Genomic DNA, 112,751 nt, shown 5'->3' with positions numbered 1-112,751 from the left:
TATGAACCCTACGGAGCCATTTTATTAACGCCATGTTATTGACAGCAGTTAATGTGTTTAGTTCAAAATATCATATCAGCATTCTTAACATACACAAACTGAAGCATAGAAAAAAGCACATTAAAAAAAAACGTTATCATCTCTTACCTTTACTTATAAATGAAGTCCATGCGCCGCTGAGCGGTTTTCCTTTACCTTAGCATTGTGGATGCTGATGTTGAGTCTTTGCTGTTCATTCAAAGCCAAATCTATCCTGGACATCTCGAATGTTTTAAGCGCGATTTGACTTTGAATGCGAGTGGCCAACCGCTCATGTTTGATTGTCAGAAGTTGAGAAAAGAATGCAGGAAAAGCAGAAAAGGCACTTTCTTACTGGACATCCACGCAGCCAGCCTTTTCGAGTGTACCACTCCATTCAAAAAGACCAAATCTTGCGTCTCGTAGTCTGAAGCAAATCCGTTAGCACCGGCGTCGGTCTTCTCCTACTTATTATCTCCTGATTTGACTGAAAGTCCAGTTTGGAATATTCTTTCAGTTTAGCTATGTAAACCTCCATCCAGCAAGAGCAATGACTGGATGGCTGCACTTGACTTGCTACGTGTTTACAGTAGCTTGTTATTGCAAATTCTATTATTCTTCAGCAGAGTAGTAAAAAGGCTCCCTGGGATCGCCAGTGCCCCCTACCATGAGGCAGCGTCACTGCGTGCCTCACTTAGTGTGTCTTAGCTGCCGCTTTACAATCGCTTGGCACGAGAAAAACGTTATAGTTGTTGACGTCAGGTGGGATCCAACTTTCACAGGGTGTTTCGACCCTGAACCACTAAGCCCTCCAGTTAGCCAGTGGGCAGTGATGGCCAGTCACTGCCCATCTCCTCCTGGCCCCAAGCTCAACTCCTCCCTCCTATTATAGAGCCAACAAAATTATCTTTCTGCTGCCTCCAACAGCCTACAGACAACTGCCTTCCTCTCACTTCCTGTTATTTCCAGAGCTGTGAGCATCTTCACGCAGCCTGTGCCGGAAAACCAACACCCAATCTGGTAACAGCCAGATCTCCTATCCTTTTATGTGCATAGTTGGTGGCTTTCCCCTCATAAGTCTCCTCACATCTGTCTTCCCAAGGGACAGTCAGTTCAATAAGGATGATCATTCTTGCCTCCTCAGACCATTAGATCTCATCTGGTCTCACCAATCTTTGCAAAACCTTGGGGAAGAGTATTCTGCTTTCTAGGTCCAGTAACCTGAGAAGCAGGTTCCTGGACCTAATCTCCCAGGATTGTGCTGCATGGATGAGGCTCTTCTTTGTCATCTTGGGAGCTGGTGATTTCTTCCCTTCTCTAACAAACTGGATTTGATGGTTTTGGCCTCATATTGGCCTGGGGCTTCTTCTGTCTCTCCCACTCCAAGATGTCAGCCAGTGCACAGAGAACCTTGTCATGGCGTCATTTGTACCTCCCCTGGCTGCATATCGAAGTATCCTTGGGCAAGACAGTGGTCTCAAATTGGTCTCAATGGCCGCCTTAGATGGCAGCTCTAGAGCTATTGGTGTGCTCTGTGTGTGTGTGAATGGGCGAATGCCATCTAGTGTAAAGTGCTTTGGAACTGCAAGGCATGTAAGTAATCTTAAATTGATACAATCAAATCCAAAATGTTACACCACTTGAATTATGTTTTATCACAATAAATTCTTAGCTGCTATTTTAGCTTGTGTCCTTTCTTCCCAATAGCTTTGTAAAAAGTTAGGAGCTGTGTTCACATTCAGTGTGTCTGAGCTTGAAATACAGATCTAACATTGTTCCGCAACATTGAGTTCTGCATGGTTTAACTCTCAGTGCAGAAAATGACATCAATCATTTCACTTGGTACTTCAAACAGAATGAGTATCTGTCATGCTGGATTTATTAACTTTCCTTAATTTAACTTAACTTAATTATAAAATAAATGACTTAATACATGTAATTATCAGAGGAATTATTCATGTAAAACTTGCATTTTGCATCAGTTCATCTTGATTCACAGTGAACAATGTTCCAAATATTGTCAGATTCCAAATGTTTTCAGTTCTCTGATCTGTTTCCACGCAGACAACAAAGTTTATTAAGCTAAAGACATAAGTATTCACCTGTCAGTCAAATGATTTTTCTCCTAAACTGTTCTCTGACTCCAGAGAATTGACCTATGACTATGTAAATGGGTCTAAATTCCCATATATTCCAATCAGTAGTGTCCAACTGGAACCCTTTGCAATACCACGCCTTGATATTCCACTGTAGATGCAGCAGTATATTATTTCCATTTTTTTGCATTCTCTATTTGCTTGCCAGCAGAGCCCTGAGGGACAATAATAACTTCGGTGGCCTCTTAGGTAATAGAAACAGGCAAACTCATTCTAAATTACCACAAATGAGCTGATGAATGATGGGTGTACTGTATAATCAGTGAATATTTTAAAGCTCTATATCCTCAGCAGGGTCCCAGAGTGGGAGTTTGCCCAACCAGTCCACATGTGTTTTGTGGATCTGGAGAAGGCATTCAACAATGTCCAGCATGCAATCCTATAGGGAGTGTTCTGGAAATATAAGGTACCGAACCTCGTTATACGGGCTGTCCAGTCCCTGTATGACAGGTGTCGGAGCTTGGTCCGAATTGCCAGTTGAAAATCAAACTCTTTTCCAGTGAGAGTTGGACTCCGCCGTAGCAGCTCTTTATCACCGATTCCGTTCATAATTTTTATGAACAGAATTCCTAGGCACAGCCATGTCATCAAGGGGATCTGGATCGGTAGCCAGTCTCTGTTTTTTTGCAGATTGTGTGACTGTTGGTTCATCAGTCCATGATCTCGAGCTCTCACTTGCAGCAGAATTTGAAGCGGCCGAGATGAAGATCAACTCCTCCAATTCCAAGACCATGGTGTTCAATCAGAAACAGATGGAGTGCCAACTCCTGGTCAGGGAAGATGCCCGTCCCCAAGTGGAGGAATTCAAGTATCTAGGGTCTTGTTCACGAGTGAGGGAAGGATGGAGCAGGAGATTGACAGGCTGCAGCATCTGCAGTGATGCAGACTCTGTTCCAGTCTGTCATGGTGAGGAAGTAGCCAAGCCAGAAGGCGAAGCTCTCAATTTGATTTTAGATCTATGTTCCTACCTTCATCTATGGGTAGCTGTGGGTTGTGACCGAAAGAATGAGAACCCATGCACTGGAGTCATATGGACGGATATGACTAAGTTGCAGTGACAGTTGGTGGTCATTTTGCTGTGTTTTATGTGAGCTTTGAAGTCCCGTAACAAGTTACACTGTATTGGTATCTATATCCTCCCTCTGGAATAACCTTTTTTTTTCTTCTGTACATCCCATTTTGTCTTTATGACTTTTTTTCTGACTTTGACTTTGTGCACAACTTAGGGCTGAAACTTTCCCAAGAATTACTGGTCATCCTTGTAGCTTCATATGTCTTACAGGATGAGTTGTCATAATAAGAATCATAATCACAGACTTCAGCTACTGCACAGAGACCTGTCATCTGCTGATGACTCAGTAGTAGCTCAATGTATCAGCATGGAAGTGCAGGGTTGCTGTGGACAACTTTACCTGAACCATTCGTAGGTGGCAAACAAAGGTATTGGTAGTAGACTTGAGGAAGACCAAGGTGCTGGTGAACCCTGCTTTCATCCAGGGAGTCAGTGTGGACAAACCATAAGCAGAAGGCAGCAAAGGAACTGCACCAGGTTAGGGGTTTAGTGTCTTGCTGTGTCAATAACACTTTCATAGACTACATGGAAGACGAAACTGGAATGTTCAGTTCCAAGGACAACTACTCTAACCCCTAGAGCCACACCGCCTACAGGTGAATCCTTCCCATTAGTCCTGTGATTTGGGAAAGTTTGAGGAGCGGGTTTCTTCCCCGAAGTCCAGGGTTCCCAAACCCCTTAACAGATGCAGTGCTTTAAATAAAAGGGTTCCTGTCAAAGCAGCTCCTTCCCCAAACAACTGACCCCTGGATTGGTGGAGATCTTGTACCATTGTTTGCAACATTTGTTCCATTAAAGGGGATCTCTTCAAAGACAGGACAAATAATAACTGATAAAAGAAACAGGCTCATTTCTATAAAGGTATACAAGCTTGTTTACTCATTTTCCTAAATGCTGATTTTTTGAATTAGTTGAATTTGCACTAATGTATTCTGCATCGTTTTTTTTACTCATAAGTTGTACTGGTAGTTTTTAGTTTATCGTACTTTGTAATGTGTATTTTTTTCTTTATTTTGGTGAGAAAAACTGTTTGGAGAATTGAGATTCTTTCAGAGTAGAATTGATTATTTCCCTGTTTCAAATGAATTCATAGGGACTGGGAATGACAGGACATTGTGTGCCCATATGCAGTGTCACATGCTCTTGGTGACTGACTCAGTGACTCAAATGACTCAAAAACCCAATTCCCTTTGTGAGTGAGTCATATGAACGAATGTCAGTAAAATGAATGATGTTTGCTATCATTACAACATGTCTGCTTTTCCACTGCACCATGCTAACTCCAAATATCTGACCAAATTTGTGGCATTTCTTAATCACACAATCTCAGACACCCTGCGAGAAAAAAAGTTCTGTCCAGATATTGTTTCAAGAACAAGTTTCAAGGACAGAGTGACATAATTCTGTACTCACAGTCCTGGGAATGAGAATGAAGCTTTTGAAGACTATGTAGAGCTCTTTGAGAACTAAGGAAATATAAATATATTAATTATAAAATCAAACATGAATTTGAGGAGTAACATAACATACACAACTAAAAATGCAAATTTTCTTCAGAAAGATTACTTATTTCTGTTCCAAACTACCAGTTATCACAAAGACCTGTGCATGACTTTAATGATGTATGAACATAGCTAAAAATTAATCAACTAACCAATACTAAACAAAAAAAATTGCTGTAAAACACCCCATTTTTTTTCCTTAAAATTTATTTATTTCATTGACATGGGGTACAAATTGTGATGCATTCGAACACATGATGCAGATGAGTAGTGTGTCACAGGCAGCTTCAGTGGACATCTAAACCTTGTCACCGACCCACCTGCCTGTTATCAGGCTTCTATGTCCCAATCGGACCTGATGAACAGCAGTTGGGGAGCTTGATTACACCATGAGGATCGGGTGTTTCCACCTTTGTACTAACACTGCTGTCAGGTGATTTTTTTTTTTTGTGGTCTTGTCAGAGAGATAGGAATCGTCTCCCGCAGAGTGAATGTCATTGTTCCTTACTTCTGTCTTTGTTAGTTACAATGGACTATTTAATTAATAATGTCCTGATTGGCTGTCTTTAGTCATTCAACTTTTGTGTCCTCAACAAGTCTAAATAGCGATGGATAAATGTGTGGATTCTCTGTTATGCCATGTTGGATGTCCAACATAATGTATCAAGTGATATTTTGATATTCTATAACTTGTATAGATAACATTCATCAACAAATTGTTGCTGAAGGCTCAGTTGAAAACTTTACACTGGATACCCATTTTAACGTGTTAAACTGATGCATGGTGCAGCTGGGACATATTTTGGGTGACTTTATAGATAAAGCCCTATTTTTCTTGAAGATGTTCCATCCCTCATCCAAAAGGCTTCTTCAGTTCTAATGGCCTCTGGGGAGTTTCCAAATATAACTGCCGGGGTTAATGTGTTGGGCCATTTCTGTTGCCATGATGAGGTCTTCTGTTGGAATAATCTGGGTTGACTGCAAAATTTAGGCCCTCAGACAGGACGCCAATCTCGTCGGGATTTAGTTGGCAGCTGGATCAGTTCCTCACAGAGTTTTTTGAATTTCTGTTTCATGTAAGGGTTATGTTGGATTGACTCCTGTTTAGTTTATTCTGGAAGGAGCAGAATGTATGTATTTGTCTTTGTTTGCTAATGTTATGTTGAAAAGTCTTTGGCTCCTCTACAAACCTGTTAACTTCATCCATGACCAAACCAGGAAGAGGTGATGCTCTTTCTTCCCTTATCCTTGTGGGTTTGGTGTCCAGGGCGTTGATCATGTAGAGTGTCTGCCTTATCCTGTCATTTAGAAGCTGTCATTGGGTTGTCAGAAGGATGCCTTCTGCTCTGTGTCCCTTAAACGAGGAAAGTAGATGTAGGCTGGTTTGGGTGATCATGTGTTTTCTACACCGTAGGTTGAAAGGCAGGTACTTTCTGCAAATCTCATGGCTGTGTTTTCCAGCTCCCGAACAAGTGGAAAAACAAAATAATACTGTCATTTGACAGAAGCTTCGAACCCAGGACCTCATAAATGCAAAGCATGCACTCCACTACTGAGCTACACATTCACAGGGTTTTTGACGGGTGGTCATCCCAAATTGTGCAGCATCATGTCAATGGAGGTTTTCAGACATCGAGGCGTCCAGGTGTTTTCAAGATGCTATAGACAGCTGACCACTTTCTTCTTGTATGTGTTTCAGGGTTTCATAGGAGATTGTCCATCTTTTCTTGGTAATCCTTTCTATCCAGAACCACTGTGCATCTTCTTCACAAGAAGTGTGGGAGTTGGAGAAGACAGCCAGGAGACTTGCAGACAACAGAAACCACCTTTGCTTCAACCTATGATGTAGGCAACTCGGGATCATCTCAAACAGCCCAAGTCTGTTTTCTTGGTTAAAAGACACAGAGCAGACACCATCGTTAGGAGAACCGAACAGCAGCTTCTAAATGAAAGGATAAGGCAGATAGACGTCAAGGAAACCAAACTCACATGGATAAGGGAAAAGACAACATTACCACCAACAGCAACCACAAGTACTGTGTAAGGAACTTATCCAGCTGCCAACTAAACCCAATGAGGTTGGTGTCCTCTCTAAGCTTCTAAATCATGCAGTCACCCCAGATTATCCCAACAGTAGACCTCACCATGGCAACAGAAAGGGCTCTACGCATTAACCACATCTCCAGTGCAGAGGCTGAGGAAATCCAACTCAAGGTCTCAGCAGCACTCTCCAGTGCCAAACCAACCCTGTCCAGTCTGACAGCTGACAAGAAGGTGGTTCTCTTCTCACTCCAGAAGGACGGGAACATCACCATCCCTCCAGCTGACAAAGGTGGATGCACAGTGGTTCCGAAAAGAAAGGATTACAAGGCAAAGATGGACAGTTTGCTAGGGGACACAACCTATGAAACCCTGAAATGGGACCTGACCAACACATATAAGAAGAAAGTGGTCAGCTGTCTACAACATCTCGAAAGAACGGCGCACCCAAACGACAAAACATCCAGGCATAAGATTGACAATGTGGTGTGTGGTTGCACTGAGGATTGTGATGTCTGCATTGGGGAAACCAAACAACATCTACACAAATGGATTCCCCAACGCAGGAGAGCCACCACTTCAGGACAGGACTCCGCGGTCCACCGACACCTAAAAGATAAGGGACATTTTTTTTAAGACAGAAATGTATTTATTCCGGCCAGAGACAACAGATGGGTCGAGAGGAATCAAAGAAGTCATCCTTCAAACAAAAACAGAATCTTTTAAACATTTAAAACTGAAGAAACATCTCTGACCAGAGGAGGGGGGCTCAGGCACAACCTTTCACCAACATATAACCCTTTACTGGGATTGATACCAAGACGGATAATCACGCGTGGGCCTGGCCCATCTCCATCCACCAAACAACCTGGAAAGATCCCCCACCAGTACCAGGCCCGGTAACTTCCACGTTAGCCTCAGTCCGTGGGATCCAACAGATTTCACTTCTTTATTTCACATTCTGAGAAGTTTGGCTTCACCTTTTCACATTCTAATCCAGGTAGTCACAAAAAGTTGCTCCTTTGTACCTACCTAACGACACACCATAAGCTCAACAACCCCCTTGGACCTAGTTTCTGCCGATCAACTACACAATTTGCATAACAACCCATCATAACCTAGATCCACCCACCACCCTGGCAGTTGTATTTGGAAACACTCCATAGGCTATTAGCACTGAAGAAGCGTCTGGGATGAGCGGTGGAATGTCTTCAAGTGAAGATATTCAAATCCAGTTACCACAACAAGAAGATTTTGACAAGAATTCATCATGACCTGGATGACTGAGAACCTCCATGGATATGTCAAACTCTTCAATTAACATCTTTTCAACTGAAATACTAATCAGTGTCCCACAAACATGGCTTTCAAACTCTTCAATTTGAGGCACTATTTGATAATACAAAAAATACAGTGCAACAGGAGAATAACATAGCCAGGAGAAAATTACATATTTTGAAGCAACAGATTCATTCAATCTGCAAAGAAATGGGTCATTTGACACAATGATAGATTTTCCTGCAGAAAAACATATTGTCTCCACATGTCAGCTGGCAGAGTGTAGCATGTTCAGCCTATGACCATGTGATCAAGTTGGAGGGATTTGCCACTTCAGCTGTGCAATGACCCACATACCTGTGTGACCTGCTTTGTTTGCCATTAAAAATTTATGGACATGGAAGAGGGGAGCAAACATATAGAGATGAAAAAAATGCAAATAAAGAAGCAGTTGTAATCAGAGGGAAGAGATCCACTGACATTGATTAAATTAATAATATTTCAGGGGAGGCTAATGTGCAAGAGGTCGAGCTGCAGGGTTTTCTTCATACTTAGAGTGCAGTTATTGCCACAGCCATCATATGGAACTGACTTTTTCTTTTCAAAATAAATCAATATAATCCCGCTTACTACAATCTGTTTTTTAACCTTTCTCCATCTGCTTTCTGCTTTCTGATGTGCCATTCTCAATATGGCTATTCTCTTAATGATAGAGGTTTAAAGTTTTAGCATTGCTAACCCCCCACTGGGTTAGAAAATAAATCTTTTCAGTCACATCACAGTCCAGATCTGGCCTATTTCCTGCAAAATCTCGAATCTATCGAGCCACAAAGCAAAACACCTAACAAGTGACATTTGCGTTTTTCCAAAAGTTGCTTCACAGTAAAGAGACAAAGTTATTCCATTTTCTGATTTTTAACCAGAAAAATCTATACTGGAAAAATGTGTGCAAAACATATTTGTTAACCTCGAGCTCGGTTTTGTTTTGTTTTTATCTTCGACTGTAAGCACTAGGGTCATTACATTTAAGTTTCCCATCTGTTTATATATTCTTTTTAATTGCAAAACTTTATGCACAGATCTTGAAGCAGTCACTTACTGTAAAAGCAACTTTCAAACACGATAGTAAATGCCTCATAACTTTTTATGGCACCATTTTCAGTGTATATTTAACTCACAATGCAGAGCTCAGCACAACTGATTAAGTGACCCAGATGTTTCAAGGGTGTTAGTGATCTGTGCGTCAAGTCAATCAGACACTAAATAAGCCACCGTGCAGATTGATAGCAAGCTATCATGATGTCTGTCCTGCTGATAGGATGTACTTTAATGATAGAATATAATAATTGTCTTCTCCATCCAATACCAGATTAGGTGCTACACTGTGGAATCAAGTCTGTGGAGACCCATTGTTTTTTGAAATATTTTTAAAATAATTGGATTAAACTTCATTCCTAATTGCAATTATCCAGACTGCTTGATTCTCGAGGTTGCCCCTGAGAAAAACACTTCCCATTGGACAGTACTTTTCTCAATTTAATGAACATAAAAATATGAAATTAACCCACGACGTCACATAAACACAACGATGTGATCGGCCATCGCCAGTCTGACCCACAAATAAGTGCATAGGTTAAATATAAGATATGACTATTTGTAGTTTTGTGTGGCTGTAGTGTATCGGTTTAAGGGAGGAGTTGAGAAAGGCTTTGCGTGGTCAGGGAGAGCTTCCAGATGATTGGACAACAACAGCTAGTGTTATCGGGGAGACAGGTAGAAGAGTACTTGGTGTGTCATCTGGAAGGAAAGTAGATAGCGGGGCTTGGTGATGGAATGAGGAGGTGCAGGAATATATCAAGAGAAAGCAAAGAAGGTTAGCAAAGAAGAAGTGGGATACTGAGAGAACTGAAGAGAACAGACAGGAGTACAGGGAGATAAAACGTAAGGTAAAGATAGAGGCAGCAAAGGCAAAACAAAGGGCGTACGATGACCCGTATGCTTGGTTGGACAGTCAGGAGGGAGAGAATGATCTATAAAGGTTGGTGAAACACAGAGATAAAGATGGAAAGGATGTAAAACAGGTCCAAGTGATTAAGGATAGAGTAGGAAATGTATTGACAGATGCTAGAGGTGTGGAAGTGTCTAGGACAGGCAGCGGTAGAGTTTCTGACTATTCAACAGGATCTTAGAGTAAGAAGATGCCTAAAGAATGGAGACAAAGTGTGATGTGCCAATTTTTAAGAAAAAGGGGGATGTGCAGAATTCCGGCAACTATAGAGGGATAAAGTTGATGAGCCGTACAATGAAGTTATGGGAAAGAGTAGTGGAAACTAGACTGAGAGCAGAAGTCAGCAATTGTGAACAGCAGTATGGCTTCATGCCTAAAAAGAGTACTACAGGTGCTGTATTTGCTTTGAGATTGCATATATAAGTAAAGAGAAGGACAGAGGGAACTGCATTGTTTATGTAGACCTAGAAAAAGACCTATGACAGGGTGCCAGGAGAGGTTCAAGTTGGAGGTGGGACTCCATCAGGGATCAGCTTTGAGCCCCTTCTTGTTTGCAGTGGTGATGGACAGGCTGACAGATGAGGTGAGACAGATATATCCATGGACCATGATGTTTGCAGATGACATTGTGATCTGTAGTGAGAGCAGAAAATAGGGTTGAGGAAAATCTAGAGATGGAGGTATGCTCTGGAGAGGAGAGGAATGAAAGTTAGTTGCAGCAAGACAGAATATGTGTGTGAATGAGAGGAACTCAGGTGGAACGGTGAGGCTAAAGGGAGTGGAGATTTCAGGGAGTTGGAGGATTAATGGTACGGTACTTGGGGTCAACAGTCCATAGCAACGGAAAGTGTGGAAATGAGGTGAAGAGACAGGTTCAAGCAGGTTGGAATGGGTGGAGAAAAGTGTCAGGGGTACTAAACGATAGAAGACTATCAGCCAGAATGAAAGGAAAGGTGTACAAGACAGTGGTGAGACCAGGGATGCTGTATGGACTAGAAACAGTTCCTATGACCAAAAGACAGGAGGCAGAGCTGTAGGTCACAGAGATGAAGATGTTGAGGTTCTCTTTGGGAGTAACCAGGATGGATAGGATCAGGAATGAGTCAATCAGATGAGCAGCACATGTTAGATGTTTTGAGAGAAGGTCAGAGAAGCCAGACTGAGATGGTTCAGTCATGTACAGAGGAGGGATTGGTAGACGGATGCTGGAATTGGAGCTGCCAGGCGGCAGGTCTCAAGGTCTCAAGAGAAGATTTATGGAAGTGGTGGGAGAGGATATGAAGGTAGTTGGTGTGAGAGAGGAGCATGCAGACAACAAGGTTAAATGGAGAAAGTTGATTTGCTGTGTTGACCCCTGATCGGAGAACCCGAAAGGAGAAGAAGGAGACCATTTGTAGTTTAAAACCTCTTTTAGCTAATGTCTCATTAAATGTTGAATTTATTTTTAGTTAAAGGTAATTCGCTTCCTGATTCAGATCATCTTTACACTCAAATTAGCAATTTTTTTGTTAGAGTAGAAACAAACAAAATAGATTATAAAGCATTGATGAAGCTGTTGCATAAAACCAAGAACATTTTTAATTACAAGAAAGTGATATTGTTTTTGTATGTGGATTAAAATGTGCATGTAAGGTTTTGATTTGTACTGTGTGCATCTTTGCATATTCTACAATAACAAAAGACAAGAAATCGGACACAAATAGATTATATTCATGCAATTAGACATCAATAAAACAGCAAACATACACATCAATGTGTCTGCTAGTTGTGCAGACAAATTGACAACAACAAAAAAACATCCAGATCATGAAGTGGCAACTCAAACTCCCTGGAGTGTTCAATAATTATCAGAGGCAACACCATCTAAACCAGACCTGGGCATTTTACGACCCACGGGCCACATCCAGCCTGTTTTGCTTTTTTATCCAACCCGCCAAACTATTTTCTTTGAATATTTTAATACATATTTTCAATCAGTATTGAATTTAGAAACTCTGTATTTTTTCCTTTTGTGTCATTTTGTGTGGGTGTTTCCATACAAAATAAAGTCAGTACATGATCAGGAAAGACTTTAAAGTTGAAATGAAATGCCAAAAAATTGAAATATTTCAATTGCAATTTTCAATTTTGAATTTACATGATACCTAGTTGGCCAGTGCATAAAAATTAAATAAGAAATGTGAACCGCCAGACTAAATAATTTCCCACCCTTGAAAGTCCAAGTCTTGAGAAGTGCAGAACTGTACAAGCAACACTGACCTCTGGAGGCATTTGGAAGACAACATAAAAATAGAATGCAGCCCTTAGCGTCGAAAATAATGGCCGATGATCACTGGTAGCCGAGTCCGCGTCGACTGAAGTGACAGACGATTGGGACGACGAAACACAGACAAACAAACTAAAAAAAAAAGGGACCAGACATTAAAAGAACAAAATGAGCTGTATATGCAAAGTGTTGAATTTAAAGTATGATATTAGTATTATGATAGCAAGTGAAAATCAAGTCTTCCAATGGCACCACAGACACATATTGCTGCAGGTTGTTTGGCAGGTGTGAAGCCATCAAGCAAAGTAAAATATGCAGTACAAAGTTTTATTCCCCCAGCTGGTCTTACTGTGGTCTGTGCATTATTTAGAAAAGTTAATTTGTTTAGTTTCTTGGCTTAGGTGGCAAATGCTCTGTGGTTGTGTCTATTTAGATATTGATATAAAAAAATAGATACTACGGAGAAAAACGATCATCTGAAAATACCAGGGATCACAGTAATACGTTTTTCATCAATTTTCAATATGGAAATTTTGATATTTCCAGTTTTCTCACACTGTTAATTTTGGAAGGCTTTAATGTTACTGCAAAATTTCATGTCACTTAACTCAGCTCAGCTTCAAAACATAGCACAGCTCAGATATAACCAGATATAACCTGGTAATTTTAGTTTTTTAGCTCAGCTTTATTTTGCATGACAGGAATTTTTAAAATTCAAGAAATAAAAGATTGTGCTTTGCTGTATTCAGAAAAACAGGCTGACATTACATCATCATAATACAGCTTCTTAAAGGGTAAAACCATTATTTTCACCCTTTAGCCAACACCCATGTTTGGAATAGTAGATGAAATGACTACCTGTATGATAAACATGGTGACCACGCCTGCACCCGTGCTCAGATAGTTCCTGGCAAACCAGTCCCTCAGTTTCACAAGACAACCCTGAGAGACAACAGTTTAGGGTTATTCGTAGAAGTGGTCATTTCTTCGGTGCAAATTATCCATAACCAAATGTACCCATAATTCACAGATGAAAGATGGGAGAGAAAATGTTGAGCAGGGCTAAGGAGGAGACAGCCAAAGACTTATACTTAGGCAAAAGCTTCTTTACAGTCAAAGAAAAAAACATCAAAATTATACAGTATGCTAAATAAAAGTACAAATAAGCTGTGAAGATGAAGTGCTGCCCACATTCTGCCACTGTGCTGTAGTGCTGAACATAGATGAAGAGCTGAAACAATTTAAAAAGAAAGGTAGCCACCATATGGAAAGCACTTGAATACAATGATTGTGTGAAAGATTTCCAAATTCTTAAGCCCATAGGATCCTTCCTGATGTCCTTACTGCAATCAAAGTAATCTATGAAGACACATTTGCAATTTGCAATTGTCATTGCTTAGTTTTAGGGAGATCATATTGCTCCTTTTGTCCACATTATTTGTCTCAATAATAATCTTTCACATCTCCATCTTTAATTTTGATAGTCTAATGCGTAAATCTTGCAAAATAAAGTGCTACCAAGCTGTACAACTACCCTACCCAGACTTTGCATATGGTATTGCTCTCTCAGAGAACTGCATTGATGCTGTAGAGGGTCTCCATGCGTGGGCAGGATAAGCAAGTCAAAGTAATGTTCCCTTCCTATTGTCATAAAAAATTAAACGCACGCACGTAAACTCAATATCTATTATTCTTTGGGCCTCTTTGGACACCATAAATATTTCAAGTACTTGAGTTCATTAACCAACGCTGACTATGGCATCAATGTTAAAACAGCCCAGGTAATCTGACTGCATTGGAGAAGGCTTGGAATATCAAAATGAAAACCAAGGCCAACATTTCCTCTTGTGTGGCTCGGACATGTGGACACTAGATGCTCCCCGTACTAGAAGAATCCAAGACACTAGCACCAGAATGCTTTGAGCAGCCTACAGATCAACACAGCTGTCTGTCCCCTCTACCTGTCTCCCCACCATCAGGAGCAGAGCATTCAGCTACTCTGCTCCCTGTCTCTGGGATTCACTCCCACCCAAAATCAGGAAAACCCAATCATTTCCCCAATTCACATCAGTACTCATAACCCAATTCTTTAAAGAAGCCTATTCCAGCTGATGCTGTCAGTTTTAGTTATTTTATGTATATGTGTATTTATATTTTATACATGTAAACATGCATATGTGGATGTGTAATTGTGTACATGTGTATAAACATATATTTTAGTTTTTTTTAAACTGCATTGTCACTTTATTGTTTTACTTTAATTGTTTCTTCAGATCAATATTCTGTGTTTATGTGTATGTCTGTACGGTGGCCTTGAGTGGTAGATAGGCACCTCAAATCAAATGTATTATTATTATTATTATTATTATTACTATGGTCATCATGCTTCACAATGGGAATGATGAAGAGAGACAAAGAGAAATAAGAGAAAGAGTGAATGCAACCTCTTGCCAGTTTGTGTGTTGGGATAAGATACAGGGATCCTCAGTACAACAGGAAATTGGAACATTCCCCCTCCAGTCAGCTTCACCATGAACTCCACAGCACTTGAACTAGATAGAAAAAAAGCAAAAGGACATGTGTTTCTGAACTGAATGAAATTAGTCCTTCTGTACAGAATGTGGTTGTGTAAATTACAAAAAAAAGTGATAGCCAGTGGTATTAAGGTTAGAAATTAGTCTTTCCTCAGTACCAGGTGCTGAACGGCATCAAAGTCATCTTTAATGGTCTTGTTGCCTTCAGGACCAGAGTGTCTGTAGATCTCCAGGCTTCCCATCAGGTCTCTCTCAAAGTAAGAGTCAATCTGCAGCAGACAAACCGTGTCATCTGCAATATACTCCTAAATATCAGTCCCTGCTTGGCCTTATCCCATTTCTCACTTTACTGTATGTTGGGGACAGCTGCCATGACAATAGACCGCAAGCTGGAATTATTCTGTCAGGGGTTCTGCTGTAGCTTGAAAAGCTGATTAGTGTGACCTACATCCAATATCCCACTTGTAGGTCAAAAAGTGTATTTGTGCTGGAAAATGTGGTATGGTGACATTTCAAAATGATGCCTGTTAAATTTTGAAAATGTACTTTCCTTAAAATCAAAGAAAAAATGCCTGTCTTCCCTTATAGACTCTCCCCTCCCTTAATCCGCATAATGTATAATGTCTTAATATTTAAACCTATTTTTTTCCCAAATTTTGTCTGTATTTCTTGTCAGCGTAACTTTCCAAAAAAATGCAATTATATTATTCTATTTATAGTTTAAAATTCTTTATTCTTTTATTATTCTTTAATGTTTTGTGAGATTCTGTCAACCAGGAATTTTATGGATTGGTGTGTCAACTCTTATTATTTCAACACAAAATCTCACTCCTCCTACCTTTCTGCTATAAACCAGGAACACACAGGCCATGGCCAGCTCCACCAACATCAGGATGAACAGGATGACAAAAAACTGCAATCAATAAAAAGAATCAGTTTGTCATATTTTTAGCTGATAACACCTTAAATTACAGCATAAAAATGTTTGGTTTGCACACTGAATAACATGGAAGATTCTTCCATGAAAAAGCATAAATGGCATCATTCCATTATTGTATTCTTGCAGGTGGTGTAATGATTTACTGGATAAACTATCAGGAGTTTTGATCATAACATCTATTGTTTTCTATTTTATTGATCCTCATTTTCAGTGACCATTGACCTTTCCATGAACTCATTCTATTAATGTGCTCCCATTGGGATGTTTGACAACATAAAAGCAATCGATGATTGACAATTCCTGACAGAGATGGAAATAAATGCGAATCTGAAAAATGTAAAGATCTTGATGTTGAGTAGCCAATAACAAATACAATCCCACAAAGTTGGAATGTGGGATAGTTTTAATTTAGAGAGCACGGTATGAAGATCGAGCCTAAGTGGAGGTCTTACCTCTAAGGTTAGAAAAGGATAACTAAAGCAAGAGAGGAAGCCTGTGGATACAAATGTCTGAATCAACTGAGTTCATAGACTCAGAAGAGGGCGAGAGGGGAAAGTTGATGCAATTTAATAAAAACAAATCACCTCCCGTGGTACAAAATGGCATATGAATGTGGGACTGACTTTCATGTGCTTGCTGACTTCAGTGGGAATCTGTTTATGTAAACATGTCTGAAACTTCTTAAAGTCTCAACTATATTTTTTCCCTTTAAGCCAAATATCTTTGTTTTAGTACAAGTATTAGCACCAAAAATGTTAATATCCTTGAAGACATTTACATTTGTTTTCACACATACATTGTTAAAATGTCATTACAAATACAATGGTTGGCACTGACGCTGATGAGGTGGCAGCGGTTCTCCTTGAGGCCTCCCAGGAATCCAAGGTAACACACACAGGTGACGATGGTACCGGTGACCACCAGTGTATTTGCAGGGTAGATGGGCCAGAAGGTAGTGACTAGGGAAGCGAACTTAGAGTGCATCGACTGGAATATCCCAAATGCAACCACAAAGGTTCCACACAGCTTCAACGACCACAGGATGGAGAAAACAGCGTTATTCTGACTCCACCACAATATCTAACTGATGACTATTTTAACCAACATAATGAATGATGCAAAATTATGAATTTGTTTGTTTTTTTTTACTGTGAAAACATTAAAGAATGTAATTTAAAAGACAGTAAGGTGACACGTTAATACAAAAAATTAAAATAATTGTATATGTTTAACAGATATTTTAGCCGAGCAAACTACCAAACACTGATCTTGAATTTGTACATATCAAATCATTTTTGGGTCTCAATACACCGCTGAAAATCACATCATGAGTGTCACACAGTCTTTGACTTTCTCTTCTGTTATCTCATCAGCCGGTCCATTTCTATGCAGCTGTTGTGACTGGTCATTACTCGCAGGATTAATTATAATTAATTGTGATTAATCACATACATGGCGGCCCACTTCAATTCAGGGGGTCCATTTTCTTGCGCATATGACTACGGACTCCCTGGACCTGGAAAACTAAATAGACCTGCACCATCATTCATGAGATGTCATTCTCAAGATGTCTGTGGAGAGAAGGCTGACTTGTAGGCTTCTAAATGTGTCAAATTAAAAAGGCTTATTTTAAGTCACAGATACTTACATTTACCTGAAAGTCGGTTAAAAGTAATAAGTGTTTTTGTCGGCATGTGTGTATGATTTACCGAGCACCTACCCAGCAAAGGAAGTTTAGAAAAACCACCATGGATTTCAAGCAGTTCACACAGGACCGATTCATCTTCGCCGAAACTCTGTCAGATCTATAGGACTGGATAACATTATGGGGAACACACACACAGAACACGTCAGACCACAGGGGAGCCAGAGAGGCAGCTGCTGTTTACAGAACACCACTGTTTGATGTGGCAACACGGAGCCCTCGGGCACAATGGATGCCTGTGACCCATTCTGGTTCCAGTTAATTATCATTGTTTCAGTTCATCACATCAGCTATTGTTCAAAGTTCTGTAGATAAACGTCTGAGAATAGGTTTCCTGAAACCAGGCCACTCATTTTTTTCTGCCAAGAGAAAATCCCATCTATAGTGAATAAGTAAGGTTCATTCAAAAGGAACATTTAAAAAAAAGTGGTGAATGACGAGTAATAACAAAAATAAAAGTTAAGGAAAGAAATATATGTGCTGTTATCATAACATATATTCTCAATTTAAATTCAGTGAAAAATACTGACTCATTTCCAGTTTGAACTTTTTGAAGAGGTGTTCTTTTAAAGAAGCTAATGTTATATTAAATTAGGTAGAAGTAACAGGGGACTTACCTTCACTCCAGTGCAGTATTTGACAGGTGCAGCGTTGTGGTTCTTTACATACCCTAGCGTGGACTGATGACTGACAGGTATGAGGAGGGAAGAGAAATTAGGAGGAGGGGGAACCCAAGGTCTCCGTCTCTTTTCATGGAGGGAGTGAAATACTATCTACACCTCCCAAACTACAGAGGAGGTACAACTGCTACATCATTTCAGGAAGAACCAAGTAGGAATGTCATTTTAGAAGGTCATGGTCACCAGAAAAACAAATGCGACGCTGAACGCCGTGCAATATTTTGCAGTTCAACATGAGACTGGTCATTGGAGGAAGAAAAAGATTTAACTGAACATCCATTAAATTGACCATGGCTTTCATTTAGACATGTATAATGCACTTGGTTGGTTTGAATGTATAGTTTAATTTAGGTGTTTTTTATGGTGTTTATTTTCCAAGAGGGGCTATCTACATTTTAGTGCAAATATGTGACCAGCTGCAATAAACAGGGGTGGAGGACTTTCGTTGTTTACTGAAGTGTAAATACAAGAACCTTCACAATGGAACTACAATAACCTTCACATTATTTAATGCTTTGCTGTACCATGTACAATGTGTATATGTGAACACACACACATACATGTTATGTGTACATATAAATATATATATATATATGTGCATAAACATGTCATGTTTTTCTTTTTACATGGGCTGGAAACACATCTAGAATAATCTTCATTTAAGGATGTTTTGATTGTGTGAGATTGTGTGCATATTTTGTATGTTTAAATTTGCCGTTAAAAGGTATGATGGTACACAAGATGTAATTATTAATCTCAACAAGAGAAATAACAGGAGACGCTACCATAAGCATAAATACATTTATTGAGACAAGTAGGTCAAACAAATTGCAGCATTAATGATTGAACTACGCGGGTCATTGCAATTACTTTAACAAACACCTAGACATGACTTTCACCGTGAGAAGAAAACAGCAAACTTCTTGTGAAGCAAAACTATAACAAAACTTTTAATTCATGGCTTTGAACTGCACTTAAATTGCAATTGCAAGTAACACAAGGAACTTAAATCACCCCCACCACCCACACACAAACACTGCATGATCTACATTGAAAAAGAAATCGAATCGAAAAAGCATCAAAACGGTAACGTCTTTTGTGTAAAAACTGTTTTGTTAGACACATCTTACGGTATCACGCTATCAGGAAACTCCAATACTGTCCAACAGGCGTCAGCAATCACATGTCAAGCAGGAATTTTATTTTATTTCATTTAGTTTAAGCACCACCTCTGCTCCAAAACCTGTTCACAAGAACTGGAAAAAAGGTTAAAACCCCAATTTAGTTTCATGAATCACCCGAAAGAAAAGATCCATCCATCCAACCATTATCTTCTGCTTATCCTGCAGTCAGGGTTGTTGGGATGCTGGAGCCTATGGCAGCTGTCATCGGGTGGAGAGGCAGGGTATATCCTGGACCAGCTGTCATTTTCTGCTTCTTCATGTTTTCAAAAGCCTGTCGTCTTGATGACAGAGGTTACACCAGTTGAGGAGACTATACTTTGGTTTTATTTGCCTTCTATCCGCAACATGATTGGGTCAAGGACATAAATATCACAATTTTCAGTTGACTATTTTTTCCGGCAACAATTTGCAAAAGTCAATTTGCAAAAGTCAAGGAACTGAGTTATTCTCAGTATCATGAGCAGATTAGATTCACTTGCAAGGAGTGAGCTTGTCGCTGAGGCCGAGCTTTTAAATCTCAAAACAGCAGCACTGTTCCTACCTTCAAATACAATGTCACTCAATCAATAGTCAATGTTGTGTTCCAGATTTCCTGGTCATTTACCAATTTTTCTTGAATTTTCCAGGAATTTTATGATTTTTAAAATTATAGTTTAATTTTTTTGAAGGATGGCTAATTATTTCTGATTATTTTTTTGTGCAATCTCCAAATTTTATACCACAATCTGGTGAAATCTGCTGAGAAAACAAAGAACAAAAAAAAAAAAAAAAAAGATTTCATTCACTATCTGTTGCTTAACCTACACTTAAGGTCACCAGTTGATTGCAGAGCCACATTTAGAAATAACCAACACACAACCTGTCACTCTCATCCACACTCCAGCAATGTCTCAGTATTATTTTTCAATTATCCTTCTGCATGTTTTTGGACAGTGGGAGAAAATCAAAGAACCCAATGTGCTGCCCTTGCAAAAAATTATGAGAAAAAAAAAAAAAAATTCACAAGACAACACAAAAATTCCAAAGTACAATATCACACAGACAAACTTCTAATTTGACCTCAACAGGTAAAAAAGAAGGCCTTTTCCCCACATTGGACATTCATAGAAACAAACCGGTAGAAAGTCAGTATAAGTAGAACCATCAGTTTCAGGATGTGATATCAGGCATGCCCTCTTGGTCCTCTGTGTCACCCACTCTGCACTAATGTTCACTGGGTGCGGTGAATCTGACAACGCAACATTACAAACTCACAATTTGGATCCCAAGAGCAATTCAGAGGCAGCAGTCATCTGGCCTTCAAATACATTATCTGTTCCAGATTTCCCATTCATTTTCCCATTTTTCTTAGCATTTCTAAGAATTTCCTGATTTTTTAAGATCTCACAGTAGGTCCCCAGGATTCCCGGGTGTCCTTAGCATAATTTACTATTATTAATTTATCTAAATTTATTAACACAAAGATCTTATGGTTATTGACACACAAATTCATCAGGTGCTTTTTATTCTCAAAACCATTCAATTTGATCAACTACAGAAAAGACCATGTAAAGACCTAATTTATCAGTTAACGTGATTGTTAAAATAAGTTCATTTCTTATTGAGTTGATATGGATGTAACTAGTCCTGCATCTAAATTAAGACCAAGGGAGTTTGAAATTCAGCAAATATACTGCTTAATTAAAAAAAATAAAACCAGTATTACTTGATTGTCATTTGATTAAAAAGCAAATTCTACACCCCAAATATTAGGTATGAAATTCATAATGTTATCATGTCTTATTTCTGTGGGTTCTGTTTCCTTGTTATTTTGGCATAATTTGTTTTTAATTAAATAAAAGCAGCTTTTACAAAACTTTACAAAAGATCTGACTGCTCTAAATGCTTGAAGTTATTCAATCCCAGGGGTAGGAATAATTTAGAGCTTGACCGTATATACATACATATTTATAAGATCAATGATACTGACGACTAACATAATTTTCATAGTCAGATTAGTGACATTGGATGGAATTTCTTGTGTTTAGATGCTGGTGACCATGATAAATATCCAGATAGACAAATCAAAATAATTTTTAGTGCAGGGCTGTGGGTTATTGAGTTATTTTGGTGTCAGAGGACATGACCAATCTGAGAACCCCAGCTCTGAGGCAACAGGTAAACTAACCACTGTGTGATGCAAAGCATACATACCAAGAGGGAGGGTAAGAATTTCAGGATTTTAAGTCTCAAACTGTGCAAGACACTCCTACCTGATGCTTAAAAAAAAGCGAGAGGTTATAAACCCTGTCATGTCATCAGATGATAAATGTACTCCTCCTGCCCTTCGAAGCAATCTGTTAGCAGACGACATATCAGTGCAGTCAGAAGGTTCTCAGAAATCCACAAGTCAATGGTCCTTACAGCAGCTGCACATTGGACTGTAGCTGCCTTCTGGCACCGCCAAGTGGCAGTCGGAGGTAACTATTTGTTAAAAACATGGAAAAACACACCATCTAGGATTTCAGAAATGAGTCTGTGGGTATTTGTTGTGCTTGATGGGAGGTGAAGACCATGGTCTTCTGCAGGGGGTGTCACAAAGTACAAGTTGGACACCTTTACTTTCAAATGAGCATGAAGGTCCGATACAGCAACGTGATCTCTTGATCTCTATGTCTAACAACATGTTGGAGTCTCTGTGAATGTGGGTTTTGATCTCTGGGTTCACAGTGCTTGTATTATATTCTTTTGGATAGCAGTCTGCATTGTTCTGATGCACAGTGGCTGTGAAACAACCTCTGAGGAGCTTGGGACTTCATCAATAGAAGCGTTTGCGACGGTTTTCCTTCCAGCGACTATAAATCATCAGGCCAACCACGGCTAGCACGCTCAGGCCCAAGATGGAGAAAACAAGGGTGAAGAAGAACTGGACACCACTCATCCCCTCCTCTTCCACCGTCACTGCAGAGCAAAACGATAAGGAACCATAATAAACATATATATGATGTTATGTCGCTGTGAGTTTCTTTACTTATTTTCAATATTAATCCTGAGAAGAGTGCAAGAACAAAGGTGCAGCTAGAGATGAACCCTTGTAGTTTATTTGACTAGAAATATATATGTGACCATTGTGGACCACAGGATGCTACCAATACTGTATAACAAAGCTTTCAAAGACAAGAGGGTGGTGCAACTTTTACCAGGAAAGCCTTGCATGTTGTCCACTCTGGGGATGTTCACCTCCTCCTCATCCTCATCCTCCTCCGCTGTTCTCTCCACAGTCAGCTGGTACAGCTTCATGGAAATAATGTCGTGATTGTCTGGAGGATGGCAGGACTCAGTCACATGGGATTCATGCAAACTTCCCAGCTTTTCCTTCTCAAGAAATGCCTGACTTTCTTTTACCTGATAGATCCCCAGTGGCAGACGTGGCACCTAAGAAATAGCCAAGGGGAAGGCGCACTCCACTGACATCAGCACAGTCTCGCCATTCCTGCTTTCCATCCACGTCTACCATCACCTGGGGACCAGAGGAACAATCAATATTCTGTAAACTTATCAGTGGAGCACTTTTGCTCACTCTCACACTTTTCTGCCTTACTTCTTTGAAATGTAAAAATTGAATTTCTTGAATAAAATAGTCAAGGAAAATTACTGGGGAAGAAATCTAGTCAGCCAACTATCAAAACAATAAGTAAAAGTGTAAATTTACAACATCTTTTACAGAGATATGTTTATGGACCGTCTTTGTCATTCAGGTGATGTTTAATCCTTGAAAAAGTCTTCTTGTGGCAACTGGACTTGAATTTCTTCCCTTGAAGATGTTTCAAGAGACTTCTTCAGTTCTTTAAGTCCTTTTTACAGAGATTTGGCACATCTAATGCATACTTTTGTGGCTTGCTGATTTTGAGTTCATTTTTTGCCTATTTCAAAGTAAATTAAAAAAACTTGTTTCAGCCCACCCTGCAGGCTTTTTAAAATATCTATTAATGATAAGAGTGAAATAGTCTCCCTTACCAGTGTTCCAATATTTCAAAGCCAAAAGCAAAATAAATGCTGTATCATACCGTCAGTCTGTTCTTGATATATCTGACAAGGAGGAAGGTTTCATGCATTGTGTTGCGCATCATAGCTGTGCAGCCTCCAAGCTCTGTCAGCCGTCCATCTTGGTCATGGTCATATGACAAAGTGCCATTCCCCAGCATCACTGACACGTATGGAAAAGTTCTCTGTGGGGAAAAGAGACGGTGAGAATCATGCAAACTTTATTAATATCTACCAACTTCAAATCTGACTATCAAATGCAGCTTGAGGGATCCATAACATGTGGCCAGTTAAACAGACACTCAACAAGGCACATTTGAGGATAAATGGAGATATAATTACTCAGACTGCTTGAACAGGCGGTTGAACGCAAGTGGAAACACCATGTGTATGGGCAAGTGAAAGACAGCCTTTTCCATTGATTACCCCTATTGAACTTTTAGAAAAGTGCTCATTCTGCCAGCCATGGCAACATTTTTGGCACATTTGGTATGTGTGCGCAATTCTTTTTCAAGAATTGTTAGGAATAAGAGCTCCTGGCTCTCAGATTGATTAATATTTGGAGCTTGATTGGCAGTCAATCTCCCAACCCTGGCTCGGTAATTCATTGAGCAACATGATTTCCTTTACATTTTTGGCAATAAGTTTTGTATTGTGAGGGAATGTTTTGGCCTCACTCTAATCTATGGCAAAACAGTATATAGTTCAAGAGTTTACAAATCAGTAAAACTAAGTGAGGTATCCCCACAATCCACTTCCGAATAAAAGAATTATATCAGGTTTAAGTTTTGTTTAACTACGTTAAAGATATACAAATACACAGTATTGCCCTGTGTGTTTATTTGCACATGAGGTACACATGAGGTGAAGTGAGACATGACAGGGTGTAAATGGTAACACATGTGAAGACACATCTTAATGTCAGGAGTAAACACGCCATTACACTGTCGCATCAGGAGAAGCATCACAGTGACAGCCAACCGTGCCGATGGATCATAAGACAAATGGAATGAACTCATGCGATTTAAAAAAAAAAAAAAAAAAAAAAAAAAAGACATATTTCTCCTGCTACCTGAGAGCCAGACTGCCTCTGCTGCACATTCACAGGGAGATAAATCACTATGGTCACTGTAAATTGTCAGATGAGGCTGGATTACATTTCACAAGAACCAGGAATGAGGTATCACTCCAGTACAAACTTACACATCTGCCATTTACAAATGAATAGTGGTAGCAGCTCACTCACCTCACGGTTCTTTTCGTTGTTGGGGTACGTATCCACGAAGATGCCCAGTCCAGAGAACTTGTTCATATTGCCAAACACGGGACCTAAAGGGAGGGTTCAATTTCTGTGTCTCACAAAACATTCCTGCTTATATAAGACTTTCAGCACCAGAGTGAAAAACAAGTTACAGAGGTCCTACGGCTTCCAAAAGTCTCGCTGTTACATGTGCACTTACACTGGTTAACTTAATAAGAGGTGCTGGTTTTTCAACTTTTCCAAGTTGTAAAGCATGTAGAGGTCTTTCATTTTTAACATAAGTACTCTTCAACTGTGAGTGACAGAATCCAAAACAAAAAAACAGAAAAACACATTGTATGATTTTCAAGTACTGTAATTTATTTGCATTTTATTGCATGACATAAGTATTTGATCACCTATCAACCAGTAACAATGGCAGCTCTCACAGACCTTTTAGTTAATCTTTAAGAAGCCCTCCTGTTCTCCGCTCATTACCTGTATTAATTGCACCAGTTTGAACTCCTTACCTGTATAAAAGACACCTGTCCACACAAACAATCAAACAACCTCTCCACAATAGCAAAGACCAGAGAGCTGATTGCCCATGACCAAAAGCTGGGGCATGGGCAAAAGACAAGCAACTTGGTAAGAAGGCAACAACTGTTGGCACAATCATTAAAAAATGGAATAAGTTCAAGATGACATTCGATCTCCGTTGGTCTGGGGTTCACACCTCGGAGGGCATCAAATATCATGAGGAAGGTGAGGGATCAGCCCAGAACAATATAGCTAGACCTGGTCAATGACCTGAAGAGAGCTGTGACCACAGTCTCAAAGAAAACCATTAGTAACACACTACACCGTCATGGATTAAAATCCTGCAACGCACGCAGGGTCCCCCTGCTCAAGCCTGCACATGTCCAGACCTGACTGAAGTTTGCCAATGACCATCTAGATGATCCAGAGGAGGAATGGAAGAAGGTCATTGTTACCCGATGAGACAAAAATAGAGCTTTTTGGTCTAAATCCCACTCGCTGTGTTTGAAAGGAGAAGGATGAGCGCAACCTCACAAACACCATCCCAACTGTGAAGCATGGAGGTGGAAACATCATTCTTTGCTTTTCTGAAAGGGAGACAGGACGACTGTAGCTTATTAAGGGAAGGATGGATGGGGCCATATATTAGAAGATCTCGGCCAACAACCTCCTTCCCTCAGTAAAAGCCTTGAAGATTGGTCGTGGCTGAGTCTTCCAGCATGACTACGACCCCAAAAAAACAGCCAGGGCTACTAAGGGATGGCTCTTGTAAAAAGCATCTCAAGGTCCTTGAATGGCCTTGCCAGTCTCCAGACTTGAACCTAATAGAAAATCTTTGGAGGGAGCTAAAAGTCCGTGTTGCCCAGCGACTGCCGTGAAACCTCAAGGATCTGGAGATCTGTATGGAGGAGTGGGCCAAAATCCCTGATGCAGTGTGTGCAAACCTGGTCAAGAACTACAGGAAATGTCTGATCTCTGTAATTGCCAACAAAGGTTTCTGTACCAAATATTCATTTCTCTTTTTCTGGTGTATCAAATACTATTGTCATGCAATAAAAAGCAAAATCATTACTTCAAAATCATATTATGTGTTTTTCTGGATTTTTGTTGAAAATTCCATTACTCGTAGTGGAAGTAAAGGGGAGCATCTACGATAAAAATTACGGAGCTCTACATGCTTTGCAAGCCGGAAAAGCTGAAAAATCAGCAGTGTATGAAATACTTGCTCTCCCTACTGTATATTATAATGCAACAACAAATTGAAACTTTTCTGAAAAGATGTGAATGTTGATTGGTCATGCCCTTCTGCCCCACCACCTCCAAACAAACAAAAGTGTTAAATGTTAATCCATGAACACTGCATATCTCCTCAAACTGTAGGACTCTAACTTAACAGGTTATTTGAAAACTAACAGGACCAATGAAATACAGCCAGAGATAACTGCTTGTATGTTCCACAATAAAAATGCTACAATCAAAATTACTTGGCATTAGCAGCTAATAAAGACTGTGGTTCAAATGCTCCGTGGGTGAGGAGGTGCTACGCTTCGGTCACTTATTCACTCACACAACACAATCCTTCCATTGCAAAGCTTGTACTCAGCTAGAAGAGTGAGACAAGCAACTTGACACATTCAAAACCTGAAATTAACTTTGTTATCTCTCCCCCCAGAATCCTCACAGCGCATCAAGATAAAACATGTTCATCTCAAGCTGGTATATGTCCTTTCTACTCACCATTCTGCATGCGGTCTTTGGTTAACCAGATGGCCAGACCATCTCCATTCAAATATTTCTTCCCACTGCCAAGAATTCTGAAGTGCACCTTGAGTTCCCAGTCTCTCAACACTAAAGGCTGGATAGTAGCAGAAAGACGAGCAGGTTAATGTGCTGCAGTCAACTAGATTTTATCAATTACAAGCATTACAGTATTAACCTCCTTCCTACTATTATCTATTATTGTTATGTTTTGCTTGAAACTCTGGCACAACAATTTCCTTCAGGATAAATAAAGTTGTTCTTATCTTATCTTATCTTATCTTATCTTATCTTATCTTATCTTATCTTATTACAATGTATTACAATATAGAATCTGTTCTTGTGATAAATATATATAAATAAAACCATGTGCTTGTATATATACTTGTTTGTAGACATTTCTTCATTTTCCCTTAGATATTTTTGAGTACTGGTGGTTGTGTGTGTGTGTGTGTGTGTGTGTGTGTGTGTGTGTGTGTATATATGACTGTCAATCCACTCATAGCAGTTGTCCATTACTTTGAATGAAATGATGGTAGCTGAGCAGCACGTTAGTGCAGTGGCTAGCGCTTCAGCTTCACAGCACAAAGGACCCTGTTGCGATGATGACAAGGAGACCTCTCTGTGTGGAGTTTGCATGTTCGCCCCGTGTCTGCGTGGGTTTCCTCAGGGTTCTTTGGTTTCCTCCCACATTACAAAACCATCCAGGAGGTTATATGGAAACATTTTTGGGAAAAAAAATGTTGACTGCACCGCACACACATGCCCAATGACAGCTGGGATAGGCTCCAGCCTCCTGACGGCAGGATGAGTGTCAGACGATGGATGGATGATGGTAGCTGAGAAAGTGAAACATTGAGGGGGATTTGCACATTTTGCAGCACTTACAACGCGGCTCCACACAGCTCCCTGTTTGCTCTGTAGATCTGGTGTGAGTCTTATATAGTCAGGTGTGATCAAGGCAGTACCCATCAGATCCCATTGAGCAGAACTGGAGAACCCCAGGCCTACAACATAGTGACACATTAGAAGAATCATCCAATACTCCTTTCAAAATGTATGTTGAAACAGGTCAGGTTCTTATTTGTTTTGCTAGACTTTCTTCAAAACTGTGAATATTTAGTGAATAGATTTGGTTCCACAAGTCCATAAGACATAAGGGAGACTTTTGTGTTTCAACCAGCGACTTTTCCTGGAATATTTGTTATGAAAGAAGCTGTAAAATATGGAAATGGTAGCCAGGTACATTGATTATATGTTGGGGTATCAGTAAACTTGATTATTTAACTGCTAAAGCTTTATATTTCAAGAAACTGTAAATTATCATGAATAATTGAATAAACAGATAAATACAAATTTAGAAAAGGTCTAAAATAGCCAGATTTAACCAAACAGAGACTTCAGTCTAAAGCTTAGCTTGAACACCAAAACTAGTAAGAAGTGATCAGAAAATTTGACAAAAGTCAGACAAAATTGTAGAAAAAAATAAAATAATCTAAGTATCCAAACATGGTGTGCTGATGGGCAGTGCCAGGACTGGTGAGGTTAATCGGCTCAATAATATAGTGAGGAAAGGCCCGTCAGTGGTTGGACTGAACCTGGACCATCTTCAATCGGTGGCGGTGGGGAGGGTGAAACACAAACCGGGAGCTATCCTGGACAATCTTGAACGCTTCAGACACTCCTTTGAGCCCACGGCCATCAGACTGTACAACAACAGTCTGGACGGCACACAACTCTGGCCAGCCTGAGTGCACCTGTGCTGCTTCAACAATCTCACTACCTCACCCATTCACATGTGATGCCCTCACGCTGCTGTCGTTCTTATCCTTGTTTGTCCCAGCCCGCTCCTGCCTATTTCTGTTTATCTTATTCTTTGCTATCGTTACTCTATTTATATTGTTGTTTAATTCTGGTTGTGTATTTTTCACTCACACTGTTCCTTTATGTTGTCCATTATTATCCCTGATGTTGTTGCTGCTGTTAATTTATTCATGTATGTCTTGCTATCTTCTGTCTCTCTGTATTTATATTCATATTTATTTTACTTTATTTTTTTTCTGACATTTTAACTGTTATCCTGCTGTGACAATGGAATTTCCCCTATGGGGATTAATAAAGTTTATCTTATCTTTCCCTATCATGATGACACATTTTCCCAAATGTTTTAAGTCTTTCATTGTTCCTGGTATAAAACAAAACTAATGTATCAGATCCATATCACATATTACGTTCATTAATTGCCAGTCACAAAATTACATTAAAATTGGCCGCTGCAGTTAACCCTGTAACAGTTAAGAGGTGATTGAGATATTATCAGAAGCTCGAAGGTGTAAAAAGTGTTTAAAATTCAAACTAATACCATTTCACAGAAGAATTGAAAGACTAATATCAATGATAGTCTTTTTGAGCGTTAAAACCCGCTCTGCCGAAGGCTTGACGAGATCTAGCCTTTCCTGTTGTGTGACATAGCCCGGGTGAGTCACCTCAAATGTCAAAGGAGAATGAGGTTCCCCCGGTTAATAAATACCCAAACCCATTGATGTGTAGTTGGCGAATCGTTATTTTGGCTAGACTAAAATAGACTTTCATTGACGATAAGAACATTAGCCTTAAAACGCATTACGTTGTGCTCAAATCCACCTGTTAGCCAATGTTGGTAGGCAGTCAAACTCACCCCGATAAGGCTTTACTAGAGAGTATTCCCGCTTTAAAAACTCCTCCATATAAAGCTGGTCGTCCGCCATGGACCGGCCCATTAAAGTCCAAAGGGTGATGAGCAAACATATACATTTAAAGAGGTTTCCGTCACGGAACATTATTTTTAAGGAGCAAAAACTTCTAAATCCTTCTAGGTCTGAGTTAGTAACACTGGTAACCATCTTTAACCTCCGCCTACAAACTATCACGTGATTGTCGATGCCAGAACTACAACTTCCGGTGTTGATTTCTTTAACGGTTTGCCGTCACATTATTTTGATGAGTGAATGCCGCCACCTGCCGTATAAATGTGAGCAGCGTAAGTTATTTGTCACCTTTTCTTCAAACAAAATACTATGATTGAAATGAGGTTCTAGGTACCGAACATTTTTATAGCTATTGAATGTATTCACTATTTTTTTTTTTTATTTGCTCAGGTTTCATCTAATTTTTTTTTTATTTTCGTGGGGGGGAGGGGGGTCAAATCTTGATCTGTTTTACTGTATTTTGTACACCTAATCCTAAACAGGTCATGAAAATTAAATTCAAAGCAACCTGATTGTGGGATTCTGAAATAATTGGACAGAAAAGATCTAAAGTTGAAGGATGAAAGGTTAGACTATTAATGGTTTGTCAGGTGTCCTTTGCTTTGTTTATTATAATGCTTGAAGAAGCATTATAATAGACATACCCCTCATCTTGCTGTGGGGTCAGTAAAATTATTGTTAGAGAGCTGTTGGAAGAAATGTAGTCTGTTGCAGATGAGAGGCCCACTGGTTAATCTTCTTCTTTTTCAACCTGGTCACTCGCAAAGAGAACCTCAACATCTTCATCTCTGTGACCTGCAGCTCTGCCTCCTGTCTTTTGGTCATAGGAACTGTTTCTAGTCCATACAGCATCCCTGGTCTCACCACTATCTTGTACACCTTTCCTTTAATTCTGGCTGATAGTCTTCTATTGTTTAGTACCCTGACACTTTTCTCCACCCATTCCAACCTGCTTGAACCTGTCTCTTCACCTCTTTTCCATACACTGTTGCTCTGGACTGTTAACCCCAAGTCCCTGAAATCCTCCACTTCTTGCTCTCCATACCCTTTAGCCTCACGGTTCCACCTGAGTTCCTTTCATTCACTCACACATATTCTGTCTTGCTGCAACTAACTTTCATTCCTCTCCTTTCCAGCGCATATCTCCACCTCTCCAGATGATCTTGTTATTATGACTGATTCGCATGTTTGGTTTTGGCAAAAGTTTTATGCTGGATGCCCTTCCTGACGCATCCCTCTGCATTTATCCGCGCTTGGGACTGGGTCAGGGAGACACTGTCAGGGAGATACCGAGGCTGGCTCGGGGCTGACTCCAGCCCGTGCCACCCTAAGGCTGCATTGCCCACTGGTTAATCTTTTCTGTAGAATTGAAAAAAAAGAAAATATTATTATAAAAGAAAATATTGTGTTTTTTAGTAAGATACAATGCCTTAAATTGACATGGCAGAAGTTTACATACTTTCTTTATTCCCGTGGAAGTTTCCTTCAGGTGTTGGCGTCTCACCCTGTGCATGTTCATCCTCATGCAGACCCCCACACCACGGCATGGGTAGAAAAATGTTTTTCCTTCTTCTGCTGCTAACAAATGACTGTGATGAAGCCACTGATTTGTGGTTTTCTTTCATCTTACTCAGCCAAGAGCCTTGACTTGATTTGTATCGAGTTCTCACTGATTCATATTGTAGTGCTGTGTATTCAGTTGATTTCTTGACAAATTACTCATGGAATTTTCCCATGACTTAAGCACAGTCAAGTATGCTGAGGAAAAAGATGACCCATCAAAATAAATAAATAAAAAAACAACAAAAAACTAACACACTTGAGACACCAGAAATTCCCACAGAACTTACTGGACAATATGAAAACTGCAAATTACGATTAAGCGTAATTTCCAAAGTTGTGACACTTCGGGAATCTTCACCATTTGTCATGTTGATGCATTGACGCAGTGAGAATGTGTACGATCAACACAAGAGACAAAATGACTGTAAATGTCATGGTCTTTATAGTCTACTCTTTCTTTATTTTCATGAATAAGCATCCACCCCTTACTATCCATGTCTCTCCCCCACTTGACCCATTGTATCCCAACACTAATGAGGAATATAACTCAGTCCCCCTTTTTGGAAGATCTGACCACAACCGGTTGCATCTCCTGCCTATTGTACAAACCTGTAGTACACAGGCAACATGTGATCCGCAAAGAGGAGAGCTGACTGATGAGCCTCTGAGAGACCGTTCCAAGTCTACTGTTTGGGGAGAACTCTGCATAAAGTAATGGGGATGATATAGATAGTCTGACACACAATCATGGACCACATAAACATTTGTGCAGAGAGCACTGTACTCACTAAGACTTTAAAGTGCTTGTCTAATAACAGCCCAAGATTAAGGCCCTCTTTATGGAGGAGACACCCTTCAGATCAGGAAACGGAGGAGCTAAAGACTGAACATCTCTGTGAGGAGCATGACTCTCAGGGTGTGGGGAACTAGAGGTGGGCTAATGAACTTGAACATTTTTTCAGCGGGCTTGACCTACCCATGACCCCTTCCCTGACTCAGTATTGCTCCAACCTCCCATCACAAAACCTTTAGTAAATTGTACCACCCAACCTCCATCTCTATCTCTGCTGCTCTTAGCTCTACTCCCACCAGCTCAACTCATCTGACCACATCGCCTCTTTGCTCTAATCTGTCTTTCAAACCGACCCGCATGAGAAGTGTTTGGAACAAACGACATGAAGGCAGCAGGTCTGCGCTGACCAGCTGTGTGGGATTATGGAAATCATCTTTTTCAGTACCACAGCTAAGGAAGACCTTCTGCATCATACTGGTGTCTAAGAATCTGCACCCCAAAGTAAGCGTCTACACCCCTGTGGCACTTATATCCCATCCAAATAAGGAGAATTATTTTGGGTCATCTCTGTCCCATAGTGAGAACACCGATGAACTCACTGTAGTTTACCTTCCAGTCCAGTACTGGGCTGTCATCTACAAGCACCCTCCAAACAACCCGGAAGGATCCATCACCAGAACCAGTCCCTGGTAATTTCCACCCAAGCCTTAGTGTATGTGATCCAACAGGTCTCTCACCTTTGTTTCACATTCTGAGAAGTTTAGCTTACCCATTTCAGACTGTAATCGAAGTAAATCCCCAAAAGCCGAATCTTTGGTCTCACCTAATGACACCGTCTTTAGCATAACCACCCCCTTTGACCTAATTTCTGCAGATCAATTCCTTCATTTGCATAATGCAGCCTCAAGGCGGCACTGGCTTGTGTCGCCCCGAGCCAGCCTCGGGGGCAGCATGGGCCAGTGTCTCCCTGAGCCGGTCCCAAGCCCGGATAAATGCAGAGGGTTGCGTCAGGAAGGGCATCCGGCGTAAAACTTTTGCCAAAACCAAACATGCGAATCAACCACAATAACCAGATCTGACTAGATCAGTCGAGGCCCGGGTTAACAACGACAGCCATTGGTACCGATGACCTAAATGGAACCAATGGAAACTGGGCTACTGTAGGTCAACGACGTAGAGGAGAAAGGCGTGTTCAGAAGCAGAGACAGAAGTGGAAAAGCAAGAGCCAGGGACTGAGGGTGGGGACTTTGAATATCGGGACGATGACAGGAAAAGGTAGAGAGTTGGTCGACATGATGCAGAGAAGGAAAGTGGATATACTGTGTGTCCAGGAGACCAGGTGGAAAGATAGTGAGGCTTGAAGCTTAGGAGCATGCTTTAAGTTGTACTACCATGGTATTGACAAGAAGAGAAATGGAGTGGGAGTCATCTTGAAGGAGGAGTTTGTTAGGAACGTTCTGGAGGTGAAAAGAATGTCAGATAGACTTATGAGTCTGAAATTGGAAATTGAAGGCTGTTGTTAGTGGTTATGCCTCGCAGGTGGGATGTGAATTTGAAGAGGAGAAGTTCTGGAATGAGCTAGATGAAGTGATGCAGAATATCCCCAGAGATGAGAGAGTAGTATGGGGCGCAGGCTTCAATGGACATGTTGGTGAAGGCAATTGAGGGGATGAAGAAGTGGGATGAAGAAGTGATGGGCAGATTTGGTATACATGATAGGAACGCAGGGAGACAGATGGTGGTAGTTTTGTCGAAAAGGATGTAAATGGCTGTAGTGAAGACCTTTTTCCAGAAAAAAACAGGAACATAGGGTAACTTATAAGAGCGGAGGTAGAGGCACGAAGGTAGACTACATCTTGTATAGACAAGGTAACCTGAAAGATATCAGTGACTGCAAAGTAATTGTAGATGGGAGTGTGGCCAGACAGCATAGGACAAGGAAGATCAAGAGGGCAAAGGCAGAGCAGAGGACAAAGTGGTGGAGGCTGAAAAGGGAGGAGGGTTGTATGGTTCTCAGGGAGGAGTTGAGAAAGGCTCTGGGTGGTCAGGGAGAGGAGCTTCCCAACAGTTAGTGTTATCAGAGAGACAGGTAGGAAAGTATTTGGTGTATCATCTGGAAGATGACGCACCAAATTGCTAGAAGTAGCAAAGCCAAAATAAAGGGCGTATGATGACTTGTATGCACAGTTGGATAGTAAGGGGGGTAAGAATGATCTATACAGGTTGGCAAAATAGAGAAAGATGGAAAGGATGTACAACAGGTCCGGGTGATTAAGAATAGAGAAGGAAATGTATTGACTGATACTTGAAGAGTGATGGGAAGATGGAAAGAGTACTTTGAAGAGCTGATGAATGTGGAAAATGAAAGAGAGGTAAGGGTAGAAGAGGTGACTATTGTAAACCACGAGGTGATTTAGCAGCAGAGATCAGTAGAAGTAAAATGTGGAAGGCATTGAAGTGGATGAAGAGTGGAAAGGCAGTTGGTCCTGATGATGCAGTATGGAAGTGTTTAGGGGAGGCAGCAGTAGAGTTTCTGACTTGATTATTCAACAGGATCTTAGAGAGTGAGAAAATGCCTGAAGAATGGAGACGAAGTGTGATGGTGCCTATTTTTAAGAAAAAGGGACATGTGCAGAATTGTGGCCACTATAGAGGGATAAATTTGATGACCCATACAATTAAGTTACGGGAAAGAGTAGTGGAACCTAGACTGTGAGCAGAAGTCAGCATTTGTGAACAGCAGTATGGCTTCATGCCTAGAAAGAATACTATAGATTCAGTACTTGCTTTGTAAATGCTAATAGAGTAATACAGAGAAGGCCAGAGCGAGCTACATTGTGTTTTGTAGACCTAGAAAAAGCATATGACAGGGTGCCAAGAGAGCAGTTCTGTAATTGTATGAAGAAGTCTGGCAGAGAAGTATGTTAGGCTGGGGCAGGACATGTATGCTAGCTGTGGGACAGTGGTGCAGTGTGCTGTAGGGGTAACAGAGAAGTTCAAGGTGGAGGTAGGACTCCATCAGGGATCAGCTTTGAGGCCCTTCTTGCTTGTAGTGGTGATGGACAGGCTGAAAGATGAGGTTAGAAAGGAATCTCCATGGACCATGATATTTGCAGATGATATTGTGATCTGTAGTGAGAGAAGGAAACAGGTAGAGGAAAATCTAGAGGTGGAGGTGTGCTCTGGAAAGGAGAGGAATGAAGGTTAATCGCAGCAAGACAGAGTATATGTGTGTGAATAAGAGGAACCTGGGTGAAACAATGAGGCTACATGGAGTGGAGATCAAGAAGTTGGAGGATTTCAGGGACTTGGAATCAACGGTCCAGAGCAGCGGAGAGTGTGTAAAAGAGATGAAGAGATGGGCTCAAGCAGATTGGAATAGTTGGAGAGAAGTATCAGGGGTACTATGTGATAGAAGACTATCGTCCAGAATGAAAGGAAAGGTGTACAAGACAGTGGTGAGACCAGGGATGCTGTATGGACTAGAAACAGTTCCTATGACCAAAAGACAGGAGGCAGAGCTTGAGGTCACAGATATGAAGATGCTGAGATTCTCTTTGGGAGCAACCAGGATGGATAGGATCAAGAGTGAGTCGATCACAGGAACAGCACATGTTAGATATTTTGGTGAGAAGGTCAGAGAAGCCAGACTGAGATGGTTTGGTCGTGTACAAAGGAGGGATAGTGATTATATTGGTGGATGGATGCTGGAATTGGAGCTGCTAGGCAGAAGTTCTCAAGGAAGACCAAAAAGAAGGTTTATGGACGTAGCGAGGGAAGATATGAGGGTAGCTGGTGTGAGGGAGGAGGACACAGAGAATAGGGTTAGATGAAGAAGGTTGATTCGCTGTGGCGACACCTGAAGAAAAAGACGAAAGAAGAAGAATCTTATCTTATCTTATCTTATCTTATCTTATCTTATCTTATCTTATCTTATCTTATCTTATCTTATCTTATCTTATCTTATCTTATCTTATCTTATCTTATCTTATCTTATCTTATCTTATCTTATCTCATTGGTTTTTATTTATACACAGCTCCAAACTGGTTCTTATCCCATTTCCCATTAAAAGAGTGTATCACTGACAGATCAGTGGACTTCTCTATGGCAGTAAACAGCCATAGACAAGATGTAACCACAATTATACCACTGACATTTCAAGACAATTACCACTCATTTTATGAATTAAATTTCTCTTCCCCATATTTCATGACACCAATGTTATCACCTGAGTCTTGCTGAGTATGCTTATTCATTCAGCCAGTCGTTGTTGTTTCTCACAAAAGAATGATGCCAGGCTCGATTAATGGACGGAACCAAGTATTGATCCAGTGGACGTAGGCTTTTGTCCAATTCCTGCAAGGAATTATAATAATGCTCCTTGGGGACACACAAAAACACAAAGTGGGAATAAGAGAGCTAACATGGAGGTGTTTATGACGTGGCGGTGACTTTGGACCCTCAGCATTTCCTGTATGTGCCCCATGGGAAGATATATAATTCACTTGCATTGTAGGATCCCAGCTGAACCTTGAAACCTGAAACAGCACACACCCTGACACCCCAACATCAACATTTGCGTATCCCATAATCCACGCACACACAGTGTGGGACCATAACTTTTGGACAAGTTTACGGAGAGACGATGGCAGCGTGCTACATGTAGCCGCCACCCGCTGCGGCAGACTCACATTGAAATCCATGTTTGGAAGGTCAGGAGATATTTTATATCCGCTAGTCGCAGTAAGAGTCAGAGCTCGTCCTGTATGAAAGCCATTCGCACCTGTTCCAGTGTAAACAATTGTGTGTGAATGTTTCCGAAGGGAAGATGAGCAGCAAAATCACAGACACTCTGAGCTGTGCTGTTTGCGTGAGTGCGCAGGTGTGTGTGTGTTTGTATTGAAAAGGAAGAAGTTATAAACACAGACAGATTACATAGTAACATAGTTTACGTGGTTTACCTCACAGACACTGCAGTTGTCTATACATAGGACTGAGATGATTAGGGAAAGGTGGACACTGATTGGCAAACGGTGAAAAACAAGTTTACTTCCAATGATGATTGCTACCAGTGTATTGTTTTACATTCAACAAGAGGTGTTCCTGACATTAGGTCCCCCTAATGCCTCAATACTTTCATTAGTATTAGTTTTAACCCAAGTAATCTGACACATACAATGTTGTTTTTTCTTTCTGATTATTCAGGTTATTGTGAACTACTTCAACTATAGTTCATAGCAGAGGCAACCATAGACAAAGTAGTGGATGTCAAAACTTAGAAACCATTTTCAAATGTGTAATGGCTGTAAATTATCATATCTGATGGCCTCTGGGGTTTATCTGTCTGAGATGTTTACAGTTTGCTTTGATTTATTTTTTCTTTGAATTAAAAACCAGTGTCATTCTATTTGTTGGATGCACAGACTGATGTTGGTTTTCGTCTGCACTCATCTAACATGAAAATGCTTTTCTAAAGAGTATTTCAACAACAGTAAATGGGCTACATGGGTTTACATCGGTTCCATAACAGTTTGCTATCAACTGAAATAAGAAAAACAGGCGAAGAAGAACCATATAAAGCGAAAAGGAAAACATGATTATCAAACACATCGGTGAAGCTATTAAAGATAACTGCACTTTAAGGAGATGGAATGAGGCAATAATGCAACTCCATACTTGCCTGCAATCACCGGACCTCATGGATGACAAAAGAAATTGACTGTAAAGACCACTGAAACAGATTATTTCCATGTGAATCTAAATATGAAAGCATCCGTATTTCAGTGAAAGCAGTTAAATTACTTACAAAAACTTGTTTGACAACAGAATATGTTGTTTGCAACACTGCTTGAATGGCACTCCGCTGAATGCTTACTCATGTTGCATAAAACGCATAACATACCAGCATATGATGCTGAGTTTGAAGTAATTATTATGTTGCATAATTTTTGTGAGATGAACTTGAGTTTTAACTTTTTTTTTTAGTCCAGTTATGATGACAGTAACTATCATCAAGGTGATTAAAGAATGGATGATTATTTAGGATTTGGTGAAGTCTGTTTTTGCAGCCGTGTGCCCTGAACACAGCCCTGGGGCACAAAGAAAAAAAAAAAAGGAGAAACCTCTGTAAAAATACAAGGGCTTAGAACTGACAATAACTGTCAGGCCTATCTGATTAAGGAGTATGGATATTAGGAGTAGGCCAACACTTCTGGACACAAATTTGTCTCAGCAGACAGCAGGGTGAGGTATAATTGATTTGCCCTAATGGCCTTTTCATCCCTCAGCTCTTTGTGCTGACAAAAATCAAAACACATCTTCTTAATTGAAATGCTCATTTCCTCACTATTTTCTGTCGGATGTGTTGCTGCAACACGATCACTGTCCATATTTCATTGTCACTCAGGCATAGATTTAGCACATTTTAATCCACCAATGTATTTTCTTTTGCTGTGATTCTATACTCTTCTTTTTAAATAATGAGAGTGTAAGTGGAGAGACAAATTATTTTGACTCAGCTGCCTGACCGGGTAAGATGGAGAGCAGGAAACTGTCTAGGTGCCTGAAAAAATTGTTAATGCAGCAAGCTTCTGAAGATTGACTCGACAGTTTAGTAAAAAGTTACTCCAGGAAATTAGTGATGGTTTGCCAGTCTCTATAAATTATCCCTCCTCTTAAATTTAGACCCCAAACTTTGAATGTAAGCGAGACCAAATTCCCAGTTTAGGTGATTTTCCAAAAAAGAATCGATTATTCAATTTGTTAATGTACATTAAAAACATGTTGTTTTATTTATTTATTTTTTCCAATAAATCGTTTGCTTTCATCTTCTCCCTTTAGGGGTCACCTAAGAGAGACATCCTCCTCCATCTAACCCTTTTCTCTGTTTCTTCTACTCTTGCATCTAAATCATATAATAATATAATTGTAAATATATATATATATATATAAATATACAATGTAATGGGAATATATATTTTTATTTGATCGGCTTTAGGTTTTGTCTAAAAATACACACGGTTTAAAATTGCCATCCAAATACTAAAAACAGAGGAAGAATAGGTGTGGAAATTCTTGCTGAGTCCAGTCCAACTAAGAAAAGGTGTAGATAACTTGAAAGGTGATGTCTAAGCCAATTCTACATGGAAAGAATTATTTAATTTTGTTGTGATTTGGGACTATATATCGTTATACATATCATAATGTAATAATATCTATATAGACAAAATCTAACTTGACTTGACTTGACATGACTTAACTGGATAGACACACATTATTAAAAAACAAATAAATTGGAGCAGAAGAAAAACATTGTTTATTCATGTAGATATTGTAGTCTTGTAAATAGCATCTACTTGTCTATATAGCTATCTATGCATCTATCTATGTGTAATATTCAGATAACGACAGTAAACTGAGTTGATGTTAATGTTTGCACATACAACTTGCTTCATGATGCTATTGTAAGCATACACTGGACATGATGTCTTGAGGAGTTCTGTAAGTTCACTCAGCAATAAAGCAGTGTATCATGAAGCTCCGTGTCAACATTCTGAGAATATCATACTCAGAAAGATTAAGTACAGCCCATAGATATCACACTATCTTTTTTCAGTAGGTTCATTGATGACCCTTAATTGCCTAGATGTATGAATGCATGTATGAATGACAGTTGTAAAGTGATCAACTGGCAGCTGATCCACAGTTCACAACCCTGACTGCATTATAAGCGGTATGGATAATAAATCCTCATAATCCCTGCATGTTCCTCCCAAAAGAACATCCATCTTCTTTTTACCTCAGAGGTCGCCACAGCGAATCAACCAGCTCCATCTTACCATATTCTTGGTATCCTCCAATCTCACACCAACTACCTTCATATCCTCTCTCACTATGTCCATAAATATTCTCCTTGGTATTCCTCTCGACCACTTGCCTGGCAGCTCCAATTCCTGCATCCGTCTACCGATATTATCACTATCCCTCCTCTGTACATGTCCGAACCATCTCAGTCAGGCTTCTCTGACCTTCTCTCCAAAACATCGAACATGTGCTGATCCTCTCACTCTTGATCCTATCCATCCTGGTCACTCCAAAAGAGAACCTTAGCATTTTCATCTGTGAACCCTCTAGCTCTGCCTCCTGTTTTTTCATGATTGGAACTGTTTCTAGTTCATACAGCATCGCTTTTCTCACCACTGTCTTGTACACCTTTCCTTTCATTCTGATAGTCTTCTATCTCATAGTACCCCTGACACTTTTCTCCACCCATTCCAACCTGCTTGAGCCCGTCTCTTCACCTCACAAAAGAACGTCCAACAGCATCTAATTGTATCCAGTGACATTAACATGATAAAGTGAATTGGCAGGACAAGCTACTTCAGGTCCTATCATAAGAGCCCATAAATGAACTGGTTACTTCTCCCTTTCAGGAATGAAACTGAATGAAATGTAAACTCGTCCACAATTTCCACATCTTTCCTACAGATGGAGATAGGGTTTGGACAGTTCCTCTGGGTCCTCCTAAAGTCTACCACCAACTCCTTTGTCTTTGTTACATTGATTCACAGTTGGTTTAGTCCACACCACTCCACAAACCTTGAAATGAAACATCTTGAATTTATGTTGAACTCAAACTGATACCACTAAGAGCTTAAGCCTGACCAGAAAGCCTGGCACGGTTCGGGCAAGGTGATTTAAACCATTTTTCACTTTTGACAAATGTGTCAAATACAAACTGTTACACTTGAGAACTTTATAATTAGAATCAATTTTATTCATAGACATTAACCATTACCCTTACAATTTTCTCCATTAGCAAAACATCGTTTGCACTATTCTTGAGAAAAGAATCAGGTTTCTGTCATAATGAAAGTCTTAAACTGACTTCAGATACAACTTTTACGTTTTCAGCGGCTTTGAACTACAAGAGTAATATAGTAGTTTAGTTTCTCACAGCTTCACTCTGCTGAAATCTCATCAGGAAAAGAAGCCGTGTTACAGTTACAGCTTCTTTAAACCAACAGCCATCAATCCTTTCACCTTTCAATAAGCTAATAGTTCTAATGTGTTAAAATTGATTTCAAGAGGCCGTCAGCCCCCTCCTACTCCTCTCACTGTTCACTCTAAATCTCTCCTGCAACCCACTTTCTTCTACTGATTTATAGGTCTTTGTTTGTATTAAGAAAGAAAGTAATCTACTTATTTAGTTATTTTTTCATTTATGCTTAAATACTTTCATTTCAACCCATATGTTTGTTATTTGAGCAGAACAGAAACAATCTAAAATTCAGGGATGTACATTTCATCAATTAAATTGTGTTTGCCAATGTCAACAGCACTCCATTTCATCAATAAGCTAAAAAAAGAGAAACGTGACTAAGTCTGCAGAACTAAATGCAGTAAAACCTAAAGACAGACATCGGTCTTACTCTCACACAAATTGGAGAATCTCAGAAATGTGACAGAATGTAATATAATAATGTGAAAACATTATCTGTTGGTGACATTTTAATAATGATAATGATGTTGCTTCAAACCCTAACCCTATCTTATTTTTTTTTCTTGTCTGTCATTACTAAGAAAGTATACATTTACTTATTTAATATATAGTATTCTTGGTAAATGCTTGTGGATGTTTGAATGGAAAAAAACAGGGATGATCATTTGCATCTGGCCCAGTTCTTTAACAGCTGTTTTCCCCACTTAAAATTATTCATATTCCTTCATTTTACATGGATTTATTAATGTTTGTGAATCAACTACTTTTGTCTAACTGCCATCTGGTGATACCTTATCAGTTTTGCAGTGGTCAGTGGTCATCAAATTGTTTTGATGTGCAGGTGAAGCACATTTTCTTGTCAAACAAGCCTGCAGTATTCTTAGAAGTTGATTCCGGAGTGAATTTAAACATTTGTGACATCAAAAGAAGCAAAACTAGATAAAGAGAGTTATAGGTATAAAGATGAAGATAGCCAAGTGATCAAATTTCCGACTTCCGACTGCTAGTACTTCGGATCTTCGGATCTTCCACTTCCTGTAAGTCGGTTTGGATAAAAGCATCTGCGAAATGACTGTAATGTACTGTAATGTACTGTACCGGTAATGTGAATTTAAATCAGAAAAGTACCAAATGTAGTGGGGTAAACATGTGATCTGGCTGTTGAAGAATATTTGGAAGTTTTCCTTGAAACACAATGGCACATTCATTGCGGAGAAAGAATCAGAGTTCTCCCTGACTGCTCCGGGTTATCCAAAAAGGACACCATGTTTCAATTAAGACTGCCTCTATGTAATCTATGCGCCTTTCTACTAATTTTTTCATTGAAAATTGATGTTATCTGATGTCTCAATCAAGTGTGATATCTTCAACAGGGGATAAGAGGACTTGGGAAATGTTTGGAATGCTTAGCATTGCCTTGTGAATCACTCAAACTGCCCTTCCCTTACCACTGCTGCCTAAGGTTTATCTGTCACTGGCATTGTTGAGAAACACACATACACACTCACACACATGCACGCAATATATCTTGCATTAAAACAATTAGGTTGTGTAATTTGCAGGAGAGAAGGTACCGAAAAATATGGCTCAAATACACTTATATGACAGAAATCGTCAAAAATACAGATACAATTAAATACATGTAATCTGAGCTCTTCCTGAGCTGCTCCCTTAATTTACCTTCAACCATTGTATTTGCAAAACAAGATACAATGTGACAATAGTTTAAAGGTAAGTACACTGCTATTAAGACCCAGCAGTGGATTATTTTTGAATATGCAGAAAAAGTTCTACCTCACATGAATGTAATTTACCCGGCAAACATAATTCTATATTGAGACCTATCGCAGATATTTTGAAATTAAATGTTATATGTAACTTTCTCCTTATTGTGTTTAGTATCAAAAAGAATGGCGGTGAATGTAGTTGAACTTGTGAAGCCATATGTTTTATAAGCCCATTTTTCTGGATATGTTCTATTTGACTGTGCTATTGTTGTATCTTTGAAGATTAACAATCAAGTGCACTACTTGAGTAATAGTCACAATTTATATTTGTTCCTGGAGTCCTGATTTGGTTGCTAATCAGCTTGTCACAGTATTAGATGAGCATAATGTTATTAAAAGGTCTCAGTTTACTGATTCAATCAAAAGAGGCTTGGATGATGAAATGTTATTTTTTGACACAGAAAGATTTTTGAGTTGGGTTTGTAACCATATAGTTGTTGCATGTGAATAAACAGCACAAATGGCTATAAAATGGTTTGTAGATGAGGAAAAATCAGTCTGGCACAATGGGTTTAATGCTTCTTGATTATTTTTGTACATTTGTAATAAAAGCAGACTGCAGTTTGATTAGGAACATCAAATATAAGTATATGATAGGAGCAAGATATATATTGTGTCTTTGTTTACTTTTGGTTTATCTAAATAACAAGCTTCCTGTAAAATCTATACTACTTTTCTAGTTTCATTTCCACCTCTTCTTTTCATGGAAAAAAAGAGACATATATGTACTATTTGAGCTGTGGTGTGCTGTAGGTATACATATGAACATTCTACATTCAGATTTTTCATCTGCATTGTCAATATTAATTGTGCTTTTTACTGTTTTTTTCCCACAATGCACGCTGTGACAAGTAGCTTTAGTGGTCAGCTTTACTGACCGCAGGTTATACCTGCCTCTCTGTGGTCATATATTTCAGGACATATAGACATTTTGTTTCTTTGAATTTTTAAAACTTATCACAGTGAATAGTTAGTAACCTACTCCTGAAGCTACATGAACCTACATTTTGAATTGAAAAACTTATTTTGTATCTTAAAATTATAAAAGTATCTATTTGATGTGAAGTAAAAATTTTAAAAATGGGAGGAAGTATACTCAACTTCAGGCTGATTAAGACACACAGTCACAAAAGCACATGCTACAATGTAATAGTTACACTTGAACTTCTCTTGGCTCCCCGTCCTGTCTACAGCACCCTAAGACATGTGGTCTCTGTATCTGTATCTGTGTGTGTGTGTGTGTGTGTGTGTGTGTGTGTGTGTGTGTGTGTGTGTGTGTGTGTGTGTGTGTGTTTGTGTGTCTATGCGTGTGTGTGTGTTTGATATCAACTCAGACGACGTCTCTCTCAGCACCTCAGCTGGGCTGTTTAACTACATTCCTCCCACCTTCTAAGCCCAAATATGTTCACTCACACTAACCTGTTACTGTTACGCCATTCATCAATGTTCAACTGTCCAAACAGGAGAGGTGTTAGGGAGACAGTGTGGCCAGAGTGGTTTGGACGATTTCCAATGATCCGGTTGTAGGGATCTTTCCAAGCAGAGGATGAAATGTCCACAGGAAAACACTTGATCAAAGATACATTTGTTCATAAATTAAATGATGTCAAGTAGAAACTTGATTGACGATGATTGATTCCACTGTTTTCTGTGAAATAATGTTGCATCAATGAAAAAACATCTTGTCTTCCAGAACTCAAGTGAGTGCATTTTGGTGAGGTGAGGTTGAAGTAGTGACTCAAGTCAAAGCGCCGGACAAGTAAGTTACAATTTAAGTCCGTTTAACTTATTACATACTCTTTTTTTCTGCCTGTTAAAGGACGGTGGCCATGAATAATAATTTATCCTTTATTAATCCTCATGGGGAAATATGTTCTCTGCAATTAACCCATTATGAATGAACCATGAGCAGTAGGCTGTCGTGGACCAGGGGAGCAGTTAGGGGTTCAGAGTCTTGCTCGATAGCACTTCAACACACTAGGAGGAGGCAGGAAAGAAATCGTGAATGTTCGGTTCCGAAGGCGATTGCTCTACCTCATGTGCCACGCCGTCCCCAATCTACCTAATAGGGTGTGGCAAAGAGGTCAGCTTCACACATGAACATAGGTATTAGAGGAGTTAAGATAATTGAAAATAGGTACTATGGTATGGTATGGTTATAGCACTACTAAGACTGAAAGGATACCAAACCAAAAGCAAGCTAAAATTAATAAAGGTAAGGTCTTATATTACTATATATTATTTGAACAATTATTACTTGAACAATTTGCATTTTGATGTATAAACAACTGCCAAGACTGCCATGTTATGCTAACCAGCACTGTTCTTAATCTTTTGGACTAATACAGTAGCTGCTAAGTTTTTCAAAGTGGTAAACCTGCTCATTCTTGGTGACAGGAGGGAGTAAGTTTTAACACGTCACTCTGGTGCTGGCCTCCCTCCACTGGCTTCCTGTTCAGGTTTAAACTAACTTGCTAAGTTGCTTCTCAACTGTTCAGTGACGTACGGTGAGGTTCATGGCTGGTGAGGAAGTGACGTCATCACAGTCACATTTACAAACATATGAACCCTACAAAGTGACTTATTCACCCTTTTTTTGGCAGCAGTTAACGTGTTTTGTTTAAAATATCATATCAGCATTCTTTACATATACAAACTGTAGCATACAAAAAAGCACATTTAAGAAAAGTTATTATCTCTTACCTTTACTTATAAATCAAGTCCATGTGCTGCAGCGGCGCTGCCACTCCTTCTGAAGAAAAGCATCGATAACTTGCTTGTAGAAATCTTCCTTATCCTTATTCAGTTTTAGAAGTCTCTCTGTCTCAATGGAAATCACTGCCAGTGAAGACAGTCGTCCTTGATCAGTCCTGTTCCGACTGTATGTTTGAGTGTTTTCAGTGCTGAGAATGAGCACTCCACCGATGTTGTCGTACCTGAAACAGTGACCACCAGCTGGAGCAACTTTGCTGCCTCAGGAACAGTGTGAATGAGATCCTTCTGGGCTAAAAAGTTGAGAAGCTGCCCAGGAAATATATATTCATCCCTTACCATCCCTCCCTTGTTTACTGTAGCTTGCTATTGCTAATTATATTATTCTGTAGCTAAGTAGTAAGAAGGATCCCTGGGATCACCAGTGCCCTCTGACACGAGGCACTGTTACTGCGTGCCTCACTTTATGCCTCTTCGCAGTCGTTTTATGATCGTTCAGCGCAAGAAAAACGTTACAGTTGTTGAAGAAAAAAAATTATACACATCATCTAAACTATGGAAATTTAGTTCATGTATTAAAAATGTCTGAAATTTTTAATAGTGACATACACAGAGACAGTAATATGGTCTCAGTGCATAGCAGTTAGCATAATCATTGTGAAATCCATAGTGGGCTAAGCTGGTTGCTGTGTCACCGCACATCTCGTCATCATATTTGAACGGTAAATTCAAACTACCCTAATTAGGGGGGTTGCTAGAAGATGAATGCATTATTAATATTATTATCATTGTTACTATTAGTCATAGTAGTAGTACTAGTCGTGGCAGTAGATTAGAAGTAGTATTGGTATTAATGGCTTAGCCTTATGATATCACCAACTGGCACCAGTTTTTATGATAATCTTTCTTGGGTTTGTGTTAAACAGAAATCCGCACATGATCGTTCAATTCTGTTTTTGACATAGCATGTTTTGGTTTTAAATCACAGTTATACAACAACACAGCTGTCTTACCATTGTTAGTACATCAGCTGTGAGTTTTTGGGCACAGTTCAACTTACACTGCTGGTAAGCCCCTCCACCTTTTCTGAGTCACCATATTGGTTGACAGACTTTTAGGGGGTGTTCACAGAGCTCCTTGCTTGTCCCCACTGATCAACAAATATCAAGGACAGTTTTAAGTTTTCTTACATAATACAATTCACATACATTTCTTTAAGTATTTGATTTTAATGGAGCACCGCCGTTACATGGACAAATCTCAGTGGAGCCTACAAGTGTCTCACTTGGAAGATCCATAATACCATGTTGTGTATCGCTCATAAACTGTAAAAATAATATGAAGCCACAATACGTCTGGCTTAATAGCAATGGCTTAATGCTGGGAAGGTAACAGGTGCTTTCACAGTGATCATGTAAAGCTCAAGGATGAAAATAACTTGGGTGTTTCCCAATGACGGCGCTGGGAGCTGCGCTCAAAAGACCCGGGGATATATGTTGACTGTAGCCTCACAATAAAGGCAATAGCCAGATGTCAGTGAAGGTTTGTTGAGTTTTTGTCCAGCATGAAAGGGATGATAGTATCTTACTGTCCCGATAGTTAAAGAAACTTGAAAAGTGAACCACATCCCTTCTTGCCTCTGTACAAAGACAGGCAGACCGCAGGTGCCCTGCTCAGAGCCTTGAGGTATGCATCAACTGATTGTAAAGGTTAAGTTTGGTTGAATTCTTTTCTCACTGAGCCAAAGCCCCCTGCAGCTCTTCTCTTATGCAACATTCCTCACGCCTAAAAACTATACCAGCAACATAGCGGTTTTACGAGAGAGTTTGTGTTACTGGGCAGTAACCCAGTGGAGATCTGCAGGGTTTATCCTCAGTGACAGGTTTCACACACAGCTTGTGGGCCAAACCACAAATAACGGCCAGGCGTCTTGTTTGCCATCATTCTCCAGCTTGTTTCAGATTACTGACTGGCTCTTTGAAGTTAGCTGATAGGCAGGCAGGGTTTTCCCCAGCTTCTCTGCCAGAAAAAGATTGGGTCATCAGTAGCCCTGCCACCCACCGCATATCTTCAATGACTTCTGAATAAGACATTTGCTTACTTAGGCATCCGATCAGACAAACCTTGGTGAAGCTGTAACAAAAGGTCTGGTGTGATAAAATTCCTGATTTCACAGCAAAGGCATTGCTGAAATACAAGCCAAAGTGTGTTGGCTTTAGAAAACCTGCTGTTACCCTGCTGTTTTATCTTTGGCCATGACTTTCAAGTAGAAGAAGCTGTACACCAATACATTGTCATTTACAGTGATCTTTATGCACAGTGGGAGCAAAGCTAGTGATTCTGTTGGAACTGACCCTATTTCATTTGTATATATCCTGATAAACCTACCTTATATTTATACCTGTCACCTATGTTTTTACCCTGGGTCTCAAAGTAAATATGAGAATTTCATGAAAGTAATGGAATCCAAAATCAGTAATGTTTTGAAAGGCTTGCGCAGTTGTACCATGATCAATAAAAGTATATATATCAATTTTGGTGAAGCTTCTGGCTACATGAAATAAGACATCTATTAAGGCATGGACTTTGACTTTCGAGTTATGTTCACATTTTTTCTGTGCCGGCATATTGATGGACTTATCAAGTACACACTCTGTACCTTTTAGCTACCCTCAGATCTGATTTGTGGTTTTGTGAAATACTGGGACTTCTATTTCTCTCCCAACACCTATTTTTGGGTAATTTTTTTTTCTTTCCCTTTTTTTTCAACTGGTCGTGAGCTGACTGGTGAGTCGATAGGTGGTACCAAGACCTTCGATATATCCTTAATGCGGAAAGGATTGAAAAACAAACAAACCAACAAAAAAATTAATTAAGCCTGGATGAGTAAGTTAACCATGTCCAGTCTTTGACTAGTCTTTGCTCACTATTTTATGAACCAAATTTGAGTTTTTCAATTGTAATACAAAGCTGCCCTTCACCACATAGCGCAATAAATCATTTGACCTCCAGGCTTCCATAGCTAATGTTCAGGTTAGTCCTTGCATTTCTCCAAAACTTTTACATCTGGTTAGATGTTCAACTCTTTTAATACAAAGCTCCCTTCAAAAATCTATTTCATTGAAGAGCAGTTAACTTTAGGGTTAACAACTTTCCAATCAAATAAATCTGAAAAACCTGCTGCATCACCATTGAGTTCTGAGGGTCAAAATTTAATTGATTTGATATTCCCATCAACTAATCAGCTGATAATGCAATATTTTTTTCAATCTTTGGGTCCCGATATAATGTGCCACAGTGTTACACCCTTAGCCATAAATGTTTTAAGGTGAACTGGGTACAGTGTTGGAATAAAAATAACTAAACACATGATTTACTTGTGGCTCTTCGATAATTTCCAAATTTTATCAGACAAACAGATCAAATTATGACAGCTAAAGTAGTCATTTTGCTGTGTTTGTGACGCTCAAAAAAATTTATCCATGGTTTTACAGACGTTTATTTCACAAAGTAAGCCTATGAGTAAAAGTCCTTTTTTGGGCCAGTGTGCATCAGATGACGATTATCTTACAAAGTCAGAGCCACTATGTCAAATTGACTTCAAAGCTTTGACTCCACATTAAAACAAGCAAGATGTAACATGATAATAAGTGAGCTTAAGTCCTGGTAGGTGATTTTTTAAACCTTGAATAAGCTAGCTATTTTTACTCCTTCAGGTCTTTCAACTAAGCTTATGTACATGAAATGTCAGTTTCTGTAATTCGTGCTCCACATTCACTATTGATATCATTTCCCTTTCTTCAAAAACACATTTTCAAAAATCCCAGTAATTCCAAACTGACATTAGACACTCACCTTTAGACATTCACCTCGATGAACATCATCAGAAGAATGGTTTAAGAATTCTTCCTTTTTGCTGATTTGGCTCAGATGTCTAACTACACATAACTGAATTGGAATTGGAAATAAAGCCTCTCCTGTTTTGTCTCAACTGCAGGGATTTTAGTTTTTTTTCAGAAGGTAGCATGCTGGATGAAAAAGAAAATTACATCGAAAGGCGTTTGAGAATCGTTCTCTTTGTAGAAACTTTTTTCCTCTCTGTGTGAATTGCTCCTCAAACAAAATCTCACATGACAACAGATTTGGTAATCAATGTGTAAAACATTTTTGTGTTGAACATTTTTCTCTACCTCAACTGTCTGCTACAGCCCTAAAAACAACTGATGACAGGAAGATGGTAGTTGTAACACGATATACTGTATAAACAATACAACAGTAAGTTAAGTTATTTAGTCATTGCCCAGAGGAGTTGTTTCTGGGAGAGCAAATGTCAGAGTAAAACAGACGGGCCAACAAACAGTCTCTAACCAATATGCTCTCAGAGCAAAGTCTGAATTAGAGCCAATTTGGGCATAATCGAGACACATCAGTGTGTGGCACAGAAATCTGCTGTTTGGTACATGACTGAGAGGCTGGATGATGTCCAGGCAACATTCTGTTAACAACTATGCAGCGTTTCTAAGTGAAAGTCGCTGATAAGATACAACTTGCTATTAAACTCATAGCTCTATCAAGGATGCAGGTTCACTCATATATACTGCTCAAAAAAATTAAGGGAACACTTAAACAACACAATGTAACTTGAAGTCAATAACACTTGTGAAATCAAACTGTCCACTTAGGAAGCAACACTGATTCATTTTGACTTGTTTTAAGGACATTATATCAAAGTTGGATCAGCCTGTGGTGTGTTTTTCCACTTTAATTTTGAGTGTGACTCCAAATCCAGACCTCCATGGGCTAATAATTTGATTCCCATTCATCATTTTTATGTGATTTTGTTGTCAGCACATTCAAGCATGTGAAGAACAATGTATTTTACAAGAATATTTCTTTCATTCTGATCTGGGATGTGTTATATTAGTGTTCCCTTTCTTTATTTATTTTTTGAGCAGTATATTTTTGATAAAGCAAATATTACCAAATACATTTTTCAATGGTCTCTTGGTATCTGAAGTAGGACAGAATGGTGGCCAAGAGTGGCTGCTCAATTTATGCCTTCTCTTCCCCTTTTATGTGAACACACTGCATATATGAACTACAGTGAACTTCCATGAACTATTAAAGACTATCAAGTGATCCGATGGCATTGGCATCGGGCAAGGACAATCTCAAGATGGAGCTTGTGGTTGTTTTCAGATTGACAATGAATTGTAAATAATGACTAAATACCCAAATAAATAAATACATACATGGGTGTCTATTCATATTAAGTATTGAATCTGGAACTGCCATAGCAGTTTACGCTACTGTTGGTGGAGAAAATTCCTTGTCATAGGAACCAGTCCTCACAACTATGTACGGAAGTACCTGAAATGTAGGACAAAAGTTAATATTAGTAGAAGTTAAAAGTAAAAACAGATGGAGGACCAAAAGAAAATTTGTTTTTGAGCTGGAGGGATTTTTTTTTTTATTTGGTGAATCTGTTTAATAAGGGGACATGAGAAGCATCTTAAAAGTCTTGCTGTCCTCTTGATCGACTGTTTTTTCTGGTCTGTAAACTAATTGCTCAGACCAAACATTTTGCTGGAATTAAAAAAAAAATCAAATGTCGGTTGAAGTAAATTCTTTGTATGTGCTCTTCTTTATACAGTGCAGGCTTAGTGCTGCACATCAGTAGACAGCAGACATCTGTCTCAAACCTGCCGCCCTCACTCAATGATACATGCCTGCCTTGTTGTGGTCCAACATGCAATAAAAATGCTGAAACCAAACCCATATCCTAATCCAGTCGGGATAATGGCTGGCAGTGGCATCACTTCCAACAGAACTGAATCCCAACTGACTGTCCAAATATTGCATGTCAGCTGGGACCATTGCAACATGGGAATATGGAACAATGGGATAAATGGCATATTTGCTTTCTTTACTTTAATTTGTGCCATATATGGTGATCAAGCCCAGAAAAATAAGTTTTTGAGAATGTTGAGTGAGTTACATTACTCATGAAACGGCACGTTATGTCAGTATTGATGCACAGATTGCAAGAATCTATTTTTTGTCAAAAGTATGGAGATAACAACAATAAAATTCCCTGAATTACTCCATGTATTTTGATAATGTACTGAAACTGTAATTCATGTGTGGGAAATTATGTGGAATTCAATTGCGACACATGAAGACCCCCTCTCATTGAAAATGTGTTCCGGCAGATTGTTGGACTAGAGGGCTGTTTTGACATTTATTAATCACTGCAGTCACAGAATATCAGATTTTCAGAGGAAGGGCTCGAGGCAAAGTAAGTTACATCACAAATATTTTGAAGCCAATCCTGGTGAGGCATCATTTGACACAGATTATAGGACCCACAGACATAAAGACCAGACAGATAAAGCATGATAAAAGATAAGATTAAAGTACTTCGGGCTACTTTTATGATGGCATAAAATGTTATAAATAACTATTAAAAATGCTAAAAACTACAAAGACACCACTAAAATGGAGAATAAATTAACAAACAAATAAATAATAAAATCGATCCCCTTGGTTAAAGGTATATACTTAAATATGGCTTTTTAGTGACCAAATAATATCCCTGCAGTATATGGTGTAAAACTTCTGCTTTTGGTCAAATTTGTCATTTGTCAGAGTCAGATGGTGTGAAATGTTCAAAATAAAATAAAATTGAAGCATGAAAGTTTCCTTTGATGAACAGGTTTCGGTTTGAATCAGCGTGTGGATAGGACACCACATAGGAAAAATTGAAAATAACAACAAGAGTAAATACAATAAAAAAAATATAATAACAAAATATAATGAAAAATAAAACAATTACAGAAATTACCATGAGAATTGTGCTAAAAAAAATTACCAATTTGACCCCCCCCACACACACACCAAAATGTAAGACCTTTTGTTGAAATTAAAATAAAATACCTCAAAATGTGCAATGCTTCTATCTATTGTTCTTTTTATAATTCAAAAAGAAAAAAAAATCACATATATGAACAACTTGATTCAGATGGTAGAAACTCTGTGAATATAATATCCTATTTGAGATTTTAGTATCTGGTATCTTAAGGGTTCCCAGTGTCTCTGTAGTTTAATACAAATACTCTATACATTGGTAACATTGTTAAGGTACAACTTTTCAGTAGCAAGCCTTTGATATTTCCCTTGGAAATCCATGACAGACGAACAAATTGAAGTAGCCGCTTTGTGTGTGTGTGTTTGTGCGTGTGAGGAAAGTCAGTGAAACTTGACGCATCCTTTCCGTGCACATGAACATCAGGAAAGCCCCGCCCACTGCTGGGTGTCACACAGGGTCCAAACGTGTTAGGGAGAAAGAAATGAGCTCGGACAAGCCGAGAGGCTTCAGAGCGAACTGGACCTTGAGAGGGCTCCGGGTACAACAAGACATCCTAAAAAAGGAAAAAGATAGGAGAAAAAAAGAGGAAGAAAGAAAGAAACAAAAAAAAAACAAGAAAAAAAAACAACTTTAATTAGGATTTTTGCTCAGATTACAGGTACACACACAAGAGTTCCTGTGCGTAAAAAGTACCTTTTTCCTTTCGGAGACCATGCGCAGCCTCGCTAAGCCTCGCGTCCCGGGAGTCAGAGATGCGGCCCATCGTGAGTCCCCGGTTTTCCCAGCCTCGGTTCAATCCTCAGCAGGACCCTCGCATCCCGGCGCGGACGCCAGCGCTTCCCCGATAATTAACGTGCCACCACCGGAGCGAATCTTACGTAGGCCTATCCAAACTCTGGAGGGAGGGGAGAGGACGGAGGACGAGCCGAAAGTGCATCTGGAGGGCAGCGACCTCTGGAGACGGTTCCACAAGTGCTGCACCGAAATGGTCATCACAAAATCCGGGAGGTAATTAATTTACAGTGATGTGAGCAGAGTCGTTTTTTTTGCGTCCCTTTCTGCCTCACACCGCTTTCTCACCTGCTCCTCCTCCTCTTCCCAGGCGCATGTTCCCCCCGTTAAGGGCCAGATGCACCGGAATGGACCGGAGGGCCAAGTACATCCTCCTGATGGATATTGTGGCGGCGGATGACTGTAGATACAAATTCCATAACTCCCGCTGGATGGTGGCAGGGAAGGCAGACCCAGAGATGCCCAAGCGCATGTACATCCACCCGGACAGTCCGGCCACGGGCGAGCAGTGGATGTCCAGGGTGGTCAACTTCCACAAACTCAAATTGACCAACAACGTAGCTGACACGCACGGATTTGTAAGTGTGTTAATCACACATTAATAACAATGTAATACACTACTTAAAAAGGCTCTTACACACTTTTTTTATCTGAATGTGATCTATGTTCTTTAATTTTGCAGACAATCCTCAATTCTATGCACAAATATCAACCAAGATTTCATATAGTAAAGGCCAATGACATCCTGAAACTGCCTTACAGCACTTTTCGGACATATGTTTTCGCAGAGACGGAATTCATTGCAGTCACTGCTTATCAGAATGAGGAGGTGATTATTATTATTTTTTTATTATAGTTCATTGAAAGAAGAAAAAGAAAAAGAATAGAGATTGCTTTTATGCATTAAGACCCGAAAGGCCTGTTCTCAGTACAGGATTTATCACCATATGTGTTATCAATCCCCTCCCCTTTTTTTTCTTTTACTTTTTTTTAACCATCTATTAGATTACACAACTGAAAATAGACAACAATCCTTTTGCAAAAGGATTCCGAGACACTGGTAACGGCCGGAGAGAAAAGAGGCAAGTCTTCCCCTTTTTTCCATATTTTACACAATCAAATATTGATAGCTAATGTTAAGAACTTGATATAAATGAACTTGATACATCTTACTGTGTGTTAAAAGTCCAGTTGCACTGTAGAATGACAGTTAAGTGTAATGTACTTAATGTATACCTATATATGTAATGTATAACTGTTATGCTGCGATATAGATTTTACAAGCTGACACTGACTGACATGAGAAATAACAGAAAAACAACCTAAAAAATAAATAAAAAAAAAGAAGGAAAAAATAGCCTCACAAAATGGCCTCCAGTTTCTGCAGGGTATTTAAAAAGGCGACACCAAGTTGAGATATCATCTTCAGCACAGATTACTTCTGTTAAAAGTCACATTTTATATCAGGACAATTGCACCACCTCTGTTTGCCTGCAGCCCAAATCACTTAGTTTCTGCCGCAGCTTTTCAATTTTTTCATGTATCTAGAATTCAGTTGGTTCTTGTGATACTCCCTCTAAGATCACAGTAAAAAAAAACAGTTTGACAAACAAAGTGAATCATTGTCGGGTCTGACCAAGTAAATTAGAAGTCTTTCATGCTGGTGAATTAAAAATCTATTAAAATATTAAAAAAATAATGAAAGAAAAAGCCTTGGCGCAAAGCCCTGTTGAATATGTGTATTTCTTGTACTCTTTTAACTACTGAATTAATTAGTTAATCAAACACCACTCTAAAATATTTCAGATCACAAATGTCTAATCACTCTGAAAATCTTAAATTGTTGGCAAAAAATAGCTGAGACTGAGTAAGGTGGCAACTATATTACTTGTAACTGATATTATTCACCAACATTTTTCTTAACTCCTAAAGAAGTCTTCATGTCTTGCTGTTTTTGCATATGTATTTGTTTGTGAGTGTGTGTGTGTGCGTGTGTGTGTGTGTGTGTGTGTGTGTGTGTGTGTGTGTGTGTGTGTGTGTGTGCGCGCATGAGTTTGCATGCCATTTATGACATACTTGTCTCAATTCAGAACTGAGTTATTGAGTTGCTACTTAATGAGGGGAAGCAGTTAAGCTGCCAAGCAGCAGCATTTTGGGAATCAGTAGATTAATCTTTTCTGTCTTTTTATTCTTGAAGGAAAGTACCACATTCATTGGAAAATTCTAAACAGATGCAAAGGACTGACTTGAAGCATCTGTCTGGAAAAGATTCTCCTTTACAATATTCAAAAAATTCAAAGTCATCAGGTAAAAATAAATAAATAAAAATCTCAAGCGTTATAATAATTTACATTTTGTGATCCCGTAGACATGATCTCAAACTTCTATTTGTCTTATTGCAAGATGCTAAGGAAAGTGATGGGGAATATGCAGAAGAGCGCAAAGCCCGCAGAGAGCCCCAACCAAAGGTGTGTATAACGGGACGGATGACTGAGCCTCCAGTGGGGATGCACGCGAACGTGGACGGCATTCAGAGTTACGGCTGCCAGACGCATGACTCAGAGAAACACTTGCACCAGTTGCATAGTGCTTTCACGCACAGCAGTTTTTATCCAGCAGAATGTAATAGCCATCTTCGGGACACTAGGATGCCCAGCAGGTTTTTCCTGTCTGCTCAGGTGAGCAGCGGCATGGACAGAGCGGCGTGTGGATGGAGCCGCGCTCCACCTGTCTGCTACCCAGTGTCCCTGACGGTTCCCATGAACCTACAACAGCAAATGCTGGTACAGGTACCAACCACACATACTGGCTGACTTCTATGTAAATCCAGGCATAGACGTAGACAGTTTTTTTTTTGTTTTTTTTTGCTGCAGTGACAGGAGAAACGAATGGCATATTTTAAACTGATGTTTTCTTATTTAAAAGAATTGAATTCATAAATAAATAAAAAAAGATTATGTCCGTCCTGTGCTCCACTTCTCAATCGTAGTTTGTAAGATAATATCGCTGATAATGTGATGAGAATCCACAAAACTAAAGTAACATTTTACTTTGTCATTTTATGGCAAGAAGATGCTTAAATTATGTATGACAAACATGTACATAAATCACTGAAATGACCAAATGTAACACAGGGAAATAAAAACAAAACTAAACAAAGCAATAGACACCTGAAATACTTTTCTAGTTAAAAGAACAAGATAAGAAACACAACTCCTTTGATTGGAATATAAGATCAATCTTCCTAAATATCAAAAGTGTTTCTAAAGCTCTTGTCCCTAATATACATCTGTGGCATAATTGATTTTATTTTACTTGAATCATTATTTAAATGGGTGCCATCAAAATGTTCTGGAATGATGGTCCTCCTTGATGGAGAATCCAAAATTCTATACATATTAAAATTTTGATTTAGCTATTGGGAATCATTTGGACTTTGACCTGCTGTGAATTAAAATATATTTTGGTTTAAAAACTATTGCTTCCTCAAATGAGAACCACAGCCTTAATGTCCTTCATTGTAATAGGGTTACCAAGAGTGTTTAACAATTTTGAAACACATCCTTTCAAAACTTTATTGTATCTCGACGACAATGTGTGATTGTGGGGTTGCTACAACTGTAGTGACGCATGGGAAGGAAAATAGATACACCCTCAAGTCCTGAAACAAGTACTTCCAATTTGTGATGATGCAACTTGTTAGTACAATATTGCTTTTTTTTCTTTAAAATGTTCACATAAAACTATGAACAATCAAGTTTATGCCACTGACATTGAAGCATTTTTTCCCACTTCAGGGTCAGGATTTGTTGCTGAGCAATACTGTATTCTTTTAACATTGATCAGTGTCATTTGGCTTAGTGACAATTAGAAAGTGTAAATTAAGTTTTAATCATGCAGAGGTTGAAGTGTTGTTCACAAAAATCAAAATCAAATGATTAAATTAATAAATATTTTCTTCAACGCTTCCTCTCCATTAAGGTAGTTTTGGTGTCAGAAATTGACAGAGATAGCAAACGGTGATTCGTCTGCTTTCTGTTAAATACAATGGGACTATTGTTTCAAAAATGCTGCAGCAGTGTCTCTTTCCAAAAATCATGTCACTAAAAATAAAACACAGACTTTATTGTCAACAGTTTTATGAGGAACGATTTACTTGTGTAACATTGGACTCAATCTGTGACCAGGCCTGCTGCTTTTAACAGTCATGTGAAAAAAAGCAGAACCTATGAAAAGGCTTGGTTTTTAAGCATGTAAACTCATTTAAAAGTAAATATTTGGCCATCTTTGACATAGTACCTAATACTTTAACAAATACCAGATTGTAGAAATTGCTTTTACAGCCATACATTCACCAAATTTATCAATAGATGTACTGTTCTACAGTGGGAAAAGTACAAGTTTGATTTTGGCCACATAATTTTATCTTTCATGAATCTGTTCAGAAGCACATTGTTCCACAACAGCTTGCCTTTGCCTGAATTTTCTGTCTCGGGTTTTACTTACATGTTTCTTTTGAACAGCAAAGCATATCTCTTAGCCCGGTTCAAAATACATGCATTCTTTTTGTGGCTGTAGATGCATGCACTTCAAATGCTCTGATTAAGGACTAAACTTATGATTTCTCAATTTTCATGTGATCTATATTGTGTCATATTCCATGAAAAAAGGACCATTTAGAAAAACACTTCTAACTATGTACATCGAATTGCTTCAAACAAGGTCTCGTGATGATGACCATACCTTGACTTCATAAAAATTACAATTAAGATTCATTCTTATAATTAATAAGAATGATAATATACTGCAAAAATCTAAATCTCATTGAATGATTATCCCTTGTTTCGATAATAAATACATAAATAAATACAGTTTAAAGATGAAAAACATAATATGAAAAATGACATTTTCAAAAGTCAGGATGACCATCTCTAAAACCCTTCAGGAAATAATGTACATGGTGCTGCTCTTAATTAATTTCATAATATATAATAGTTGAAAAATTTATATAGATACCAATTTATATTCTAAATAGGTTATTTTTGTTTTCTTTCTGTGTCGACCATTAATGCTGCTGACAACTACAAAAGTTATGGTTCCCTGGCACGTTCATTCATCAGCACACCTTATGACTTTGTAGACTAGAATATTCCTTTAATCATCTAATCATCCCATTGTGGGGAAATTTAAAGAAGCTAATTAATAAATGTGTGTATGTGTATATATTTATATATATATTTATATGTGTTCGTTTGTGTGTGTGTTTGTATAATGTATACATATAGACAGTCATACAGTGTATTTATATGTATGTATATGTACAAATACCTTTTTGGTTGTTTTTTTTTTAACTTGGTAAACCTATAATTTGTTCTTGCTTACAGGACCTGACCAACCTCTCCCACTTTGGACGTGTTCTCTTTTATCCTTTGTCAAATGTTCATGCATCCCAGTACGTGATCCCACCAGTTTGCTCCAGAATGGACTTAAGGTCTTACCCGAACTTCCATAGCCAGGACTACTTTCCCTCAGCCATTATTTCCCCTTCAGCACTTCCTGTGATGGAAACTGCCAGAGGCCTCAAATTTCGAGCCTCAAACCTGTTAACAGAACAGATGTTAGTAGGTGAAGCTGAAAGTGTAAAGCAGGTCACTGACCACAACCATCCTGCTACATTGTCTAGTTAGCTTGCTCTGCATGTAGATAACCCACTTCCACTCTATATTTGAATCCCTGTGGTGTGAAAAGCACATACATCCTAATAATGTGATTTAGTAGGGACTTCATGCAATAAGAGACTGTTTGATACAAACTTGCTGGATCAAAGCTGCTTATATGAGCTTGTGCCTCATCCAACTGGCATATCCATTAATAATGTTTTTCATAACAAAATGTGAAATAAAGAACATTCATTACAAAAGACTTTTAACAGATCTTTCTTTTCTTTTCTCAAGTGAATGGTCCTGGAAATTTACAAGTCAAATATGTACCGTATTCACATGTGCTCAATCAATATATTTGTTTTTATTAGTTCTCCATCAGGCTAAAATCATGTGTTTTACCCTCCAACTTGGATGACACAGTCATCTAGGTAGTGGAAAGTTTGAAGTACTCACCAAACAAATAATTTATCACCGAGCAATACTTTTTTCCTATTGTTCGATGCAGTATGCAGTATGTTCATAAAGCATGAGGATTATTCCAGATTTAAGAACAATCAGTTAACTTTTGCCAAATGGATCTTTATAAGTCCCATCATCTAAACATGTTAACACAACCTTAACAAGATTCTGATTATATCTAAATACAAAAAACAAAAATGACTAAAAGGTAACATAGAATTCCAACACCGAAATTGCTTTTTATCCTTTTATGTTGTGTGTATCAACCATTGTCCTCCAGATGACTATATTTTTGTGCAAACTGTGCCAAAATAACAGTTATAATAATAATAATAATAATAATAATAATCATCATCATCATCATCGTCATCATCATCATCATCATCATCATCATCATCATCATCATCTCTGAAATGTAGCCGTGAAGCAATACTAATGAACAAAATCTAACATGTCATTCTTTTTTAGAGAATTAAACGGAAGGCCATTTTAACAAAATGAACGATGAGATTAAGAATTACAGACCAAGGGTTTATGATTACAAAATAACACATACAATCGGGAAATCGTTGAAATAGATATATCTTATATAACATGCTTACTTTGCTCTTCCTATCAGCTCATATCTAAATAGACAGTGAACAGCAAAGTAGGAATTTCACTTCTAGAAGTGAAGTCGAAAGTTTCCACACTGCATGTGACAATAAACGCTTTGATTCTTGAATCTTGAACGTTTACATCCTCATTTTCTAGTACCGTATAATGTTGTTTTACCTTATTTGTATTAATTAGTTTGTTTATAAATCTTTATTATACACTATTATACACTATACACTAGTGAAGCTTAATTAATTTATTAAAGATCTTATTAATATAAAAAAAATGCGAGCGTCTGTATAGTGAACTAATAGAGGCGCTACTTTATGACGTCATATCAAAGGGACCGGATACCAGACTCAAACTATTGTAAGCAGCTGGTTCGGAACCTCGACATTGCTGTCGTCAACCATGGTTTCACTTCGCTGGAAGTAGTATATTGAGAGTAACAATGATCTCCGTGAGTTACATTCTGATGTGCGGACAGTTCCTCTTGCTCCTGACGGTGATTTTGCTACAATGCCTCGCAATTCATTCCCAAAATTCGTCCACGGCCGAAACGGCCACCACTTCCCCCGTCCCGGCAGCTACGGCGCTCCCGTTCAGCGAACAGCCCCCAGACTCAGTGAAGTATGAGATTCCTGTGGATAACGCCAGTGATGCAGATTTGTTTGAGTACCGACCGCCCTCACCAGTCGTCCTCTGCAGCTTCCTGTAAGATACATACATATCGGCCAAGACACTATCCGTTAGAACGGTAACGCTAGTTGAAGTCATGCTAGCTACACAACTGCTACAATCATTTTATTATTATTGTGGTTGAATTTACGCTTTCCTGCAAAACAATGTGTGATGACCTACTGCATCGCACAGACTAAATCACGACAGCCGTTTTGTTGAAAGATGTCGTGACTAATAGCCATAAACCGATTGACAGAAACGATATCAATATTAATAATAAAAAAAATATTCACCCTGGGTAATCATACCATTACTGGGCGGAATAGAATCAGAACCTAAGTTCCTTATCCTATGGATTCTGTTCAAGATGGATAAAGCTTATTTTCAGTGTTTTTCTAATATTCTCTTTTTGATCTCCGTTTTTCTAATCTAATTTTTTATTTTTTTGTGCGACCCATTCATCATGTCAAAATGCAGAAAGCTTTGGTTGCATAAGTCATTCTCATGGTTCAAAATAGATATTTCCGTTTTTACAGACTGTTATTGTTTTTCATGTTTTCATAGATTGCAAGCTTATTACATTGAATTATAAACTTTTAAAAGTAATTAATTCAATTACTATCTTATTACGTGGAATTATAATCTTTTAAAAGTAATTAATTCAATTTCTACCTTATTTTAATCATCTAAAATTCCGAGACACCCAGTAACACCATCAGGTTGAAATAAACACTAAGTCAAAAGAGCATTCTCTCACTTGATCATTCAGTGTTTCTTTACTGATTTACTGTTTTTTTTTTTTCTTTCAAGACCAGACGAGTTTGTTTACTGTCAAGACCCTGTGGATCACGCAGGCAACCACAGTGCCTTCTTGGAGTTGGGCCATGGCTGTGTCGGGGTCAGTATTTATACCTAAGCATGCATTTCTGTATCAAATCTGATATTTTAGAACCTCAGTTTTGGTTTTATCTTGAAGGAACAATACTTGTTGAGAATGGTTCAATATTGTCAGTGACAGCACTATGATTGGCGGATATAGAAAAGTGATTTTCAAATGACTTCACAGCTGTCAGGCTATCATATTCAAGTAAATCATTAATTACACAATATTATCTGTTAGCTGAAGGCAAACCCTATATAATAAATGTTTTAAATCAGAGTGGAATGACTACAATATATCCAAAAAGATCCCAGTAAGCCTGTATCTCTTATGTTAATTGGTGTCACTCCTATCGCCTGAAGAAGGTGCCATCTTTTCTGTCATCTATTCATTCCTTTACGTTCATCACTTGAAACAATTTAAAAGAAAACTCTTGGAATATGCATCTATTTAGATTGTTCTTGGATTCTTAAATTTTCTTTTTATTTAATGAAAAATGTTTATAGAGTTTATTTTCTGAAAATGTTTCCAGGTTATCAAATGTAAAATCAGGGAGCTCAGGTCCCCCAGATGTTTTCAAATGTTGGATCTTCCCCAAAAGATCATCATCATCAGATCTCATCAGTAAAGCAGTCATTAAATGTCATTTGTACACTTCATTTTGACATACTTCCATTGTAAACAGTTCTCTGAGGACAAGGGATCAAAAATCCTACAGGCAGTCACTCTATAGCATCTGCTTATGACACCATTCCGTATAGATAATTTGTCTCCAAGTCAACATTTATCTGTTTGGTCTTTTGTCATGTAAGTGAGTTAAATGCTGTTAAAGTGTCTTTAATAAGTTGTGATTGAAAATTGAAATGTTGTTATTGTTAATGACCTATCATTAAACATTTTTCCGTCACTATTCATTAATGTGATAGCCATTAGCCAAATGCAAACTCTGTTACATTGTTTTTGCCCTCGAAATAGATTAAACTGATTCAAACCTGTCGATTGTTGTGAAATCAGGAATATTATTTTATTTTTTATCAGTAATAGGTTTTCTAGTGAGAAAAAAAAGAAAAGAAAACCAACAATTGGAAAACAAGAACATGCTTTGCTTCTTCAGAACAATGCAAAAAAAAAACATTTTAGTGTTCTCTCCCAATATGACTCATTGATTCATTGCTATAAGCGGAACTGTGTAAACATTAGCAAATCATCCCCTTAATATATTGCTCTCAATACACTGGTTTTATCTTTAGTGGGGTGGCCAGACATACAAAGAAGTGAACCACACTGAAGTTGTCTGCACTGCACTTGATGATATAGAATGTGCCGGCCCCAGAGAATTCCTCAGAGGAAAAGTTCCATGCATCAAGTAAGTGGCAGCAATGTGAGTCTATGTATAATACTGTTAAGTGAGGAATGTGAACCAAATATACTTTGATATTATTCTATTCATGCACATTTTGAATGGTCATCTGTGTTCTATACGTTACCATACTTTGTGTGAAATATCTATCTTCAACAACTTAGCATTAGTTAAAGAAAACAAAATAAACATGAATAAGAATGACAGGGATGGCAGATGGATCAATGTAAGTTGTCTTGTTATTGTTTCTGAAGTGCCTTCCCATTATGTTTCTTCTCATATTTCCTCAAATAGAGATAGAGAGGAGAATGTTTTTCTGACTTTTCCGGGTTTAAATAATAAAATAAAATGATTTCCCGGGTGCAAGTGTGTCTGGAAAGGTGTGACATTTCACAATCATTTCTAATTATTTTCAGTTGTAGAGGTGGATGAAATCGATGGGTTTGCAGAAATTAGTGGTCTTTCTTTACAGATACTGTGTGATACTTGAGGTTTGCCGCAAACATTGATAGACTTGGATTGTAATAATTTTGCTGGGCAAAATGGAATACTAGTGAAATACTCATCACATCTTTATTAACTGGGGAAACCGCATGTAAGATTTTTTGAAACAAGATCTAAGGGGTTCTTTATATCCACTTCTTTGGCTCCTTTATTGAAACATGTTCCAGAGTAAATCCATTCTGCAGTGCACCATAAATAACATTGTTGGATAGATATGATTGATTGATTGTCCTATTGCCCATGTTGCACTTGTACACTTGGTCTTTAGGGTCTTAAATGCAGCACAAACAGGTTCATTTTTTTGTGTGACATTCATTGTAACCATGAGTTTAGGAAAATGGCCATCACAAATGGCTGTATCTCAATTCAGCTTAGACTCCTTGTCTCTATATTGGTAGGGAAAGCAGAGGGAATATTCATGAGGTGGTATTTCCCTTATGACTTTGACTGTAAGTTGACAAAGCGTTAGCGTATCTATGTTTTGCATGCAGGTCTACAATGGGAATTTACACTTCAGTTGATAGTTGAAAAAAAAAGAACAACATATTTTTCGGTATTTTGGGTAATTTCCTTTTAAATACGAGGATCATAAGGCTTTCATGACAGAATAATAAACTTAGCAATAATCGACAAATAATAGATATTCAGTATTTGACTTCTGTTGGAGACCTGAGACTTTCTCACTTCTGGCTAACTTTTGACGTATGTGGGAGCAACTGCTGGTCCCTAATCACTTCACCTCTTCCTTCCTTCATATGTCAGTGTACTGGATTTTCCGCACCATAAGTTCCACCTAAAACCTTTCATCTTCTCAAAAACCGACAGTGCGCCTTATATTCTGGTGTGCCTTATATATGGATCAATATTGAGCCACAAGAAATCTTGCAACTACAGGAAGCAGTGGCAGACTCCATTTTCTCCCATAGAAGAAGTAGCGCGCTGTGCATGCTGGGATACATGACTGCGCAAAGGGTGCATTTTCATTTCTGAGTGAGTGAGTGAGTGAGTGTATATAAAGACCCCAAAATGGCTCCTTTCAAGAGACACAGTTACAACGCAGTTTAAACTCAAGGCTATCAGTCATGTCGTAGAACAGGGGAATAGAGCAGCAGCGAGAGAATTCAACATTAACGAAGCCAAGTCCATTCGTTTTTTTTCCCCTCATTTTGGGTCTTCTTGAGCCACGCTTTTTCTAGTCCCTTTCTTAGGACCTGTTTGCCTTTGGTGCCCCCACGAGGGGCATAAAGTCCATGACAACATAGCTCCAGGGGATCACTGGGACATGTAGACCCCTCCACCATGATAAGGTGGGGAAGGTTATTCATTTAAGACCTTCATACACCACACCACAGAGACTGACCTCTTTTTCCCCTAATCTTTATGTCACTCCCCGGCCTGTATTAGCCCACCCTGCACTTCCTTTGAGTGTACAGTCTCAGTCAGCTCATCTAGCTCATTCCAGAACTTCTTCTCCTCAAACTCACATCCCACCTGCGGGGCATAACCGCTAATAACATTGAGCATCACACCGTCAATTTCCAATTTCAGACTCATGAGTCTATCAGACATTCTTTTCACCTCCAGAACATTCCGAACAAACTCCTCCTTCAAGATAACTCCAACTCCATTTCTCTTCCTGTTAGCTTCTAGCCTTATTACCTTTCCACCTCTCTTGGACACACAGTATATCCATCTTCCTTCTTTGCATCATGTCGACCAACTCTACATTTTCCTGTCAAAATCCCAGTGTTCAAAGTCCCTATTCTCAGTCCCAGACTTTAGTATTTCCTCTTCTCACTCTGCTTCTGAACACGCCTTCCTCCGCTCCTTTGACCTACAGTAGCCCAGTTTCCATTGGTTCCTGCAGGTCATTGGTACCAATGATGGTCGTTGTTAACCCGGTCCATGACCGATCCAGTTTGATCCGGTTGTTACGATTGATTCACATTCATAAACACAAATAAAATCTGATATATTATTTGTTTATGTTACACCATGATAAACTACTACCTCTGTTTGGATTCATCCATCCTTTGAATGTGGGAAACACTGCTATTTAGACATTTTGTAGCATAGGGGATGACCTTCAGCTAAGATTTCACCTGTGCTGGTCTGTCTTGGTAGTGGAAGTCCTTTTCATTGCATTATGTGAGTTGACATCCTAAATTAATGTTTTTTTTATGTGTGGGGGGTGTCCTTTCATTTTCAATAACATACATTTGTTTTTTGTTTTTTTTTCCGAGCATGAAAAAAAGCCTTGTCCCATTAGTTAAAAAATAAAATAAAAGATGACATAAGAGACAACTAGGAATCAATAATTCTACTGCTGTAATCAAGTCACTCTCTGGAATTTTATACAATCCCATGTTTTCAACAGGCTTTGAAACAGCCTGTGGGTAATTTTTCATAACAAAGAATATCCAAGCCTATTCAAATACTTGCAGTTTTATTTTCTAAGCAGCCCATCAGTGAGTGTAATCTGAAGTATGATGAGGAGATTCTCTGCCCAGTCAGAAGCTGTAATTATTAGATCTAAATGTCAGAATTTTGATCCTGCAGACATCGGTCGCAAAGTTAAAGGTTAAAGAATTTTCCCCTTCTCATGTACTACTTATATGAGACAAAGAAAGGCTTCAGCTGTTGGAATTGGTGAGTCACAGTTCAGATTCATTCCTGTTAGAAAGCTTTTGAACTGCCTTTAGAGGGCTATGACTCCTACTTGTTTTGCTACTAGGAATAGAAACATAAATAAAGCAATATAGTCAAAGGTAAATAAGAAGTTTCCGTAAGTGTGTCCGGATCTTTAGCTAGAATTTATGTCAGGTTTGTTTCTTTTATATACAGTAGGTGATGGGTCTGTTTTTATGCAAGCTGACAAAAAAAAAAAAGACTTACCATAATGTTATAATGTTAATACTACTTATTTTTACCTTAATGATAATAGCTTATAAATAAAGTATTTACTTCTTTTAATTAAGTATGTATCTTAATTTCAGAATACCGTTTGAAAAGTAATGTTTGAAACACTTTTGTGTTTGAGCCTTCACGCTCAGACACCTGAACTAGGCTCTTTTACCTAGCCTTGCTTTCATTGTTCATATTTGTAAATAAGGAATTGTTAGTGTTATCTTAGTTATATTGTAAAATTAAGATTTCTGTGAACTCCAATTTTCCACTGGTTAAATTTTTTGTCTTGTCAATGTGTCCTTGAAGGTGATACCACATTTCGAAGAGCCATTAAAGCAGTCTTCCTTTAGTGTATACTCTGGTTGTCCATCTGTACCCCGGTTGTCTCTCATGCTCAAGCAAATAGTACCAATATATATCGCTTGTTCTGTTTGGAAGTCTTCACCACAACTTTCACTTCTTCAATGACCACACTAGACCACACTAGATTCAGTTTTTTCTTCTGTCTGTGTATTTGCTCAGTGCTTTTTTGATTCACCTGGACTGTAGAAGTCAAATTTAGAGCTGAGTGTGTCAATTGATAAACCTTGATTTTGATTATTCATTTTGTTGGTTTTATTTTCTTTTATACCTGATCTACACATTTCTGAAAATTATGCTCATAAAAATGCATATATGCTATTGTCATGATGACGCATGTTTTGGTATGACAACTAATGTACAGTGCACAATTTGAGACCTTGAAGACTAAAAGGCTAATTCTCCCTTAAACGGCTTATCGGTGATTACAGGTGTTCACCACTAGATGGCAATGTTTACAAACATCACCAGCCAACTTATCTAAGGGTTTTCATTGTCCATCACATTGCCTTTGTGTACGTTCATCACACATTCTCAGCAACTGCATATATAGATCATAGACAGGGATAACAATCAAAGCAGCACCTGGTCAAGGCAGCGTTTGGATCACAAGTAATTCTAATTTTTGACATAAAGGCTGCAGCTTTACTTTTGATCAGGCCTTTTCGATCCTAACTACAGTTCATTAGCATTGTCTTTTTTTCAAAATCTTGTGGCTTGTTTTATCACTACCTAAAAGGCAGGAGTAACTGCTGTTGCCCAGTAAAATGCTTTTTCATAAGAACTCCAGTGGCCAAGAAAAAGATGAGCTCAACTTGCCTTTTTCTTATAAGAATAATATGTATGATAAGAGGACATTGTCTTCAGGGTTTTGGTGCTCTGCTGTGTTTAGGTAGTGATATTGAGGGAGCTAGAACATTTATACAAAGCTTCAGAATCAAATGAGATTTGTGATCCTTCTGCTTGTGGAGTAAAAACAAAAAGATAAACTCAAGATTCAGCTTGCCTTTTGGACATCTATCAACTATCTTGAGGGCTCATTGGCACATTATCCAACTGTACCAGTTGTACAGTTGTAAAAATCAATATAGTAGAGCCTGATATACCAGTGTATCTCCTTGAACACTTCCTTGACACTTCCAAAGATTTATATTAAATTTGATTTGGCACCAGGCTATGCTGGGCAATTCTTTTTCCTTAATCTACCATAATGAGTTAGATAATGAAATATAAATAATGACAGTTATATGAAAACTAAGCAATTTCTATACATGATTTGTAATGTTGTTTTGTGAACATCTTTATCTTACTCATAGTGGCACAGAATCAGAATCAGTAAAACTTAAATTTATATACTTTAATAAACTGTAATATATCATGAGCAGTGTGAGGGGGGCTTGGTGAAGAGGGATTTACAGGGTTGCTGGGGACTTGAGGAGTTGAACAGCTCTGGGGACAAAGGTTGCTCTTCTCTGGGTTCTGCAGGCTAGGCAGTGGAGTTTGTCACCAGAGGGGAGCCACTCGAAAGCTAGGTGTGAAATATGGGAGTGATCTGCAAGGATCTTTTTGGTTATTTTTAATATTCAACTGTCATTGAAATGGGAGAGAGGTCTGAGGGGTTGGCCAATTATTTCGGAGCAGACCAAGGCGCTCCAGGTGTTCCTGTTGTGGTGGGTGTTGGAGTGGAACCAGCAGGTAAGGGAGAAGGTCATTACAATCTCAATGACGGCATAATAGAGCGTGGATAAGAGTGTGCTGCTAACCTCAAATGACCCCAGTAGATCTGTTGTACATTGATATAATAAGCCAACAAAATCATTGACCATAGTTTCCTGCCCTCCATTGTGATTAGGGATCTGTGTTTTGGAAGAAAGAATATTTATCCCATGTGTGCATCTCTGCTGAATCATGGCTCATTATTATGTTGCTAATTCTGTTGGTGAACCCCCCCCCCAGAACTAGTGGTTCTACAACTGCTTGCAACTGTACCACCCATCATATATTCATTTTGGAATGACCTTCACTGGGTTGTTGTTTGTTGCTCTGCACAGATACACGGGACACTATTTCATCACCACACTGCTGTACTCCTTTTTCCTGGGCTGCTTTGGAGTAGATCGCTTCTGCCTGGGCCACACAGGCACAGCTGTGGGGAAGCTGCTCACCCTCGGAGGCCTTGGAATCTGGTGGTTCGTGGACTTGATCCTGCTCATCACTGGAGGCTTGATGCCCAGCGATTACAGCAACTGGTGCACTTACTACTGATGGGACTGTCTTCTTTCAAATTGCAAGTTCTAGGGGCTTGAGCTTAGCCTAACGTGGATTTGGGAAGGGCCTCCACCTAGACCACTTCCAGGGATGCACTGCTGACTCCTTCAAGGCTCCTAAATTCAGTGTAATGTAAATTATTTGAGATGCATATGGTGCGTAGGCCGGTGAATGCTTTGCTTCTTTTTTTATTTTTTATTTTTTATTGTTTTTACTTTTTTGCCCAGTTTGGACCAAACACAAATATGCTACTCTTTACTTTTCTTTTGGTCCAAAGAAAGAGCTTTTGATATTGATAGTGGATGGAGTGTAAGAAGCACTAATACGAATGCTTTAAATGCTACCATCCTGGATTATATACGCTGTTAAAAATTCACGATGCATAATGCTGTAGTTGGTCTGTCTTCACTGATCATCTGACCCTGTATCTACTCTTTTGCAGTGGATTGGAGAAGTATAGGGTAAAGAGCACTGCATGTCAGCAAGTATTTTACTTACTACACGACTCCATTTTTCTCCACAGCTGTGCTCCCCACTGATGACCTTTGTGGATTTTCGCCACTGTGCCCTGCACTGTTTTTGCCTGCATATTGGCCCATTTAATTACAGGCTCATTGCTAAATTTGAGTTATTTTAATGTGCAACGAAAATAAACAATCCACAAGGTTTCACTGCTGCCTCCCATCACAGTCATTACATTAAGTAGTCCACTAAGATATTCATAATTAATGATATATGTAACTCAAAATGACAAAAGTACAATAGTGGTAGTAAATATAGCTCGCAATCGTAAGATCTTTGGAGGCATAACTATATCAAAGCTATTTAAATGGAAGGCAATAAAAAGATTCAAGCTGTTTCCTAAATGACGTGCAGAGGTTGAGGAGAGTGTGTTCTGGTGGCTTGACAGAATTTATTGTTTTTTCTCAAGCCGTGTAAGTTGAATGAATCCAAACAGGCGATCTGAAAGTTATAAGGGTACAGCAGCAGTTTTCTCAACTTTAAAACCTGTTATTTTCAGCTACCATAGAAAATGATTACACTTGTTTTTCAAATTTATATATAGCAAGATTTTTTTTCCGAGGTTGTTTTGCAGTTTCATAACCTGAATAAAATGGATTAGGGAAAAAAAAATAGTGGGCACACAACACACTGAGGCACTTGTGGTCTGCCTAGCAGCTCTGGCTAGTGAAAAATATGCGTACCTGGTGCAATTCAACCCTGAGCCAAGATCTGCACAGTATCCACACTCTGCGAATACACATGGCTCTGTATGCTGACCGCGAAGCCTCTGCACCAATTAAGAGCTTAGAAATGACCCAGGAAGTATCCCCACCATACCCGAGTGTACATCCAACACCAAGTTATCAAAGCCTGCTTGTGACAAATTACTCAACATCCTGGTTTTGACTTTCCGGCCCTCTTCCTCTCTGGAGGAAGATTTGGTCCTGAATTTCTTTGCTCCTCTCCTCATGTCCCAGTTGTGCTTGCATTGATTAACATTGCAGCCTCCAGCAAATACAAGTGGTGTTGGAGGTGGATGGCCATTACATAAGTCATGTCCACAAGACAGATTGACACAAAAACAGTGTTGAGACAAGGCAGCAGTAAATACTCTTAAATACTCTTTAATACTCAGTAAATACTCTGCCTCAATGTTTTTGCTTTCATGGAAAAACGGTGGTCTTCAAATGTCACAAAAATTAAACACCTTTATTGACCCCACCCAACCTGCCTCAGGTCTGACATCTAATATAGTATAAAACAAAGGCTTTCTTTTTGAATATCCCATCTTCACTTCAGTAGGAAGTTTTAAAAACAGTATGCTTCATTACACAAAGATATTTTGAGCATTTTTAAGATTTGCCATAAACTTTTGAGAGGCTCTCATCCAGTCAATTTTTCTGATCCTGCAGCAGTGGAAAACACTTCAGTCTGAAGTGGAGTGGAGTGAGTGAGGTATTAAAGCATATTGTACATCAGGGCTTCTCAATGGTTTCATAATTCTTGTTTTCTCTTAGTTTCTCTGTGACTTTTGTGTTATTGTTTGTTTTCTTTTTATCTGTTTTATTATCTGTAGACTTGTGATTTTTTTCTTTCTGATTGTTTCGCAAATTATTGCCAGGTTTTTCAAGTTTGGAGATCAAATTTCACTTGATTTAGAGATCTAGTGAATTTGCTGAATATATAATTTAAAAAAGTAAAAACAGAGTAATTACTGAATGTATCAAAAGATATCTTCACATCAAATACGCTTATATTGACTTTCTTAAAAAACAAAAGGCTTTTTTCATAAAATTGCAGTATAACAGTGTATCTAATTTGAGAATATCATGACCCCTGACCTTTTGCTCTTCATGACTGCAAAATTTTAGACTGTATATCTGTGTATGTGTCTATATAAATGTACATATGTGTGTGTGTAGATAGAGATAGATGTAGATAGATTGATGGATATTTATAGACAGTAAACTAAAGTTGGTCATGTTTTATTGGTCATAATTTAAATGAAATTTACTGTTTATTGATGAGCTAATGAAATTTGATAGCTCCATGCAAATACAATATCAAAAAACCACAAGCCAAAATTGATTTTTACTTTAATTTCTTGTGTGAAAGATTTATTGTGAAAGTTGATGTTTTTTTTTCCCCGTGTGTTGCCAATTAAAAAAAACTTCACTTTTAAAATTAAAAGATTTTTTTTGTTTTTTACTCATGTATATAATTTGTGGGGTTTATGTCATCAGTTTCCAGTTTGTGGGAAAATGTGTTAATAATATATAAATGTCTTGTAAAATATTGTACATAAATGCCTTCTCAAGCAGAAGGTATTTTTTTAATTAGATTTTTTTTTTTTTATTGAATTCATTCCACAATTTATTCACTAAACTATCTATTGTACCTATCAGACTTGGCATTGGCTTTTGTTCACATGCTCCTATCCACTTGTTATTTAAAATAACACAAGATTTTTTTGCTGCTGATTCTGCTATATTATTATCATGCTTCTGGAAATAAGTTAATCTTTTTTGAAACAGTAGATTTGCAGTCTTATTTAGCATTTGATCTCTGTTCAGCCCTGCCACTCAATAAACAGTAACCTACACAAGCTTATCTTTTAATTCTCAATGAAACAGAGTGTTTGAGTGAAAAAAAAAAAAAAATAACACGTCCGTCCCCAGGTGGTTCTTCCTCACTCAACTCTGAACTGTTCATCCAGACAAGTTTTCAGACGTGGTCTTGTATTATTAGAATATCTTGCTTATTAATTATCTGTCCTGCTAATTTATAATCTCCAAAACATTCATATAAATAAGTACTGTAACAACTCTATCGATCCCCAAGGGTCACATTATAGTTTAGAGCCTCTAATTATCTTGTTTGAAAGGCCACCCTGTCATTTTTTTTTTTATTTCCCCAGCAAATGCAAGTAGATCATGTCAATAATGCCATGTATAACCAGAAGTCAGAGTTATAATCAGAAAAAAAACTTTATTTGTCCCCTAGGGGCAACTGGGGGGCACATGGGGTAGCAACAAATTGTGAACATCGGTAAATATATATATCTATAAATTATTATACAAAATTTTTGAAATCTAACCGTTGGTGAGAGACCGAAATAAGCTGCACTCATTGTTTAATAAAATAAATAAATACAGAGGGGAAAAAAAGGACTTAGGACAATTTTGCAAGTTCTCCCACTTAAAAAAATGAAAGAGGCCTGTAACTTTCATTAAAGGTAGACTTCAACCATGAGACAGAATGAGGAAAAAAAAAATCGGAAAATCACATTGTCTTGATTTTTTTTTAAGAATTTCTTTGCAAATTGTGGTAGAAAATAAGTATTTGGTCAATAACAAAAGTTCAACTCAATACTTTGTTATATACCCTTTGTTGGCAATGACGGAATTCAAACAATTTCTGTAAGTCTTCACAAGGTTTTCACACACTGTTGCTGGTATTTTGGCCCATTTCTCCATGCAGATCTCCTCTAGAGCAGTGATGTTTTGGGGCTGTCACTGGGCAACACAGATTTTCAACTCCCTCCAAAGATTTTCTATGGTGTTTAGATTTGGAGACTGATTTGGCCACTCCAGTACCTTGAGATCCTTTTTACAAAGCCACTCCTTCGTTGGCTGGGCAGTGTGTTTGGGATCATTGTCATGCTGAAAGACCTAGCCACGTTTCATCTTCAGTGCCCTTGCTGATGGAAGGAGGTTTTCACTAAAAATCTCACAAGACATGGCCCCATTCATTCTTTCCTTTACACAGATTAGTCTGTCGGTCCCTTTGCAGAAAAACAGCCCCAAAGCATGATGTTTCCACCCCCATGCCTCATAGTGGGTTTGATTTTATTTGGATACAACGCAGCATTCTTTCTCCTCCAAACACGACAAGTTGAGTTTTTACCAAAAAAATGTTTTGGTTTCATCTGACCATAGGACATTCTCCCAATCCTCTTCTGGATCATCCAAATGCTCTCTAGCCAATTTCAGAAGGGCCTAAACATGTACTTGCTTAAGCAGGGGGACATATCCAGCATCGCAGAATTTGAGTCCCTGGTGGCGTAGTGTGTCACTGATGGTAGCCTTTGTTACTTCGGTCCCAGCTCTCTGCAGGAGCTTCCCGTGTGCTTCTGGGATTTTTGCTCATTGTTCTTGTGATAATTTTGACCCTTCAGAGTGAGATCTTGTGTGAAGCCCCAGATCGAGGGAGATTATCAGTGGTCTTGTACATCTTCCATTTTCTAATAATTGCTCCCACAGTTGATTTCTTCACACCAAATTGCTTACCTATTACAGATTCAGCTTTCTGAAAATCACAGGCCTCTCATCTGTATATATATATATATATATATATATATATATATGTATGTATGCATATATATATATATATATATATATATATATATATATATATATATATATATATATATATATATATATATATATATAGTCCAACCTAATAAAATAAAGAATAATGTAAGTTTTAGTTTTCTGAAACTTCAGATATTTCTAATTCAATACAACCTTGTACAGCTTATCACTTAATTAGATTTTTAGTTTTTTTATCATAAAAAAGAAGAAGGCAGATCCTTATGCCCTTGACTGCTGTATCATTATTAGGACTTCAGGTACTGTTCTTGCAGTTGTGAAGAGTATGGCTTTTTTTCTGTCAATATGTGCAGAAGTGGAGCGTCTCATTTGTCTTTATATTTATTGCAGTGAACTTGAAGATCCTTATATGCTAGTGCAACTGTGCAAGCCCAAACACAGTTTGGTGAAAGCCCTCTGTCCTGATTTGAGGTTTTTCAGGTGAGGTCAAGCTACTAAGCGTTAAACAGGCAGATTTGATATGGCAACCATTCAATTTTAATTATTTCTAATATTATCAGCCCCCCTGGAGCAATGGCCAGGTATAGCTTAGTGGTTACTTCATGAACAAATCTTTGAGAAATCGAGATTTCAGCCTCTCTCTCTGGCTCATGGAGGACACAGATCGCACTTTATGTGCTGTCCAGAGGTACATTTTTGGGGCAGCGTGATTCCTGGCTCCTCCTATTTTCTTAAAGTGTTGTTGAGCAAGACAATGAACCCTTAACTGCTCCCCTGGCGCTCCTGAACGGCAGCCAACTGCTCATGGTCCATCCATGTTTGGTTAACTGCAGAGAAGGAATTTCCCACAAGGGATTAATAAAGTATAAATTCTAATTATATAATGACTGTTTGTAACAGCACATATGATGTTCTCCATCTGCTGTGAAGCTAAGACAAAAGCAACCTGACAACTGAGTTAGAGATAAACATCTCAGGATTCTTCCACCAATAGATGGAGGGATGCAATGCATTCTTTACTAAGGCATTGTCTAATTAATTGTTGTGGTGACAACAACAATCACAAAATGATTTGTGATATGGAGATCGTTAAGATATTACTATCATCAGAGGACTTGCCAACTATTCTCCGAGGTGCTACATGAATGCAAACTGTGCTTGTCTTCTGACAGTCACATTCCCTGAAAAAGGTTGTGAAGAATTTCTATGGAACTTCCAGTTACAAGCAGCATTTTGGGGTTTTTGTCACACAAGTAATTACACAACGTCCTATGGGCATACATTGGGATGATGAATTTAATTGCTTAAAAATTCAGTTCTACGGACTGTGTTTCAGTGATATTGGTCCTAATCAAAAGGTACTTTCAACACTTTAAAGTGCTAATCACTGCGCTATTGTGCTGCATGTTTTTCTTTTCTGAAGTCATTTTAAAAGTGGGTTACTGTGAGAGCCATAAGGACGGCTGTAGCTCAGGTGGTAGATTGGGGGTTGGCAATTTAATTTCAGACTCCTCTGTCCTCATGATGAAGTGTTCTTGGGTAAGACAATGGACTCCAAGTTGCTCCAGACAGACAAATTAGTACCTTACGTGGATGTTCTGCTGCCATCAGTGTGTGGAACAGTGAATGTAATTCAGTGTAAAGCCTTTTGGAAGAGGAGGATGAAAAATGCCCTGTAAGTGGTGACCAATTTTCATCAATTTTTTTTGTTTAGTCGAATTATTTTCTTTCAAAATTGATTCCACAAGAAAGTTTTGCCTCCAGTTTCCTTCAGTTTTTCTTATAATTTCTTGACAACTGGCTCTTAATTTTTACCCATCTTTTTGAGCGCAAACAGTTGGCTTTGTAGCTTAGATGTAGATAGCTTTTTTTGCTAGTGCATATGGGAGGCATATAGAAAGAAATATATTAACCAGAGAACAGAGTCCATTTAGTCATTTTTTGATCAGCAATGCAGTTGTGTTAAAGCAGGGGTCTCCAACTCCATCCCCCCCTTACCTGGGGGTCGCTGGAGGAGGAGTCTGGGTGAGGCTGGGCCGCATCATGTTTGCCACAAGAAAAGCTTTGTTAAAAAAAAATCCCATCTTCACAAATCTCTATATTTTTATTTTATTTAACACAAAATTAGATGAAAAAATAAATAAACAAATGAAGAATGAATGAGAAAATAAATCAATGTGGCGCACATGCATAAAATAAATCAATCAATCTCTCTCTCTCTATATAGATATATGTATGCATCTATATATATATATATATATAAATGTGTGTGTGTATATATATATATATACATATATTTATATAAATGTGTGTGTGTGTGTGTGTATACATACATGCACATACATATATATTACATAAATATATATGCTGTATTTTGACTTTGTATTGCCAAGTTGTGAGATGGAGGAGAGCTGTCTTGCGCCCCCAGAGGAGTGAAGATGTTTAACTATGGGTTGTCAGACCACAAAAAAAAACAAAAACAGAAAAGAATTCAAGGTTGGCACACTGGCACAATGTTTAGCTCCTCTGCTTCACATGGAGGCCCCAAATTGCCCAAATGGGTGAATATGAGAGAAGGATGATTGTATGCCTCTTATACTGTATGTGATCCTGTGATCGACTGGCGGTTGGTCCAGGGTGAACCCTGCCTCTCGCCCCAACTTATTGCAACATTCAATGGATGTGACAAATGTTAGACACTTACTACCCTAAATATCTCTTTCCCAATTGCTAACATATATATAATATTGCAGAGAGCACCATAGCAATGTTCATAAATCCTATATAAACTTAACAAAGTTGTGCTTTAATGTTGTAAAACATCTTTAGCATTTAGAAAGATGAATGATCATAATATATCCAGCAGATCTTCAGACTATTTCTTTAACCACAGAGCTATCAGAGGCTGTGTGCATGTTTGTGCACATTAGTAGACCTATAGAAAGGAATTTAACACTTGCCTGGTAGCTGTCACTGCAATTTAATTTCTCCCATCATTTCTGTAATGGTCTGGTAGTCATACTTCAACAATACAGCTCAGTGTGTCCAAACAAAAGCCAATAGCTGCTCTCAATACTTATGCATGTGCGCCACCTTGATCCATAATAAGACCACCTCTGTTCATCCTCTCCGTATAAATGTCTTTCCTTCTGTTTACCCAGATGTAAAAATTCAACTGATGATACAGTGATTGATGTACATAGAACCACAAAACAACAAGCTAGAGTTATGATTATCTATTAGCAGGCCTAATTACAAGCTTGGCTTCACCAATCATGCCTTCAACACAATATTTTCGAAACAGGTATCACATTTTCCTTAAAACAGGAATCAAAATAATGTGATCAAATAACATGTTTAGGGCAAGGTTAAATTACTCAAACTCTGCTAGAAATTCAATAACAAAGACAAATAATAAAATAATGCCATGATAATGTCACTCCAGTCATCCTGCCTTTGCACACGCTGTTAAAATGACACAGAAGCACTTGAAAAATTATGTAAACTAGCCCCAAAAGTTTTAATAAACATTTAATAGATAGAAAACATTTAATTGATTTTACAATGTCTCATACCACTCTGCTCCCTCAAGTATTTTTCACACAGGGGTAACAAAATCATCTGACAACCAAAGATTCGAAGTGAGAAGATTGCATTGAATCATGGATAAAACATATTTAAACACACAGAGCTATCTGTCAAGACCTGGATATAATGCAGTAATAGGTAAGAAACATTACCATTCTGTTTACTTCTTAATTTCTACCTTGCAATGTCTGTTTTTCTCTTCAACATTACAGGTGGTCCTCACTTAATGATGTACTCGGTTAATGACAGCTTGGCATTATAACAGGCTTTGCAATATTATTAAAATAAGCGCAGAAGGCGCTGGTAGCGGAATTTTGAGTATGTATTGTATGCGCTCACCTGCGCTTATAACTGGCCTATATTCATGCAATTATAAACATTAAAGGAAAAAAAGGTAAAATTGCACAGTACAAATAGCTGATTTGTTTGCAAATACTGTATGGTAGTATGGTAAAAATTATGGTTTGCTTACAACAGACCCCTTGGAACGTAACCCCTTCGTTAAATGAGGACCACCTTTATTCTCCATTGGTGCCCATTAATACTTGGAGAGTTGATGTAAAAACATTGTTTGACTTCGATTCAAAATGCACATCAGACTATCGTTATAAAACAAAACAAGAAAAACTCTGCTAGTTATACAGAAGTAAGGGATATCTGCTTTCTTCTAATCTGAAAACTGTTATATGAGCAACCATCAGACTTCCAGAATTTTCTTTGATGTCTTGCTATTCCATTAACACTACATTGTCAGTTTCACTCTATGTTACTGTGCATCACCCTTTGTCACTCTTCATTCTTCTTTGTACCATTCAGATGAAAAGTCGTCTTGTGTTGATAATTTCCAGTAATCTCCTGTGTGCATCTTTTTGATCTCTTCATTCTGGTGCCTACATAACATAAAACAGCGATCATTTCACACTTTAATAGATTTCAATGTGTCAAAGTGGTGTGCACTGTGCTCAAAACCCTAGGTTGGAGTTCTTTAATCCCATTGGTTAATTTTGACACATTTTTCCTCACTCTTGTTATTATGTTTATTTATTAGTCTAATGATATTTATATCCCTTTAACTGTTTTCAAACATGTTTAATGTATCTCTTTAGAAAAAGAGACAGATAAGCAACTGATAGGAATGAAGTATTCATTTGAATCATGTATTACTTTATTATTATGTATTTATCATTATAGTTTCCATCAATGTCTTGTTGCTGACTTGGATGAGGCCCGCTTTGGATGAAAAATCAGCAACTCTTATATATGTGACAGCTTCAGATTACCTGATGCTTATCATAATTTGATTAAAAAACAACTAAAAACAGCACATAGTTTTCTTACTGTCATCACAGATTACAAGTAAAATATTTCAAGCTCATGAAGACTGCAAGGGACAGAGTCATAGTTTTGGTAAGGGTTATTAGGTAGGTATACTTTTTTCCACCATTGTTTTATCCCCTACAGTACATATGTCAAAGTCACGGCCCGCATGCCATATCTAGCCTGTGAACAAATTATCTCTGACCCCTGGGATGAAATTGAATTATTATTAGAGCCGGCCCGCAGGCCGCAGCCGCTGGCTGGTGTTTTGGCCACACCAATACTACATTCCCCACAATGTAACGGTATACCGCAAACTCACTGCAGCGCAGCTAGCAGGCTTTGGTTACATTCTTTGTCAGGAGTCAGAGCAGATGACAAATTTCAGCTACCTCCTCCCCAAAAATGGCTAACGAAAGGTGGACGCTGAGAACAGGGGATTTCAAGGCAAGTGGGAGACAGAGTAAATGTTCACGGAGGTAAAAGGAAAACCTGTGTGTCTTTTATGTGGAGAAAGTTTGGCTGCAGATGCGGATAGAAAACTTGAGCCACTTTCCCAGCTGCCAGACCATGAAAGAGAAGCTCTCCCGACTGCACGGTTTGCCGATATAATCAACATACTTGCCGCCGACTTCTGATGCCGATTTGCTGACTTTGAAGCCCCAAAAAGCAGGTTTGCACTGCTCAGCAATCCTTTTGCAGTTGACGAGGAAAGCGCACCATCAAACCTACAAATGGAGTCAATTGATCTCCAGTGCATGGACACACGGAAGGAAAAATTTGAGAGTGGGTGCTGCTGAGTTTGCACGTTTCATCCCCGACATAATGCCCCAGCTGCGCATCCAAGCTGCTCAGACACTATCTGTTTTGCAGCACATACCTGTGTTAACAACTGTTCTCTTTGATGAGGCTAAACAAAACATCACACAGGAGCAGTCTTAATGATAAGCACCTTCACTCAATACTGACGATTTCCTCATCTCAGAGCCCCCCTCTGACCTCGAACATTGATGAGCTTGTACAAAAGATGAGACACCAACAAGAATCAGGCTTAGTCTCTGACAAGTGAGCATCACAGAGCATGTACGTATTTTTAGTTTTTAATTCAGTTAAATTTTTATATTTTTTTCTACAAGACATGTGATTTTTTTTTTGAAGAAAGAATTGTTTTGTTTGTGTGCCATATATTTTTGTATTTATTTATGGTATTTTATTTATTTTTACTTATTTTTCAGTTAATGGACTTATTGCAGATAGGAATACAGCCTCAGGGCGGCACTGGCCCGTATATCCCCAAGCCTGCCTTGGGGGGGCACGAAGCAGTGTCTCCATGTGCCCGTCCAAAGCCCGGATAGATGCAGAGGGTTTCAGAGAGAGAGGAGGAAAGGAAAGAGCCTGGGACAGAGAGTAGGGACCTTGAATATCGGGACTATGACAGGAAAAGGTGAGAGTTGGTCAACATGATGCAGAGAAGGAAGGTGGATATACTGTGTGTCCAGGATACCATGTGGAAAGGGAGTAAGGCTAGCAGCTTAGGAGCAGGCTTTAAGGTGCACTATTATGGTACTGAAGAGAAGAGAAATGGAGTAGGAGTTATCTTGAAGGACGAATTTGTTAGGAACGTCCTCGAGGTGAAAAGAATGTCAGATAGACTTATGAGTCTGAAACTGGAAGTCAAAGGTGCCATGCTCAATGTCGTTAGTGGCTTAGCCCCGCAGGTGGGATGTGAATTTGAAGAGGAGAAGTTCTGGAATGAGTTAGATGAAGTGAAGCAGAATATTCCCAGAAATGAGAGAGTGGTAATTGGTGCAGACGTCAATGGACATGTTGGAGAAGGCAATTGAGTGGATGAAGAAGTGATGGGCAGATTTGGTCTGCAGGATAGGAGCGCAGAGGGACAGATGGTGGTAGATTTTGCAAAAAGGATGATAACTTGTAAGGGCGGAGGTAGGAGCACGCAGGTAGACTACATCTTGTATAGACGAGGTAATCTGAAAGAGATCAGTGACTGCAAAGTAGTTGTAGGTGAGAGTGTATCCAGACAGCATAGGATGGTGGATTGTAGGATGACTCTGGTGACAAGGAAGATCAAGATGGTATTACATCCTTTCCAAAGATGGAAAGGATGTAATACAGGTCTGGGTGATTAAGGATAAAGAGGGATATTTATTGACAGATGCTAGAAGAGTGACAGGAAGATGGAAGGAGTACTTTGAAGAGCAGATGAATGTGGAAAATGAAAGAGAGGCAAGGGTAGAAGAGGTGACTATTGTAGACCACAAAGTAGCAAAAATTAGTAAAAGTGAAGTGAGGAAGGCATTGAAGAGGATGAAGAGTGGAAAAGCAGTTAGTCCTGATGATATACCTGTGGAGGTGTGGAAGTGTCCAGGACAGGCAGCGGTAGATTTTCTGACTTGATTATTCAACAGGATCTTAGAGAGTGAGAAGATACCTGAAGAATGGAGATGAAGTGTGATGGTGCCTATTTTTAAGAATAAAGGGGATGTGCGGAATTGCAGCAACTATAGAAGGATAAAGTTGATGAGCCATACAATGAAGTTATGAGAAAGAGTAGTGGAAAATAGACTGAGAGCAGAAGTCAGCATTTGTGAACGGCAGTATGGCTTCATGCCTAGAAAGAGTACTACAGATGCAGTATTTGTGTTGAGAATGCTAATAGAGTAGTACAGAGAAGGCCAGAGGGAGCTGCATTGTGTTTTTGTAGACCTAGAAAAAGCATATGACAGGGTGCCAAGAGAGGAGCTCTGTTATTCTATGAGGAAGTCTGGAGTGGCAGAGAAGTATGTTAGACTGGTGCAGGACATGTATGCTAGCTGTGAGACACTGGTACGGTGTGCTGTAGGGGTAACAGAGAAGTTCAAGGTGGAGGTAGGACTCCATCAGGGATCAGCCCTGAGCCCCTTCTTGTTCGCAATGGTGATGGATAGGCTGACAGATGAGGTTAGGCAGGAATCTCCATGGACCATGATGTTTGCGGATGACATTGTGATCTGTAGTGAGAGCAGACAACAGGTGGAGGAAAATCTGGAGAGGTGGAGGTATGCTCTGGAATGGAGAGGAATGAAAGTTAGTCACAGCAGGACAGAATATATGTGTGTGAATGAGAAGAACTCGCGTGGAATGGTGAGGCTACAGGGAGTGGAGATCAAGAAGCTGGAGGATTTCAGGCACTTGGTGTCCACAGTCCAGAGCAATGGAGAGTATGGAAAAGAGTTGAAGAGACGGGTCCAAGCAGGTTGGAATGGGTGGAGAAAAGTGTCAGGGGTACTAAGAGATAGAAGACTATGGGCCAGAATAAAAGGAAGGGTGTACAAGACAGTGGTGAGATTAGCAATGTTGTATGGCCTAGAAACTGTTACAATGACAAAAAGACAAGCGGCAGAACTAGAGTTTGCAGAGATTAAGATGTTGAGGTTCTCTTTGGGTGTGACCAAGATGGATAGGATCAGGAATGACTCTATCAGAGGAACAGCACATGTTTGATGTTTTGGAGAGAAGGTCAGAGAAGCCAGACTGAGATAGTTCGGTCATACACAGAGGAGAACGAGTGAATATATTGATAGACGGATGTTGGAATTGGAGCTGCCAGGCAAGAGGTCTTGAGGAAAACCAAAGAGAAGATTTGTGGACGTAGTGAGAGAGGATATGAAGGTAGTTGATGTGAGAGAGGAGGATACAGAGAATAGGGTTAGATGGAGAAAGTTGATTCGCTGTGGCGACCCCTGAAGGGAAAATTCGAAAGAAGAAGAAGAAGAAGAAGAAGGACTAATTGCATATAGAAGCCATCAGAAAGAATACAATTGATTTGATTTATTTATTTTTATTTTCTCATTTTACTATTTGAAAGCAGTAATTGATATGATCATAGAGCAGCATGATATTGCATTTTCAGTTTATAATGAATGCAATTTCATTTATGTATTTGGGTCTTGGTTCAATCAGCTATTTTCAGTCAGTTCAATATATTTTTATTAACAGTGAATTAGTCCGGCCCTCGGCTTGTAACAAATTTGTTTTTGTGGCCCTCCATGTATTTGACTTTGACACCCCTGCCCTACACATTCTTGTTCTGATGCCCCATACAATCCCTCAAGGGCAAGGGCCAGGACTCTGGAGAGGCTGGTTAACCCCTCCACTCTCCTCTTAACATGTGTTGTGCTTCCCTTGGAGAGTGATATATCACACAAACATCTCTGTGCACTAAGGAGCATTAATGGTGAATAACAGATGTGTAAGTGACCTCTGACCACAATACATGTACCCAAAACTGAAGATGAACAATGCTTGGTGATGCAAAGTCTGAGGTTATTTAAAATCAATCAGCTTTCCGCAGATAGGCTAGTGACCTATTTACCCTTCCTTTTAACTGCTCCCTACAAGGATCGCAACAGCAAATCACTTGGCTCCATCTATCGCTATTTTCTGCATCCTTGTCTCTCACACAAACTAACCACTTGTCCTTTCTCTCTCTTGATCTATAAATCTCTTTTTTGGTCTTCTCCTCGGGTTGCTGCTAGGAGACTATAATGTCATAGAATAATTTAGTCGGAAACTCCCCACAAGTCACTAGAACTGAAGAAGCCTCTCGGATGAGAGGTGAAACATCTTCAAGTGAAGAAATTCCAAGAAGAAAGTCCAGTTGCCACAACAAGAAGATTTTGACAAGAACCCCAAGTTTCCATTTCTGCAAACAGAAGAAACAAATATTTGGCTGTTAACATTTCACGGGTAGAAAACATTCAGAAAATTAAGCCCCAAAATGCCTGTGTTTATATTTTCTCCAATGAAACACAAGAAAAAATTATGCTTACAAATAACTTGTTTATTTTTTCCATGTGTTTGATACTTTCCCAACCCATTTTGACTTCCTTTAATACAAAAGTTGCCTGATTATACAGGGCACCATAATTAAATATGCCATCTGCAACTTTAAGGCCTACAGTAATTGTAATCAGCAGTAACTCCCCTAACCCACAACCACACACACACACACACACACTCATGCAATGTTTTCAGGCCTTTTAATAATGTTTGTGTTTCTGCGGCTGCTTCAGTCATATAATGTGTCAATGTACATGTTTTTTTTCCTAACCATGGCGGATATTTACAGCCGGGGGAATCAGTCTGTTTCCTCAGGAATGACAGTTAGTGTAACCTCCTTAACCTTGCTTCTGACTGTCAGAGAGAATGTGGCACTGTTCTGGACAGCTTCGCTCATTTCCTGCATGGAGTGGACAAATTGGCCATTGCTTGCCCTGATGATTATGTCATGGTCAGTCATGTTGGCTGTGTGGAGAAAACAATGCTGTTTGTCACTGACTCCTAAGGCTTCCTTAACTGGCTGTGTAGATATCTATATCTATATCTATACAGCATACCTGAAGATAAGCATAATTGACCTTTAGGGAAGTCCGCTCCTGTATAAGGATCCCTCTTCCTCCAGAAGAATAAGGAAGAGGAGTGGTGGGTACATGGAATTATAAGACACAGCCATACTTGAAATTTACATCTAGGCATTTATACCTTCATATGATGACATTAAGATAATCCTCTTTAAACGGAGCGACGCCACATGCAGGAGCATAATGAAAGGGCACGAAGGTTCCTCAGCTGTACTAGTGAACCCTGCTATTCCCAGATGTGGTTTGAGCATTTAACTGCTGCATGTCAAGATACACAAGACAATCCAGATATTAGCAATGTTAATTTCACATGACAATTTTAATACTTATACTTGTATTTAAAACATAGAAAATTACAAAAGGAGGTTATTTATAATAATTTTTAAGTTGATCAAAAAAATGAGTTTTTGTGGTATTTTCTTTCTTTGTTTTTTCTTTCTTCCCAGTTCCCCTTGATACAAGAAAGTGTTTATATTTAACTTTTTTTTTTAAAACATCATAGAGGGGTTGTCTGGCTTTCATATGAGTCAAAAGTCATCCAGTCACAGGTCCTGTTCTGTTTTAATCAAGCAACAGGCTAACAGTTTAAAATGTGGCCAAAAACCCATGAAAACCTGCAGGGGTGCTCTGAAAAATGCCAATTTTTCAGAGAAACACAGGTTTATAATGACTTTGTGAACAAGGACATTTAATCAATATCAAGCAGAATTATAAGTGTCAAGTAATTTGGTTCATATTTGCAATAATACCAACTCAACATTATGAACATGATTCTAATGCAGATTTTGACAATGAAGCCTTTTGTATCTGGCCGCAGTTGTCTGAGTTATATGTAGAACATCCACCCAATCAGATCAAAAATATTCTTGTCAATAGCAGAAAAAAAACAGCAGTTAGAGTAATGCACATAAAAAGAAATTATGGTAGATGTGTCATGTTTTTTTACAGATATTTTTCACTGAATTATTTTTCCTTTTTTTTTCTCTATAAAATACATTCATTTGAAGCTCTATTCCTAGAGTTCGAATTAAAAGTCTGGCTTGATGTAAACACAAAGAGCTAAATTTAGTAGTTTGGTATTGATTTTTCCGAATTTTTTCCGAGTTTTGGAGGGAGGTGAGGAAGATGAAAGGTTTTGGGAAAACTATGCCTGGAGCTAAAGGTGGCCCCTGAATTTGCACCAATGAATGAACAAAGATTCTTTTGTCCTGTACAATCGTAACAGCTACTGGGCTTGCATCTTTGTATGTTCATCACCATGAATACAGAGCAAATTAACCATGTGATATGGCAAAAAGTCACAGTGAAATGCTTGACTTGATATTTTTTCATAGAGAGAGGTATTAACTAGTCCCAACTTCATTGGCTGATTCAATATCATGTGTTGCTGAGTCAGTCATAAACACCTAAGATTTCAAGTATTGACAAATATAACTCTTGTTCAAGTATAATTTGGTGCTGTTAAATGGGATGATCTTTAGGATGCCTGCAGTTTAAACCACAGACAGGCATAATCTTAGCAAGAAGAGGAATTGCTATTTGTTTATTTTAATTTATTAATTTACAATATAATACAGCAGTATAACATACCAATGAAAACGATTGGAGCAAAAACAAAGGATGAAAAAAGAACAAGTCATTGAGAATTTTAAAAAAAGAGAGGAAAAGTAATTTTGGCTTGGAGTAGCAGTAGAGTAATTTATTGCAATGCCTTTTAGATTGTGATAATGGGAAAAATAGTCCATCTTGAAACTTACAAGTACCTATATGATGGTCTTTAAGACATAAAATTATATTTAGGGAATAAATTGTCCAGCTGATTACACCATCATTATCACTAAATCACAAAACTACTTATTTAATGGATATTTAAGACGTTTACTATTAAACTCATATTCTAACAGTGGTGAGGTTTGTAGCTGGTGAGGCACTAATGTCATTACAGTCAGATTTACAAACATATGAACCCTACAAAGTAGCTTATTCACAATTGTTTGGCAGTAGTTAACGTATTTTGTTTAAAATATCATTTCAGCATTCTTTACATGTACAAACTGTAGCATACGAAAAAAGCACATCTAAAAAAAAAAAAGTTATTATCTCTTACCCTTACTTATAAATCAAGTCCATGCACCGCCGCTCCTTCTGAAGAAAAGCATCGATGACTTGCTTGTAGAAGACTTCCTTATCTTTATTCAGTTTTAGAAGTCTCTCTGTCTCAATGGAAATCACTGCCAGGGAAGACAGTCATCCTTGATCAGTCCTGTCCTGACTGTATGTTTTGAGCCTTTTCAGGGCTGAGAATGAGCGCTCCACCGATGCTGTTGTAGCTGGAACACTGACCACCAGCCGGAGCAACTTTGTCGCCTCAGGAACAGCTTGAATGAGATTGTTCTGGGCCAACAAGTTGAGAAGCTGCCCAGGATATTTACATTCATCCCTCACCGTCCCTCCCTCGTTTACTGTAGCTTCCTATTGCTTATTATATTATTCTGTAGCCGAGTAGTAAGAAGGATCCCTTGGATCACCAGTGCCCCCTGACACGAGGCAATGTTACTGCGTGCCTCACTTAATGTTTCTTCGCAGTCGTTTTATGATCGCTCAGCACGAGAGACACGTTACAGTTGTTGACGAAAAACAGTATACACATCAGCTAAACTGTGGAAATTAGTTCATATATTGAAAATGTTTGAAAATATTAATAGTGACATACAAAGAGATAGCAATACAGTCTCAGTGCATAGCATGCTTGCTCAGTTAGCATAATCATTGTACATTCCATAGTGGGCTCACCTGGTAGCTGTGTCACCGCACATCTCTTCTTCATATTTGAATGGTAAATGTGAAATTTTTTTCAGCAATTTTGAAAAAAACAACCAAAAAAAAAAAAAAAAACTAAAAATGGTGGAGCTAAGTGGAAAATAACTTTATAGTACAAATGACTGAATACATTTACTTGCATTTACTGTGGCAATATAATAAAGGGATACTAAGAATTTCTTCAACATCAGTAATTAGAATCTGAACATTCCTTTCCAGCCTTTCCATTTCAATACTGCTCCCTTAATATATTGTATAAATCCTTATGATCCCAAAACCAAACCCTTCATTGCAAAACCAGCACTTATAATACTCAAGTGGAACATGAGATTTGTTTTTCTGAACCAAACTAAACTTAGCCAAAGCTTGTCTACCTGCTTCCCTCTGGCTGAGGCTGTATTCACTGATGGTTGGATGGTACAGTAATGTACAGTGTAATTTTCTGACAACATTTCCTGGTACATGGGTTTTCATGTCAAGCTTCTTTTGCCCTCTAGACAGTCTTTCAATTATCTCTGGTAGGAGGAATAACACAAACTGTAATACATCATGAAACTCACATTACCAGAGTAACTGAACAACTGGCTCATCATCTCCAATTTGCTCAGCAGGCAGGCAGAGGGTTGGATGATGCAAACATATTTATCACTGACTCCATCCACAAAAACCTGGAAAACCCCCAAAACTCAGTCAGGCCCATGTTTGCAGATTACTCACAAGCCTTCAATACCCTGCAATCCCATGTAATGGCCGAGAAGCTGATGAAGAAGCTGATTAATCATCAATTTCCTCACCAACAGGCCATTGAAGGTGTCTGTTAACAACATATCCTCAACACCCACTTTATCTCCACCAGCTCACCTCAACGCCGTTTCCTGTCTCCCCTGGTCTTCATCCATACCAGGGGAGTCAAACTCAAATACACAGTAGGTCTAAATTTAAAAATTGGTGCAATTTGAGGGCCAGAGTGGTTCAATGTTTATTGAAAAACATACTGAGATGAACTTATTGCACATATTGACCTTGAAACTAACAAAGCTTTTAAATGATTGTCCATCAAAACAATATGAAACATTAAATAAATTAAAAATCAGTTGCAAACATTTTTATGACTCAATCTGCAGCCTTTCCAGGGTAATTTCTGAAGAATAAATTTTTCTACAACCAAAGAAAACTGTTCTCAAAAGAAAAATTCAACATGCCTTGTGGTAGCAAGAAAAAAAGTACAAAAAGGAAACATATTAAAGCTTGGTTTTCTGCTCTCTGATGTTCTCTAGTCTAATGTTTTCTTTATTCTTCTTTCTTCTTCTTTCTTCGTCTTCTTCTAGGCCAGAAACTTCAACTTGGAACTGACAAAGTTTATTTGTTCTTGCCTATAAACAACAACATTGAACATTAATTACAAGAAAAAACAGTTCCATTTATTTCTTATGGCTCTATAAGCAACATATTCTCATCCCAGTGTATCAACTGCCTGATGAATGGTGAAGCTTTCCTCTGCATCATATACCAACGCATTAGACGCCCCTTTTTCATTATTTTTCAATGAACCTGGAGAATTGTTTAATTTTTGTCCTGATTTTTTGACGACACATTTCCATGCGTCGCAATAGGTACTTCCTTCTTGTCGAGTGTCACGTCAGTGGAGGAGCGCAATTTTTCCTTTAGAGCACAAGCATGTACAAAATACTAATTCCACTTTTATTTTCGTTTGGCTTAGAGAGAAATACAAGTGTTGATGTAAACATGATGCGCCAGGTCCATCGACAAAAGGAGTCCCTAATGCGTCGGTATGTGACGCAAAAGGAAGTCGTCAACATTTGTCAGACAGTTGATACATTGAGATGGGAATGGGCTGCTAAAGGCAGCTTTTCCTGAGTAATTTCTTGTGTAATTCCTCATGCATTTCCTCCCGGATCATGCCCTCTAGTGCACTCCTGACTGCACAACGTGGCCACTCCATCTGTTGTCAGTCCCATAAGTTTATCCCAAGGCAGGACCATTTGATTTAGACATCCGCATACTGCTTCAAAGATATCCTTTCCTGTAGTTATCCCATGTATTGATCTTAACCCCATAAGGTCCTCTGTTTCATGCAGATCTGAGTTTCACTCTGCAGATAAAAACTGACAGCTGCGCAGTATCAGAAGTGTTGCTGCTCTCTTCGGAATACATACTCTGCCTCCCACCTGCCTTGAAATCCCATGTGTTCAAAGTCCACCTTCTGTTCAGGTATTTTTTGGGGAGAGGGGTAGCTGACAGTTCACAACAGGTGACTCAGCGAGGCCAGCTGATGAGCGGGTGGGGCTTGTGTTTGCCAGCACTTGATTGACATGACATAGCACTCGTAGAGCTTTGAAGGACTTGTAGTATTAATCGTGCTTGCAACATATCAGCGAGCCATCTCTAATAGTAATTCAATATCATCCCTCAGGCCAAAGATACTCTCACCGTGGACCGGATTTGGCCCGTAGGCCTTGAGTTTGACATATGTGTTCTATACAGGTAACTGCAGGCGCACCCATCAGAACTCGCACCGGGTGAAATTTGCTAATGGCACTGTTTTCCCTTCCCTGCTTTCTTGTCCCTCAGTCCACCACAGTTCAGCTCTCCAGGACTTTGCACACTGGTGCAAAACCTCCTGCCTCAATCTGAATTGAGTAAGACCTAGAGCATTGTAGTTACCTTCTCCAGCAGACAGTGGCAGCTGGCTGAGGTAGGCACCACCTCCATCCAGGGGAATCCAGTAGAAACAATGAAGAAGTACAGATACCTTGGCACTGTCTTTGACAACTTCCTGAGGCTCTCCTTAAGTATTGAGGTGATCCTCAGAAAATGTCATTGGCAGCAATACCTGCTCAGGGAGGTGGGGTAATTAGATGTGAATAAAGTGAAGGTGTTCTCCTTCACCTGCTGGTTCTACTCGATACCTCTGCAGGACAGGAACCGCCTATTGAGCACTGCCAAGGTCTGCTCTAAGTTCATTGGCCACCCTGCCCAATCTGTCTCCCTCCTTTATGACCAGCAAACTTTTAAGACAGCTAACAGGATCCCTCGGGATCTATCCAACATCCTGGTCCTGGTATTTTGATGACTCCGATCAGGACGCAGACTCCACTGTCAATGCTGCAAAATCCAGATTTGAGAGAGAGGGCAAACCTTATTCCCTGAGCCGTCCAGCTCCTCAACTCCAAACAGCTCAGGGACTCCAAACAGCTCAACTCCAAACAGCTCAGGGGACCCCCCCCCCCCCCCCCGCCCCATACAAATGAATTATAACTTTTTGTATAGATGTTCAACGCATTGCAAAGATGTACAGTTTTCTTTCTGGCCATTGTTCATTTATAGTTGTAAAGCCTATGAAGTGTTTGAAATGAAGTGTTCAAACTGTATTTTTCAACCACACAACCAAAACTCACAAAGGAACACATTGTATAAGAAAAAAACAGGGGCATGAAAGGTACCGCCTCTAGTGTCAGCCGCAGTATTATTATCGTTGCTGCTGTTGTTGTTCCTTAAATCCACCTGTATATGTATATCTAATGAGAAACTGCACATTATCAAAATGGAAATGACAGGATGGGACAATGAGAAAGATATTTCTAACAGTGCATTGTGGCAGGGTTCTCTCACAGCCTGGGGGCTCCTGTGAGAATGGCACAACTGCACTGTCAGTAAAGTATGAGGAGAAGACTGAACTCATATTCTTTCCTTCTGACACAAAAAGAAAGATGGGGCTCCAGCCGGCCATCACACATCATCAAAAGAGAGCAACTGATGACCTGAACAAGAAAAGCAGATGGCTGCACCTCAGAGGCCAGACGATGACAGGTTATCAATGGGAACTGCATCATTACAATGGTACAGCTGTCCAGTTGGATACTATGTATCAATGTCATTAATGGGTGTTCATGACTATAATATAATAGACACATAATCCATGTTGCATCCGCTGCCAGAACACTGCACTTTCATTGCTATCACTGAAGCTGCTAAGGATACCACAAATGAACCATGTGTCTTTTCATTTTCTAACTGGCATATAAAATGACACATAACATGGCAGATTTTTCAGAACATGAGCAGAGTCGGTAACATGAACTAAAATGAGCACTTCATTGTATCAGAGTCAATGCAAGGCATTGATGCTGCCATGTATTTCTGTCAGTAAGTAACAAAAAAGGAAAATAGATCAATCAACTCAATGTATATGTAATAACCTCAATTTGCCAGCACATTAGTCTAGATGAGGACAGAGGACCTTCCAGAAGCATAAGAGATTACCATATTCCACTCTTGCCAACTATATCCGGTGCATCATTTAAAAACGATGAACAAAATCGCTGACAACCAGGAAATTACCTATAGCCAGATAGCTACGCCCCCATGATATAATGTGCTGCTATATTTTCGAGACGTTCTAGAATAGCTACAAATAACATACAAAGAATACTCTCTTTACTAATCTCTGGTACTTTGTGGTCAATGATAGTCATCTCTTCAAAGTACTCTTTCTATCTTCCCATCACTCTTCTGGCATCAATACATTTCCCTCTCGATCCTTAATCACCCAGACCTGCTGTACATCCTTCTATCTCTATCTCTCTGTTTTGCCAACCTGTTTACATTTTTCTCTCCCTCCTTAATATCCAAACAAGCATACAAGTCATCATTTGCCCTTAATTTGGCCTTTGGTACCTCTACATTTACCTTGGCCTGCATCTCCCCATACTCTTATCTGTTACATTTGTTCGCTACAGTCGCCTTAGTGGACAACTTCTTCTTTGTCTGTATATACTACTCCACTTCCTCATTGCACAAACAAGTCTTCTTATCTACTTTGCTTCCAGATGACGCACCAAGTACTCTACCATTACCTGTCTTCCTGATCACATTAGATGTGGTTGTCCAGTCATCTGGAAGCTCTCCCTTACCACCCAGAACCTTTTCTCGACCCACAGTAGTCCAATTCCCACTGGTACACTGTAGGTTATTGGTAATAATAACAGTCGCTGTTAACCTGGGCCTCAACTTATCCGGAATGAGATTTGTAGGTTTGATTTGCATATTTGGGTTTGGCATAAGTTTTACGCCATATGCCTTTCCTAATGCAACCCTCTGCATTTAATTTGGCTTTAGTTTGGCTCAGAGAGAGACTGGCTTGTGCCCCCCGAGACTACTTTGTGCCCCCCCCCCCCCCCCCACCACCACCACCACCACCCCCGAGGCTGCATTAATGGGATACAATATTTATTTAGGTACCGGTAATTAAAGACAACTTTGAATGCAATGAGCCCTTGAATGTTATGATATTGATCACTCCAGTTATGCAACTGTACTAGTACTAATCACTTTGGGTACTGCAAGGGTACCAATGTCTGTGGTCCCATAAAAGGAGAAAAGACAGACATCCAAGTTTCTGTAGTGGGGCAGTGTATGACAGATGTGTTTTTGGAGGAGACTTCTGTGGTGTCAAGATAGGCAATTGATAATATCTTCTAAATATCGTATTGACGACTTTTTTGTCTAAAGTCAGTCATTACATTGTTCTCTGGCTTAGTGCAGATGGCTTTCCTCAGGCATAAGGAGTGAGGAGCTAGTAATTAGTGCAGTATAGATATAGTGCATTAAAACTTAAATAAGACAGGGCTGTTTGCATGTACGTTCTAAGATTGAGACGTCCCATCCAGCAATGGGATGCTCCAATATCATGTTTCCTTTATTAACAAGAGCTGTTCTTCCAAATGTTTGAATGCTTTGTGGCTGGGTAGGTGCCGTCCATTCTCAAAGGCATCCAGAAGTGGCTTGTTGGAATGGGGAAGGGCATGTGTAATACCAGGTATGGTTACCAGTGGCCGATGGTCACCACATAGTCTGTCACAGTCTGTGCCTGGCTGTCAACAGTGACCCCACTCCATTAAATCAGGTGTAGGGGGACATCCATCCAACCATCGTCTGCCGCTCCAGCATCCCTGGAGCCTATCCCAACTGTTATTGGACAAGAGGCGGGGTACACCCTGGACTAGTCAGCAGTCAATAGCAGAGCCACATTCATAGACAAACATTCACTCACTCACTCATTCCGGGCAATTTTCACAATATTTTCCCATTTGATCATTTCAAAATCTGTCCAGTCTGCCTTTTCTTTAATAGGTTTTGCAGCTCATGATAATGCATGCAGTCCCCTGGTCTATCAGATAATTTAATGTTGCTGAAGTAAGATCTAGGGAGCGTTATCAACTTAACACTGAAAGAAAGACTTGTTTACATAGAAGAGTTGATCAAAATATTCAGATTGATTCTTCTGGTCCTTCTGCTTCCTGTTTAACACTTTTTGGAATTGAGGTTACAGTAGACAATGCAACTCCAACCTTGCCTATGATGAAGGCCTCACTGGATAGAAAATAAATTCAGAATATATTGTATATTAAAATACATTCAAAATAAAATTGTGATGTCAGTACTCTGCTTATTCACTGATGAATTTTCAAGTAATTTTAGAATAAAACTCTGTTGCTCTGTTCAATCTATGTCGAGAAAGCAGTTAGTTTAGAAAATGCATGGAGAAAGTAATGGTATTGATTGTTATCTTGTTATCTATCACTTCATACCAGAGTGAATAATCATATTCCTTCACACCAAATGAGAGAGAGCAGAATTGGCAACTAGTATTCTAATCACTACATTCAGGCCACATAAACATTAATATTAATGTTGCATTAGTCATGGAGGTGCCTAAAAAAAGTATCTGTTTAATTAAGTGTAAAGATTTGACTGTGGACTTGCGTGGAGAGGCAATAAAAGGAGGAGATGCTTTATACATATGGAAACAGTCAGAGCACTTTTCAAACTGTGTATTTGGTGATATTGCTTTGCCACGCAGCTCTAACCTTTAAACTTAATTAAGCATGTACAAATTTCCAGTGCTTGACTTTATGTTTAAGAAAGCAGTGTTACTAATGTAATCTGCATATAGATACATATAACCATGTTTGTGTTGTAAAAGTGATCATTAAAATGCTTGTTGCGGATTCTGTCCTTGATTTGTGGCACAGGAACTAATGATGTTAATAATGGAGTGAATACATTTTTTATTATTCTGCAATGCTTGAATTTGATTTAAAGTGGACAAAAGGGCTAAAAATTAATTTTAGTCTCATTAATATGGATAAATGTCATAGAGGGGGTTCAGTATTGTAGAAGCTATATACATAATGATGATCACATACACTTGGTAGGATTCCAACTCAGGGCCGGATTCCCAGCTGTGCGCATCCCAGAGGAGCTATGGAGGAGCACCCGCCAGGGTAGGAAACCTAGTGCAAGGGTGAGAGAGGGGACCAAGAGAGAAAGGAGATGCAAGCCCTTCCTGCCCTCAGTTATCATGGGGAACGTGAGGTCACTTGCCAACAAATCGGACAAACTGGCAGCCCTCGTCCACAGCCACCATGTCTACGGGGAATGTAGCATGCTGTGCTCCACAGAGCCCTGGCTACAGGTGAACACACCGCCATCACTCTGCTTGGCTTCACACTGATATGCATGGACCGGGGGAGGCAGAGCGGCAAGAGGAGAGGGGGAGGGCTTTCTGTCTTCATCAACAGTATATGGTGCAACTCCCCGTCATATCCCCATGAAGGTCTCTGTGTGCACCCCCAATGTGGAGCTCATGGCGGCGGGACTTCACCCCTACTGCCTTCTGTATGAGTTCTCACACACCATCCTGGTGCTCATTTAGATTCCTTTGTCTGCAGCTGCAGCCAGCGACAATGACGTCATCCTCAACCCCACCGCTCTCAACCACATCCCTTTCACTCCTGTTCTCCCCACCTTCACCCAGTATGTAGACAGTGCAACAAGAGGGAATAGAACCCTGGACCTTGTATGCCAATGTGAGGGATGCATACAACTCTCCCCACCTCCCCCCTCTGGGCAACATGGCCCATAAGCTGGTACACCTGGTCAACACATATACACCGATTGTTAGGCGGAAGGTGGCCAGCACTAGGTCTGTAAAGGTATGGTCCAAAGCCACAGAAAAGGCATTGCAGAAGTGCTTTGATGTCACTGAATGGAGTCTTTTTGAACAAACTTTGGTGACAACATTGAGGGTATCTCTCGTTGTATAATGGAATACAAAAAAATCAGTGAGGATAACATTGTCCCTTCTCAAAAGGTCCGTTGTTCAAATAACAACAAGCCATGGATTAACAAGGACATTGAAGGCCTTCTCAACCAGACAAAGGGAGCCTTCATGCTAAGGACTACCAAACCTCTTTGGACTGTCTAGAGGGAGCTGAGCAGGAAGCTGAGGGAGGCAAAACTCAACTTTAAGGAGAAGGTTGAGTCCAAGATGGAGCATCGCAAAACCAGAAGTTTGGAGGGAGGTGAAGAAGATGACAGGCAGTGGGAAAGCCACACCTGGAGGTAGCCTTGAATTTGCTGCAGAACTAAATCCTTTCTTCAAGGTCCTCTGACTTTGGGCCCTCATTGCCCAACTCCTAACTCTCTCACACCTCTGCTGTAGGCTCTACCCCCCATCAACACCATGACCCCCCCGCCCACCAGCAGCTTTTAAGGACAATCCTCCTCATGCCACAATCCCATCCCCTCAAAATTGGACACAGCCACTACCTGACCCCCTCTCCCTCCCCATCAGCAGTTTCCACAGACAGCCGCACCCCAACACCCCTATCACTCCCACTTAATTATTGCCACACTCACAGCCACTACTGCCCTCCCCCCTTCCCCCTGCCCCCCAGCAGCTTCCTCACATAGCCTCCAGCGCCTCCGGCTGCAGTATATTAGGATGGATGGCTGTATTTGATAGGCCTCGGCATTCAGCACTGGAGTGCCACAAGGTACTGTCCTGTCTCCATTCCTCTTCAGCCTCTTCACCTCCAGCTTCCTGCATAACTCCAGTTCCTGCCACTTTCAGAAGTTCTCAGATGACTCTTCCATTGTTGGATGCATTTACAACAGCAACGGCAAGGAGTACGGAGGTCTGATTGAGAGTTTTGTTAAGTGGAGCAACCGGAACCAACTTCTCGACATCAAGACCAAGGAGGTGGTGGTGGACTTCAGGAAGTATCGGAGGAGACATACAGTATACCGATGTAAAGAACCAGGGTGAGGAGATGGAGATCTCCAACAACTATCTTTGGGCCCATGTCAACAATAAATTGGACTAGTCACATAACACAGGTGCCCTCTACAGGAAAAGTCAGAGCATGATATTCTTCCTGAGGAGACTGAGGTTGTTTGGTGTCTGTAGTGGACTCCTCAAGAACTTCTACCAGTCTATGGCAGCAAGCACGCTCTTCTTTGCTATAGTGTACTGGTGGGGCAAGTTCAATAGGCTCAACAAGTTGGTGAGGAAACCCGCTCAGTGGCGGGACTATTCTTCACAATCCTTCTCACCGCCTGCACAACAAGCAGTGGCTGATAGGCAACTCATTCAGATACGGCTCATCCCACCCCTGCGCAGAACCAAACGGTCCAGACAATCCATTGTGCTCATGGCCATCAGACTGTACAGGACTGTCTCAGAAAATTGGAATACTGTGATAAAGTTCTTTATCTTCTGTGATGCAATTACAAAAACAAAAATCTCATACATTCAGGATTCATTACAAATCAACTGAAATATTGCAAGCCTTTTATTATTTTAATATTGCTGATTATGGCTTACATCTTAACCCTCGTGCGATCTTAACATTGTGTTTACTCCCCTTGTCCTACGGGTCAAAAATGACCCATAAGACAATCTTTGTACCCTAGTGGTGTACAGCCCACATGGAAACATAAACAAAAAAGAAGTATCACTTTTTCTAATCATGGGGTCTCTTTAGGAAAAGTCATAAAATTTCAAGTTGGAAAAAAATAGTTTAAGGTGATTTTTCTACAGCTAAACATGGTAGCGGGTCACTTTTGACCCGCAAGACAACACAAGGGTTAAGAAAGATCAAAAATCCTATCTCTGAATATTAGAATATCATGAAAAAGTAATTGTTGTTTTTTTAATTGCATAACAGAAAATAAAGAACTTTATCACAATATTCTAATTTTCTGAGACAGTCCTGTAGAACAGCAGTCTGGACAGCACACAACTCTGACTGGCCGGGGATGCATCTGTGGCACCACTACCTCACTCATTCACACATGTAATGCCCCCATTCTGTTATCTATTTTTATCCTTGTTGTTGTCCTTCTGTTGATCTATGTTTGTTCTTGTAATTCCATTGTCATCCAGTTCATCTTTTTTCAACCATGTTGTTGTCATGCTGTTATCTATTCTTATCCTTCTTGTTGTTCTGTTATCTATTTTTATCCTTGCTGTTGTAATTATGTAGTCTATTTTAGCCTTATTGTTCTCATTTTGTTATCTATTTTTATCTTTGTTATTGTCTTCGTCATTTTAATTGTCTCTTTTATTTATATTTATATTCATATTTATTGTTATTGTTGCACTGCTATGACAAATGAATTTCCCCTATGGGGATCAATCAAGTATTATTATCTTATTTTTTATCTTATCTATAATTTAAGATAATTTCAGTTCACGCCTATTACATTTTCGACTAAATTGATTTTTGATGGAAATTGATTTCTTGACAAATGTGCATAGGAGATTATTGAGCGATATTCACAACAGGAGGCTGTAACATATAAGGGAATTTGGCTCGTCGCCAGGCAGTTTTTTGGCGGGATATTTGAACAATGTTTGTGTTTTTCTTTTGTTCAATACATTTTTTTTTTCACATCAGCCGTAAAAATCTCAAATGTGCATGTTTTATTAAAAAAAAACAGGAGTACGATCCATCATAGATATTTATTTGGCTCTATATCACTGTCTCGTCATTTATACAGTCCTCTAGTGAAAGGTTTTATGTATCATGTATTATGCATCCTCGTTTGTTAGCAGGGTTAAGATAAGGGATCAAAATGATATCGATCATTTTGAGATGATTGATTGGGGTTCAATGACACAAGATTTTTGTTCTTGCAATTACATTTTCATTCAACATATACACTCAAACAATGTATATCATGATTTATGGGGGGGGGGGGGGGGTCAGTGTCATGTACCCATGTACCCATGTACCCATGTTCCCTTGTCTGCAGAAAAATGGATCTTTGAATGGTGAAGAAAGAAAAAAAACATTCCAACTCAGTATTCTGTTGGTTGCATATACATAATGCATACATACCTGTATACAGTATATGTTGCATCTGTATGCAGTATATGTACACAGCAGTGGTGGGCCGTGCATTTTACACCTAGGCCTTCAGTAGTGGTCCGAATCTGTGATTCAGATATTTTTTAGGCCAGCAGAGAAGGCCTTGCAGCCCCTGACGGCCCACCACTGGTACACAGTATATATCTACATGTGTACATTTATGTGTGTATGATTGTGTGTGTGTGTGTGTGCGGCCAGTGGTGGGACAAAAACAGTGGAAAGCATCGCACACATGCGGACAAATTTCTCTCCCTCTCAGCATGGCTGTGTGAACCACAGAGGCTGGCAGGGTCAAATATGCCACCAAATTTATCACAACATGAGCTCAGCTTACTCTCTCTTCTTGGTCTTGTATGAGAAGTTGTGTTAACGTCCCTCGGAGGGAGGTCGACAATGATGCAACGATGCATAAAGGCTATTTTCAGCATTATTTGCTTTGCTTTAACTGCTTGCAGACCAGTCACGACAGTCTAGTAAGAGTCAAATTCATATCTAACCACTGGGGAATGCATCTACAGCCAAAAGGTGTTGAGCATTTGATGTGAAAATCCAAAGGCTATGTTGATTTCTGCTTCCCTTTTATGGACACTAAATTCACGAGACGATAGCTACAGCAAGGTTTTGTCTTTCAATCTTTTTATTATAATCAAAACAACTAAATGGACCCCACAGGGTCAATGCCTTCCTTTTTCCAATAATATATTTGAGATTTACTTATAATGCACAACTTGTATTCCTCATAAAAAAGCCAAAAAAAGAAAACTATACTACTGGCCAATTTATTCATGACACATTCCCTTCAATAAATCCTGCCTGCATGAGTATTCCCTGCAGATTCAATGCCTAGTTATTAGTCACTCTCCCTTGGAGATGTGTTCATTGATCCTCATTATCAATTGATTATCGTTTGGCAGGCTGTGTTTTGCAGAACAATCTATCTATCTATCTATCTATCTATCTATCTATCTATCTATCTATCTATCTATCTATCTATCTATCTATCTATCTATCTATCTATCTATCTATCTATCTATCTATCTATCTATCTATCTATCTATCTATCTATCTACCTCTAAAATGGAGGAAATGAATTCAGAATGGTAGAATAGCATTCAGTTCATGTTATAATTAGGAGTTTAAGGCTCAGTTCTCAACATCAGAATGAAAGCTGGTAAATTTTTTTGAAATGCATTGATCAACCACATCGGACATCATTGCCTTATCTTTTTTCTGCTGTTTGATATCTCTGTTTGATCTCTTCCAAATTGGTCTGGGTCTAAAAGGGTAAAAAGTATGTGGGGGATCTGGGTGTGCTTCCATACCAGAGTAAAAGAAGGGGAAAAAAACAAAGACGGCTTCACTGCTGAGGCCTCCATGATCAACTTTAAATTGTATAAAGTCACACCTGCTCAACATGTGTGTTTCAGTCTTTTACATTTTCATTTACCATTCTCGGGTGACGACCCTAGGTGCAAATGATCTGCAAGACATTATTTGCATTATTTGCCAGTATAACCCTGGCCAAGATGAGTATGACTGAAGAATGGAATTGAAGTGTTGAAGAATTCATTCATCAGAATTCTTCAACACTTTTCAGGCTGAGGACCCCTAAACTGATTAACCATATATAGTAGGGTGCAGAGACTCTACTATATACGGTTAATGATCCCAACTAATAGGGTACTTTCCAAACTTGCATTTTTAATGTTCTTTACATTGGAGAGTGCTCACCAATTCACACACAGACTTACAAACCAATAGCAGCCATGCTACAATCCAAGGTACTGACAATTCCATTGGGAGCAAGTATGGGTTCAGTGTCTTGCCCAAGAATAATTCAGCCTGCAGACAGCAGGAGTCGTGAATCGAACCATTATTCTTCCAATTGGAGAGATGCTTACTCTTCCTACCGAGCCACAGTTGCTTACTATATACTGTATACAATACTGTTTTATATCATGTATGAACATTCCTTGTAATTGTGCATTAACTACTATGTAATTCAAAAAATGAACAAGCTCATGTATCTGTGTTACTATTTTAAACACATGCAAGGTACAGTGAGCATGGCGATCATGCCACTACCATTTCTAAACCCATTTTGCCAAATAATACTAATGCCAATATCAACATTGTCTGTCAATTGCATGATAACAAATATAAATTTTTGGCTTCATGGATTCTGGCGATGTGTATTTAATTGTATTACATTTTGGGAAAACAGGGCAGAATTAGCACAAAAAAAAAAAAAGTATGTGTGTTTATTAAATCATTCATTATCTATACCACTTAACATGCTCTCCTGAGCTTATCCTGAAAAAGACTTGTGTTTCCGAAATATATATTTCCAATTGTATTGTAAGCGTATTGTGAAAGGGAAAGGATGGGTCCACAGTTCAGGAGACCTCTAGATGTCCTTGGGCAGTGACCCAATTTGCCCAGTCATTGCTCCCTGCTGGCTGTCTGGAAGTTGGAAAGCTTGAATTAAAGATATAATCTCTAAAACAAGACTCACCCTGCAGACCCTTTTTGGAACTTTTGAAATATTTTGGCTGAAATATAGCCAGTGGTACTGGATTGTTGATTTACTTTATCTTAACAATTTTTCATACATTTGCTTTGGTTTGTTTGCATTTCATGCCCTGCATTTTCTAATCCCTTGCACTGGACTGTGTTTGCAGTTTTCTGACAGAGGCTCCAAATCAGGGGCGTATCTGGGGTCAATCAGCCCAGGCTTTAGCTCAAGCTACGTATGAACTGATACCAAACAGATGCTATCAGTGCCATACCAGATTATACAGCTGGCTAAGAAATTGTGGCTCTTGTTGGCTTGGTGATGATCAGCAACCTGAGCTCTTATGAAAAAAAAATACATACATGCCTGGCAGGGGGGTTGCCAGTAATCATGTATTTTCAGAGAGCAAACCTGTATGAGGTTCACACCAGCTGAAACACATGAAACACATGTAAATCACACATTCCCTATCCTTCCTTTTTTGTTACAGCTTAGTTCTTTTGTCTCACTTCTAATTTGGTTGCTCACAGCAAAGTAAAACCTTCACAACTTGAATCAGATGTTTTTCACAGAAATCAATTGTTGAACAAAATCTGTGTCTCTTTCATGCCATGTCAAGCCTTGCAGGTGATTTTGTGACAAAAAGGTAACAGACAGATTAATTGGGCCTCCTTCTGGTGAGGGAACTGAATGTGACATTAATGTTGTTAGGCTTGAACATCTCAGTAATCTGATGACTTTGAAACTGTGGACATCAGTTATCATGAGACTGAGGTCCACCTTGGTTTTAGCAGATTCAGGTTTCCTTCCACAAAACTCAAACGCGATCGAGTTTTTGCCTTGGGACCATGAGAGCTGTGTACCACTAACCTATATCTGTAAGCTGCTTCCAGAGCCCCACAGGCCAGAAAGGCTCAGTAGGACTCCTTCTTCAACTTGACGGCCTCCCTCACTGCTGAGGTCAACCAATGGGTTCGGGGGTTACCACCTCGACAGGCACCGACCACCTTACAGCAACAGTTCTGTTCTGCTGCCTCAACAATAGAGGCAAGGAACATGGGTCACTGCGACTCAGTATCCCCTGGTTCCCCCAGGATGTGGTTGAGGGTCTGCTGGAGTTGGGCGTCGAAACTTTCTCCGACACGAGACTCTACTAGTTCTAAGTTTGTCTGGTCTGACCGACCTCCACCCCCATCGGAGCCAGCTCATGATTGGGTCGTGATCAGTTTTCAGTGATGCCCTTCTCCTCACCTGAGTGTCAAAAAACTGTGAAGTCTGATGATCAAATCAATCTTTGTTTTATTAGTTTAAATTTTTTAAATGAGAGAAAGGAAATTTCTGATTCCACCTTCCAAAATCAGTAAATGAATTAAATAAACAGTTATAAAATACATAATAATATGATATGCAACTCCCCTATGTTTAACCATTGTTTTTGGATAATGTTAATTTAGATGCAAAAAACATCTTAGTGGAAATGATACACACAGCATCACAATAAGAGGGATTTATTACAGAATTATCGTTATGATTTTTTTTCCAGAGATTTGGGTTTTGAAGTGGAATATTTTAATGTTCAAGGAAAGGTGCATTAAAAGACTAGATAATAATCTGCAAGTGACATTCGGCTGTATTTGTCAGGATTAGAAACAAAATGTACAAAATAATACACTCTTTAGCTTTTATGTGAGGTTAATGAATGAGAGAGTATAGTCTGCTTTTAAAAGATGGAGCAGATAACAGAACTGCACTTGTCCTGACATATATCCATACTATATACTATATACTATTTGCATACAGTGTGAGGAAGCCTCCCCTCTCCCCTTTTTAGGTTAGAAAAAAGGAGAAGAGTAATTTGACATTTGAAGGAGTGTTAACTTATTAAGTATACGATTTAATATGCGGATATCACTTTTAAAATAGTTACATTTCCAAATAGTCTCACATATCCATTATAGAGTGAAAATATTTTCACATTATTTGTACATAGCCATGAATACATCATTCTTATAGAGATGTCAGAGCCCTATAATTCTGATTTGGTTTGACTGACACAATTCGTGCCTGTGCGTTAACACAATATTTCATTTATGTCACAGATGTTTGCATGCTATCTTTGTTCCATCCAGGAACACTTACCATCATATCACTTATCATTTATGCATTTTTTGTTAGTCTGCTCTCCTGTCTCGCAGACCATCTCTTTTAGATGCACCTCAGGGGGTGACTTAATAGGAAAAGTTGATTGAAACATATGGGGGAGCCTTACTCTTAATGAAGTCTTGATTATAATGTACCCAGTTTGGAAAAAATAAAAAATAAAATAAATATAGTGATACATACCACATGTATCACACTTTGCCTAGAGTTCAATTCTATGCCACTTATTTTATATGATGACCGACTTCCACCTTCATTTATATGTTGCCGGAGAGCAATGCACAGCATCTGTCTTTTTTTCTGTGTGTGTATGTGAGTGTGAGCCTGTTGACAACAGTTTCAGGATAACACACACATGCACACACATACAGCGCCACCAAATATAGATATAATATTAAATTGAAATGTATAAATCACTCATGTTAATGCAGCCTCAGGATGGCAAGGGCCAGTGTCTCCCTTAGCCAGTCCCAGGCGGGGGTAAATGCAGAGGGTTCCGTCAGGAAGGGGATCTGGCATAAAACTTTTACCAAAACTAAACATGCGAATCGATCATAATAACCAGATCAAACCGAATCAGTTGAGGACCGGGTAAACAATGACCACCATTGGTACTGATAACCTACAGGGAATCATTGGAAACTGGGCTACTGTAGGTCAAAGAAGGAGAGGAGGAAAGCGTGTTTGGCATTAAAGAGAGAAGAGGAAAGAGTCTGGGACTGAGAGTAGGGACTTTGAATATTGGGACTATGACAGGAAAAGGAAGAGTTGGTTGACAAGATGCAGGGAAGGGAGGTGGATATACTGTGTGTCCAGGAGACCAGGTGGAAAGGTAGTAAGGCTAGAAGCTTAGGAGCAGGGTTTAAGTTGTACTATCATGGTACTGACAAGAAGAGGAAATGGAGTAGGAGTTATCTTGAAGTAGAAGTTTGTCAGGAACGTTCTGGAGATGAAAAAAAGAATAGATGGACTTATGAGTCTGAAATTGGAAATGGAAGATGTTAAAGGATAGAGAGAGAAATGTACTGACAGAGGCAAGATGAATATTGGGAGGATGGAAAGAGTACTTTGAAGAGCTGATGAATGTGGAAAAGGAAAGAGAGGCAAGGGTAGAAGAGGTGACTGTTGTAGACCACAAAGTAGCACAGATTAGTAAAAGTGAAGTGAGGAAGGCATTGAAGAGGATGTAGTTTGTCCTGCTGATACCTGTGGAGGTGTGGAAGTGTCTAGGAGAGACAGCGGTAGAGTTTCTGACTAGTTTAGGATCTTAGAGAGTGAGAAAATGCCTGAAGAATGGAGACAAAGTGTGACGGTGCCCATTTTCAAGAATAAAGGGGATGTGCAGAATTGCGGCAACTATAAAGGGATAAAGTTAATGAGCCATACAATGAAGTTATGGGAAAGAGTAGTGGAAATGAGACTGAGAGCAGAAGTCAACATTTGTGAACAGCAGTATGTTTTCATGCCTAGAAAGAGTACTACAGATGCAGTATTTGCTTTGAGAATGCTAATAGAGAAGTACAGAGAAGGCCAGAGCGAGCTGCATTGTGTTTTTGTAGACCTAGAAAAAGCATATGACAGGGTGCTAAGAGAGGAGCTCTGGTATTGTATGAGGAAATCTGGATGGGCAGAGAAGTATGCTAAACTGGTGCAGGACATGTATGCTAGCTGTGAGACACTGGTACAGTGTAATGTAGGTGTAACAGAGAAGTTCAAGGTGGAGGTGGGACTCCATCATGGATCAGCCCTGAGCCCCTTCTTGTTTGCAGTGGTGATGGACAGCTGACAGATGAGGTTAGACAGGAATCTCCACGGAACATGATGTTTACAAAGGACATTGTGATCTGTAAAGAGCCCAGAGAACAGGTTGAAGAAAATCTAGAGAGGTGGAGGTATGTGCTGGAAAGGAGTGGAATGAATGTTAGTGGTGGTAAGACCGAGTATATGTGTGTGAATCAGGGGAACCCGATTGGAACGGTGGGGCTACAGGAGTGGAGAGTCCTGTAGCCTGTGGAGTGGGAGTGGAGATCAAGAAGTTGGAGGACTGCAGGTACTTGGGGTCAACTGTCCAGAGCACGGAGCATGTGGAAAAGAGGTGAAGAGACAGGTTGAGATAAGTGTCAGGGGTACTGGCGATACAACTCTATCAGCCAGATTGAAAGGAAAGGTGTACAAGACAGTGGTGAGACCAGCGATGCTGTATGGCCTAGAAACAGTTCCAATGACGCAAAGCAAGAGGCCGCTGAAATGAAAGTGCTAAGACTCTCTTTGGGAGTGATAGTCAGTCATTTGGCAGATGCTTTTATCCAAAGCAACACAAAGTGGGGATTGAAACCAGGACCTCATACATGCAAATGGTGGAGAAGATCAGGAATGAGTGTATCAGAGGAACATCACATGTCAGATGTTTTTGACAGAAGGTAAGAGAAGCCAGACTGAGATGGTTGGGTCATGTGCAGAGGAGGGACAGTGAATTCATTTGTAGACAGATAATGGAATTGTGGCTGCCAGACAGGAGGTCTCGAGAAAGACCAAGGAGAAGATTTATGGACGTAGTGAGAGAGGATATGAAGGTAGTTGGTGTGAGAGAGGAGGATATAGAGAATAGGGTTAGATGGAGAAGGTTGATTCGCTGTGGCGACCCCTGAAGGGAAAATCAGAAAAGGAGAAGAAGAAGTATAAAATCATTCATGTTGAAGGAGTGCTGGTTGTTAAGTTAACTACAGATACATCTGAAGTGCATTATATTTGTACTTCCATTCAACTGCACTTCAACATATTGTGCTATTTCAAGGCGAGGCCTGCATCAATTTTACCCTGCCTTCATACAGCCCAACCCAAAACACATTTCTCCTCCAACTGTTTAGGTTATAACTAGAGTGAAACACAATAATGTTAGAACATGATGGGATTCAAATGTCCTGATTTTGTTATGATTGTAATTATAGTGTGTCAAAATATTAAATGGATTACATTAAACATAGTAGAATCAAGAACCCTTACATTGGTGGCAAAAGAAATGACCTGACATTTCTACAATGGCTGACTGTATCTGCGAAAGTATTTTTTTTTCATTTATAGTGTCTGTCATTCCGCCTGCTCCTTCAGCATACAAATCCATTATTTCCCCTGGAAAACTCATAAGTCATAAGCTCATTACAGAGGGTGTGAATTAAAGAGGCCACGTGCCTCCTTTGTGCAATTTCCTGATCATAAGTGGCCTAGTTTTGAAAGTCAAGAACAGTTTATAAAGCGTTTATTCTTCCAACTTCTGAACATTCTGCAGTGACTTTGAAAGGACTCTATTTGTCCTCATGTTGTAGCAAGTTCAGATCTTACAGCATGGTTTTCTGTACTCACTACTCACTACCCAGCCTTCCCCTGAGCTGTTCTTTAGCACCATTTGTAGATCACCAATTTGCCCTGGTGGCTGGATTCACTTACGTCCAGTAGAGGGCAGGAGTAATCCATATCTTTTGGCCTGTGTAATCTCGTGCCGCCAATTTAATTTAGGCCAGGGAGAATGCCTTCGCTCCACTGCCTCCAGACCCAGATGTATGCAGTGAGGGTTTGATGCTCCCAAGGTCAGCCATCTGAGGACCATCTCTGACCGCAGTCCCTCTCCTCTTCCACTGATTACTGCTGGACTAATTGGCTATGGGTTGCCTCTGCAAAATTGAAAATGAAAGTGAAGTGAAATGACAGGCCCTCTGGACAATCAGAAATGCAGCTTTCCAAAGGTCCCATATGGTACTCTCAAAGTCAGAGCAGTTTGAGGGGGAACTCTCCATATCCTGTTTCATTAGCCTTGTCTGCTGTTATGGATAAGATGTAATGTGGTGGCAAAGTGCATCTAAACATCCCCTCTCCGTTGGTAGTGACTGCCAGATCGTCACCAGGGCAAATGAGCTTAGTCATGGATATGGAGTTTATTTCCTCACTCTCTTTCGTTTGTGGTGACACATGGTGTGTAATCTATCAAAAGGATTTAGTCAAGTTTAAAATTGAGGTCAGGGTTGTCGGATAATTAGCTATCTTAATGTCAAGAAATTATTCAAGAGGTGGAGGTAACTTCAGTGGCGATTGGGGGAAAAAAGTCATTAGACGTCATCGTTTGGCAGATCAGTGCGGCGTCAGCAGGGATGCAAACTCTGCACCGGTCTGTCCTGGTAAGGAAGGAGCTGAGCCAAAAGGTGAAGCTCTCACTCAATATATCGGTCGACCTACATTTCTACCCTCACCTATGGTCACGAGCTGTGGGTTATGACCGAAAGAACAAGGTTGCAAATCCAAGCAATCAAAATGCGCTTTCTCTGCAGGGTGCCTGGGCTCTCCCTTTGAGATAGGATGAGGAGCTGGGCCATCTGGGAGGGGCTCAGAGTAGTCACTGCTCCTCCATGTGGAGAGGAGTCAGATAAGGTGGCTCAGACATCTTGTTAGGATGCCTCCTGGATACCTCCCTGGTAAGGTGTTCCAGGGATGTCCAACTGGGAGGAGGCCCCGGGGAAGACACAGGACATGGAAGGACTATGGAAGGACCATGTCTCTGCGCTGGCCTGAGAATGCCCAAGGATCTCCCTGGGAAAAGCTGGATAAAAAATGGCCGTGGAGAGGGAAGTCACTGCCTTTCTGCTTCGGCTGCTGCCCCCTCGATCTGATCACAGACATCCGGAACAAGATAGAGATGGCATTTTTTGGAGCTTTTTGACATTGAATTTAGTGACTTTATTTTAAAACACTACACTTCAAGAGATAGATATCCAAGATAGATATCAAAGAACAGCTATAAAGAAATGCGTTTTAAGTATGCAACATACAAGGTTTTGGAAAATGTTCAAGTGCAGTTCATTGTTCCGTGACATTGAATTTTTTTGGCAGTTTGTACTAACAACAACATTATCAGCACGTGGTGTCAAATAATTAAATGTTTAGCTAACTATATATAGCTTGACTTCCATTCTAGGAAAATTTCATCATTTGAGGACCTGTTGTTAAACTGGAGCTATATGGATGACTATACATTCCATGTTTTAACAATTTGCCAAATTCAACTTCATACATTCTATTCTATTCTATTCTATTCTATTCTATTCTATTCTATTCTATTCTACTGTACATTTAAAAATATAGAAATGTTTTTGTGTTTGTTTTTATTGTGGAAATAAATCTTGTCATGTACGCAGGTTAAGGTGTAAGTTGTTGACCTGACCTGACACAATGTGAGAGATAGAGGTCATATGATTTCAAAGTCATGCTGGTGGTCATCTCCCTGGGAATGTACGAACTGGGGGGTATATCTTGCCAAAAGGCGTCAAATGATCAATAATTTGTAAACTTCACAAAATAAATACCATTCATTTGACTTCAACAGGTGTTTGGGTTACAAACTATTGTTTGTCAATCTGGCAACTCACAGAAAGTCAGACTCGGATAGTTACAATTTTATAGCTAGTAAAGAACAACCCAGCTCAGAAGATAAATGGTTTTAAATTCAGTAGTGTTATTGATCAAATTATCAGCTCTGTGATTGTCAAACTTGTCAACATACAAAATGCTTTTTCTTAAAAAACATAGACATTGAATCTTTCGCAATTTTTGGGACCAAGCTTTGCTTTGACAGTCTGAGCTCTTGAAAATGCTCGACATTTGGCAGAGGCAAAATAGTCGCCCGCTCAAAGAGGATAATTATGTTAATATTTGCTTTATCCATCATTTGTATTTATTTTTTTTTATTCTTGATGAATCAGCTCCCTAAGCTGTATTAAGCTTCATTCTGACTGAAGAGCTACGGCCTAGTTTTGCCTTATACGGAGTAAATCCACTGAAAAGGTTTTAAGAAATTATGTTCTCCATGCATTGCCTCCTATCATTGTTGATCTTTTATAAGCTGTTACCATGGTTTTATTTTTGTATCTTGCAGCAATAATTGCCTTTTTGCAATCTGAACCTGTTTTCAAATCTCTTTTTCTTTAGGTAAGGTAGGACAGTCCCCATGGTGTACCTGTAGACTGTGTGGTGCCGTCCTCCCTGGGGCAGTAATTGTACAATCCCTCTTTGCATTTGTCTGTTCTGAGAATTTGTGTGCCTGTGTGTGTGTGTGTGTGCGTGCGTGCGCATTTGTGTGTGTTTATGTCTGTATGTGTACAACTACAGCAAGGAAATATGTTCCTTTCTCTTGTTAATGCTCGGTTGTTAAACACTTTCTTGACTATTATAATCCCATCAATTGTACTTAAATATTCATTTACTGATCATGGATCTGTCAATTGACAAAAACTTTGGCTCAATTTTCTTCACTGATTTTTTGTACCTATTTTATGCTATGATTTTGTTATTATTATTATTATTATTATTATGACTTATCTCAATTAACAGATAACAGACATACTGACATAATACATATGTTGTTAGATTTAAAAATAATATGAATAGTGTGAGAAAAAAGGTTTCATAGATCAAAATGAAAAAAAAAAAAAAAAAAAAAAAAAGCAATACAGGAAAAAAGAAACCAAGAGGAACCAAACAAAAGAATAGACTGGAGTCAGCAAAGACCTGACTTATTTGTTGCTAATTTGTAACTAATTTATTTGTTGTTTTTTAAGAAAACCATTGTCAAAGATTACCACAAACTTTTGCACATTTCCTCACTTTTCCTTAATTTCATTGAAGTTATCATACGATCAAGCACAAAAACTCATACTCAAGGATATCATTTCCTGTCAATGTTTTTTAAATTTAAGTTTTAATTTAAATTTGTAATTTATACATTATTCATATTAGAAAATAGTTCTGTGGGATATTGCGCTAATCCTTGTGAGAAAAAATAGAAAAGAGTTTTAATGTAATTAGGGAAAGTTCTTGCTGTGTTGAAGAAATGTCTTCCGTCATAGAAATCAATTTAGGACCAGGAACAGTTTCCAGGAGCCTGTGCTTTGAATTTTTGTAAGATATGATATCCCTAAGTGGACAATAATGCTGGGAGTTGACGAATGATGTATGATTTGGAACACATCTGTTTTGAGTCTGAGAAAACTACTATTTCCAATATGCCATGCTGCACTGTACCAGTATTTTCTCAGAAAACTTTGCGCGTTTATTGGATCTGCAGAGACAGGTATGACCTTTGCAAAGATTGCACTGTCATAAACTTGCAAAGTCGTATCTCATCCACTTTCATCTTCATCAATCGAGGAAGACCAGACAACAATTTAAATGACCATATTATATAAACGTGGTAAGTTACCAGCTCAGACTATCTTTGGTCATACAGCTCTGATTGGCTCTGGCTGGGATGGAAAATGATCCTTCCAATGTTCCGTTTGATTTTGTTTGACGTTACATAAAAGAACACATGGATTGATAAAACAGGGCTCAACATAAACTGTTCGGTGGATTCTGAATCATCTCGGTAAATGTAGAGGAAAATCCCAAGCACAAGGCAAATGGAAAGACTCGACAGAGCTGGTTGGAGATCAGTAAACCTGGACATCAGGTGCTCAGCTCTCTATTCCTTTGGCTCCAGAAAATATATGCTAAATATTTTTTTCTACCTGAGGTGACAGTGTATATCAGTGCTTCAATGTCTGCTGGCTTGATATAACTGGTAAAAATGGCGATCCGTGCATCCTGTGACTCACTTCCTGAAATTTTCAAGAAAAAGTGAAGACCATTTACTGGGAATTTATATCCGAAATAATTTTCATCAGACAAGTCCAAGAGAAGATTCATCCCGGCAGCACTGCTTCTTATTGGATTTCACTTTGTTTTATGTGAAAGGGTTCTGAACTGTGTGCTGCCAAGAGTTTGGTGTTCGTTTGATAAGAGGGCAGTAATGATTTGGCGGCGCAATTACCCCTTAGCAGTGAGCTGCAACGACAGCTGGGAAAGGACAAGACTCGGTGTCTCAATGCATACATGGTGAATGTCAGGTAAAGGGAGAGGGAATTCCTATTAAAGTAAAACCAAATTAGTTGTTATTATGCTTTCATTACAACTACCCCAAAGTTTGGAAGGATGTCTTAAACTTAAAGACTCTGGACCTTTGGAAACATGATCTTAGCTACTCTGTTTGGGGGATAATCAATACTTTAAAACAGTAAATGTAATGGCTGCTGTGTTTCCATTTTAATTAAATTTCAAGCTTCTCGATCTCATAAAATGCATCTTCCTGCACTTAGATGACACATCTGTATCCGACCAGGGAAAAGTACAAAAAAAGGTGACTTATAAGACGGGACAATAACATGTTGTCATCAAAAATGTCTAATTTGGAACACAAATAGAGTCAAAGGCTGTCACTAAATTGAGGATTACAATCAATTAGTTGTATGCATATTAGCACATTTAGCAAATGTCTCTGTTTTCTGATTATGTCTTCACTAAATTTTATCATTTATTGTTGCTGTTTGCAGAAATATTCAATAATGGATTTTTATAGAATAGCAAATACCGGGAATATTCTTATATGGATTTGCCTCTTGAATTTGAATTCTGTCTAAAAAGGACCACTTCATCAGTAAAAATTTCATTTTTATTTAATTCATTTCACCTACTTTATAATTGTATCTATTATATTTATTATTGCATCAATTAAAAAGAACAATACTGAACTAATTTGAGTATTTTTGCACAGAACTACTCCAGACCTGAATTCCAAACTCCTTCACGCCTGTTTGTTGTCGAGCAAGACTCTGAAATATGTGTATATATATGATATACATATAGAAGATTGATATATATGCAGTTTGCTCCAGGCCTACAATAGGGATGCATAGGAATGTGTGGATGAATGCAGAAGAGATGGCAACTGGGCGACCCCCCCCTAAAAAACAAACAAACAAACAAATAGATAAATAAAATCTGGGAATATTATATATTTAGATATTGTATTTGCCACACTTCCCCTCACATGTCCCAGACTTACAACTTCTGATCTTCTACCAAGATTTTAACCTTTTCTTGTCATCGTCTGTGCGTGTGTGTTTGCATTTGTATGTGTGTGTGTGTGTGTGTGTGTGTGTGTGTGTGTGTGTGTGTGTGTAATCAATGTCAATCAATAAGCTCCAGCATTTGTGAATATGTTTTGCAGTATTGAAAGGACTAATCAATTCTACATAAGAACTCTTATTTTCCTTCATAAATAAGGAAAATTTTAGCGTGATTCATATTAAACACAATTACATTTTGATTGATGGCGGAGCCCAGAATTCTACTTTTGTGGTTCGTTTCCCTCCCAGCTAAAGAAAACATTAATGCAGAACTGACTGACATTCATGAAAGCTGAAAGACTTCAGCCAGATATTTACTGAAAATTTCAACATGTACGCCTTGGAGTAACTTTGCCCTTGATAACCCCTTAACAATAGTTAACGTCAGTTCCTGAAATGTTCCAGCAAGGTAAGCTACTGCTCATGCATTTTTTTAAATGATGTTGATACTAAGGCGGAATAAGCATCAATGGCCTGAATATGGATATATACATACACATACACACACTATGTTTAACAGATTATCTTAGTCTTTATTAGGGGCTTTATTATTGTTACTCAAACATCTATTTTTTTCTAATTTTACAGTATATTGCCGCCAGCCAGAATGTACGGGACATGATGGGTGTATCATTCTATGGATTATTCTACATCTTTTAAGCAGGTTTTACAGAGAAAAAAATAGTTTTGTGGTACATTGCATAAATGCTGCATGTATATGATAAAAAAAATCCAACAGTTTAATGACAGGAAATAAACAAGTGATAATGACATCATTAAAGACAGTCAATATGTAAAGTTCAGTGTAGGCTACACTGTAGGACATATATTGCTACTGTTGCGAATGTAAGTCCACTGCTGCTCGAGCTCTATCAAAACTTGTTCTTGTTATTGTTGTTTGTGGATTTTATATTCCACAGTAGTAGTTTCTTGTCAATTCTAGGTTGCAAGTAATACTTTGTTTTCTTGGTTGGTTTTG

The 112,751-nt window shown here is 39.1% G+C and overlaps 4 protein-coding genes across 4 annotated transcripts; 2 read left to right on the top strand and 2 right to left on the bottom strand.

Annotated features, from left to right (window-relative positions):
- Positions 1 to 11,634: 11,634 nt before the first annotated feature.
- On the bottom strand, positions 11,635 to 18,281 carry LOC147221755 (leukocyte surface antigen CD53-like). Its single transcript, XM_086169959.1, has 8 exons — positions 18,137 to 18,281; positions 17,535 to 17,627; positions 16,652 to 16,840; positions 15,713 to 15,787; positions 15,033 to 15,143; positions 14,785 to 14,892; positions 13,199 to 13,282; positions 11,635 to 12,472 (listed from the first exon to the last, which is right to left on the bottom strand). Exons 2-8 carry the CDS (start codon positions 17,595 to 17,597, stop codon positions 12,404 to 12,406), a joined length of 699 nt encoding a protein of 232 aa, XP_086026085.1. The 5' UTR covers positions 17,598 to 17,627; positions 18,137 to 18,281; the 3' UTR covers positions 11,635 to 12,403.
- Positions 18,282 to 18,986: 705 nt separating this feature from the next.
- Positions 18,987 to 29,832, bottom strand: lman2lb (lectin, mannose-binding 2-like b). The gene is made up of 8 exons (XM_086169700.1): positions 29,622 to 29,832; positions 27,833 to 27,951; positions 26,924 to 27,041; positions 24,653 to 24,735; positions 23,430 to 23,591; positions 22,768 to 22,882; positions 22,563 to 22,682; positions 18,987 to 22,323 (listed from the first exon to the last, which is right to left on the bottom strand). Exons 1-8 carry the CDS (start codon positions 29,824 to 29,826, stop codon positions 22,181 to 22,183), a joined length of 1,065 nt encoding a protein of 354 aa, XP_086025826.1. The 5' UTR covers positions 29,827 to 29,832; the 3' UTR covers positions 18,987 to 22,180.
- Positions 29,833 to 52,917: 23,085 nt separating this feature from the next.
- tbx3b (T-box transcription factor 3b) lies at positions 52,918 to 59,062 on the top strand. The gene is made up of 8 exons (XM_086169905.1): positions 52,918 to 53,424; positions 53,519 to 53,786; positions 53,891 to 54,037; positions 54,214 to 54,290; positions 55,406 to 55,515; positions 55,612 to 55,676; positions 55,887 to 55,997; positions 58,593 to 59,062. The coding sequence occupies exons 1-8, from the start codon at positions 53,129 to 53,131 to the stop codon at positions 58,893 to 58,895; spliced, it is 1,377 nt and encodes a 458-aa protein (XP_086026031.1). The 5' UTR covers positions 52,918 to 53,128; the 3' UTR covers positions 58,896 to 59,062.
- Positions 59,063 to 60,280: 1,218 nt separating this feature from the next.
- tm2d2 (TM2 domain containing 2) lies at positions 60,281 to 71,786 on the top strand. Its single transcript, XM_086169906.1, has 4 exons — positions 60,281 to 60,641; positions 61,419 to 61,506; positions 62,739 to 62,854; positions 68,671 to 71,786. The coding sequence occupies exons 1-4, from the start codon at positions 60,379 to 60,381 to the stop codon at positions 68,882 to 68,884; spliced, it is 681 nt and encodes a 226-aa protein (XP_086026032.1). The 5' UTR covers positions 60,281 to 60,378; the 3' UTR covers positions 68,885 to 71,786.
- Positions 71,787 to 112,751: the final 40,965 nt, after the last annotated feature.

Source organism: Fistularia commersonii, chromosome 22, assembly GCF_037954325.1.
Source record: "Fistularia commersonii isolate RoL2024-O1a breed Wild chromosome 22, RoL_Fcom_v1.0, whole genome shotgun sequence".
Classification (NCBI taxonomy): Eukaryota; Metazoa; Chordata; class Actinopteri; order Syngnathiformes; family Fistulariidae; genus Fistularia; species Fistularia commersonii.
The sequence above is the reverse complement of the archived record's forward strand: the minus strand, read 5'-3'. Positions and strand labels throughout refer to the sequence as shown.

Bases quoted from the DNA above. Each gene is read 5' to 3' on its own strand.
- LOC147221755 (XM_086169959.1), bottom strand. From the start codon at position 17,597: ATGAATCGGTCCTGTGTGAACTGCTTGAAATCCATGGTGGTTTTTCTA. The intron at 15,144-15,712 runs GTAGGAGGAGTG...TGTCTGCTGCAG, and splicing joins TCCTGGTTTATAGCAGAAAG to ATTGACTCTTACTTTGAGAG. The intron at 12,473-13,198 runs GTAGTCATTTCA...TTTTTTTTTTAG, and splicing joins TCACCATGTTTATCATACAG to TTTGTTTGTCTGTGTTTCGT.
- lman2lb (XM_086169700.1), bottom strand. From the start codon at position 29,826: ATGGTTACCAGTGTTACTAACTCAGACCTAGAAGGATTTAGAAGTTTT. The intron at 24,736-26,923 runs GTGAGTAGAAAG...CCCTCCCTTTAG, and splicing joins CAAAGACCGCATGCAGAATG to GTCCCGTGTTTGGCAATATG. The intron at 22,883-23,429 runs GTATGATACAGC...TCTGGTCCCCAG, and splicing joins ATATCAAGAACAGACTGACG to GTGATGGTAGACGTGGATGG.
- tbx3b (XM_086169905.1), top strand. From the start codon at position 53,129: ATGCGCAGCCTCGCTAAGCCTCGCGTCCCGGGAGTCAGAGATGCGGCC. The intron at 53,787-53,890 runs GTAAGTGTGTTA...TTAATTTTGCAG, and splicing joins TAGCTGACACGCACGGATTT to ACAATCCTCAATTCTATGCA. The intron at 55,516-55,611 runs GTAAAAATAAAT...TCTTATTGCAAG, and splicing joins AAAAAATTCAAAGTCATCAG to ATGCTAAGGAAAGTGATGGG.
- tm2d2 (XM_086169906.1), top strand. From the start codon at position 60,379: ATGATCTCCGTGAGTTACATTCTGATGTGCGGACAGTTCCTCTTGCTC. The intron at 60,642-61,418 runs GTAAGATACATA...TTTTCTTTCAAG, and splicing joins GTCGTCCTCTGCAGCTTCCT to ACCAGACGAGTTTGTTTACT. The intron at 62,855-68,670 runs GTAAGTGGCAGC...TGCTCTGCACAG, and splicing joins GGAAAAGTTCCATGCATCAA to ATACACGGGACACTATTTCA.